General features: G+C 33.2%; 6 protein-coding genes and 1 pseudogene across 6 annotated transcripts; 4 read left to right on the top strand and 3 right to left on the bottom strand.

The window, feature by feature from the left end:
- The first annotated feature begins 55,629 nt into the window (after positions 1-55,629).
- Sirt6 (sirtuin 6) lies at positions 55,630-58,685 on the top strand. Its single transcript, XM_014354117.2, has 7 exons — positions 55,630-55,903; positions 56,756-56,883; positions 56,974-57,092; positions 57,177-57,300; positions 57,390-57,563; positions 57,647-57,770; positions 57,848-58,685. The coding sequence occupies exons 1-7, from the start codon at positions 55,838-55,840 to the stop codon at positions 58,328-58,330; spliced, it is 1,218 nt and encodes a 405-aa protein (XP_014209603.2). The 5' UTR covers positions 55,630-55,837; the 3' UTR covers positions 58,331-58,685.
- LOC106640176 (uncharacterized) lies at positions 58,681-60,124 on the top strand. Its single transcript, XM_023390097.2, has 3 exons — positions 58,681-58,837; positions 58,907-59,082; positions 59,148-60,124. The coding sequence occupies exons 1-3, from the start codon at positions 58,681-58,683 to the stop codon at positions 59,325-59,327; spliced, it is 513 nt and encodes a 170-aa protein (XP_023245865.2). The 3' UTR covers positions 59,328-60,124.
- Positions 59,310-63,185, bottom strand: Cbp80 (nuclear cap-binding protein subunit 1). Its single transcript, XM_014354116.2, has 10 exons — positions 62,949-63,185; positions 61,825-62,788; positions 61,560-61,731; positions 61,275-61,480; positions 61,100-61,203; positions 60,786-61,021; positions 60,526-60,704; positions 60,207-60,447; positions 60,019-60,129; positions 59,310-59,897 (listed from the first exon to the last, which is right to left on the bottom strand). The coding sequence occupies exons 1-10, from the start codon at positions 62,986-62,988 to the stop codon at positions 59,784-59,786; spliced, it is 2,367 nt and encodes a 788-aa protein (XP_014209602.2). The 5' UTR covers positions 62,989-63,185; the 3' UTR covers positions 59,310-59,783.
- Positions 63,186-67,190: 4,005 nt separating this feature from the next.
- LOC149373131 (uncharacterized) lies at positions 67,191-68,589 on the bottom strand. Its single transcript, XM_089597902.1, has 3 exons — positions 68,428-68,589; positions 67,911-68,339; positions 67,191-67,825 (listed from the first exon to the last, which is right to left on the bottom strand). Exons 1-3 carry the CDS (start codon positions 68,490-68,492, stop codon positions 67,561-67,563), a joined length of 759 nt encoding a protein of 252 aa, XP_089454028.1. The 5' UTR covers positions 68,493-68,589; the 3' UTR covers positions 67,191-67,560.
- A 3,605-nt stretch (positions 68,590-72,194) lies between these two features.
- LOC149373130 (uncharacterized) lies at positions 72,195-94,991 on the top strand. The gene is made up of 8 exons (XM_089597935.1): positions 72,195-72,331; positions 80,950-81,327; positions 81,417-81,759; positions 81,831-82,802; positions 82,885-83,518; positions 88,817-89,082; positions 89,957-90,186; positions 94,956-94,991. Exons 1-8 carry the CDS (start codon positions 72,302-72,304, stop codon positions 94,989-94,991), a joined length of 2,889 nt encoding a protein of 962 aa, XP_089454061.1. The 5' UTR covers positions 72,195-72,301.
- A 24,172-nt stretch (positions 94,992-119,163) lies between these two features.
- LOC149373129 (uncharacterized) lies at positions 119,164-119,832 on the top strand. Its single transcript, XM_089597934.1, has 3 exons — positions 119,164-119,257; positions 119,411-119,583; positions 119,683-119,832. The coding sequence occupies exons 1-3, from the start codon at positions 119,164-119,166 to the stop codon at positions 119,830-119,832; spliced, it is 417 nt and encodes a 138-aa protein (XP_089454060.1).
- Positions 119,833-124,544: 4,712 nt separating this feature from the next.
- Positions 124,545-129,061, bottom strand: LOC149373128 (uncharacterized; annotated as a pseudogene).
- Between the last annotated feature and the right edge of the window lie 748 nt (positions 129,062-129,809).

Genomic DNA, 129,809 nt, shown 5'->3' with positions numbered 1-129,809 from the left:
TCACTCCTCTGGTAATACTATACAACCATGCTCAGTTGAATGCGATTGATGTCGAGAGTAAATAATGTGGCGTGCGATCACTACACTTTTATTCACAAAATGTAAAAGTATATTTAATACCACACACATTTATGTACGAGAACGAGGCTCTGATTTTACTAGTTAAATACTCACATTGTTAGACAAAGAACGCAACGAACGGAAAAAATGGACAGAGGTGCCGGTTGCATGTGTACTCACACTGCTTGCTCGTCTACAAGTGAAGAACGAGTCTCTCGTTTCTCTGTAGGAACCTGTGCTCACTTGATCAACTCTCTGCTCTATAGTGCACTTCTCGAATGCTCTTCGAAAAAGAGGGGAGAACGTAGAATTGGTACGTGTAGTCGTGTAGTATACCTATGTACATGCCATTCTAGGACCACATGTGGTTAATTTGGCAGCCTAGTGTGGACCCCATCAGCACCCCACTAAGGTTTCTGATCGGGACTCAGCACATCGGCTATATAGGAGATATATGAGAGAGAGGTAGACAGTACATATGTATGTGTTCTATATGTAGGTATACAAGAAGGAGCGGAGGAGAAATATGCGTCTGTACATATAGATATACACATAGAGGAGAGGTAGGTATACAACTGAACCGACATGGTGACGCAGCGGTAGAGTTGCAATTCCGCCGAGATCAACGAAATTAATCAGCGTCGGGCACGGCTAGTATTTGGATAGGTGACCGTCTGGGTACCCCACGTTTTCTTCGCTATTCGACTTCGGGGACTCAATTAACTGACTCTCATACCTCCAGGAAAAGTACTACTTTGCTCCCTGATTTCAAGGAGTAAAGTAGTAAAACTAAACTAAAGTAGTAAACTAAATATGCGGATCTTCTCAATATCGATACTCATACGATCGAACTAAATAACTTCTTTGTTTGTATTCCTCAAAACAATTTTTTTTGGATTCATACAAATAAACATTTTATCAGTTTAAATACACACTTAGTTGAAGTAAAAAAATGTTTATTAAGCACCAAAAAAATATGCGATGCTGTGTATAAATAGATATTTATTTCATTCGAATAAACTAATGCTTTATTCTTCATAAATATTTTCTGGTGTCAAACTCGAATACCTTAAAGCTATTGTATAAGTTTTTTTTTTTCTAGAGGTACAACAGGTTTTAGGTCAGCGGTCTACGTGTCAGCGTTCCACGCGGAATATCCGGGTTCGATTCCAGTCACCTTAGGATTTTTTCACAAATATTTCAGCTCTTTAATAATATAATTTCCTCTCCCACTTATAAATAATTATAATCATAATAATAAGAATGATAATGATAATAATAATGATGATAATAATACATTAACTTACAATATATATAAAATATAATACATATATCTATCTATATTAAATATGAATACGCTAATCGAATATATAAGTAAATCCCTAATAAATGAATGTCTATATATATATATAAGATGATTAAATAATATCAAATAAATAACGTATGTTTCCAGGTATAATTTTCTATTTTTTCTAATAAACTTTTTTTCTATAATAATGTGTTGGGTTTGGATCAAATAAATATTTTGTTAACATTAAGAAATATCTATTACACACTGATTAATATTTAGTACAAAGAAAAAAATATTTAGTATGCTGTAAGCTTTTGTAAATAAAAGTTTTAAATTTAATTACTTATTTATTTAATACAAATAAAATATCGTTATAACCAAATAAACATTTTTTAGATTTGAGTATTTATTCATTTGTCACAAGCAATTTTTTTTTCGATTCAAATAAATGCACTTGTCAATGTAATAAGTACTCACGCGAAGTTGATAAATAGTTATTAATGCTTAATAACTATTTCTTCACACTTTATAAATGTGTATTTACTTATATGGTATGTTTATTTGAAACAAATAAATATTCACTGTAGTTGAAGAAATATTTATTCTGTGATAACAAATATTTGTTAATTTTAAGTACAAGCGTTTTCGACTTAAATATGTGTTTATTGATTAAAATAAATCTTTTTTTAATTCCAAGTAAATTGACATATTAATTCTAAAAAATATTAATGCAGAATTGATAAATATGTATTAGTATTGAATAACTCTTTTTTTTATAATAAATAAATATTTATGTAACAATATTTGATGTGTTTTCAAAAATAATAAATATTTTTTAAATTTTAATACATTCTTACTCAAATCATTATTAGATATAGTTAAAGCAAATAATACATTATGGTATCAATTAAATATTTAGTACTTTCAAAAATGAGAGATAGTCTCTGCAATTAAATATTTATTAGGGCAAAATATAAATTTATATGATTCAGATAAATCTGTTTATTAATTCCAAAAAAAATATTTTTTTGTTTGTATTCTTCAAAATAATTTATTCGATTCAAAAAAAGTTTTTTTGTTAGAACGAAATTTTTTTTTCAGTGTAGATGCGTAGTACTATTTTTTTCTCACTGAAACTGTATTTTTAGCTTTAAATACGTGACAAATAACACGAACTTGACACAACGTAAAAAATCAATGTTTGTAACAAATTGACCTACTTTGGATATCAAGGACATCAATTTTTTAGGAATTATATTTTCAAACACAGTTATGATGCAAGCTCTTCGCACAATCTACGTTGACAGTACTTTAATAATGACTTATAAATATTTCCATTATTTATTATTAAATAAGCATATTCAAACGATAAAAAATTATACTTTTTGTGCTTCTCCTCCTGCACCGTCTCTTCCCTACTCCTTTCTCGCTATTGCTACTAATCTATGCAACCATATAACTTTATCTTCTTTTCTTCTTTCTGTAAAATTTAGCTAGTAGTAATTTTGAGTTTCGTTTCGTAGCAATAATTTTATGAACTTCTTCTTGACGTGTCTAGTTTTATTTTATCTTTTATTCCGTAAAATTCGGATCCGAAAAATTCTATGCTTTTTAAATAGTAATGCAGGAAAGAATATACGACATAATAGAGATTCTCTATTATGTAGAGATTCAGAAAAGAAAGAGCTACTGATGCTATATTCACATTAAGCTACGCTATGAATGTAAGATTAAACAAGATAAATGGTAAGCTTAATGTCTGCTTTTCATATCTAAAGTAGACCTTTGATTCTATAAACAAAAAAAAAACAAAAAAAAAAAAAAAAAAAAAAAAAAACCAGTGGACAGTGGATGCTTGGGTATCAAAGTATAAAGTTATACTCATACAAAATTATAAAATTACAGAACAGACAATATAATTACAACTATAAATATACCTTGTATCAAACGACATTGTGTACGAAGGTGGTGCAATTATCGTTGGAATGAGAATACATACATTATTTGGGTGTGGTTTTAATTAATAATTTAGTTCTTAATACCTGAACAATTGTAAACAGTATATTATGGCACAATATAATAAAAATAATATATAGGCATAGTACAAGACTGTACGCTTTTATCGAATTTTCCGATGATTTCAAAACAACTTCCTACCGCATAAGCTGATTACATCTCAAACGTCACGCTCACATCTGTCACATATAAGCTCACCCGCTAATTCCTAGTCCATATTTAATACCCAAAATATAATTGTATTTAAAAGGTAAAGAAAAACCATCCTGTAGTATCGCTTCCTCCAATATGGTAATATTATATGCTAGTGAATGTCCCTTCACGACATTCATCACACATAGATTTTTTTAACAGATATTCAAACATTAATTGTATAATTGAAATTGCAAAAAAAATACCCAATAAAATTGCAAACCGTTTATCTGTATTTTTTTATATGTTTAATTTTAAAAAATGGCGATTTCACATGTAACCTTATAGGAAAATAATTGAAAATTGCATTTGTATAATCTGCATAAATCTCCCAATTTTCGTTTGTATCAAAGATTACTTTAAGATAATGCTGTTAAATTTTTAAATAGATCCGCAAGTTGTTTTATTTAACTATGCGTAAAAAACTGAATATAAGTACATCCATATGAGAAAAATAAATTGCCAGCAATCCTGCATATATTAGCACTCCTCTGACCTCTTTGAACTTTTCCTCCGCTAACTATGTGATGAACGTCATAAAGTCAAAAAATCATCTCAATCACAAAGGAAACATTGTGAGAGAATAAAATGTAACAAAAATCCATTATTTTGCTAATAAATAAAGCAAAGTCACAAAAACTGTTCTAATCAGTAACCGTAAAAACTGCTGAACTGATTTTGCTTAAATTTTTCATACTGGTTCTTGACACTTCCTAGATGGTTTTCGTATAGCTATTATCTTGAAAAAATTGATAACAATAGCAATAAATAAGCTTAAAGTTTTGCAAAAATACGCTAGCTTTTCACTGTAGTTCAATAGGATCCGCTAGGTGGCGTCGTCATAAAATCGAAGCTACCTGCAATAGAATTAAATAAAACGTGGTTATAATACGCCAGAGCGTCTCGAAAATTTCTACAGTCATCTACCATCAGTTCATTGAGCTGCAACGAGAATGCATATTATTTATTTTAGAGTCATATTAATTATACACATGTAACAACAAAGTAACAATAATACGCGGAAAAGTCATCGGGGAAATCGATATTAAAAAATGTATTAGATTTCCCGAGGTACCGTGTGTAAAGTTGACTATAAAACTGACAACACCACACCTGGTTTATTCTGCTGTTATATACCTATACTTGTGCTGGACTGCGGAATCTGTCGTCGTCGTGTATTATGCACCGTTGCAACTTTTACGGCACATGCGCACTCACGGTACCTGAACAAAACAATTCTCACGTTCGACGTTTTCCTCGCTATTTTCTTAAAATCTAACATGTTGATCCTATCCTTTTTTTGAAATAACGGATTCTTTATAATCTAAAGTACATGTACCAATTTGATGTGTGGGCCCACAGCTTTTTATTGTGGTATCATAGTCAACTGAATTTCGGGTTCCGTAAGGTTATGTGTTAAAATTACGAATTTTTGCAAGCGATGTTCTCGAAAATAAATGTGTTGACCTACCTTTTTTTCATAAAGAAATCTAGAATATTTTATTTACATAATCTCTGAATTTCAGATCTAACCAGCATTTTATTCAAATTCGCTCAAGCCTCCTTAACGACGACACTCATCTTCTACAATTGGCAAGTGACCTAGGTCTACTTCCACCTTGATCCTGGATTGACGAGTGCCACCAATCAAAAATTATTCAAACCGATATCGTCTCTAGCGGAATACTAGGAGATGTGTCTAGCCAGAGCACAACCTGCTCCAATACTTAAAAGTTATGTAGCCATTCCACCATCCAGCCTGGTGCCGTCAGAGAATTTTTTACTACAAATTTAGGACAGGGAAGACAGCCCTGAGGAGCACAGGCAGCCACAACGGCTTCCTTCTTGATTGTCGTCCCAACGGCATACCCACAGAAAAGGTAATCTCCAGGCCCACTTTCATGACTAACGATGAACGGTTGGTTATCCGGGGAACGACCTGGAGACAAGATATTCATAGGTCAGCGTCGTATCTCCCTCTTGTATGTTCTCCGTATACAGAGACTCAAAGGATGAGAGTCAAGCTATCTGTAGCTGGCTCTCCATCATCAAGAATAATAATAAGGAGTAGCTGCAAGTTTCACCACTGGCCCTTTTCAGGGCCATTATAAGTATTAACGTTTCCTACTTAACAATCAATCTCACCGGTTCTTTAAAGGGCCACCTAAGGTTAACTTACCTTGCTGACATCATATTAAACCAACGATTATTTTATGGCATAAGAAATGCACGGTACTTTTCGGCATGGTTATATTTTTTTCACTTTTTACTTCACTAAATAAACTGTATGGATTCTGAACAAATATGTTTTTAATAAGAAAATTTTTGTTCTGAGAAGTGTCAGAAATAGATGTAAAATTTTTAACTAAAAATGTTTCACATTACATGTCAACACACTACGGTGTTACATTTAGTGAATCTCGAGCGAAGCCGAGATGGAGAGGCCGCTAGTCTTACTAATATATAAACCAAAGTCGCTAAAACCGTTGTAATCGCTAACCGCGAAAACTACTGAACCGATTATGCTAAAATTTTGCATACCGATTCTTGACACTTCCTAGATGGTTTTAGTATAGTTTTTATCTTGAAAAATTTAATAACAATAGCAATAAATAAGCTCAAAGTTTTGCAAAAATACGCCAGCTTTTCACTTTAGTTCAGTAGGATTCGCTAGGCGGCGTCAACATAAAATCGAGGCTACATGCAACAGAATTAAATAAGTGTGATTATAATAATCTGGAGCGTCTCAACAACTTTTATAGTCGTCTGTCGGCAGTTAATCAAGCTGCATCGAGAATGTAGATGATAGTCGTGTGGCTGGATATCCCGGTTACCGACGACACTCTTCTCTAGTGGACATTTGACCTAGGTCTACATCCACCCTGAATCTCCAGGATTGACGAGTGCCACCAAAAAAAAATTATTCTAACAGATAACGTCTCCGCCGGAATATTATATTAGGAGACGTATCTAGCTAGAACACAACTTGCTACAACACTTCACAATTAAGTGGCAGTTCTACCATTCCGCCTGGTGCCATCAAAGAATTTTTGGCTACAAATGTAAGACGGCCCTGAGGAGCACAGGCAGCCACAATGTTTTCCTTCTCAGTGGTCGTGTCCTCAACGATATACCCACATTTTCCCGACTAAAAATGTAACAATGAGCGGTTGGTTATTTGGGGAACGACCCGAACACGATATATTCTTTGGTCAGCGGCATACCTCCCTCCACCACAGTCTCCGTACATAGAGACTTCGAGGGTAAGAGTCAAGCTACCCGCAGCCAGCTCTCCATCATCAAGAATAATAATAAGGAATAGCTGCAATTCACCACTGGCACTTTTCAGGGCCATTATAAGTATTTACGTTCCCTACTTAACCATCAATCCCATCGGTTCTTTTAAGGGACACCTAAGTTTAGACTACCTTGACAACAAATACATTTTTACTACAATTTTCGAAAGTTTTTCGTCGACTAAAAGATTATGACTAAAGACGGCTACTATTAAACCAAGTCAGTCATTCATTGGCAATCGTCACGAGCGGAGTTGTCCTTCGCAAGGCTGGAAACCCCAGCGACCGACGACCCTATAAAACCCTCTCGACTCTAAGCACTCAACCAGAAATCACCGATCCTCTCTAAGGTCTGCGATAGGTGAGCCTAACAGCTATGAAGGGAAAAAAACTTGATCCAACGGGACAGTCTCCAACGGGCAAGCATTACAAACCAATCTCCCTATCTAAGATCACCAAAACAACTGAATCTGCAAATAAAAAAGGTGCTTTAGACAACAACGTCTTCGACGTTATACCGGGAGACGTTGGGAAAGAGCACTACAACTAGCCCCAAATCTTCTGACTTTGTAATTTTTCTCCTGAACTGTCTGGGGTTTCAACAGCAGGCTAGAGAAGATTACCCTGAGGTATCTAGGCAGTCACAAATGTCACAATTGCTGTAATCTTCAGTCAAGAAAGAGTTTACTTAAGAAGCTCACCAGCCTTTTTTAGGGCCATCGGACGTCGAACTACCTTGCCAACAAATATATTAGAGCTTGAAAAAATTGACAGAAAATAGCCTATAGGGGCCGCAAAAGTCCTAACTATGCCGAATGTCAAGAGAGGAAAGATTCGAAGGAAAACTTTAAATGTCTCTAATAAATACAATTTAAGGTGTCAAGAAACTGACGCAGAATATGGAACAGCAGCGTCAAAATCGACAGATATAGAATCCTTTACTTGAAAGTTCAGCTTTTTATTGTACTCTTACAGTAATCTCTTGAATCTTTCAGATTTTTAAATAAGTAGAAAACGTATTTGTATTTTTGTGGCAATAATAAAATGTAGAAAATAAGCTCAGAAGTTTGTTGCTCTGGTAATAAAGTTGTGAGATAAGAGAAAGAAATTCTTTTTTTAATACATATTTTTTGGGAATTTTCTATTTCAACAACTTTAAAAAATAACCCTTTTTGTAAATTATACATGAGAAACTGCAAATCAACGGCTCATTATAGCCAACGATTATTTTAACGTTTAAAAAACGCACGGTACTTTTAGCACAAATATATTTTTTTCAATTTTTACAAATTATAATTTGACCAAGCGAACTGTCTGAAATCCAAACAAATATGTTTTTAAGACTTTTGTTCTATGAAGTGTCAGGAATGGATGTGGAATTTCTAACTAAAAACATTTCACATTAACTGTCAACACACTATGGCGTCCCATTTAGTAAATCTCGGGCGAAGCCGAAACGGGGGGCCGCTAGTTATTTATTACATAAGCCCCTATCAACCAATGACCCGGAGCGCTTACTAGCCACTCTGTTACATAAATAATTATTAAGAATACAAGCGCCTTCAACCCAATTACTCAGGACGCATACTGGCCACTCTGTTACATAAATAATTATTAATAACACAACCGCCTATTATATAATGACCCAGGGTGCTTACTATCCACTCTGTTACATAAATAATTAATAATATCACAAGTTCCTCTCACCCATCGACCCACGGCGCTTACTGGCCACTCTGTTAACTAAGTAATTATTAAGAATACAAGCGCCTTCAACCCAATTACCCAGGACGCATACTGGCCACTCTGTTACATGAATATTTATTAATAACACAACTGCCTATCGCCTAATGATCCAGAGAGCTTACTGGACCCTTTATGAAATAAATAATTATTAATGATTAACACAAGTACCTATAATCCGATGACCTGAGGTGCTTACTGGCTTCTGTTACAAAAATAATTATTGAATATACAAGCACCTGTCACCCAACGACAAAGGCACTTACTGGCCGCTTTGTTGAATAAATAATTATTAATAGATATCACAAGTTCCTATCATCCAATGACCTGTGGTGCTTACTGGCCACTATGTTACATAAATAATTTATAAGAATACAAGCGCCTGTTATCCAATGACGCAGGGTGCTTACTGTCCACTTTGTTAAATCAATAATTATTAATAATATAAGCGGCTATCACCTAATGACAAGAGGCGCTTACTGGCCACTCTGTTTCATAAATATTTAAAAATAAATAACACTAGCGGCCCCCTGTCTTGGCTTCGCCCGAGGCTTACTAAATGGAACATCATAGTGTGTTGGCATGTAAAGTGAAACGTTCCGGTTAGAAATTTTACATATATTCCTGACACTTCTCAGAATAAAGATCTTCTTATAAAAAACATATTTGTTCGGAATTCGTACAGTTTATTTGGTCAAATAATAAGCTGTGAAAATTAGAAAAATTATAATTGTGCTGAAAAGTACCGTTCTTTCCTTATGCCATTAATTGATCGTTGGCCATAAGGGGCCGTTGATTTGCAGTTTCTCCCGTATAATTTATGAAAAGGGCTATTTTTTAAAGCTGTTAAGATTTAAAACTCCCAAAAAATATATTAAAAAAAATTTTTTTTTCTCTTATCTCACAACTTCATTACCAGAGCAACAAAGTTCTGGAGCTTAATCTTTACATTTTTTTATTGCCACAAAAATATAAATACATTCCCTACTTATTTAAAAAACTGAAAGATTTTAGAGATTACTGTGAAGGTATAATGATAAGCTGATCTCTCACGTAATTGATTCTTTAATTGTTGATTTTGACGCTGCTGTTCCAATCTCGATAAATTTTCTGCGTCAGTTTCTTGTATTGAAGTGAAATTGTATATTTATTAGATACATTTGAAGTTTTCCTTCCAACTCACCCTCTTTTGACATTTGGCATGCTTAAGACTTTTGTGACCCCTAAGGGCTGTTTTCTGTCAACTTTTTTAAGTTCTAACATAATTGTTGGCAAGTTAGTTCTACGTTCGATTGTCCTAAAAAAAAGGTGAGCTTCTTAAGTAAACTCTTTCTTGACTGAAGTTAACAGCAGTTGTGACTGCCTGGATATCTCAGAGTGATCTTCTCTGACCTGCTATTGAAGCCTTAGACTGATCGGGAGAAAAATTACAAAGTCCGAAGCTTTGGAGCTAGTTGTGAAGATCTTTTCCAACGTCTCCTGGTATAACATCGAAGACGTTGGTGTCTAAAGCACCTTTTTTTGCAGACTCAGTTGTTTTGGTGATCTAAGATGGGGAGATTGGTTTGTGATGCTTGCCCTTCTAGCTATTCCTTCATATCGTATCATCATCAGGCATATGAATATCAACTACATTATTGATGCAGCTTGATGAACTGCCGGTAGACAACTACAGGATTTTCTGAGACGCTCCGGCATAGTATAAACACACTTATTCAATTCTGTTGCAGGTAGCTTCGATTTTATGTCGACGCCACCTAGCAGATCCTACTGAACTAAAGTGAAAAGCTAGCGTATTTTCACAAAACTTTGAGCTTATTTATTGCTATTGTTACTAAATTTTTCAAGATAAAAATCATACTAAAACCATCTAGAAAGTGTCAAGAATCGGTATGCAAAATTTCAGCAAAATCGGTTCAGTAGTTTTCGCGGTTAGTGATTACAACGGTTTTAGCGACTTTACTTTATATATTAGTAAGATAAGATAAGATACAAAAAAAGGTAGCTTACACCAATAATTCTTTGGTCATTGGAACGTAAAAACAAATAAAATTACCTTATCGGCTCTGCGTACTGCCGCTAAAGTTAGAACTTTCAAAACGTGTCAGGTGAAAGCATTAATGATTCCTTATACTTAGCCTCTTGTATTTCCTACGTATTAATTGTTTCGTCTTTATCCTCAAACATATATTTAGGTGTAGTACATTATATATGTTAGGGTGTCCCTTATTTACTAACATCTTTTTTTTGCCGTGCCGCCCCCTAACAACCTTCTATTTGGTGAAAAAATGACCCCTGATTTTTTCAGATTTTTAAAAAAATATTTAACCGTGCCTATTTTGAAATAACGGATTTTAGTTCATGTATGCGTATTATGCTTGATATAATATACTTTCTCAAATGAGTTTGCTTAAAATTGACCTTTAACAATTTGGAAGACAAACATTTTTTACGTAAAATTTGTCGTAGAATCCGAATTTTCACTTATTTTCAACCTTAGAGTGCACCAGATAGCGTAAAAAGGTCTATAATGTTGTTAAACGGCCTTTTTTAACGATTTTTCATATAAAAGAGCCCTGTGAGCTTGTTTTCACTCTCGTAGATAAACGAAAATAGTATTCTTTAAGTGAAATTTATCATAGTTCTCAAATTTTCACTTATTTTCAACCTTCATTCACATCAAATAGCGTGAAAAGGTCTTTGATTTTGATAAACGGCCGTTTTTTGCATTAATGCTCGATAAAACTTCCGTAACTAAATAAAAGCAGCGAATTTACAGTGGAATTCAACGTAGTCTCTAAATTTCTACTTATTTCCAACCTACAGTTTGATTACATAGTATTAAAAGGTCGTCAGCGGCCATTACAGGCCAGTTTACAATGATTTTGCAGAGAAAAGTGATTTGTAAGAGCTGGCAAGCTCAACAATAAATAAAAATTAATGTATTGACGAAAAATTTTAATTTTCTCATATTTTAATCTAAATTTAAAGTGAAATTTTTCCTATCCTCTGTTTATATCCCGGCAAAGATGCGAGACGGTGACGCCATAAGTAATCGAAGTGGGTTGTTAAAGATTGTATCTGGTATTAATTTACTTTTTTTTTTAGTTTGAGAATAAATCTGATGCACTTGCAAGTACTCCGTTCGGTTCAGCTTAATTAATGTAATAGCAATGGCTTTGCTTGTGTCTTAAATCACGTGTCAAAGGCAGGGATGTTAATGTAAGTGGAGTTTTAGTTTTAGAAGTTATACAATTTGTATAAGCTATATAATTCAGCCTAGTAAACCTTGTCAGAAAACAAATACACGGAAGTTACTACCACTAATCTGTCACTTTTCTATTTGTACGAGGCTGACTTGTATAAGGTAAAAGTACGTAATATGAAACGTGCCCATATTATGAAAACTCAAGATTAAATAATCATGAAAATTCTAATAATAAAAATAAAATATACTGAAGAATCTCTATAATACTACCGTATCAAATTAACAAAAATAGTAAACAATTTCAAACATTATTATATTGAAAAATATATTATTACGAATCCGGTTTTCATAATACGGACAGTTTGAAATATAACCTGCAATAAGTGATGTTCCTATTTATGAAACGTACGAGCCCATTTAATTAACATGTAAATTTCATAATTGGGACTTGTGTCTCATAAATATGGACACAGCTTTTTAGCTATTCCATAGTTATGGACATTTTGATCGTGTCAATATTTGCTTATAAAATTATTTTTTTACATCTAAATTTCATTTCAAAAATGTCAATTTGTTCAGAAGAGCATAGCGCTTCTATTAAAACCAAAAATTATGGACATATGACTATTTTTTTATTTAATATTGGTCGATGAAACGTAACAATCGAAATTTGTATCCATAATACGTACTTTTACCTTAACTTACATAAGTTATACGACTAAAACTAAACTTCCAAAACTAAACTTACATTGAGGCCACGATCACATGGGCCAGAAAGAGATTAAATCATAGAACGTCATTTGTTGTTTGAACGAGAAGAACCAATCGCATTCTATGCTCTATTCTATTCCTGGTATCCTGGCTCATGTGATCATAGCCTAAGGGTGCCTGTACATGGGCGTCTTACAGTCTTAAGCCTGTAAGCCACACCTATGGCGGTTGATTTGATTCAAACTGATGTTAACTGAATACCGATATAAAATAATTTAAACAAGGAAATAGACACTTTATTCATAATAAAACTATGTAACGTGATTACATTATAAGGTTAGAACGTCTTTAAGGCATCCAATGAACAATTTCTACAATTTATGTTAATACAATAATTTTATCAACATACCCTCTCTTTTCAACGACTCAGCGTTAGCAAAATTTTTTTTAGTTTTGGTGGCTAAATATCTTTCCAATATTATAATGCAATCACGTAACATAGTTTTGTTACGAACAGGACGCCTATTATCTTGTTTGAAACAATTTATATCAATATTCAGTTAACGTCAGTTCGAATTGAATCACCCACCATAGGTTTGGCTTACAGTCTTAAGACATTCAGACATCCATGTACAGGCTCCCTAACATCCCTGGTCAAAGGATCACTCGCTGTCTGTTTTTTTTCGTGATCGGATCCTTAGGCTCAACTGTCATACTCATAGGGTGCCTGTACATGGGAAACCTACAGTCTGGAGAATGCCAGTCAAAGCTTCGGCGGGCGATTCAATTCAAATTGATAGAGATCAATATTATTTTTTTTCTTACATTCCGTACAACAGACACCTTATTTTTAATGAAACTAGACTCTGAAGTCGTATTTTGATTTTAGAAACTGATTTTAGTAAAAAGTTTTAAAAAATTTCGAGTCAGTATATAGAGATCGAGAGGTCGTCTATAAGTGAGAGAAAGGTGTTTCGTCCCGAGAGCACGCCAGGACTCAACAGTAAGGCTGATGACATGCTCCCTGCCGGAGACACAGAAGAGGTGTGGGTTTAGAGTGACTCGATCGCGCTTATATATGAATCGTGCAGTGTTGTGTAGTTCATTCTTTTAAAAAATACGAATCCCGGTGTTCGATAAAAGTCGTAAGATTCGTGCGCGCAAATTGACAAAAGAATGTAAAGAAAAGACGATCGGAATATATGAAAAAATCTCCGGCTTTTTGCGCATACAACTTCACTTCTTACGAAACTCTCTCTGATCGCACGTCAGTCTTGCTCGAGCGCTCGTACCGAACGCACGCTTTCTGCGCACGCCCGTTACGCATCGCTCTTACTCAGACTTAAGTTCTCTCTAAACGGCCCTTTTCAGGGCTACCTAATCCACCTATTTCTCTTTAAGTAAACGCGACTTAGTCGCGCCGCGCGACTGTGTTTCCGCTAAATTATACACCCGCGTACACGCCGCCCTCAGGGGTGGCCCAATTGGCTAGCCCTTCACTAGGGCATAGCCAAAAAATGAGCACTGTGGATAATCCACAATTTCAAGTCAGTGTGACTAACTCTTTTGACGCGCTGTTGGAAGAAACAGACTCATCATCTTCCGAGATGTTCGCGCTAAACGGTGCAAGTGACAGTGCTAGTGCAAGTGACAATAGTGCACAGTTCCCCGCAGTGTCTGACATGACAGTCAGCTGGCCAAAGGACCAACGATCCCTCGAGCTGAAAAGCCGAGACCTCCGCGTCAACCAACACGACTCCCAACGAGAACGCAGCCCGCTCTCCCGTGGCGATACACTGGCCAAAATTGCAGCCGAACTCGCCGAACTCGCCGAACTCCGGCAGCGGAACGAGAACCTGGAGAAGATTACGAGTGAGTACTCTATCCAGCTGGAAAAATCCAACCGGCAAATTGCTAAACTTGTCCAATTCAACGAGGAGAAGGACAACATTATCGCGGCTATTTATGCTAAGTCCCCCCGCGCAGCGAAAAACACCCCGGTAAAAGTTCCGGATTTTATCTCTCCATCACCCGCAAACCGCGACCTAGTAACCTGCTAAATCCCTTCACTTCGGGAACAAAGCAGCCCCCTCCCATGCCTAGCCCTAGGCCAGTGGAAAATGCCTCCACAAATTCGACCGTCAAGAAACCCGCCACAAAGAGAAGGCGTACAAAACCAGTGATCAATGTGTCACTTTCAAATTCCGAACTTTCCGATATGGAGTTTGAAGAGTCTCGCGACTCCCAACCCCCACCAAGCTCCTCCCAAGCAAAAAAAACGCGTTCAACGGTTACCTCGAGGACCAAGCGCACCATGACTCGGAGGAAACCAACAACGCCCCAAAAAGAAGGCACCTCCACCAATCACAATCCTGGATCAAGAATTATGACCCAGGATTAACAAAGCCCTCATAGCAGAGAACATCTCTGTACGCCGCGCCATTACGACCTCTGAAGGCACTCGCGTGTACCCCGAGAACGTCGACAGCTTTCGATGAATCGTCCACGATCTTGAAGAGAAAAAGGTCGAGTTTACCACCCATCAACTTCACGAGGATCGTGAAATGATAGTTGTCATCCATGGAGTCAACATCGGCTATACGAAAGCAGAAATCCTGGAGATGATCCAGGAAAAAGTACCATCCGCCCGTCGGGTCTATCACATGACCAAGGGTGAACGGACCTGGTCCCTAGTTACCGTGTACCTGGATGTGTTGGATGCCAAATCCAACAACATCTATAACCTCAGGTCACTCGGAGCACTTCTGTCAGAGTGGAACAGGAGCGCAAATCGAGTGATGTATCTCAATAACGTCGCTGCCAAAAGTTCAACCACACGGCAACCTACTGCCGCGTCGCCTTCGTCTGTGGTTTCTGCAGTTTAAACCACGCTACCGCAACCTGTCCAAAAAAAGGACAAGGACCAAGTCACCCCTCGCTGTGCTAACTGCCATGGTGAGCACCGCGCTTTCTACCGGGGTTGTCCGAAAATCCCCTAAAAAGGAGTTAACGCTCCTAAGAAAAGCACTACCCCGCCTCTCCCCTTTTGGGAAAGCCACCCCCTGGACAACAGCCCAAAGCTCGAACATCATTCGCCCGGAGATGTCATACGCGAATGTGACTTCCTCTCAACAACACCGAACAGGAGCTCCTCCCCCGACTCCTCTGCTCAACACACCCCCAACCACCGAGACAATCCTCCACTCAATCATGACCCTGCTGACTCGCCTCGACCAAAGAGTGTCCGGTCTCGAGGGCAACAGAAAAGCAGCACGCTAGACAGAGAATTTACGCTACTCAACTGGAACGCGAACAGCATCACACACAAAACGACTGAACTCACACACATACTCCAGACAAAAGACATCGACATTGCATGCATCACTGAAACACACCTAGACAACACAAAAACACTCTACATACCAAACTACACGGTACACAGACGTGACAGACGCCAAAAATCCCATGGCGGAGTGGCTATCCTTGTACGCAAGGGCATCCGCCATCGAGTCATAAGTACGGAGGCTGCCAACTGCGAAGCAGTCGGCATTGAAGTACACACCACCTCATCTGCCTCCATCAGGATCATCTCCCTCTATTCTCCTCTAACGGATGATCCAAACCTCCAATGCATAATCCCGCTGTTTGACTCCAACATTCCTACGATCGTGGCTGGCGACTTGAACGCCAAGCACAAATCGTGGGGGTGCAAACACGGGAATCCCAAAGGACGCTCCCTCCTCAAACACTTGCGTAACCTCAACATCAATATTGAGGTTCCGAGCGACCCAACTCACTATCCAAGCTCCCCAGACCAGGACCCCGATATTCTAGACATATTCCTAACAAAAAACTTGACCATCCCTATGGAACCACGAACATCCCCAGACCTTCCTTGCAACCATAACCCAGTCTACCTAGAGATCCCAAGATCCCTTCTCACCATACCTGTCACCACCAGCCACATAGACTGGGTCCACCTTGCGTATAACCTCGAATCCTTCCCATTTAAATGTCGTCCCATCAGGTCCCAAACGGAACTCAACATAACAGTAGACGAATTCACTGACGAACTCAACAGATGCACACACGAAGCCACCACAACAACCACAGCTCCCCAGCACACACTTAAACTCCCTAGCGATCTCCTGCGTCTCATCAAGGGGAAGAAAAGAGTACAGAAACTCTGGCAAAAAAGGAGAATCCCCGAACTTAAAGTTCATCTTAACTCCCTTAAAAGAGAAGTCAAATCCAAAGTTTTCGAATTCCGAAACAAAGAATTTAACAAATTCATAGCCGAGGCAGAGTCCCACCCAAGAAATACTTGGATGGTCGTTAAAAAACTCCGTAACAAACGGCCTTCCCTCCCCCCCCCCCTTCAACAAGGGAATAAACTCTACTCGCTAGATTCAGACAAAGCAGAGATCTTTGCAGATTCGCTGCAAAATCAATGCTCCCCCAACCTTAACGCTGAAGAACTAGCGCAGAAACACGCGAGGGTCACCCACACGGTGCAGCAATAGGTCCTTGACAATCCAGATTTCGAACACTACACACCCTTCGAAATCAGAGGCATCATCTGCTCCCTAAAAACTCGAAAAGACCCTAGCAGTGACGGTATCTCCAATAGCGTCCTGAAAATCCTCCCTCAAAAATTGATTACGGCGATTTGCAACATCACCAACGCCGTGATGCGCCTTCGTTATTTCCCAATTGCGTGGAAGGTGACTACGGTCATCTGCTACCCCTCAGGGAAAACCCCTCAGCAACCCCGCGAGCCACAGACCCATTAGCCTACTCTCATCGCCCAGTAAAATCACTGAAAGTGTCATTCTCACCCGCCTAAACAAGCACGCCACGAAAATTAACATCCTTCCAAACGTGCAGTACGGTTTTAGAGCCAGACATTCGGCAGTTCACCAGCTTCTGAGAGTCACCGAAGACCTCTCCGATAGCCTCATCCACAAAAACTTTACCCCGATAGCTTTTCTAGATGTACAGCAGGCCTTCGACAGAGTTTGGCACGAGGGCCTCCTGTACAAGCTTATACAATTAGGTTTTCCACACTACCTCATAAGCACCGTTAAATCTTACCTCTCGATCAGATTTATCCGCGTTAAAGTAGGCGACTCGCTCTCCGACCCCCGTCCAATAACCTCCGGAGTCCCCCAAGGCTCCAAACTTTCACCCACCCTTTTCAACATTTTTTGTAACGACCTGCCCCAGCGCGAAAACATCAACATGTACGTCGATGCAGACGACGTCGCGGTCAGCTGCACGTCAAAACAACAGTCTCGGTGCACCACCTGTCTAAACGAGCACATCGTCACTCTCCATAACTGGTATAGTCTTTGGAAACTGGTCGTAAACGAAGCAAAGACTATAGCCATGCTCGTCTCCTGGAAAAATCCCAAGAAGAAACTGCAGAAGATAAAGGTCAACGGAGTAGAAATCGACTGGAGCTACTCCGCCAAGTACCTTGGCGTAACGCTAGACCGTCGACTCACGTACGTTCGGCACATTAACAGCACCCGCGGTAAGGCATATGGAGCCTTCGTGCAACTAAAGCCCATCTTCAACAACAAAGCAGACTTCCAAAAGACCAAGCTGCGCACCTTCAACGCCATCATCAAGAGCATTAGCACCTACGCGATACCAACGTTGGGCGCTGCAAAGAGAAACCGTACCAAATAACTTTTTTTAGCTTCGCGGGCCTATGTTATAACATAGGCCGATGTACAGAAAAATAGTTATATGGTACGGCCCCAGGGCATCCAGGACCCTTTCATGAAGATACTGAGGTCGGTCCTGGGCATTTCATGGTACATCACTCTATTGAAAATAAGCACGTGGTTTTACCACGTGGTTTACCACGTAGTTTTTGTCTCAAAATGCCACATGGTTTTTAAAACCAGGTGGTTTTATAATACCACGTGGTTTTTTCACCAAGAAGCTTAATAGTTTTCACAAATATTATTTTTTTCATCTTAGTTCTTTTGATAAACTTTTTTCTTGTCTTGTTATATGCTATCGTAATAAATACTTTCACAAACAATTTTCTAAGCGATTTCTGTTCCTCTATTGAAAAAAATCACGTGGTTTCACCACGTGGAAAAACTATGTAGTAAGCCACGTGGTCTTAACTCATAAATCACGTGGTTTTGTTTCAAATTAACACAGGGTTCTGAAAATCACGTGGTTTTACTTAATCTATGGGGTGTTTTAAAAACGATGTGGTATTTTTAGACAAAACCACGTGGTTTATGATATAAAACTACGTGGTTTACCACATGGTTTTTCTACGTGGTATAACCACGCGTTTTTTTTCTATAGAATCCTTAACTTAAGATTCCACTGAAGAGGCATTAAGGAATGCTATTAGTCTAGATAATGACCTTTATATTTTTTCTGTACAATAATTGACTGAATAACGTACTAACGTAGTAGAAAGCTACGTATACTTTATTATTATAGACTTGGATTATTGCGCAAGGATACGTTTTTTTAATCTACGTAATAGAAATTTCAAGCTATTGTTTACGAAATGTTTGAGTACCAACTATTCACATTTTTTAATATCCGTCATTGTATGATCCACTGGAGGGTCTCTTTAGTTATACAACTTGATTTTATGGATCCTGTTCTCGCAAGTCTATAATAGATGCTAAGGCATAAGAGTCTACACGACTATTGAGACATACTATTAACGTATGATTTACACTTTAATACGTATGTATAATAAATGATAGAAAGAATAGTATACAGTAAATAATTCTGGATAGCAAAAAACATCAAAAGTATTATTTATTACATAAAACATAATTATGTCTTATCAATTACATTTTATAACAACTATACCTTGGAGATGATGATAATTATTATTTTAACAGTAATAATAAACACTAATAAATAATAATATTGTCTTAAGTAAGAGAGTAAACTTTTCAACTAACGTTTGCCCAGAAAAAAATAATTTATAAGAACTTATATAAGATCTTAAGTAAGATCTTATGTCGATTCTTAGATACAAACTTATATTAGCTTTTCTTTGTTATTAATAAAATGAAAAACAAATAAACACTTGGAAGAAACTAATGCCTTTTTACCAAAATCTTCAAAAGCAGAAGAAAAATCTAGTTTATTAAAAGAATAACTGACTAAGACTGCCAAAAAGAACAATATAATTTAGTACATTTAATTAGTTAAAGCACCCTCCACTGTCATATGATATAGGAGTAGAGATAAGTGATCCGTTGAGGGTGAGGCGGGAAAATGACATATACGAAAGTATTTAACATTTTCCACGATAAAACTCTATATGTAGAGCTCCTTTTGATGCATACGTCCAATAGGGGTAAGTGTACCTATCTCCGTAGCACGTACTGAAAATTCCAACTTAAATGCACCATAAAAAATGGTATACTAAAATTTTTTGGAATATTTTTTTTTTAAATCTTACATGAATTCTTACGGAATATTTAAAAAAATTTTATAAAGCTAAAACTGCAGTAGAATATTTTTAAAACGAATAAAAACGGTATGCTGGTATTACCGTGGTTGTGTACCTATTACCGTGTACGTATTACCGCGGATGTCTCAATCACCGTGTCCGTATTACCGTGGGTAAAGAAAGTTGTATTTGCGGAATATAAAAAAAAATTCGAATTTCACTTACATTTTCTACATGACTTATTTATTGTTTTAAAAAAATTTTACTTTTTTTTGTACTTGCTTATTCGTTTAGTAGGAATCTTATACATTTTTGAGCACTCAGCAATAGATTTTCCAGAATAGATATTTTTCAAAGCTAATTTTAATGTCTCTGGAGAGTAATACTTTTTGTTTTTCTTCATTCCGATCGACTTCTCGCCTTTCTTCCCTTTTTTATTTTTCTTCATCTTGGTAACGTTAGATCGACGTGCTTACCTACTAATTGATTACGCGTTAACTGTCGTGCGTTCTGTAAGTATAGGGTTATGTTTACGTACGCTCACCGCGGAAATACGTACACAATCAGTTAATGAGCGCGTTGTACCGGATACCGTGAAATATAATTATTTACTCAAAATATACACAAATATTTCTGTTTGAATTGCATCTACGTTAACGCCATTTTAGATTATTAAAATTGAAAAATTATTTTATATGAAACATTTCTTATTTTAAGCAAGTAAACATCAGTTTTTTAAAATCCACGGTAATAGGGCAGAGCACGGAGATAGGTACACTTACCCCTAGTTGCATTAGCCCAGTACACTGAGAAAGAACTCGCGCGTCTGCTGCTCCACAAGTACAGCCGTTGCGCGGATTAACCAAGCAGCCCTTGACTATATCAGTCGCGTCAGTTGAGTAAAAGAACGTCGTATCTCGAAAATGTTTTTGAAAAATGTCCTATCTCGAATATATTTTTAAAATCGTCCTATCTCAAAATTACTTTAAAGATCGTCTTATCTTGAAATTATATTTAAGAACGTCCTATCTCGAAATTATATTGAGAAACGTCCTATCTCCAAAATTATATTGAAAAACGTCCTATCTCAAAATTACATTAAAAAACGTCCTATCTCAAAATTAAATTGAAAAACGTCCTATCTTAAAATTATATTAATATAACGCCTCATCTGAAAATAATAAACTATCAAACGACTAGTTTCTCAAAACAGATTATAAGACAAAACTTATCTCAATGAATTTCTATTTTTTTTTTTCAAACTGACTTTGTCTAGTTTAAAATAACATTTTCTCACTCCTCTACATTGAGATAGTAAAGTGTAAATAATATGCTTTAACATCATTAAATAATTAATTTACGTAATTAGAACTGTTTAAAATAATGTAAGTAATAGTGGACTCTTAAAACATTATTAAAAGGCGCCTGATATAATTTATACTTTTAATTATTTAAAGTATTAATCTTAAATTATGTATAATTACATTTTATTCATTTTCAAAAAAAATGGTAGTTTTCGTACCTGGTGGTGCATGTCGCCAGGGCGAGCACCAGGCCCGAGGGACTCCTTGTGCTTGCCCTGGTTGGATGAGCATCAGGTGCCAACCCTTTTTTATCTACTGAGAGCGCAATAAACGTCCAAATGTTAAAAAAAACGCCCAAAGTAGGAAAAAGACAACAAGTCCAGTTCATCGAGCTCGGAAGAAAAAAAGTTCAGTTTGCCGAGATCGAACAAAAATAAGTACAGTTCACCGAGTTCAAAAGAAAGTTTTTCACAGAGCTTTGGGCTTTTATGTTGTTAAATAAAATAGTTTAAAAGTAATTTTTAGGATTCTTGATAAATTAAAAATGCTCTTAGGCAAGTAAGCATCAGTGATTAGAAACCCAACAGATTTTAGTATTAGTAATAAATAAAATGAAAACTTAGGCCCGTAAGTATCGGCGATTAGAAACCTAACAGATTTCAGTGTTATCAGTGAATAAAATATGCTCTTAGGTGAGTCAGCATTGGTAATTGGTAACCGAACAGATTTGAGTATTAATGATTAAAAAAATATGCTTTCAGGCAAGTAAGCATCAGTAATTGGAGACTTAATAGTTTTTCCTTTCGCCTAAGAGCTTATATTGTTTAACAGAAAATTTTAAAAAACTGTAGGGTTTCTAATCACCGATGCATGCTCGTCTAACAGTATCAAAATTATATTTATTATTAATGCTAAAAAACTGTTGGGTGTCTAATCGCCGATTCAAGCTCGCCTAGAAGCTTATATTGTTTAATAATAATATCAAAAAACTGTAGGGTTTCTTATCTCCTATGCTTGCTCGCCTAAAAGCGTATTAATAATAAAATCGACATTAATAGTAAAAGCGTATTTTATTTATCATGAATACTTAAAAACTGTGGGGTTTCTAATCACCGATTCATGCTCGCCCTAAGACATATTTTATTTATTTATAATACCAGAAATCTAAATTGCCGATGCTAATTCGCCTAAGAGCATGTTATATTCAATATTAATATTTAAAAAAATGTTGGGTTTCTAACCATCGATTTATGTTCGCCTGAAAGTATATTTTTCTGCATACCCCCGCCGACAGTGCTTCATATTTAACCTGCTCTTAAACAGATAATCAGCTCTTTAGGCGAGGGTATGCAGAAAAATAGAATACGCACCACGTTCGGAGGTTAAAAAATGTCCTAGATTTCACGTTATCCGTTTATTCACGTGAAATCTGCGACATTCTTAACCTCGCTCACTAGGTGCGTAATATACGTACTATTATTTTTTAATAATATCAAAAATCTGATCGTTTCTAATCGCTGATGCCTACTTGCCTAAGAGCATTTTTAATTTATTAAGAATACTAAAAAACTTTTACTTGCCTGTAAGCACATTTTATGAATAAATAATTGTAAAACAAAGTCGAGTTTATAATCGTCGATGAGAACTAACCTGTAAGTACATTTTTATTATTAAGTAATCTTAAAATCGGTTTATTTAAAGTTGCAGAAGCTAACTTACTTTCTGGCATATTAAATTATTGAATAATCTACAAAACAGTTTGGTTTTTATCACCGATGCTTACTGGCCTGTGCGCCCATTTTATTATTTAAGAATCTAATAAACGGTTTATTTTGGAAAGCCAAATCGAAGTTTACTTGCCTTCGAGAACATTATTATGATAAATAATCTAAAAAACAGTTGGGTTTTTAATCACTGATGCTTACTTGCCTATAAGCACATTTTGTTGATAAATTATCTAAAAATCAGTTTAGTTTAAATCGCCGAAGCTAACTCGCTTTCAGACATGTCATCATAATAAACAATCTAACACTAGTTGGATTTTTAATCGCCGATGCTGACTTACCTATGAGCACATATTATTATTAGGTAATTAAAAAAACAATTGTGTATCTAATCACTACTGCTTATTGGCCTACGGGACCCTTCTTTTAATAAATAATATATAAAACAGATGATTTTTTTATCGCCGATGTTTACTTATCAAAGTGCATATTTTATAATTAAATAATCAAAACAACAGTTGGGTTTCATAATCTTTGAGGCTTACTTGCATATGAACACATAGTTTAATAAATGAATCGATAAACAGAAGAACTTGGTAAACCAAAAAATAGTGAAAAATAAGCTAAGTATTATTATTTATAGATAAAATATCTCTTTCTGCCAGTAAGTATCGGTGACTAAAAACAAATCTGTTTTTTAGTAGATTTATCAATAAAATAATTGTACAAGCAAGTAAGCTTTGGCATAAAAAAATCAAATAGCTTTTCAGTAGTTTTATTAATAATATATGCCTTTAGGCAGATAAGCATCGACGATAAGAAACCCAACAGATTTTGTATGATTTTTTAAATAGAATAATCTCTTTGACAAGTAACCATCGGCGATTAGAATCCTAACAGTTCTTTAGTACATTTATCAATAAAATAATGTCTTAGGCAAGTAAGCATCGGCGAATAAAAACTCAACAATTTATTAGTGAATTTATTATTTAAATAATTTTTTAAGTGAGTAAGCATTGGTGAATAGAATACCAACTATTTTTTACTGGATTTATTAAAAAAATAATCTCTTGGGCGAGTAAGCACGTGCGACTATTTAAACCCAACAGATTTTCAGTAGATTTGTCAGTAATATCTGCCTTCAGGCGAGTAAGCATGAGTGATAAGAAACGCAACAGATTTTGGGTGATTTTATTAATAAAATAATCTCTTTGGCGAGTGAACATCAGCGATCAAAATCCTAGTAGTTTTTAGTGAATTTATCAATAAAATAATCTTTCAAGCAATTGAGCATCAGGGATAAGAAACTAAATGGGTTTTCAGCGGATTTATTAAAAATATCTGCCTTTGGGGGAGTAAGCGGTGGTGATACGGAGCCCAACTTATTTTTTGTGAATTTATTAGTAAAATAAGCTTTTACGCTAGTAAGCATCGGCGACAAGAAATCATACAGTTGTTTAGTATATTTATTCATAAATCTCCAAAGAAATTAATTTTAAAAATAAATTCCCTAGAAAACAGTTAGGTTTCTAATCCCCAAAGCCTTCTCGCCTTAAAAATTATTTTTTAATTTAATTCCCAGATAAACAGTTGACGCTCTAATCGCCGATGCCTACTCGCATGAAAGATTAAAAAAAAAAAAATTCCCAAATAAACAGTTGGGTTTCTAATCGCCGATGCTTACTCGTTCAAAAGATTATTTTATTTATAAATCCAATGAAAAATACTTGGGTTTCTAATCGCCGATGCTTACTGGTTTAAAAGATTATTTTATTAATTAATCCAGTAAACAATAGTTGGGTTTCTAATCGCTGATGCCAACTAGCCTCAAAAATCATTTTTTTATTTAATTCTCAAATAAACAGTTGGTTTTCTAATCGTCGATGCTTACTCGTTCAAAAGATTATTTTATTTATACATCTAATGAAAATCGCTTGGGTTTCTAATCGCCGATGCTTACTCGTTTAAAAGATTATTTTATTAATAAATCTAGTGAAAAACAGTTGGGTTTCTAATCGCCGATGCTTACTCGCCTCAAAGATTATTTTAATACCTAATTTCCAAAAAAACAGTTGGGTTTTTAATCACCGTTGCTTACTCACCAAGGCAGATATTGCTAATTAATATACTGATAAACTATTGGGTTTCTTATCGCCGATGCTTGATTGCTTAAAAGGCTATTTAATTAAATTAAATTTTTTTTTGTGATTCAAGATTTACATCCTAATTGAATCGTAATTATTTCTTGAATCTTTAAATCCCGTGGACAGCCCCTCGAAAAATAGGGTTCGCATCTGGTGCGCATCCAACCAGGGTAAGCACAAGGAGTCCCTCGGGCCTGGTGCTCGCCCTGGCGACATGCACCACCAGGTACGAAAACTATCATTTTTGTTGAAAATGAATGAAATGTAATTACATATAATTGAAGATTAATACTTTTAATAATTAAAAGTATAAATTATATCAGGCGCCTTTTAATAATGTTTTAAGAGTCCACTATTACTTACATTATTTTAAACAGTTTTAATTACGTAAATTAATTATTTAATGATGCCAAAGCATATAATTTAAACTTTACTATCTAAATGTAGAGTAGTAAGAAAATATTATTTTAAACTAGACAAAGTCAGTTTAAAAAAAAAAAAAATAGAAATTTATTGAGATAAGTTTTGTATTATAATCTGTTTTGAGAAACTACTCGTTTAATAGTTTATTATTTTTAGATGAGGCGTTATATCAATATAATTTTGAGATAGGACGTTTTTCAATGTAATTTTGAGATAGGACGTTTCTCAATATAATTTTGAGATAGGACGTTTTTCAATATAATTTTGAGATAGGACGTTTTTCAATATAATTTCGAGATAGGACGTTCTTAAATATAATTTCGAGATAGGATGATCTTTAAAGTAATTTTGAGATAGGGAGTTTTTTAAAAATGTATTCGAGATACTGTACCACTTGGGCCGACTGAGCGTCCAGTGTGGATCGTCATTACGTACTGTACATAGTGCAGCTACCAAATGTGTCTATAGTCCGTCAGCCAGTCAAACATACGGTACAGCACTTGGTATATGGTACAGCAACCAGTATATAAATACTTACTCTTTTTATAACTATTTCATGTAACGTATAGTGCTTTAGTATTTATTGCGGATGTACGTTAAATGAAAGATGGACCACTTCTTTTAAATATATACAGCATATTCCGATGACTTCATGAAGTGGTGTCATAATAAATGTCCTTTTTTTTAAACTCACATAACCTTATTTTTATTAGACAGTACATTTATATTAATATAATATAAGTGATATTCTTTTCTTGCCTTTATTTAAATGAAATAACGGAATTAAGTTTAATTTAAAAAAATTAACAACTTTTACCTATATTAACTATATTCATAAATCGTTTAGTATGTATTGCTGGGTTGACAGGGGAATTAAGATATAGTGAAATTTGTTTAAACAGTATACTGGCTAGAATAATAAGGAAAACATTTTATTTTTTTTATCAGTCACCGTATGCTGGAATATTTGTTTTTTCATGATAAAAGTGGTAGTATTTGTGAAAAATATTCTAATTAAAATTTTTGATTAAAACGAACAAGTTTTTCAAAATGGAAAATGAAACAAAGTGGCTTTCTGAGTCACAATGCGTTTAAACTTTTAATCGACGTTTAAATTTTGATTGACGAATAAATACAGATACGATTTTATTATCATGCTTGACGTATGGTACACTGTATGATGCAGTACTTGCGCTAGCCTAACAGCTCAACGCTCAAGCCAGTCTAGTGGTGCAGCTGACGCGCTAGTCTGGTGTCCCGTGCGTTCCAAACAAGCGGCAGCTCAACCGCGCCACCTTAAGGACGGATCACGCGCTAGGTTTCCCTCAGTGTATACACAGCAAGGTTGGGTATAAGAGGAAAAAAGAAAAGGATTTGAACACGTTTCGTCCCATGCATCAAAAGGAGCTCTGCATATAGAGTTTTATTATGGAAAATGTTAAATACTTTCGTATACGTCATTTTCCCGCCTCACCCCCAACAGATCACTTATCTCTACTCCTATATCATATGACAGTGGAGGGTGCTTTAACTAATTGAATATAGTAATATTTGAGTCTTGGATCAGAGTTAGACTCGCGACATATAATAATGTTGCACATCATCCTGCACTGTTCGTCCAGCCCTTCTGCTCCATTATACATACGCCCGTGGTATGTAAATGCATATCATACGCAAAAACTCCATCCTTCGACACCAGCATCTATGGTTAAGATCGTTGGCACAGCCACACTGATGAGTCCCGCCAACGATCTAGGACAAAACGTGTTCAAATCCTTTCCTTTTTTCCTCTTATACCCAACCTTGCTGTGTATACTGGGCCAATGCAACTATTGGACGTATGCATCAAAAAGAGCTCTGCATATGAGGCTCTTTTACCGTCAAGCTTGAATCAGATGGCGCCAGGGCACGTCGCGGCTGTCATGGCCGTCTCACTCACACAACATTACTTTTCAGTATTGTATGTATACAGGAAATTAAAGTGTAGTGGTAAAGCGCAATATTTGAAATTTTGAAATGAATAAGGAAGACAAGAAAGAATATTATGGGAGCTTAAAAGTTTCAGAATTGAAAAAGCTTTTAAAAGAGAAAGGAGCAAGAGTCAGTGAAAGAAAAGTAAAACTCGTGGACAGGTAAGCCATGACTTGGGAGCGGCAAAAATGTTGGTCTCCCAATTGCTTCGAGCCACTTTTTTTTATCACACTATCAGAAGGAAATTTAAATTTCACTTTCTTATCGCAGGATATTACACTGCACTTCATTTTTCCTACTATCTTTAAACGTAAATGCAAACAAAAATTGTCTGCAAACAACAGCAATCATTTACAAAGGAATTATGTCTTCTGCTTTGCTCATTACACAGATAGGCTCACGAACACAATACACAACTGTAAATTTGACGGTGTGTACGTATGACAGCCGCGACGTGCCCTGGCGCCATCTGATTCAAGCTTGACGGTAAAAGAGCCTCATAGAGTTTTATCATGGAAAAAGATAAATACTTTCTCATAGTCATTTTCCCGCCTCACTCCCAACAGATCACTCATCTCTACTCTTATATAATATATAATTTAGTGATTGTAATAGTAATTGATTGCTACAATTTGTTCAATCATTCTTAATCTGTTTAAATCTGTATATTTATCTTTTACAGCTTGAAGAACAAGAAGTGTTTTGTATAAATGATCATAATATTAGAGATTATTATATTCAATACTAATCATTTATTAAAGATTAGAATAATACTGTCTTATATAATATATTGTAAACAAAATATAGCTATTTGGCACGATTTCCGTACATTTCTTTGCTGTTTATGCTCGAAATTTATAGTATTATGATTATTTTTTTAAAAGTATTCATATATTATTCTTGATGTGTACACCGTTAAAAATTTTTCGGCAAAACTTTATAAAATTTCATTAATTTGTATTATTATACCATTAAACTTTTTATTAATTCTGTAGATTAAGTATACCTATATATCTTAAGAGTTCATCAAATTTAATAAAATTCTTAGTAAATTTAATAACTTTTTCAACAGCGTACCTTTAATTCGTATTGCAGTATAAGTATTTATATCAATAATATACGTTTCATTTGGTGCACCTTAATATTTTTGTTCTCCTGTAAGCACCACGTTTGCAATACCTTTTCTAGATTATTTATTTATTTAATTATATACTTAAGGGACCGTAGGTGGACCTAATTACAGATCAAATAACAAAAGCTTGTTGCCAAGCGCAGCACGTACAACAGTGTCTACAATGAAGATGCATGCTTCAGTTAATTATAGGTAAACTATGTATATATAATATGTATAGTATAAATAAAGATGTATATATAATAGTCTGTAACAATCATAACGTAAGTAAATGTTTAGAAGTGTATAAATAATTTATAGTTAAAAGCTCTGTGAAAATAATAAAATCAGTTGACTATCAATTATATAATGTAGCTTTAGTCCTATTTTTTGGTTTATTTTGCTTTCCCTTCAAGATATGACGTGATTATTTTTAAACTAAGTTTTGAAAAGTGTAAAAATTTTAAGCAATTCGTACATAAATGTTTCAAACATCTTTGACTAAAATTTTTCATTGTTTTACTATTGCATCTTATGACTTCAGCGTCTTAGTACACACATCTCCAATAGTTAATAATTAAGCATTAGCGTTGTTCGCATATGAGGCAAACTTTTTTTCAAAGTGTAATATCCTACTTACAAAAATCACGTGAATTGTCACGTAAGAAATCACGTGATTTATACTGTGATTAATCACACAATGCATCACATGATATTTTCAAGCAAAATGTCACGCTACAGATCATGAAAAAGTCCCGTGATAAAACACGTTATTTTCGTTAAATTTACGTAATAAAAAATTTTATATTGTAATAAGTATCACAATTATCAAAATTATGATAATGATGAAGATAGAGATGATTACACTAGTGGTTACAGTTTTTATAAGGATTGTTATGATAATAATAAAAATTGGGTGATGTTTATGGTCGTGACAATTACAGTAACGAGTATGATAATTGAGATGACTATAATAACAATTAAGATGGTAGTGATTACGATCATGATGAATTATTTAAGCTATTGATATGATTATGATAATAATTAAGAAAACAAATTCAATGACTGTCATATTAATAACGATAATAATTGTTGTGATAAAGATGATGTTGACTATGACGATAATTACGCCCAATAAAAAAAACCATATGGATTGATATGAATTTTTAGTATCGGGCGATGATTATCATGGCGATTAGAACAATAATACTATTGATAATTTCTATAATTATAATTACAATCATCGCAATCATAAACATTATCATAGTCATTGTACGCCCGCGCGTGTATGTGTATGCATTTCAGTCTTAATAAATATTGTAATAGACATAACATTTATTTCAATCATAAACACAATCATCATTATCATTGTGATTCGTTCAATTGCATTCTTCTCATTCATTAGAATAACTATTATTACTATAAAAAAATCATAGTACTCAGTATCTTCATAATTTTATAATTATCATAATCGTTATTATCATTATCATACTCATTTCAATCATAAAAAGAATGAGCATGTTCATCATCATCATAACTTTTGTTACCACTGTCGTAACTGTAGAAATTATTACAATTATTATTATTATGACTATTATTATTTTGTTATTATTATAAATATTATTATCATCCCAATAATTAAAAAATCAGAATAATCATAATTATCACATAATTATTTTAATGATGATTATAGTCTTAATTACGTACATGTATCTTAATAATCCTGGTTTTGAACGGTAATAATTGTAATTACAAGTAAAACCGTACTTATCTTAGTCCTGATAATCATTATCATAATTTTGATAATTGTAATACTTATTACAACATGATTTTTTCTTACGTTAATTTAAATAAAATCACGTGACTTTTTGCTCGAAAATATCATGCTATGCATCGTGTGATTGATCACAGTTTAAATCACGAGATTTTTTACGTGACAGTTCACGTGATTTTCGTACCATATTAATTAATTATATAATTATCCTTAAAATAATGTAAGACGCTGTAATATATTATTTTTAAATATTATATATGAAATTTAATTAACTTAAACTAATTATAACTTAAACTGAAGTGTATGATTTTTTTGTACTTTTACATTTGTTATGACACAAAAAACCCAAAAAAGACACTCTGGAGTATAGAAACATCATTCTTTAACATGTATTAACTAGATTTTTAAACTACACACAACATGTAATTCATAGTACATTATATTACAAGGGACAACTTCTCCGCTCCGGCGGTGAAGTTGCCCCCCGAGGCGAAGCCGAGAGGTAAACCGCCGGGACGCATTATTAAGTGACGTTCCGTGTAATGTATACTGTTTTTCCTGCAGCTTCGGCCGAAAATTTGTGGTTCATTAAAAATCAGTAAATAATTAGCTTCAGTAGTGGTAGATTATGTTTAGGGCAAAAGTAAAGAGCCTGTATCATCCAATAACATTTACGACCAAAGTGAAGCGAGGGTTGTTGGTTAGTGGATGATAACAGGCCCGAAATGCGAAAAAGTCGGTCAAAACAATTTCATTTTATTAAAAATCCTTCAAATTTTATGAGGTACTAAATGATGTCGTATAAATATTATTTTTGCTTATCAGCAGTATTCAATCATTTATACGCTAATATGATTATTTCTTCGACTCTCGGCATTGGTTGCTGCAAAAGTCAAGAGTTAGATTTTAATGAGATTTTTTAACAATTATCTTATGATTGTTTCTATATTCAGATTTAGGTTAGAAATTTACTACGTTACACATTACCGAAAGAGATAACATGTATTGCACGTCAAATTTATGATCACACTCGAGTTCAACACGTGCTCCAAATTTTCTCACAGCTTGAAAAAAAATTAATAAACGCTGCGTAGGTAAATACTTAATACTAATGAACGTTTGCACTGCTGCTCACTCTCTCTACCTCTCTCTCACGCAAAGGAAAGTAAGGAGCAGGGAGCTTTTCTCCCGACCCCTCTATGTGATATAAATGTCGCATAGATAGGGAAGGAATATCAGCTTTCGTCCCTATTTACAGCCACCGAAACTCGAACTTTCGGGGGAGGTAGTAGGAAAAATATTTTTTGTGATTGATGAACTGATTGCAGCTTCTAAATATAAAATAGAGATTACCTTATTTGCTATGTTTGTTTGTCTTATCCGATATTCTCAAAAAAAGAAAAAAACCACGTGGTTTTACCACGTAGAAAAACCTTGTGGTAAACCACGTAGTTTCATATTATAAACCACGTGGTTTTGTCTAAAAATACCATATGGTTTTTAAAAAACCACATAGTCGTAATAAAACCACGTGATTTTTAGAACCCAGTGTTAATTTGAAACAAAACCACGTGATTTATGATATAAAACTACGTGACCTACCACATGATTTTTCCACGTGGTGAAACCACGTGATTTCTTTCAATAGAGGAACAGAAATCGCGCAGAAAACTGTTTGTAAAAGTATTCATTACGATAGTATCTAACAAGACAAGAAAAAAATTTATCAATAAAACTAGGAAGAAAAAGGTAATATTTGTGAAAACTATTGAGCTTCTTGGTGAAAAAACCACTTGGTATTATAAAACTACCTGGTTTTAAAAATCATGTGGCATTTTGAGACAAAAACTACCTGGTAAACCACGTGGTAAAACCACGTGGTTATTTTCAATAGAGCAGGAATACCCAGATTATCAAGGAGTTCAACATCGTCCGTCCAATACAAGCAGCCCCCGTCCTTGCCTCTAAAATCTGCGCCTCCATTACGGACCACCCAAACCCCACTATCGCCGCACTCGCGAACCTTCAACCCGGTCGCTTTGACCTTATAAGACGTCCCTGCGCTCTAGCACAGAACCCCGAGGACCCTCAATATACTCTAGGTCTTCAATCTCCCCTTCTTCCATCGGTTGCATCATCTCTATCTCCATGATCTCGACAAAACAAACGCGACTTCAATTCGTGCGCTCCCTTCAGGAGCACCCTTCTATCCGCCGTATCCTCTACGGCCTCAACCCTATACAACACTTACACTAATCAAAAGTACGCTTCCAAATACACAATACCCAGCGGACTCACACATCTACACACACACACATACAATATCACAAAATTTAAGCTTCTCTAACTCTATTCCGGCGCAAGCCAAGATTCGAGCTTCACCCAGATGCGTAAGTGCCCCCTTCTCTCACCTCTTCGAGAGCGAGTCGGCCTCCGAAATTCTCCGTTATTTTCCTTCTTCTTTCTTCTCTTATGCTCTTTTGTATTCTAGGGGAGTGGTCCTCACGGACCTATCTCATGCGGGGAGGTTAGTTTTTAGTCGGTAGGCACATCGGGTGAATCCGACACTACCACCGGATTAGCTGGGGTGTCTATGAAGATTTTCCCCTCCCCGCTCCATCAAACAAAAAAAAAAAAAAAAAAAAAAAAAAAAATCTGATTGCACGTCGCTTTAACCTCCGTGTTTAACCCTAAAAAAATTGAGATCGACTACAAGCTTGCGTCAATCGTGACCAAACATCGTCTCCCAGCGAGGCATTAACGATATTTCGCGGCAACGAAAAAAGCGGTCCTGCCTGGCCAGCAGACCCGAAAAAGCCGAGCTCCTTGCTCGCAATCTTGTTCACGTTAAATGAATCCAAGCGACAGATTCATCGCAACCGTAGTTTCTGAGAAGGTACAATTATTATTTTAAACACCACAAACTTACACAAATATTAATTTACTTGAGTATATTTTGTTATTCTCGGCCATGATTTACTAATGTACAACCCTTTGACATAATAAATCAGGTTTTTTGCCGAAAGGCTTTTTCCTGCAATAAGCTTCTTTGATTTTATACTACCTTGTTTTAAATACTCAAAAATCATCCCTTAATTAAATTTAGAGAGCGACTCTCAACCCCTGGGGTCTTACTCTCTACATGGCATTTCATTTTTAATTTGAAAATAGCTGTGCATTCTTCGTTACATGCGGGAATTTCGCCGCTTGACGGGAGCGAATTATTATGGGCTTGGCCACCTGGCGAGTAGAGCCTGAAGCGCGAGAGATGTGAGACGCCACAAGTATAACAAACGACTAGTCGGTAAACAGAGAAATTTCAGTAACAGGATGCCAGCAAAAACTAGTCATCTGTTATACTTACTCAAAAATTTTTTACCAAAATCAATTTCTGACATTAAAATGCGACTTCAGAGTCTAGTTCCATTGAAAACAAAGTGTCTATTGTACGGAATGCAAGAAAAAAAAAAGTTTTGATCTCTATCAATTTGAATTGAACCGCCCGCCGAAGCTTTGACTGGCATTCTCCAGCTCCAGACAGCAGTTTTCACATGTACAGGCACCCATAGAGTATCTCTATGATAGTTCTATTATAATGTCATGAAAGCTTATTTGAAATTTTGAAATAATGACAAAAATACTGAAAACTTTATGTACCAAGTATCAATTTTAAAATTGAAAGCCCTATTATTTGAATGATAATATGATAATAACTTCTAATTTTTCACTATAAAGGTATATTATATACTTTTTACAATATTTTTATTCATTTTATCAATGAATATACCATTGACTATATTTTTGAAAAATGAGAATTTTATATAAATTCAATATCTTGTTTATTCATAACGAACTTATAAAAAAAATTTTTAGGTCATTTTTTATAAAAATATTAAAAATGTCTTCCACTAGCAGATTGAATAATATTTTTTTGATTGGTGATGCTATGCCACAAATTATTGGTAATAAGTTACCAACAAAGAGGCAATTATTAAAAGTTTTTTTCTTCAAAGCAGCGAATTTACAGTGAAATTCAACGTAGACTCTAATTTTCTACTTATTTCCAACCTACAGTTTGATTACATAGTGTTAAAAGGTCTTCAACGTCTATTACCGGCCAGTTTACAATGATTTTGCAGAGAAAAGGGATTTTTAAGAGCTGGCAAGCTCAAAAACGGATAAAAAGTAGTGTACGTTGCTTGTAATTTACAGGTAAAATATTTGTTTATGTTAGAAAAAAAATTGATACTTGAAAAATAAAAAATTAATTGTAACTATGATCTTTGCATTAGTACCAACGATTTTCACTGATATCATATTTTTTACCTTTTAATGGGGAAAAAAAAAAAAATACTGTTCAGTAATAGATAGGAAAGGAAAAAAGCAAATAAAAGGCACTGAGTAAATCTATAATTATAATCATTACGGAGGAACAATTTTTTTATCAAAAATACAATTTTATAATTTAACATTTGTCAAGTTTCATTTTTTCTAATTTTTTTCAGGTTTTTTTACTATTGTTTCCTTTTTTGAATTATCAAATTCCCTACGAAATTTGCTTACATTTTGAACCAAAAATAATTTTTGATCTTCATTCTTTGTGATATTCATATAACCTTAAGCCAGTTTGACTGCTCTTTCAGCTGCATCATTAACGACTCGTCAATTTTTTACGATTTATAAATCTTTCAAATAATCAACGTTATTAGACCAAGTTTTACAGTCGGTTTTCGAAAAGTTGCTATTTATGTCAAGTCCATCAAAAAAACGTAATGATTGCCAATTATTGAAGTAATCTAATTCCACATTTTTCAAATTTTCTAAATCTATATCAGAATATATTATATATTTTTTCGAAATAAAATCATCATTCCCTACATCTTTTTCTAATGCTAAAATCATTCGAACTTTTATTTCAAAAGATATATCCTCATCAAAAAATGAAATGGCTCTTGCTTCCGTGGATAAATACCATAAGTACCTCTTGATTTTTTGTAAAGCAGTATTTGATACCAAAGGATCAACTGCAGCATAATTATGGAGCTTTTTAATAAAATCCAAATCATTTTTCGGAGCTTGCACCGCATTTGGAGCTAAAAACCAGGCTTTTACATACATGAAAACAATAAATATTCAGACATCATATAATTTTTTCAATTCTGAAGCATTGACTTTGAAGGTTTTACGAAATAAAAATATTTTTATCGAGTATATCGCTTTTGACATCCACCTATCACGATGGTGTATGCTTCCTGTTTACGAATTTTGAATGATTGAGGTTCTCCTAAGAAGATCAAACATAGTTCAAGCAGCTCCTTATAATCATCTCTAGGTTGATGCTGTTTCAAACAGCTTTGAAAAAAAATGATTATTTCGTTTTTTTGTGAAAGTCAATGTTTCAAAATTATCTGGCTTATTATCTGAGATGAGCATTGGCTAATCACTGAGTATAAGATCACTAGGTATAGTATTACATGCAAGTGAAGATCCCTTCAGGACGTTCATTACATATAGGTTTTTTTGACGGGTATTATTCACAAGAAACATATTTTTATCATACCCTGACGGGAAGTTTGCATTTCCATCCTGATTTCAGGCTGGGAAGTTAGGCATTCCTGACCAAGACGGAAATTTTTTTGTTGCGCACTAACGTACTGCGCAGCTCTCTACTAGTTACTTTCTCATGTCAGTCGTCAACTACTCATGTGTATATAGCTATAGTCGACAATGTACTATACTCAGCTGACAAAAACCAAAACACTCGGATCATAACCTCAATACTAATGCCGTGCGAATATGTAGATTGCAGAGTGTAAAATTAATGATTTTAGCCAATGAGTAGTGTTATACTCAACAATTGAAAATAATTAAGCACTCAGTCTCTGTACGTCTAAATACTGAAAGCGATTCTGTGACTATATGAATGAAGCTCAGAAGCTTATGTACTTGGTGGCATACCTATTATATAGGCCTGTTTTGTTTCCAAAGACATTTATGTACTAATATAATTTCCATAGTGGAGATATAAAAGATTTTAGTATAAATTTTGTGTGCAATTGAATTTTATACGTAATTGAACGACTTCTACGAGCGTGGCTACTGCATACAGTACCGCAGTCGCTATACATTTTTTTTCTATCTCGCTTGCTCTTTATTTCCCTAGAGTCCCTAGATCAACAAACGCATGAGCGTTCACAATGAACGACGGAACGATTACGTGTTGCTTTTGTATAAAATTAAGCAACAAATAACTTTTTTTGGATCGCGAACTTCCAGCCGGGTATGAAGAAAAATCGTGTTAGCATCAAGGATGGGAGCCACAGGGTTACAATCAAACACGCCGCCGTATGAATATATAACCTTTTATTTATTAGTCTTTGTCTAAGTACAATCTCGTGATGGCAAAACTCTCGCGTCCAGAACCTTTCTGCCTCACACACTCCGCCTCGCCTTGCCTTCCCCCTCCGACGTTCCTCCCTCCCCGCGCGCCCGTCAAGCTATACGCATTACGCTTACACAATTCGCACGAGTAAGTATACCCATACATACATATGCACACGCATACACATTCTCACGTTGCCGCACATCAGTAAGTAAACGTTATATGGGGATATAGAATGTACTATAGGCTAGGGTTATGAGTTATAACAATCGTATACGTCACGAGGCAGGGAAGTAGTACATTCCCGTCCACGTGTATGTTGCCACTGGAGGCGAAGCCTACTCCTTCCCTGCCTCATGACGTAATATACTATTTCAAAATAGTTTTAAAAATACCCACAAAAAATTTTGGATCGTTTTAATATATCCTTTTTTATATGTTTAATTCAAAAAAATCGCAATTTAACATTTAATATTGTGAAAAAATCAAGTAAAACTACATTTATATGATCAGTATGGAAATCTTTCAATTTTCTTGTATGATAGATTACTTTTAGATAAACCTATTAAATTTTTAAATAGATCCACAAATTGTTTTATTCAATAACACAAGAAAAACGGGGTCTAGTATGCGTAAAAGCGTATATGTAAGTACATATGTACATGAACTTCGATGGCCTAGTGGTTAGCATGCTAACCTCCTAGCCGGAGATACTCGAGGGATCGTAGGTTCGAATCCTGTCGAAAATTTTCGAGATATTTTTTCTAGAATTTTTTCAGTGCAATGAGTAGATACCGAGGATGCCGAAAAATCAGCCATCCGATTTTTATAACTAATAAGTAGTCAATTTTTTTGGTAATGTCTGGACCTCCAAAGGCTTCCTTTGCGAAGGAAAGCCAACACCTGGCCAGCTCATCGAGTAAAGTCACTGTTGGTTATAAAAAGGTTGGTATAGCGAATTAAATGGTTTATTGGAAAACATCTTTCTATGAAACTTGATAATAGCTGGAGTATGCTTAAGACAGTCGTTGCATCCTGTGAATAGTACTCAGTAGGATGGATGACCGAATTATTTGAAGGGGATTTTGCAAGGGGCCCACACGAAAGACTCGCACACCGTGCTGTCAGGGTAAAAAGAGTTAAAAATAAAAAGTCTCTGATATGACAAAAACTGAAAAGAGTCCTAGATATCAAAATACTAATACCAATACCAAATACATCTATATGAGAAAAATAATTGCCAGCGTTGCTACATATATTTACGCTTCTCACACCTCTCTGAACTTTTTCTTAAAATTGATTAATTGTACAAAACAATAAATATTTATTAATACGTAGAAAAGCTGCTCTGCTACAATATACTAATTTGTAAGTTTTCGAAAAAATCATTTAACTATTAAAATTAGTTTATTAATAAATCAAACGAAATTAATTACTAAACGGTACATGAATATTTACATTAAAAATAAGTGACGAACCGTACTATAACAAGAAGTAATCGAGATTTTTTATATCGGGACTGCTCATAGGAGAGTGGGTAAGGGCCTCGGTTTGTCGTTGCGAGTTCAATTCTCATGGAAAGTGTTGTGGTTTTTTTTTTTCTAAGAGAGAATTGTTTAAAGAATAAGAAATAAAGTTCAATAAAGTTTAATAAAATTCAAAATGTGTGCTGTGATAGTGTGGGGTGGTGGTGACCGGTATGGGGCGGTATAGCGAGGAAGGCCGGGCTAAGGAGAAATAACATACAAAATCGACTTCCGTCACATATTTTCTCAAGGTCACCAGTCTGAAGTCGTTGATTAACTCTCGTGCATAACGTGAATGACAAAAATAATAATAATACATATGATAATAATATAAGGATAATGATAATGATTATGATTATGATAATAAAAATAATAATAATGATGATCCTGAGTGGAAACTGTAATACTGTCAAACTTTGCTGAACTTAGCCTAACTTTGCCAAACTCTGCCTAACTCTGCAAAACTCTGCCAAACTCCAGCGATTCGGACCTTTACAAAAGTTTTACAGCGTTTGGCAGAGTTAGACAGAGTTATGCAGGGTAAGGCAGAGTTAGGCCAGGAATGGCAGGGTTACTCAAGATTTGGCAAATTTTTACGTTCCAATTACCAAAGAATTATTAGTTTAAGCTACCTTTTTTTGTATCTTATCTTATCTTATCTTATCTTACTAATATATAAAGCAAAGTCGCTGAAACCGTTGTAATCGCTAACCGCGAAAACTACTGAACCGATTTTGCTGAAATTTTGCACACTGATTCATGATACTTCCTAGATGGTTTTAGTATAGTTTTTATCTTAAAAAATTTATTAACAATAGCAATAAATGAGCTTAAAGTTTTGCAAAAATACGCCAGCTTTTCACTTTAGTTCAGTAAAATCCGCTAGGTGGCGTCGACATAAAATCGAGGCTACCTACAAAAAAATTAAATAAGTGTGGTTATAAAACGCCGGAGCATTTAGATATCCGATGCAGTCGTACTTCGACAGTTCAACGAACTGCATAGAGAATGTAGATAACAGTCTTGCAGCTGGATATTCCGGTTACGGACGACACTCTTCTCTAAGGAGCAAGGGACCTAGGTCTGATCCAATTACTCTGAATCTCGACGAGTGCAATAAAAAAAAAAAAAAATTAATTCCAACCGATGCCGTCTCTGCCACAATACCACGAGACATATCTAGCCAGAGCACAATCTGTTCCAACTCTTCAGAGTTGTGTGGCCGCCCCACCATCCCGCCTGGTGCAGTCAGAGGATTTCTGGCTACAAATATAAGCCAGGGAAAACAGCTCTGAGGGGCACGGGCAGCCACAACGGCTACCTTCTTAGTCGTCGCGTCACCAACACGCTTACCCACATGTTCCCGTCTAACGCTGAGCGGTTGGTTATCCGGGAAACGACTCGAAGACGAGATATTCTTTGGTCAGCCGCGTACCTCCCTTCATCACAGTCTCCGTACATAGAGACCCCCAGGGTAAGAATCAAGCTACCCGTAGCCAGCTCTTGATCATCAGGAATAACGAATAGCTGGAAGTTTCACCACTGGCGCTTTTTAGGGCCATTATAAGTATTTACGTTCCATACTTAACCATAAATATCATCAGTTCTTTTTAGGGGCCACCTAAGTGTAAACTACCTTGCCAACAAATACATTTTTACTACCATTTCCGGAAGCGATTCGTCGACTAAAAGACTACATTAACTAAAGACGGGCACTATTAAACCAAGTCAGCCATTCACTGTCAGACGTCACCTGCAGAGTTGTTCTTCGCAAGGCTGGAAAACCCGGTGACCGACGACCCTATATTACCCTCTCGACTCTAAGCATTAAACTAGGAATCACTGATCCTCTCGAAGGTCTGCGCTGGGCAAACCTATAACAGCTATGAAGGAAAAAAAACTTGAGCCAACGGAATAGCCTCCACTGGACAAGTATCACTAACCAATCTCCCCATCTAAGATCACCAAAACAACTGAATCTGCAAATAAAAAAGGTGCTTTAGTCACCAACGTCTTCGACGTTATACCGGGAGACGTTGAGAAAGAGCACTACAACTAGCCCCAAATCTTCAGAGTTTGTAATTTATCTCCCGATCAGTCCGGATTTTCAACAGCAGGCCAGAGAAGATCACCCTGAGGTATCCAGGCAGTCAGAATTGCTGTTAACTGAAGTCAAGAAAGAGTTTACTTAAGAAGCTCACCCGTATTTTTTAGGGCCATCGGACGTCAAACTACCTTGCCAACAAATATATTAGAACTTAACAAAGTTGACAGAAAACAGCTTTTAGGGGTCACAAAAATTTTAAGCATGCCAAAAGTCGCAAGAGGGTGAATTGGAAGAAAAACTTCAAAAGTATCTAATAAACACAATTTTACTTAGGCGTCAAGAAACTGACGCAGAAAATTTATCGAGATTGGAACAGCAGCGTCAAAATCGACAAATAAAGAATCCATTACGTAAGAGATCAGCTTTTCATTGTACCCTCACAGCAATCTCTGAAATCTTTAAAGATCTTACTTCAGATTTTTAAATGAGTAGAAAATGTATTTGTGTTTTTGTGGCAATAAAAATGTAGGGTTTAAGATCCAGGACTTTGTTGCTCTGGTAATAAAGTTGTGAGATATGAGAAAAAAATTTTTTTTTTAATATAAATTTTTTGGGGGTTTAAAATCTTAACAGCTTTAAAAAATAGCCCTTTTCGTGAATTACACGGGAGAAACTGTAAATCAACAGCTTCTTATGGCCACCAATTATTTTATGGCATAAAGAACGCACGGTACTTTTCAGCATAATTATTTTTTTGAATTTTCACACCTTATTATTTGACCAAATAAACTACATGGATTCTGAAAAAATTTGTTTTTAATAAGAAGATTTTTGTTCTGAGATGTGTCAGGTATATGTGTAAAATTTCTAACTGAAAATGTTTCACATTACATGTCAACGCACTACGGTGTTGTATTTGGTAAGTCTCGGGTGAAGCCGAGACGGGGGGCTGCTAGTAAAAATATAATCACTAGATTTGTTTGATTAAGAGGTTTCGAGCGCTCGGAGCTCTCAGAGTGCTCTGAACTCTAGTCCGAACACGCGTTTTTGCTCCAACCGCTCCAACTACTCCACACGTGCTCATAATCAGGCAATCTAAAAAAGCCGTAAAAGAGCCAGATATGAATTATCTTAATCTCTTGTCTGTAGATAATTTACTTACATTAGATGAAAAGTAAACCGGGCACTACTACGAATTTTTTGGGTCACCTGGGCCGAAAATACGTGTGGAGCAGTTGGAGCGCTCAGGAGCCTTCTTTTCTTCGCTTTGTGGATCTATGTTAAAACATAGGCCCGCGAAGCGGAAAGAGTTATATGGTACGGACCCTGAGCAAGAACGCGTTTCCGGGCTAGAGTTCGGAGAACTCCGATCGCTCCAAGCGCTTTGGAACCTGTTAATCGAACAAATCTACTATATTTTTTCAATTTTTATATATTTATTTATTACCTCATGTTAGTTCCCTGCATGGAGTTGGAGGGGAGGGCTGGCGCTGGCTGTCATTTTAACACGAAATTTTATGGAAACCAGAGTACAGAGTCGCTGGTGCCTGCCACGGGCACTATTTGCTTCCATAAGATTTAACATGGGTTAGGGGTATGAAATAAGGACAGCACGATGTTTGCACGAAGCCAATAAATGTTTCAGATGGCGTTTCTGTAAGTGTACATATAAAACAATCCAAAATAATAATACATGTTAGACTGTCAGCTGGTGACAGAAAAAATTAACCAACTTTTTACAGTCTGACAATTATAGGGGATATATTTACAGCCCCAAGCTACAGAAAAATGTATTAAATAAGACTCTATACGCGTTAATGCATTGTTAAACATTAATGTTAGTTTGCAAAAAAAACAGCTTTTCAAAACAACTTTTTACAGTCTGCCACTTATTTAAATGAAAGACCAGACTGTTCAACATACTACAAATTTATTGGCAGACGACTACTCCAAATACTAACTTTTACATAATACTATTAGTTTTCAAAAAAATAAATAGTACTAGACACAATGTTTTACAGTCTGCCAAGGATAGTGTAGAGTTGCGCAAGCATAAGGTTGAAGAAATTTCACATGGCAGACGAATTTACGATGTATATATATTTTAGACGTACTGGTGAATTAGCATTTTTTTCCCAATAACTCGGAACAATTTTTTACAGTCTCAAACTTGTTTTGTTACAAACTTAACAATGCAAAATGTTAAATAACATGAATGGCAGACAAAAAGAACTCATAAAGGACACTGCAAAACTGTTTTCAACTTGCAAAAAAAAACCAATAATTTTTTACAACGTTTTCCAGTCTGCCAATTTTTTCTCGCAATATTTAGTTGTTAAATAGACAAACTACAAAATGGCAGACGATTTATTATGATATTAGTGTCCATGTAAAAAAAAGAAAAAAAAATTTATTCCCCATACTGGCCTCTTAAAGTATTACAACAAATAAATCAATTTTTTCCAGTCTGCCGCTATTTTGCAGCATTAATCAGTTGATTAATTAACAACATATTGATAGGCAGACGTTGTTACTCATGGTAAAAGTGTTAATTAAACAGATTAAACAATTAATTGAACAAGTTAACAATTTTTTAGTTATTTTGTAAATCCAAAACTTTGAAAAATCATATTATGAAAAATTTTTTTCGACAGCTGTTCAGAAGATGAAAATGTTATAAGTACATATGTTATAAAAAACACGAAAATATGTAATTTTAAAAGCATAGAAAAAAAAAAGGAAAATTAATGTTGCTGGTAAAGTACAAGAAGTAAGATTGCAGCGGGATTTATTTAGCAGATTAGTCGGCATCTCACTAGAAGCGAATATTGATCTGGAAAAGGTATTAGATACAACTTACGTAATATTAATAATCGTAAATTTAATGTTCATAAAACAAATCGCATTTTTATTTATATACACCAACATATTTCAATCCAGTTGTTTAATTCTTCTGTATAACCGAACAGAATACTGTATTTGTATTTCCCATAATATCAAAAGTAAGAAAAATAAATTTATTGCTATTTATTTTTCAGATACTTTTTTTCTTACGACTATTAGTTATATGAACAATGTGTGAATTTTAGAATCCGTAATTAACATTTCTAGGTCACAGCTTTGTTAATAAATATACTTCATACTACTTTCACTAATTTTGATAGTAACTTAAATATTTTTAGTATTTACAATATTCCGTAAAATAAATTATTTATTTTACATTTATTTTATCGAAACAAAAATTACCTCGTATTTTTTAAGGAACTGTTCTTTCAGACTTTATGGAGGCGTTTTAGTTGTAAGTTTGGCTAATATGGTCCAATTTGATGATGGTCTTTCTGTTTGGTTGCAGTTTGGAGTAGGAAATAATACCAGGTTTATTAATGTAAACGAAATCAGAAATAGTCTGGGCAGCCTACTCTGCTCTGCACTACCTGCTTTTCACGCGTTCACTGGTAGTGATTTTACGCCAGCATTTCATAAAAAAGGGAAAAGCAAACCATTTCAAATATTACGTAGTAACAAAAAATACCAAGAAGCTTTTAGAGATCTGGCAGATCCGGCATTATAGTTACTAACGCAGTAGAGACCATCGAACAGTTTGTGTGCGAAATGTATGCAACAAAAAAATAAATTACGAAACATAAATACAGTAAATGAAGAGCGATCTGTATTGTTTACACAAACGTATGACGTGATGAATGACATGGAGTCATTTAAGAAATCTGTTGTCTCTGCTGATGCATCTAATCTGCCAGTATGTTCAAGGGAGTTGCTGCAACAAATCTTAAGGAGCGCTTACGTGGCACATGTATGGATAAATGCGATAGAAAATATTCCTTCATCATTAGATGCAACCAATTATGGTTGGATTTTAAGCGATGATGGCCATTACGAATTTAAATGGTTTGATGGCCCTGAAACACCAGAAACCATCAAAGAAATTCGATTGCCAACAGAATATTCTCAAGGAAAGTTATTATTAAAATAAATTGTCATAAGACAATGCAGTTTGTTTTGAAATTTTTCGCCGATAATGAGTGTTATGTAATGTAAAGCCTTTTTTTTATTTAACAGAAGAAGAAGACGAGAATGTGTTGCAGGAAAACGAATCGTTGCATGATGATAGTGATGATTTTGATCATAATAGTGACACGGAAAGCGATATCAGCATTGACATAAACATGTTTCATGAAGGCGAATCTGATGAAAGCTCTTAATTAAATTTATTTACTTATTGTATTTTCTAATTTAAATTTTTTTTTTTTACTGTTTTATACGATGTAATTTGTAAGTGCTAACTGTTGTGAAAATAAAAAAAAAATTTATGTACGTATAACAAAAACTTGTACCATGAATAAGAACGTCTGCCAATTAATATTTAGATAATTAATTAACTAATTAATGCTGCAAAACAGCGGCAGACTGGAAAAAATTGATTTATTCGTTACAATACTGTAAGAGGCCAGTATGGGGAATAAATTTTTTTTTCTTTTTTTTACATGGACACTAATATCATAATAAATCGTCTGCCATTTTGTAGTTTGTCTATTTAACAACTAAATATTGCGAAAAAAAATTGGCAGACTAAAATACATTGTTAAAAATTGTTGTGTTTTTTTAACAAGTTTAACCTCGTCTGCCTACACATCTAACTTTGCGAATAAGTATGCCCATAATTTTAAATGTCATATTTAATTACAAATTTGCATTGATTAAAAAGACAGACTGTAAAAAATTGTTCCAAGTTATTGGGAAAAAAATGCTAATTCACCAGTACGTCTAAAATATATATACATCGTAAATTCGTCTGCCATGTGAAATTTCTTCAACCTTATGCTTGCGCAACTCTACACTATCCTTGGCAGACTGTAAAACATTGTGTCTAGTACTATTTATTTTTTTGAAAACTAATAGTATTATGTAAAAGTTAGTATTTGGAGTAGTCGTCTGCCAATAAATTTGTAGTATGTTGAACAGTCTGGTCTTTCATTTAAATAAGTGGCAGACTGTAAAAAGTTGTTTTGAAAAGCTGTTTTTTTTGCAAACTAACATTAATGTTTAACAATGCATTAACGCGTATAGAGTCTTATTTAATACATTTTTCTGTAGCTTGGGGCTGTAAATATATCCCCTATAATTGTCAGACTGTAAAAAGTTGGTTAATTTTTTCTGTCACCAGCTGACAGTACATGTACTCCATACATAAATAAATAACTACGTTCACACACTTTCACACAGAACAGTATCGCACCAAATGGGACTAGCACATATTTTTTATAAGTAAATAAAAAATTAATCTTCTTTAGTTATATTTGAGGTGGTTACTTACCAACTTTTTTTAGCACTAGAAATGGTGTTTTTATGATAGTTATTAGATATTTCTTATACTCTTTCTGAGATAGAAAAAAATTGCTTAAAAAAATAATAAACGTTGATAGTATTCATAAATGTACAAAATATTCTAGAATTATTTATTATAACTAAAGATATACAACCAATAAATATTTAAGATAACAGAAAGGAAATTATTTTATTGTGGAAACTACAACTAACACGATTGCGGTATCATAACGAACGTACGCAAAATTAATTATGAAAGTTTTTAAAAAGTTTTTGTTTTTATTAAAAAGCTTACAAAATCTAATAATTTTTTTTTAATTCAGGACACACGCATGTTTCTCATTAAAATTATGTCGGTAAACATCAGAAAACGCATTTAAATGTCATAGAACCATCTATGTTATTGAAATCTTGTATACTATCGCAATTTGATAAGATAGTGGAAGATATGTATTACTAACATTAAATTAAGGTGCGCTAAGCATATACTGTAACCGGTATATTAAAGTTGATAAAGATGATATGATTGTATTGTATTCATTATATATTTACTAATAGCCCAATATACCAAGAACCCTATAAAAATCAAATATTTATTTTTATATATGCGACCGTACATGCTATATAAAAATGTTTAATAGTTGGGTGAATGTTTTACTATAGGCTTAATACATTGATAGAAGATAGTGTGTGTTCACTCCTGCACGTGTGCATGAATTATAAATTTAACTATTAAACTTAAGTCTAGAACTGTCATAACTTTGTTTAATTTTGCTTAACTTTACAAAACTATGCCGAAAATTGCCAAATCTTGCCTAAATTTTCCGAATCTTGCATAACTTTGCCAAACCTTGTCTAACATATGTTTGTTAAACTTTGCCTAACTTTGCCAAACTTTGCCAAAATCTGCCAAACTCTGCCTAACTCTGCTAAAATTCCGAATTGCCGGATATAATTTATAGGTAAAATAATAGCTAATAATTTTTGACTGAGCCAGCGTACAATTATTCATAAGAACAGTTGAAAGTTCCATGCCACTTCTGACTATAGTAGTCGATTAAATTTAATACCTCTTTGAACTATTAAAGTCAACTTGTTTGTGAACCACACTGACGCAGATTGAAAAAAGTTATTCCATTTAAAATATACATAAAAATAAAGTTACATGCACTTGTCATTAATAAAAGTAAACTCGAGTTCCATTAAACCGATTGAATTTGACTTTTACTATATAATTATTAAAATTACACCACCTATCTAAGTATGTTTTAACTCAATCGATTAAGTATCAGCTAACCACTCCAAAGGACCCAAGTTCAATTTCCCATCACTGCAAGTATTTTTAATGATTTTTAGTAAAGGGCTATTAATATTAACAGGATTCTTAAACAATGTATATAAATAGACAGTGGTATAATAAACAAACTGGACCTAAAAAATTTAGTTTTTAGTACTATTACAATGAGTGAAAAAGTTTTTTTCTCACGTCTTTATGGAAAAAATTAGATTTAATGCGTTTCTTATAGAATTTTCAAAGTAATCTTACCACTACAAAAAAAATTTTCTACGCCCGATACAGTTTTTTTCATTAAACAAAAAGAATTCTTTAAGAATTTTAATATTGTGGACATTCGCGATTACTTAAAGAAGTTAAAAAGTATTCTTTTTGATTACTTTTGGAAAAAAAAGAATTCTTTTTGAATTCTTTTTGAATTCTTATAGAATTGTTAAAATAATCTGTCTGCGTATTGGGGCGCCTACAGCGCAGTATAACTTAAAAATTTCAGCAGCAACAGGTGAATGTTTGAAGTAGCTATAAGAAATAATGAAGTTGACCGTATATTTGCGAAACGATCCATACATTTGTAAAAATAGTTGCATTTTATAAAAAAAGGTTAGTATGGATATGTACGTTTACATATAACTTAAGTAGAGCTCGTGAATAGCAGTAAATGGAGCACCCAGAACTTGTAAACATATAATATACTTACTTATAGTCTTCGAAAGCGCACAGCTATATTTGGCCCTTCCACGCTCCGTTCCTCCACAAGAGCTATACGTACTTACAGGCTGAAGTTCTTGGCACTCTTGGCAGACCCGTGAGCTTACACTTGCAAGCTTCTATAAATGTATATATCTACCATGAACGCAAAGTATATCCGTGCAGTTTTTCCCAAAAGCTCATGTATTTGAATTTTGTATACAGATCCGTTGCCATTATATATATAATGATATCTATGCACGTATTTACATACAAACTATCATCATGATACATCAGAGAGCTTGTAAGCGCAAGAGCCATTGATTTCTTCGAAAGAAGATCTTGTGCCGTTGTGTATAACATGTATAGCAGGGAAAGAGCGAAAGAGAGCAGTATAGTACGACTGTACGAGTACCCCACAAGAGTGAGATCTTTTATATATATCATAGCTATTATGGTTAGACGTACTGTACGTCAGTGTCGCGTACGCGCAGGAGAGTATGGGTGAAATTCGCTGACGACCAATCGTTGCCTGCGGCAATTTCTACAGGCCACCCCTATCACGCGTGTGTGAGCGCGAAAAGTCCTTTTTTGCCATATAATATATACCCTAGCTCTCTCGCTCTCTTTATTCCTTAGCTTTAATATTTATCTCATGACACGTTGTTATACTTTTGTTAAGTTTTTATTTTTGATTTTTCATTAATTTTTTTATTTTTCTCTTACATTTCTTACATTTCATTGATAAATTCAACTCAACTTCCTACTATATTTACTGCTCTCTCAGCCACTGAGTCATTCCTCCCCTCGACCCTCGAATTGCATCCCCCTTCTCTGTACCGAGGTACGTGTACATTCGCGCTGTATATCCCCATGCCGACTCTACAGCACCTACCGCCTACTTCAACGTGGCTTAGGGAAGCTCTCACCGAGTAGTTTCTCTGTTCTCTCTTTTGCTCTGCGAAAATCGATAAGCCACTAGGTAGGTGTACTAGGATACCACCGACCACGCGTGTATAGGTATGTGATGTGTACGTGATATCTAAGCGCACTGGCACATATATATATATACACATGTGTACAGATTTTATACACGATGCGTGCAAAATTACCCGTGTACCTATGCTACATGTACAAAGAGACACGTTGCCACAGTACATTAGAGCATGATGAGGATAAGAGAAAGAGAAAAAAAGAGCGGCCTGTGTACCGCAAATTAATACAAGATACAGCATAGAAAGATAGCGTTCGCGAATATGGATGTTGGTGGTGTCTGTCATGCACCCACTGCTTTTGGCCCTATGGCGTATGGTTCCTTTGGTCAGGAGGGAGGGCGGCCACCCATGAGAGCAAATGAGATATATATATATATATCGACTCCCACGCACAAAGGAGTAGCTCAGCAGTACTTCTGGCACCGCGACAAAGCGTGGACCGCATCAGCCGCAACGCAACACGTATTACATTACAATGTACTTATATATTTTACATCAATTTCGTATTTGTAATATTTATTGTAATCAAAGGTTTTTTTTTTTTCTTTTAAGTAGGTACAAAATCATATACAGTCTGGTATACTTAATTTGAAAATGAATTTCGCGCGCTTAAATTTAGAGCAGTGGAGTTCTGGGTGCGTTTGATATACGGAGTGCAACTAATCGTTAGAGGGGGTAAATTAAACTGTATACGTAGGGGGCTGTAAAAAGTGGTGGTTATCCCAACATTAATATGTCCAACGTACACACTCACACACACGTGCGCGCACACACACGCATATATATACTTTTTTTTTAACAGCTGCAACGTCGGTGGTAAGCACGCAGTTGACGAATAAATTATCTACATTCAGAAGATCTGTGCACTAATTATATTACTCGAAGCACCGTGCTGCAGAGCAAATGAGCAACACTACTAAGTAGCAGAGAAAGAGAGATAGCTTTAGTGAAAGTGTACCGTAGAGAGCGTGCATCTATACGCTCTAAGATATTTTGCATATATTTACACACACACGCGCACACATTTTTTAACCGTGTTGGTAATAATTATCCCCCCCCCCTAAAAAATAAGGAATAATTCGTTTAATTTTTTCGTTATTTTAACCCAATAGAATTTGGGCAAAGCCCCCCAATAGCCCTCACTATTTATCCCCATAGCCCCCCACAGATAATTTGCTTTTTTTGCTATTAAATAAAGCTAATTGATGATTGTGATGATTATATAATATTATCATACATTAAAGTAAAATTTGTTATCGAATTAATGCAATCATATGACATAATACAGCTGTACATAAATTTTAATAGTTAGGGTGTATGTTAAAAAATAATGAAAACCGTGATAGTCGTCGACAGTAGCCCTACACAACCACGTCATGACAGAACTCCCCTCGAATGACTAAAAAGAAAATAAATAAACACAATTTTACATACTACTTTATTCATTGATATTTACGTGGAATATAATTTTTTTTTTTTTTTTTTTTTCTTAGTTTTCGTATGTTTCAAGCCTTTAAAATCGCTGTGTACGTATTATAAAATAATTATCTGGCATACAAATATAATAATTGAAAAACTATTCCTATTATTTAAGAATAATTATTTTATACGCATCAGTGATCATACACAAAAAAAATTTTGTTTAAAAAAATAGCATTATTCCAAACAATTTATACTTAAAATTATTTTTGTCTTATTAGTACTTTGAAATTTTTTATAAAATTGTTTTGATTATAAAATATTAAATAATAATACACTGTGACGTGTAATGTCACGAATTTTGGCACATTTTTACTATATCACACTAAGAATAAAACAATAAAACAAACTGATTTTTTGGCTCTAACTTTTAACACTTACATTTTACACGTTGGTGTTTAAAGACAAAGTTATTATAAATCACAATAAAATACAACTTTTATTACACATTTTATTATGCCTTACAATGCAAATGCTTTGCAATGCAAAATATTTGTCTAATAATAAAAAAACCGTTTTTTGTCCACAAATAAAAGAATTTTGAATTTTACAAACAAGTGTTTCATATAAAAGTTGTAAAACTTATTAAAATGAAACATTTTTGTGTAGTAAGTTTTTCTCTATAGTGCCGTCTTAATGCTGTAATGGTAAAAATCGTTTTTAGGCGGCAAAAACTCGTTTTACAGCATCTAAAATTTCTACATTACATTTGTAGGTAAAATTTTAAATATAAAAGTTGTAGTATCTTATCAAAATATACTTTTTTTTATTGATCATTTTTGTTTGTATTGTCGTCCTAATAAATAAATCGTTTTAAAATATGCAAAAAATCGTACCATAGCACATAAATTTCTTACGTGTCATTTACTGACCAAATTTTTAATATAAAAACTTATAGATCTTATTAGAATGGACTTATTTATGTTTATCGTTTATGTCTTCAGTGTCATACTAACATAAGATACAACAAAAAGCATTTCAAAATGGCTGAAAAATTTATTTGTGATGTGTGACATTATTTTACTATTTGACATTTTGGAACTATTACTTAATGACAAAAATATGGTTTAAATTTCATTTAAATTTAAATAAGGGTTGAAGGCAAAAATTCATAAAATTACCATTATATCCCTGTGCAAAACTAAAAATTAATCTAGTTTCGTATATATACCTATGTTTTTGAGGTCGTTAACTAAAAATCAAGAGTTAAAATGTCAACAAACCAAATGGCGGATCCAATATTTTTTAATTTCAAAAATGGCCACCACAATGGTCCACCATTTTTTTTTTTAATTGAACTTTTGATTCATGATTAGTATTTTAAGTTCAACTACGCTTTGTTGGGAACAACCACCTTTTTTCCAGAGTTTTAAGCTTTTTAATTCAAACCATTAGTCAGGGCACCAAAAAACGATTTGGATCCATGGATTTTTTTTTTTTTTCGATAATTACATTTCGACCTATCTGGCAAAAAGCGATCTAATCTTTAAGAAATTTCATTCCAAAATGAAGGGGTATCATAGATCAACCCTAATTACTTTTTTAATAAGAACAGAAAAATTCCATGGATTAAGATCAGCCACGGCCACATGTCAAGAGCAAAGCCTCAGAAGTTACTAACTCATTGCGGATGCTGTTTTTGCGCGTAGCGAACACCGATTTCTCCCGATAGTAGATAGTGGGGAGTATACAGAATTGCAAAGGTGCCGCACAGTGGGCAAAAACAAGTTTTTTTGTTTCAAAATCATAAATCTCCAGAACGATTAAAGATAAAGCCATAATTTTTTCGGAAATTATAGCTTATTGAATTGTCTATACAGGAAAAATATCTCGAACCGCGCCAAATGGTCCCCTAACCTCGAAAAAAATGGGGAATGACGGAAAAAATACCCATTTTTTCATTGGAAATCGTAAATCTCTCAAACGAACATAGTTAGAATCATGAAACTTTTCGGAACATTTAGCTGTTGACACGGGGATAACACAAAAATTTTGTTAAGCAAAGTGCAGTTATCCCCTAACCTGCAAAAAAAGGTTAATTACTTAAAAATAGAGATTTTGTCATTAAGAATCCTAAAAAATGAAAACAAACAAAAATACAATTTTTAAACAATATAGTTAAAAACCAGAAATACATGTAAGTTTTTTTACTGAATCAAAATCTTTCCTAACCTAAAAAAATGATTAAATAGTCGAAAAGACACGTTATTCTCTTGAAAATCCTAGATAACATGACCAAATAATAATAGAAAAAAATAACTCCCTGAAAAATTCTACTAAATAACAAAAAACTATTGAAAATTTTTTTTCTTATAGTATAAAATAGTATCTAACCTACAAAAAATAGTTGAATCATGCGGAAAGACGTGTTTCACTACTTACAATCAAAAATCTTATGAACTAATAAAGATAGGATCATGAAACTGTTTTGAGTATTTAAGTTTCAGGTCAAAAAAAACAGAAATTTTTTTTTCTTTATGTCCTATCCTAATCTATGAAAGTACTAATAAAGATAGGATCATGAAACTGTTTTGAGTATTTAAGTTTCAGGTCAAAAAAACAGAAATTTTTTTTTCTTTATGTCCTATCCTAACCTATGAAAGTAAAAAGATTATGGAAAAAAATTATTTCAAGTAGAACTGTGAGTTTTCTAAAGAAACTAATATTTATGATAGTGGCTCATAAACTTGTCAACAATTGAAAGAGAGAAACTAGGAGCACACTAACATTTAGTCCAATACTTGAAATATTTATCCTAACCTACAAAAATGTTTATATCACAATAAAAACGTAGTTCTTTATTAATAACTGTCAATCCTAACTGGAAACAAAATCATAAAACTTCTTTCAGCTTTCAACTTTTACAACAACTTGTACAGGTGCGTTCTCACCCACTAATACAGTAAAATATTAAAAATAATACACTTTTCCCATTTGGAATCTCAAATCTCCAGAGCAAATAGAGATAAGATTGTATAACTCAATAGGTAATGAAATTTTTTAAATAACTGACCAAGCTTTCGTTTACTCGTGTAAATTTTCAATTTCTAATGAAAAAACAAATGTTTTCGTTGTGCAGAAATGTCATAATATTTTTGAATATTATATATTTCTACAACAAATTATCATTTGAATATAAAACTCCGTAATTGGTTGAACGATTGATAAAGTACACTACTTTTAAGCACATGTAGTTCTATTGTCTGTAATAAAAAATTTGCTGTTTTTTACATCTTTAATTATTTAATGAATAATTTCCTAGGGTTATGGGATAACTGCACTTTGCTTAACAAAATTTTTGTGTTATCCCCGTATCAACAGCTAGATGTTCCGAAAAGTTTCATGATTCTAACTATGTTCGTTTGAGAGATTTACGACTTCCAATGAAAAAATGGGTATTTTTTCCGTCATTCCCCATTTTTTTCGAGGTTAGGGAACCATTTGGCGCGGTTCGTGATATTTTTCCTGTATAGACAATTCAATAAGCTATAATTTCCGAAAAAAATTATGGCTTTATCTTTAACCGTTCTGGAGACTTATGATTTTGAAACAAAAAAACCTGTTTTTGCCCACTGTGTGCCGTATGTTATATGTAAGGTGTGTATCACATACGCTCAACACACATCGAAAATTTATTGTGCGAAGGGGGGCTACGAAGCTTAGCGAAAAGAAAGAAAGAAAGAGCTCGAATAGCTGATCGAGTATAGGCGGAAGAGTGAGATATTACAAAGGATGCAATTTCTGTCTTTCGGTATACGTATAAGTACTCCCATCTCTTTTAGGTTCTGCTGGAGATAGAAGAGCAGTAATATAGAGGAGAAGCGCGTCAACTCGACCCTCGAGTCCCTCGACGCAGTTTTTAGCACGAGAGTACAGTGGTGAGCACATTCCAGGGACGGTAGGGTGTAAATTCAACAACCAATTTTTTGGTTCGTCCGATTGTTTTTTCGCATCGTTAAACTTTTTTTTCTGATCATATTAATATGCAGTATGCAAAAGGTGTAAAAACTCTAAAAAAAAATAAAATAAAAAAAAATCATGACGTGTGAAACCACAAATTTTTCAGCAGAGTAGCTATTTAGATATTATAAATAATCTCGTCTGAATGTATGTTCAATATCATTCTACGCCTATAAATTAATTACATGTGGTGCACAAAAAATTAATTCCTAACAAGTTTATTTAAACCTTGTAAAAAAGTAAGAGCAAAACTTGCCTTTAGATATTTTTTGTGCCAAAATGTAACTTAATGTATAATATGCATTTGTTGAAATACGAAACACACATCATGTCTATCTGTCTGTCATGTCATCATGTCTGTCTATGAATAATCTTCACCGCTTTATTACCTGTGTAATATCCCTCTATCTCTTGTTCCGAGGAGTTGGTAAAAAAAAGACTCTATGAAAAGTTTATGCATTCAGTGTGTCTCTAAAAACAATTTTTTGCATATTTAATACTTATGTATTTTTTGCCTATTCATCTTTTTTTCATACATAAATATAGTGTCATACGTCTGGGTACACAAAGGTCGACTCTACTTCCTATACTTACAGGGCACTCGACACTTGGGAAAGGGAAGGCCCAGACATTGCTGGGAGGGGGGGGTGTAAAATTCACACAGAGGGATAAATACTTGTTCGATAAGGCCACGGCCACATAGATGCGTCCGCTCGCGTCCGTACGCGTTTGACGTCCGTGAAAATCTGTGCCTAGTTCTTCACTGCCAAAGTGCGAACCTTAAAAAAAACTACAAAAAAGTGCGAGAAAAAGTGTGAACATACGGGGTCCGTACCATATAACTTTTCTTCGCTTTGAGGGCCTGTGTTAAAACATAGGCCCGCGAAGCGGAAAGAGTTATATGGTACGGCTCCGGGATCTGTTCGGGAGTTAGTTCATTTGAAGTTGGCAGCAAATAACAAGGCGCTGGTTTTCACGGACGTCAAACGCGTGCGGATGCGTCTATGTGGCCGCGGCCTAAAGTCGCACTGATCGGGAATCGAACGGCGGTCTCCCGTGTCCGCGTGTTGACTTACGACCTATAGACGACTGAGCCACCGCACGCTCTCCAATATATATATATATATATATATATATATATATATATATATATATATACATATAAACATATGTACCTGTCATGTTTTTTTGTCATTTTTTTTTATTTTTTTATTAATACCTACTTTAGCAGTGTAGTTATTTGAAAGCTTTATTAAGTCCTTAAAGGCTTTTATAGCTACATAATATAACATTATTAAATTACATTGGGTTGAGAACTGTGGGTTGGATCTTAAAACTAAGTTGGTGTCGTGAATTAGATTCCGGATAAGTCTGAGTGCCCCAACTGGGAATCGAACTCACGACCCCTTTAGCTGTGTTGTATCAATGCTAGCACGCTAACCAACTGAGCCAACGACGAGCTTTTCTCATATTTTTTTGCAGCAGCACAGCCGACGAGCCGACAGCGAAGTAAAGCGCGACTGGTTTGTTAGTGTGTATAACCTATATATACATATATACACATACTGGTGTGGACGTGGACTTTGGATAGGAGATAGGATTCGCAAAGTGCGAGCGACGAGGAGGCGAGGAGGAGCGCAGTAAGAAGGGAGTAACAGCGGCGCAGTCTTCGCGCGGCTCTTCCACTTTCCACTGTTGGCGACAAAATGTCGTGCACATACGCCGATGGGCTCTCTCCGTACGAGGACAAAGGCGTCCTGGGACTCGAGGAGGTAAGCACAGTGAAAAATTACTTACATTATCAACTTTATCGCAATTCGCCTCCAAGTATATCTACCTACTTAGTTACCGACTGTAAGAACAGGTGACATTTAGCAATGATAGGCACTTGTGGCGTGCATCATACACAACATATATATGTATATACACCATGGATGGGACACAAATATTATTGCTTTCGTGCGCTTTCACATTCGTCTCTGTCTTTTTACTTAATTGTACATAATTATATACTTATTATATGTATATTTCACGTTGTATTGCGCTCGCGGCACTTGACGTCGATGCTGCAAAAATATAAAATAGTTTGAATTTAAAAAGAAGCTTTATTAATTATTAAGACCTTAAAGGCTTTTGTAGCTAATAAAAATAAAAATATTAAGTAATAAAAAAAAAGCCGGCGCCACCGCGTTGAATCTCCTTATTCTAAACAAAAGTAAATCTAACGTGAGATCAGCTAGCTTGAAAATAGATACTGAATTGGCTGCCTATATAATTTATAATTGCAACCACCCTATGTATGTATTAATATATTCTTATGCTGTGCGGGTGATGAAACTGCAAAGATTAGCAGTTTGTTGTTCCCGCTTGCTCCGTTTTTATACCTATAACAAGTTTATAATATACCCTTATAAATACGCTGATTAAAAAAAACTTGGGCAGCCGTTTGTATCAAGTATCTATGGTTCTGTTTTCATTTTCAATTTCTTTGTTTTTCTCACTTGATGAGTAGTTTTACCCTTCTTTTTCATGTGGTTTTATTGTTTTTTTTTTTTTTTTTTTTTTTTTTCGATAATTCGCATGAAAATGTATTGAACTTAAAAAAAAAAAAAATGAATTTGCAGAAGTTTGATACCGATGAGACGTTGAGGCTAAAATGCGAATTACTCGCGGACTGGATAAAAGGAGCAAGGCATGTTGTTGTCCACACAGGTGCGGGAATCAGCACTTCAGCTGGAATTCCTGATTTTCGGTATTTTTCACAATTACCTACATAGTTTTTCTTTTGTTTTTTTTTTTCAAAAATCGCTTATTTCTCTTTTAACTAATTTTATGTGTATAGGGGCCCAAATGGAGTATGGACCCTGGAACAGAAGGGCTTGAAACCCAACTCAAGCACTGACTTTGATGAAGCAATACCGACAAAAGCACACATGGCTCTCAAAAAGCTTGTCGATACGAGTAAGTTACGTCACTCCTTATTTTATAACTAGTCAGTTACAATTAATTGAGTAAAAATAATTTTTCTACTTGCGCTTTTTTCAGAGAAAGTAAAATTTATCATCAGTCAAAATATCGATGGGTTGCATCTTCGTTCTGGTATTCCAAGACAAAATTTGGCAGAAATGCATGGAAACATGTTCACAGAACAGTGTGACAAGTGTGGAAAGTAAGAACACCAACATCATATTTAATTCATACCACTTACTTCAATCTACCAATTAAATTTTATACATTTATGCGTGAATATTTTTCTAGGCAATTTATTCGTAACTTTGCTACCAAAAGTGTTGGAAAAAAGTGTTTGGAAACAGTATGTAGATCAGAGCAGATTGGTGGTAGACCATGCAGAGGAAAAATGCACGACACAATTTTGGACTGGGAGCACAATTTACCTGATAATGATCTTGCATTAGCTGATCTTCATTCAAGGTTTGTTGCAACTTGTAATAGATACCTTAAACTATGAATCGTAACTGTACAATACAACAAATTTTAATCCTGTCTGATTACAGTGTTGCAGATTTGAGTGTATGTTTGGGAACGACTTTACAAATTATTCCCAGTGGAAACCTACCTCTTTATACAAAAAAATATGGTGGAAGATTAGTTATATGCAATTTGCAACCTACTAAGCACGTATGTATAATTCTTTAAATACAAATCATACTACATCCAGCTAAGTTTGAAATATTAAACGAAAACTCACATTTCAGGATAAAAAAGCAGACTTGATTATAAACGGCAAGCTTGACAATGTTATTGCAAGCGTGATGAAAAATTTGGGTATAGAAATTCCAGTGTATCAAACCTCTTTGGATCCAACTAGAAGTTCCGATGTTAACTCACGCGAAATGGATTGGACGATACCAACGAGTAGAATAAAAGAAATGAAAATATTGTACAAAAAAGTTTGTACACCGGTAAAACGAAAGCGCAGAGCAACGTTTATGTACGAACGGGAACATATAACACCTAAATACACACCCAAACGTGAAAAGAAGAAAAAAGAAGTGGTCGTGGTGAAAAAAGAAGAAATTGGAAATGGCTCATCGTTCGACTCATCATTTAGTAATTTTAACAATGAAGAAAGCAAGATGATCAAAAAGCCAAAAATTAAACAAGAAATATCCAATGACGATTCCAATGAGGCTACATTGTGCATAGATACTCCTACTGAAGAAAGTAACGTTACGTAGTAAAATACAACGATAAAAAACATTTATATACGATTATCCTTTTATTATTATATTTCTTCAACGCAACAAATTAGTTTATATTTATGTAATATGTCGTTGTAATCGTACGCAAGCATTCAAGAGATGTAAATGTTTGAAGAAAACAATGCAATTGATCATCAAGCTTTTTATTAAAATTCTATACTAAGATTCTAATTTTTGTGATCTTTCATTGTGAATTGCATGAAAAAAATTAAATTTTTATTTTACCATTGTGCTACAGGCTATCAAACTGTTTCTATGGAAACCAAGCTGTTGTTCTTTATTCAAGTATAGACGCTGTTAAAACTTTAACCTAATAAACGTAAGAAATGTCTGTGAAAACATTAAATGATTGCGAATTAACATATCCAATTTCGAAACATAAAACAACCATTGAGTTAACAGATAACATACCCAACTTGCCTATATGGAAAACCGAGACACAAGAGATTTTTGTGCTGCCTAAAGTTGAAAATCCAAAAATTGGTAACTGAGAAAATCTTATTACATATGTAGTATATTCTACAATACCGAATATAATGTGAATTAAAACAGGAAAGAGGAGAGAAATGTTAATGAAGTATTTTAGGATGCGTGCTTCTAAAGATGCTCTAGAAAAAATTATCGGTGATCCACTTCCGCCAGAGTCGGCTTGTTTTACAGAGTACATTGATAACTTTTGCGACAATGACTTTATCCCACAAATTGAAAATTCAGATAAAAACATTCAGGTAATGATTGATGTACAGAAATAAATATATTAAGTAATATCTGCTGATCCTATATTATTGGATAGCAGCTCGCGAAAAATCTTCTGTACGACGGAACTGTGAAGACGTATTACAAAGAACAGTTTGATAAGAAAAACATGAAGGTCAACGTAGAGTTCCGAAATGAAAAACGACCCTTTGTTAGGAGGACGTTGTTTACGACCCCACCCGAAATAGCTCTGGAGGAACCTGAAGGTGGATTTTGAGGCAGTTGTCTTTATATTTAAATCAGAGTATTTATTGTACGTCACTGACAGAAATTATGATGATGCAAAAGGTATATACATATAATATACATATGCACATGAAAACTTAAATATATATCGCACAAATTTAAACCTAAATAAGAAATCTTTTTTCTTTTTATTCCTCTACGTTTTAGTCAAGAATAGATAATATTCGGGAATCAAAAATTTACACTGACACAGTTGTAAATTTGAATCTGTCAGATTTTGAACTTTGCCTTTATACATCAAAATCTGCAACGTATAATTTTATTAAAATTTCCGTAAACAGCAAATGAATAAATTTTACTTATTTTGCAGTGTAATATCGTAATTAAAGTTTTTTGTCAAAAGCCGTCTAATCTTAAAGTAAATAAATCACAATTAAAATGAGAAAAAAAAATAAATGAAGATTACAACGGAATTAAGAGCACATAATTATGTGCGAAGAGAAACGAATTGATGAAATACATCTAAAATATGTTGATCCAAGTCAGGTGTAAAGAGTAGTGTTTCTAATGTTGAGGAGTACTTTTGAACTTGTTCATGATGCTGAAAAAAAAATGAAAAATTTATGTAAGAACGTTTTTTGAAAAAAAAAAAAAAAAAAAAAAAAAAAAAAGAAAAAAAAAAGAAAAAAAAAAAAGAAATCCAGATGTTTATAAACGCTTACTGTGAGAAAAACTTGTTGAAGCCTTCCGATCGTCCATTTATACCAATGTGTGTTGTAGTCAATTCCATCATCACATTTCACCAAATGTTCAGAAAGAATCATTATAAAACGCTAAACAGAAAAAACAATAAATTGTCATGATATACTTCTAGTTATTTTTGTTAATATAAATTTATTATTCATATTACTTGGAAAATGATTAAAAATAGATTTTTTTGGTCTGCTTGAGCTGCTTCTAGTTTTTCTTCCATTCTCTCTACCATTTCTTCTGATGGCCGATCACTTTTTTCTTCGTCATCTGAAGATGAACCAGATTTATTTTCTAGCCGTCTTAATTTTTCTTTTGCCTCTGTTAATTCTTTAGTCAATTTGATGACGTGTTTATTTTTTTTTCGGATTGTGAGATGCAGAATTTCCCAAATATAAAGTCTACAATTTGTATAAAAAAAATGAAAAATTTTCATCTCTTTTAGTTTTTTTTTTTTTTATATGAAATTATTTACAAACTTTGTGAATTCAGAAGTCATTTCTTTGGAGAAAATCCAGTTAGCAATAGCACTGCATTCAATGATTCCCGTTTTTAAAAGTTTATCAGTTAATACAACCATCATTTGATAATGGTTTTTCCAAAGAGCATACATATTTCGCAAGATGCAGATTTGAGCTTCTTCAGTTTCAGCAAGAACCTGCCAAGAAGAGTAAATGCAAGCATAATATGTACGTTAAAAAAGCAAATAGAAACAGGTGATGAAAAAATAAACACCTACTTTAAAAACATAATGAAACTTTCCGATTGCTGCAAAGCTGTGGCTGAAACTTTTTGAGCCCAGATTTAATAAAGTTTGCACAAACACGTCAATTTTCAATGGATTGAAGGAACAGTTTTCTTCATTTTCACCCGGCCCAGGTAAGGCATTCAAGACAGTCAGAGCTTCTTCTGGAGTACATTTGCGCCTGATTGATACAACCAGCTCATGGGCTACAGATGTTCCAGGAAGAGAACCTAGAATAAAATTCAAAAGTTAACTCAAACAATACCGACAATACTCAGAAATAATAAGGTAATATGCGTGCGACGTACTGGCACCCTCTGCAGCGTATTTATAAATAGGTTCTGTTGATGCAGGTAATAATTCTGCATATGATTCAGGCATCATATCTACTATTCTTTGGTGGTACGATAGTCTGCAAATCAAAACTGTGTTAAAATACAAGTTGAAGATGTTTATTTTGCTGTCTTTATCACTTGTATTTACCTTAATGATTTCAAAAGTACTTCACGAATGAACTTCGGCCGTGGATGTTCAGCATCACGGAGTAAACAAGAGTCCCAATCTTCCCAAGACCATCTAAATTGAAAGTTACTCAAGTGATATGCGAACCACCATACAAAACGATCAAAGGCAGCAGTTGACATACTATCTATCCGTCGGAATAATATCTCTGTGGCTTGAGCAAGAACCTGAAAAAAAAAAAAATTCAAGGGTATAATTAAAATCCAATAATTTTAGCACCAAAATTTCATTACACTCGACAATTACTTGAGGCATTGATGATGGTTGTAGCTTGCAAAGTTCAATCAAAATTGATCCATAACATATTTCCAAGTGTTTTGGCGTGGGCAGTCTAAACAGCTCACCAAACATCACTTCTACAATACAATAATCTAGCGGAATTTTGCTCTTGTAAGGAAAATTTAAAAGTTGAGTGGCACTAAAAAAAAAGAAAAATTTAGAAAAATTATCAACACTGAATGCCTCTCAGTAGATGTTGAAATTTTTATAAATAACTTTGATATATACTCACCAGTCTTTTCTTTCAAAACAATAGTTATCGATAATTTGGCGTAAATGTTCTTCAATGAGGTATCTCTCGATCGCGTGACTACCTGGCAAAAGTGGTCCCTCAGCAGGACAATCTGTATAATCAAACATGCGAAAAACAACGGTAGGCAGTGGATACACAGTAGCCTCAGAGTGAGGCGCCGGTATAAGCACGGGCAAGTTGTGCTGCAATGCTTCACACAGAATGGAATCAAAGGCCAAGTAAGGTCTGGGAATATGTTTTTCAGCCCAATTATCCTGCCTTAGTTTGCGCACTTGGGCCCAGAGACAGTCCAAATACTCTTCCTGCGGATGCGGCGTGTCGCTAGACCAAACCCTGAGCGCGGACTGATGTTTCTTGTGCCTCTTGTTCAAAAAGACCTCTATGGTAACCATGAGATGATCGAGTTCCTGCTCCTTTTTTTCATAAAGCTCTCTTCCGACCCACGGCATCGTCGACAACACGGCAAAAACAAACCAGTCCCGTCTGACCTGTGGCACGCTGTCCTCGTTGGCTGCTTCCAGCATGTTGTCAAACAACTGCATGAGCGAGCCGCACGAGAGTACGTGACAGTTGACCAGATCCGACAGAAATCTCAACGAGTACCTAGCAACCTCCCATTTTCCAGCCTTGAGGGCATCCTTGAAGTTCTTGACCATGTAATCGACAAACTCCCCACCAAAATTGAAGTTCTTGGCGTTGAGGAGACCAACGAGAGTTGTATAGATCGTACACTTTTCTGGCATCTTGATGGCGCAGTCGGTCAGTATCCGAAGGATTTTGCTCCTGAAGAGGCCCAAGTCGGCCTCGAGAACTGAGGCCAAACCCTCGAGGTTACTTTCGAGGGACGAGGTCGATTTTTCTCCCACACGCAGGATGAGGGACTCGAGCCGGTCCTCGATCTCCTGATTCTCGGAGACCCGCCTGCGCTTTCTGTACACCCGATCTGCAAACAAACATCGTCCATGTTCAGATGAGGTGTGAAAGTACCTACTACCTGTTAACTACTTCTATCAATGTCATTTGTCTTTTTTTGCAAGTAGCAATGATTTAGCCTTTCACGGTACTAATTAAATAAAGAAAAAACAAAGAAAAATACAACTAACCATATCCATCGTCGTCATCGTGAGCTCTTCTTCGGCTCATTCTGTTGTGGGTGTCGCGATTCTGTATTTTGTAGCTCCACGCAATATTAGCATGGAAAACTAATCAAACAACTCACCGTCTCTCAAATCTCAAACTATATCAGAAGTTTGCTTGTTTGGAAAAGCTATTCACTTTACTTACAACACTCCGGAGTATACTCCACACGTCCGCAACCCAAATACTCCAATATAAGGGTTGTTCGGCTTTTCGATCCGGGCCAAAGTTGGTTGAATACATTGATTTTCGGATTCATACGGTATAAAGCATTTCCAACGTTTCCGACAACCGATTCAGAGTGAGCTATATATATGTACAAATTAAGGTCCAATGAGTCCTATCACCCGATGACCCGGGGTGCTAACAGGCCACTATATTAAATAAATAATTATGAATCACACAAGCGCCTATCACCCAATGACCCAGGGTGCTTACTGGCCTCTCTATTAAATAAGAAATGTTAATTATTAACACAAGCACCTATCACCCGATAACCCTGGGTGCTTACTGGCCTCTCTATTAAATAGTAAAGTATTAATTATTAACATAAGGGCCTATCATCCAATGACCCAGGGCGCTAACTGGCCTCTCTATTTAATAATAAAGTATTAATTATTAACACAAACGCCTATCACCCGATAACCCTGGGTGCTTACTGGCCTCTCTATTAAATAGTAAAGTATTAATTATTAACATAAGGGCCTATCATCCAATGACCCAGGGCGCTAACTGGCCTCTCTATTTAATAATAAAGTATTAATTATTAACACAAGCGCCTATCACCAAGTGACCCGAAGCGCTTACTGGTCGCTTTATTAAACGATAAATATTATTAATTAACAGCACAAACACCTATCACCTGATGACCGTTGTGCTATGAATTAATAATATACATCGTTTAATAAAGCGACCAGTAAACGCCCCGGGTCATCGGGTGATAGGCGCTTGTGTTAATAATTAATACTTTATTATTAAATAGAGAGGCCAGTTAGCGCCCTGGGTCTTTGGATGATAGGCGCTTATGTTAATAATTAATACTTTACTATTTAATAGAGAGGCCAGTAAGCACCCAGGGTTATCGGGTGATAGGCGTTTGTGTTAATAATTAATATTTTATTATTTAATAGAGTGGCCAGTAAGCACCCCGGGTCGTCGGGTGATAGGCGCTTGTGGTGATAATTAATACTTTATTATTTAATAGAGAAGCTAGTACACCCTGGGTCATTGTGTGATAGGCGCTTGTGCTATTGAATAATACTTTATTATTTGATAAAGCGACCAGTAAGCGCCTCGGGAAATCGGGTGATAGGCACTTATGTTATTAATATTACAATTTTTGATTTTCCGCGCGTCTTTAGCAATGCCCCTTTACTGCTGTGCTGTGTGCTGTCTGCTCAGCGGAACATTCTCCCTAGATCGTATAGCTATATATACGACCTAGGGAAAAACCGATATTGAATCCGCGGAATCCGCCTAACCCAATGCTGGTTGGTCAGTACACATAAGTTACTAGGGCAACTCAGTAACTCACTCACCACCTATGTGTGGGGCTGTAAATGCCTGAAGCACGAGTTACTCGTGACGAGTAGAAAGAGGCACAATTATAGAGCTATAAGAATAGAGGAGAAAAGGGGGCGTGATGCGTGATATGCGACAGCAGAATTCGCTACGTAACGGGGCATCTGTCTTTGTCTGGCAGTAATGCTATTGGTCGAGTCCTACATATGAGATTGAATCAACTGTAGCCTATATGGAATAGAGTCGCAAATAGTCCGGGAGCCAGGGTACTTTTCGTAGCCGATGGAGGTCTATGGTTGCACCAAAGTTTTTTTTATGTATTTTGATGCGCTGAATCCGATTTTCGAAGGTGCTTGGCTGTAAAGTTGGCCGATTAATTGTTATAAACATTTTTTATAAACAAATAAGAAATTTTCATTTTTTTGACATAAAAAAATTTTTTTTAGATTCTTTGGCCAATTTTAAGACAAAAAGTATTCTTGTCATTTTTCCGTAAAACCCTTCGTTTACGAGTAAAAAATTCACGAAGTTTCGAAAAACAGGGTTTTTCACGAAATTCGACCATACGTTGCACATTCATTAATGCATATTTCTTAATCCAACACGGCTTAAAACTTTCGTATAATATAGTACTACAATAATATGGAATGAGCAATGTATGATTTGAATTGGATTTTTATCTAGCAATGCCTCATCGTTAGGTCTATTGCGCGCTTACGCGGTAAGTATGTACTGGAGACCACGCATGAGAGTTCATTATGTTTATTTATAAAGAGCTGCATTTAAACTTTCTTCCGATATTCTACTGTAAAAAGGAAAAAGGGTAAGTAGTAAAACAAGTTTATGCAATGCAAATGATAAACTGAGACTAAGAATTCAGTTAATTTAAGTTAATATGTCACCTAAATGCTTCATGTTGTAAAATGTACAAATTGTAGATAACGCAGATATTTGGATTATTGGGAATTATTTATGCATTTATTAGATTCTTGTTGCTAAAAACATGATAGATAAATAAAAAAAAATTTTTTTCAAAAATAAAAAAAAATTTTTGTTTAAAAATAAAAAAAAAATTTTGTTTAAACAAATTGTTTAACAATATGCTACCTAACAATTTTTATGATGTGCATCCTTAGACATTTAAATAAGGAGTGAAAATATCAGAAGAAAGTTTAAATGCAGCTCTTTATAAATAAACATAATGAACTCTCATGCGTGGTCTCCAGTACATACTTACCGCGTAAGGTAAAAGCACCAGTACGTGAACACTTCCTAAAATTGCACCAGTAGATTGAACAGCTTGAATAAACTATTTTCAATTTAAGTGGATAAAAAAAAAAAATGTTTCTGATATCCTTTGATCGTTCTTTAGATAAAACAAAATTTATATTTCAGTAAGTCTTTATACTCAACGAGAAAAAAATTATTTATTTGTGCAACTTGTATGAGGTGGCTTGTGAGACTGTTCAGGTACTGGTACCATTATGTTTTACCTATACCCAGTACTCGAACACATAAAAATGATTGAAATCACTGTTAATCAATAATAATAGTATGTCAAGCCAGTCGTTATAGTTTTCATAATATGTCACCAACGAAATTAGAAAGAAATTTTTCGATTTGGTTATTTGCAATACATAATAAAAATAGAAATCAGTAGAAGGCAGCTAACATAACCTCTCTCCCATTTAATTAACATGGGATGTTCAAGTACTCGGTCAAAAATACGTATCGGTACCAATACCTGAACACGCTGTTCATCTACTGGGTCATTGGTAAAAAAACTTTAAAATTAATTTATTAATTGTACACATGACCTAGAAAAACTTTTTTGTTTTTTTTTTAAAGGAAAAAATATAAACTTACTGGCGCAATGACTGTTTTGTTGTTATGCAAATTAGAAATTCAATAAAAATGAGAAAACAAAGACTTTCTGGAAAAAGTGTTCACGTACTGGTGCTTTTACCTTAAGCGCGCAATAGACCTAACGATGAGGCATTGCTAGATAAAAATCCAATTCAAATCATACATTGCTCATTCCATATTATTGTAGTACTATATTATACGAAAGTTTTAAGCCGTGTTGGATTAAAAAATATGCATTAATGAATGTGCAACGTATGGTCGAATTTCGTGAAAAACCCTGTTTTTCGAAACTTCGTGAATTTTTTACTCGTAAACGAAGGGTTTTACGGAAAAATGACAAGAATACTTTTTGTCTTAAAATTGGCCAAAGAATCTAAAAAAAATTTTTTTATGTCAAAAAAATGAAAATTTCTTATTTGTTTATAAAAAATGTTTATAACAATTAATCGACCAACTTTACAGCCAAGCACCTTCGAAAATCGGATTCAGCGCATCAAAATACATAAAAAAAACTTTGGTGCAACCATAGACCTTCATCGGCTACGAAAAGTACCCTGGCTCCCGGACTAAAACTGGAGTCGTATAACCTATAACCTTACCTCTCAACTGAAACCTTGACTCTTACTAAAAAAATTGTGTGAACTATTTGTGACATTTTATTGTCTTTTATATTTATTTGTTTATCAGAGATAAAAATAATAACTGTTATAAAAAAATTTTATTTTTTGTAAATAAAAAACAAGTAACTTGAATAATTAAAACATTATATATTTTATTAGGAAGGACAACATATTTTTTATAAAAAATTTTTTATTGTCATATAGGACGGAGCAGATGCTAAATTGAATGATTAATACAAATCTTAAGCTAAGTGGATAACATGTACTTATAACAATCACAAACTTATTAATCAATGCACACATGCAATCGATCACTGACCAGAGAAGATAGTTACTTTATTGTTTTTCATTCTTATATGCTGACTGTTGTCATTTAATAAACGACTTTCATGGTTCATTCTAATATTTGTGTAACGCTGTATTATTAAAGATTCACATCTTGACTGGAACTCGTTAAGATATTTCGCTTAAACACGTTCCTTACATTTGTTACACTACCAAATCATTAAAAAAAAATGACAGTGAGCAAAAATAACATTCTACAAGAAAGATGCTTGGCTAAAAAAAAAAATTAAACATGAACCTTCAAATAACTTGCAGCGCTAAACTCTTCTTTCATCTGTAAATTTGTTATAACATTAGAAAGGGACTGCATTTTTTTGACTTTTCTACGATTGCGGCTGTACATAGTACTCAGTTTTGATCCGCAATAAGCCTTATATTGTAAAAACTTGGTCCAACTGTTATCTGATGCAAAATCCTCTCGGCTTAGAAATTTCACAATTTTACCATGTCGGAACATTACTCTATTAGGACTATGTTTTTTTATGCTTCTCCTGGAATTGATGTTTGTTTTTTCAGTTCAAGTAATTGCACACACTACTGTTTTTGTCGCATAATAACAAAGAATATTGTACATACCTTTGTACATTAGGTTTTTCAGGAACATGTATACGTGTGCTAACAATAGACTCTACAGAACCGTTGACTGCATTATCAATACTGCAATTTCTCTGGATGACATTATCATTATTAGTCAAGCAGTCTGTAGAGGAGACGAATGAAGACATAGCAACATCTGGACTTTTTTTTTGCTTCTCAAGAGTTGGTGTCGTTACATTTACCGAGTTCATATCACTACATTTGATGACATTCTTGCATTGAATATTAAACGGCACTGGAACTGACCCACCAAGTAATTTTCGACGCTTACGGTTTTTGAACCCATTAGTAAAACATTTTGTTTCAAAATGTTTACTACAGACAACTGCAGTTTTTAAACTGTATTGATGAGACTCCAAATTTAAAGATGCCATCCATTCTTTCCTTGTTGAATCATCTTTTGGAAAACTACAATAAATAACGCAAACAATATTAGCAACATCGTACTTACAGTGGTTCAGCAATGTAATTTAGGTTATTCATAATCATTACTCACGTATGGAAGCTGAGATCACACCCAGGAGTTGCTTCACATTTGCACACAATGCATGTTTTAGTCATATTTAACAGGTTTCTTTTCACACGTCGGCATTATATGAATAAACAATACTACAACAAAACAAATTTCAACAAGGAGCTGTCAGACTCAGAGCATCATTATTAGGTGTTTACGACACCGCTGGTAGTATAGTCCGGTTTCCGGTAGCTGAAGCAATCAATAAGGAACAAATCGGAGATAGCGTCCAAACTTTGCAGATCGCTTTGTATTATGGTCTGTAAACATGGAAAAATAGTTTTGTCCAACCAAACCACGGGCTTCAATTGTTATTAAACAATTCGTAAAAATTTACCATTTTTTTTCTTAGTTTTTCTCATATAACTTTTTTTGTGGCTGTCGGATTGCAAAAATAGCTAAAGATATTTTGTTCGTTATTTAATTATCTACCAATCTGTGTAAATTAGATCATTAGAAGACTTTTTTTCGCGAAGTTATATTGCAAAAAAGTGCAAAAATCGTCGTTATAAATTGTCATTTTGAAACATCCATAACTTTTATAATGTTTGATGAAAATGCTTCAAAATTTGGTATTCGATAGCTCTTATAGAGATCTTAAGCCATGCTCAAGGCTTTTCTTGTATTATGAAAAATAACGTAAATAAACTATAATTAATTAAAAAATTCATTTGATTGTCCTGATCGTTAAAATTGAGCTAGACTGAAACTTTAAAATGGATTTTATTCAGAATACAAAGGACTTCAATATTGTAAAAAAAAAACTTTTTTTTTCAATTTTTACCCCGATTTTTTACAAAATTTAATTTTGCAATATTAACAAATTAACATTACTCGATTATTTTCTATTGTGGAGAAGTAGAACTAGTTCTATCTAATAGTGTATATTTTTACACAAATTTACAAAAAAAAATATTTACGATATGATGTTTTTAACTATAGTTATTAACAGTTTAGTGTTTTTTGCAATTGTTTAATTTCTATCGGTTTTTTCAATTAAAAAAAAATATTTTAGTATCTACATAGCATCCGTTGTTGTTATATATGACTTACAGATTTTTTAACAAATAATTGACAGTTAGAAAAAATTACTTATTTATACAGTTTTACGTGCGATAACGGCCTGTGTACGGCGGATTGCATATTTCAGGCGTTTCCATACCAGTTCGAAAAATCATATTATTTGATCTTTTACTTTTATTATTGTTTTGTAATAACTAAAAATACATAAACATACATTTTTATACAAAGTTTATTATGTGAATGCAATAAAATACGATGTACATGATATTTGTTGCATAAATTTTTTATAAAATACTATTTCTTATATTTTACGTTTTTTTGTTACTGGTGTGTGATCACTATCACTCTCGGTGTCATCTTCTATTTCGGCGAACAAGATGTCATCAGAATCGTCTTCTAATACTAATTCACTCATCTGAATTTGAATTTGCTCATGCTCTACGTTCTGAGTACTGTATATGTCGTTATCATCTTCATCTTCACTAAGAGACACTATTCTGTCTTCCATGTTAGCACAATTTTTACCTTCACAGTAAAATGCTTTTCCTAATTATATAGTATTAGAAGACGATTCTGATGACATCTTGTTCGCCGATATAGAAGATGACACCGAGAGTGATAGTGATCACACACCAGTAACAAAAAAACGTAAAATATAAGAAATAGTATTTTATAAAAAATTTATGCAACAAATATCATGTACATCGTATTTTCTTGCATTCACATAATAAATTTTGTATAAAAATGTATGTTTATGTATTTTTAGTTATTACAAAACAATAATAAAAGTAAAAGATCAAATAATATGATTTTTCGAACTGGTATGGAAACGCCTGAAATATGCAATCCGCCGTACACAGGCCGTTATCGCACGTAAAACTGTATAAATAAGTAATTTTTTCTAACTGTCAATTATTTGTTAAAAAATCTGTAAGTCATATATAACAACAACGGATGCTATGTAGATACTAAAATATTTTTTTTTAATTGAAAAAACCGATAGAAATTAAACAATTGCAAAAAACACTAAACTGTTAATAACTATAGTTAAAAACATCATATCGTAAATATTTTTTTTTGTAAATTTGTGTAAAAATATACACTATTAGATGGAACTAGTTCTACTTCTCCACAATAGAAAATGATCGAGTAATGTTAATTTGTTAATATTGCAAAATTGAATTTTGTAAAAAATCGGGGTAAAAATTGAAAAAAAAAGTTTTTTTTTCACAATATTGAAGTCCTTTGTATTCTGAATAAAATCCATTTTAAAGTTTCAGTCTAGCTCAATTTTAACGATCAGGACAATCAAATGAATTTTTTAATTAATTATAGTTTATTTACGTTATTTTTCATAATACAAGAAAAGCCTTGAGCATGGCTTAAGATCTCTATAAGAGCTATCGAATACCAAATTTTGAAGCATTTTCATCAAACATTATAAAAGTTATGGATGTTTCAAAATGACAATTTATAACGACGATTTTTGCACTTTTTTGCAATATAACTTCGCGAAAAAAAGTCTTCTAATGATCTAATTTACACAGATTGGTAGATAATTAAATAACGAACAAAATATCTTTGGCTATTTTTGCAATCCGACAGCCACAAAAAAAGTTATATGAGAAAAACTAAGAAAAAAAATGGTAAATTTTTACGAATTGTTTAATAACAATTGAAGCCCGTGGTTTGGTTGGACAAAACTATTTTTCCATGTTTACAGACCATAATACAAAGCGATCTGCAAAGTTTGGACGCTATCTCCGATTTGTTCCTTATTGATTGCTTCAGCTACCGGACTACTCGTAGAACAGAGCTACAGAGCGCCAGTAAATTAAAGGTATGTATAGTTGACTTTCCGATCTGACGGTAATGTAGAGCGCAACTTACCGAAAATTACTTGCTCTGGTAACGATTGCGGAAAACACCTCATCACACGCATGATGCACGTAGTATATTATACCACGTGTGATTGTCTTCCCCTGTGTGATAATGATTTGACAACAAATAGATAGACGGACAGCTCAACATACCGCTATCTCTTTTGCACTTGGTATAACGCTCGCCGCTCTCGCCGCCCTCGCTGGTGAAGTATTTAAAAACAATAAAACATATTTAATAAAGTAATGCATTAGAAATACCTAACTGGTAAAATGTTGAAGAAAAGCTATGACTGAATGCATTTTATTTTTTTTTACTAAAAAAATATTATTCAGTAGTGTGCGCAAATATCACGTTGTATACTAAAATAATAAAGGTATTGGATACATATACTTTTCGTCTTTACCGCCACTAATATGGTAGTCGAGCGTTGTGTAACAAATCCAGCTATTTGTTGTCACATCATTATCAACACATTATCAGGATAAGCTTTAATGATGTGACGACAAATAGATGAACGACAACTCATACACTTGTCGTCCATCTATTTGTTGTCAAGTCATTATCACACATTGTCAGAGTAAGCACAAGCACACATAATATAATAGTATATCGCGTGAAGTTGTGAAGAAAGTTATAGCATTCAGTTTTCATCAGCTTAAGTATAACGTTCGTTAGCAGTGTGATTCTACGTGGCAGTAAATCGTAATTGTTGAGTCGTGATCAAAGTTTAGAACTGTTTTTTTATCAACTAGTAAATTTGCCTTTTTTTTTTATTAACACTCGTAAAATTTTTCAACAACATTTGCAAAACACGTTTGTGTAACTGTATTTCCGTCGCTTATTTCAAATTAGCCCTATTTCATTTTCGCGGGAAGCAACGTTTGTACCCTCGAAACTTGTTTAAAAATATTGACATTGACAAGTTATAAGGTTTTTTTGTGGTATAGAAATGAATCAACTTATAGAAACCAGCTGCGAGGTAAGTCGACTTCCATTCAAATGTTCGAGCATATTCCGGAAAAAACCGGCCGCATGATTTTTAATTTGAGAAGTAAAAGAAAGAAGCATTTTCTATCAGTTTTGAGGTAAAGAAATATTTACATATTGCAAAATAGATTAATTTTCGAACGCAACTTTATGTAGCTGTAGCTACTAGCTAATACCATGATGTAAAAATACGCGGTGCGGCGTACCGACGTCTCATTTTCGTGCCGTTTTGCGCCTTCCATTGCGACGCCATATTTGAGGGAGACGTGGCTATATACTACAGCGGCGAAGAGCCTGTACAATGAAACGAAGCCGCTTAAGTTGAAACTAAAACTTATCCCATGCACGCATCTCACCTCGAATTGAGATATATATATTTATATATTTGTACATATATACGTAAACTGATCATCGTTTACCTGTTTGTTCAGTTTTTTATGTGCAAATATTGCCGAATTGGGTGTTTGGTCACTAAAACAACTGGAATGAAAGTATTGAAGCAAAAAATATACATTGTTTCACGAGTTTCTTGATGCTAATATATGTTTTATATTTTAAAAACTTTTAAAATCCGCAGACAGACATGGCGGCGCGGTGGAAGCCATGATGTAAGAAATATAATGTGTGGCGTTGCACATCCATTTTGATTCGCACCGCCATGTCTGTCTGCGAATTTCAATAGCTTTTAAAATATAAAGCGTATTAACATCAAGAAACTCCTGAAACAATATATATTTTTTATTTCAATATTTTCAATCCAGTTGTTTCAGTGACCAAACACCCAATTTGGCAATATTTGCACAGAAAAAACTAATTAAACAGGTAAACGATGATCAGTTTACGTATATATACACAAATATATAAATATGTATATCTCAATTCGAGGTGAGATGCGTGCATGGGATAAGTTTTAGTTTCAACTTTAGCGGCTTCGTTTCATTGTACAGGCTCTTCGCCGCTGTAGTAGTCACATCTCCCTCCAATATGGCGTCGTGTTGAAAGGCGCAGAACGGCACGAAAATGAGACTTTGGAACGCCACACCTTATATTCTTACATCATGGTGGAAGCATTGATCAATCAAAATGGATGCGCAACGCCGCGCGGGCCGCACCTTGTATTTTTACATCGTGGCTAATACCATGTGTTTTTATATATATATACATGTGCTTACACTGACATCGAATAGAAAGATGTTAAAGGAAATGGATGATTGTGTTCGCAATTTTGGATCCATAATGGGTCCATTTGGTATAAAGTACTGGATGATGACATCACATGAATACGTGAAACGCATATACCCGTCACATCTATATATGTGTTTATAGTAACATCGAATAGAAAGATGTTAAAGGAAATGGATGATTGTGTTCTCAGTTTTGGATACATATTGGATCCATTTGGTATAAAGCACTGCTGCACTGGACAGTGGTGGGTTTCCGACGCAACTCGGAGGTTAATTCTGACTCAGACTTGTTCAGATTGATTTAAAGTTAGATGAGAAAGGTTTATAATCAGATGTTAAACGAACGACGAATAGTTGTCTTTTATTTCGAAGTCATGATTAATCTCACTTAAGTCCGGCCTCATATTTATTTAAAAAAAAAAAATGCATGATACTTCTTCTTTCGTCAATTAATTGCATTGATAAAAGTTGATTATACAAATATCACCACATATCGCTTTAATATTTCCGATTAGTTCACAATAGTTTTACTCGTTTAACCATACCGTTCTATGGATAACTTATTGCACTTACAATAAATAATTTATCCTACTAATTTTTTTAGGAACGAAAGGATTGACAGACAGTCGACAAGGAAAGAACTTAAATTTTTTCCGGACTGTCCTTAAACACTTGTATACACTAAATTATGTTCCAGTTAAAATTTACTTGTTTGTTTGTTTTATTTATATCTGAACGATAATTATATCAATAGAACTATCTTGTAGACACATACTCACCTATGAATATATCTGTACTTGGTTTGGTTCTCAACTTCGAATTCAAAATCTTGTGATAGGATTCAAGTTTATTATTGGTTCTATCTACCATATTAAATATGCTAAATACTTCCGGAGTAACTTTAACCATCCATTCATTTCGAAAGTAAACATCCCAAAATCTTTTCCGTTTGGCTAATTTCTTCTGATCATTTTTAAAACTTTTTTTTATAAGTTTTCTTATTATTTTAAATGCTTTTTCAGCTTTATCAGCTGGAAAAAGTGGTATTAACAAAATTTTCTTCATAATTTCATAGCCAATATTATTGTTCTCCTTATTATTTTGTCTCAAATATATCCTATATTTTTTTGACTTAGCTTTTCGTATTACAGCCTAAAATAAAAATATGCTAAATTTCAATAGTTTAACTTGCATATATGTAAAATTCATGAAAAATAGTGATCAGGAATTAAAAAATTTTAAAATTATATAAGACGTAATCGATTTTTTTTTACAATATTTATTACACTGGACATGATTGGTAGGTTAAAACTTATTTATAATAATATATTACTTGGCAGTTTAAACATTAAAGAGTTAAAAACTTTTTAATAATTAAAAATTAATTACGAATATTAAAAAGATTTAGGAATTTAATATATCTATGCAATTTAACACTTAAAACTGTAAAAATGATAAGTTATGAGTTTTGTCAATTTTTTATTTGCTTACAACTTCTACTACCGATCTAGTTATGAATGGTTAAAAACAGCATCAACAAGTTTCGAATGGCTTAGAGCTTTTTTCCAACCAATTATAACATTTGTTAATGCGTGAGTGCAAGAGAAATGGTATACATTCAAAACATAAATAATGTATATAAATTATTTAATTATGATTGATGATTAGAATTTTTTTTTTTTTTTTTTTTTTTTTTATGTGTGAGGATATCGTTGTTACACGGATGCTATTAGGCATTGTGTGATTATTTTTTAATTTCTTTTTTAACTTGGCATTTTTCAATGTTTTTTGATATTATAAATCTAATTATTTTTCACAAGGCTCATGATGTCGTTAGTCAGAATGCGTGATTTTTCCAAAAATCGAACGATATATATACTACATTTTTGCGCTTTATAAATGTATGGTCATATTTTTTAACCTACTAAGTTTCTTTCTCTATGTTAGCAAGCCTGCAATGGGGCACTTTCCAAAGATATTTGCCGAGAAAGACGTAAAAATTGGCTTCATGGTTATGAATGACAGACGGTATCAGAATACCAACGCTGATGTACGTAAATGGGTCATTCTTTTAAAAACCGAGCACTTTTTGACCAACACATCTCAGAATTGGCTGAATTTTTTTTTTTCCAGACTCTACTTTTAGCAAAAAACATAAAAGTTCGAGGTTTTTTTTTTTTACGTATTTTAGATAATATAAGCGGTCGAAAATTCGATGAAAGCGAGTTTTTAACTTGAAGACTAATTTTCAAAAATTCATAATTTCGGTTCTATTGGAGCTGAAGATTTAATTTTTTTTTATTATAAATTACTATGTTAACTTAATATTCAACATTATGAAAAAAAGAGTATTAATAATATTTATTTATAATGTGAAACTAGACAACTTTAAACCCATTCGGTAATTTTTTCAACAGATTCTTATGTTGAATAATTGAACAATAATGCATTTTCGGTAGTAAAGAGAGAAGAGCCATTTTTGGGTGAGGTAACAGAAATTTTAAAATAAAATATGATTGGAAGATTGCTCTGCCCTGTGAGAGCAATAAATCTTTTCTAACAGAATTTTTTTTTCAACGTAAATCTTTCAATACAAATATATACATACGATTTGCGAACGCGTCCATAGATAATTATATAGATTTAAGGTGGCTCATCATGCTTGTCCTATCCATTTGTGTGACATTATAGACTATCACACTTGAAAATATTGAGTAGCAGGCTCAATATATATACCTACATAGATACGAATCCGCTTGTTTACGTACTGAGGTTAGCCCCGAGTTTCGGACTTTCTTAGAAAAAAGATTAATCAAACAACCTGCTCCTCGTTTTTTTGTAACATATGGCTCGACTTTTAGCCAAAAAAAGCTAAAAATTTGGGTGAAATAATCAAAATGCCTTATAAGACTAACTCTAGAATTTAAAATTTGAATGCATTTTTTCGACTTTGGTCGGCAACATGCTTTGAAATTCAAATAGTAGATCCGTTGAGTAATACTTTACCATGAATTTTAATTTAGGTGCAATAGCTGCTCAACTTTCATAAAGGTAATAATTCACCTCAAGAATTAACATAATAAAATATGGTGATAAAAAATAGCTTCTTTACCGAATTATATTTCTTGCTCATAATGGTTAAAATTTGGTGCACTCCATTAATATTTGGACTCGTCTTAAATGTAGCGTCTACAAATATACTATTTTCTTCATTAAACTTATTCAAAAAATCCTTGTCATAGAGAATAACGTGGTATCCATGAGATGAAGAGTTTAACAACTCTGCAGAGAGGGAAGTTTTATTGCCTTTTTTATCAATAAACTTTAAGAGCGATGGATTTTCCTGCATCTGCTTGCCGAATTCTTTAATTGAATCGTAGCGCTTGCAAATAGATATGATGTTTCACTTTATGTTGGGCTCGCTGCATAGTTATATGAACATTTTCATAAGCAAAGTATTTGTCTAATCCATCGAGCCTATGAAGTATTAGATTTATAAATAATTAAACAAATAAATCAATATGTGTCTGTGTGTCTGTCTATGCAAATGTATATGGGTCATTAAACAAAAATTGATAAATACGAATTGATAGATGCGATACTTTCACGCCCTAGTTGAGATTTTTTAACTTAAACATTAAGAATTTTAAATTATTTTTTTAAGTTGTTTGTCATAACAACGGATAAACATGTGTGTACACTAATGTACATGGGACTTTTTGCGTAAAATATCATATGCTATATAGTTTTAATGTTCAATAAACTAAATATTATTTAAATTAAATACTTTAGATAATGACAGTTTTTTTCAAACATCATATGATATAATACAGTATTGCAAATACCATGATATCTCATTTGCTGCTCTTATTTTAATACCATGATTTACAAAATAAATGCATACCTCCATTTTCTTTATAATTCTTATACCAAACGATCTAGCTAAGGAACTAAAAAGAAAAAATTAAAAAAGCTTTCATTTTGTTTTGTAAACATCTAAAAAGTTCAGCATTAAAATTTATGACTTCTCGAGTATAGTTAGCTTGATACATTTATCGACTGATAACGGTATTTTGTACTTGGAAATATTGGCGGAAATTCTGTCTGTGAAAATTTTGTCCATGACCCAATACTTATTCTATAAAGTATATATACTCACCCCGATAGCATTGTGATAGCACGACCGCGACTGTGGAGCACGGCCTGGAGCACACGTGAAAGCACCGTGATGTCCACCTGTCGTAATTTCTGAGCGCACACTGCAAGCATGGTGTGGAAAGTGCATGTCATGCTATCAGACTGCATGGATTGTGTGTATACCAGGGCTGTTGCATACGCTCATGCAAGGTGGTATGCATGCAGTGCCCATTACCCCTAACCTCTTCTATATACTTTTATCATTATTTTAATTTATAATAATAAGAATGTTATTACAAACAATTTATTTATTTTTATTTTAATTATTTTAAATTTATTTTAAGTGCCCCTCGATAATGGATACTTGGATAAGGTTTGTGTTTGGAGATAAAAAGTCGACGTTATTCTCTATGGGTAGTAAGACGTCATTGGCAGTGATACCGCAGAAGTTTGCCATTTGTAGAGGAGTTTTTGTGAGCTAAAGTCGAGCTGTGATGCTGTGTATTAGGAGTGAGGTTTTAGGTGGGAAATGTTGTGGACGTGAATTTTGATTGTCCATTTGGGCAAATAAGGGCGTCTTTATGTTGTTGTTTTAATTGGGTTAGCTTTCGAGAAGTTGTAAAAGGAGGCCTGGTGGGTGAGCTGCTTTTCTTTTGGCGTGTTAATATCTTTTTAGGAGTATTCGAAGCGTTGGAGCACTTTTGCTGTGAAGTTCATCAGTTGCTTTGATAAGATCTTGCATATTGTCTCCCCCTCCTCTAGTCCAGGGAAATCGGAGAATCTTGATCTCTTGTTTCTGCTATTTAGGTCATTGTAATCATGTCAGGCTTCTTCGACTGTAACAGATTTTTTAACTACGTATGTTAATAGTATGCCTTGCTTGTAATTCTGTTAGTGTTTTTTCTTCTCTTAGTTTTTTCGGTAGGATCGTGATAGTTTTACCTTCGAAAAGTAACACTGGTGCAAAACCGGTAACTGTATGTTCTGTTTAATTGCATTTCTTTACGCATTCATGTGCTATGGTTGTCCATGGCTGCTTTCCTTGTTTTTCATTTATCTTACACCTTATTTTATTTTTTTTTTACCCAGTTTACCTTGATAGTTCTTAGGCCAAGTCGCCGGGGCTACCCGCTCACCACCTATGTGTAGGGATGTATTGCCGTACCCATTTTCCAACCCTTTTACTGATGTTACACCTAATCCATGGGCACAGTGTGAGTATCTTCGGTGAGACACCTTGCCAGTTAATCTGACACTCTTTGCACCAACGTTGCATCGGGTCTACTCGCCACTGTGTAGCCTTTCCCCGGGGAGGACTCCATATTTCAGGACGTTCACTCCTCACTGGTGAAGCCGGCGACCTCTGCCGAAGCATCGGATCCAGGTTATTTAGCATCCCCGGAGAAGTCTCATGTTTCAGGGACCACTCCTCGTCGGTTAGGCCGGCGATCCCTGCCTGGTGCATCGGATCCGCTAATCCCTACCTCCTATCACTGTTTTGCATTCACTTAGGCCCGAAAACCTGTGGGGCAAGGAAAAAACTCTGGAATTGCTCTGAAGGAAAATTCCATAGAAAATCCCGCCCCAAAAAACAGCCGGGGTTACATAGGAACTTTTCCGAGCTGGGGGTCGTGCAGCTAGGTATCTCGGCTATCCGAAAACGCTGTTCTCTAATGGACAAGTGAATTACGTTGAACTCTATCCCGATCTAATAAATGCTAACGTCTCTGGTGACATACCAGGAGACGTGTTTAGCTAGAGCACAATCTGCTTCTAGCATTTGGGGTTTCATGGCCACTCTTCCAACCGCCCTGGGGTTACCAGAGAAGATTTTGCTACAACAGCAAGCCAGGGAAAACTCTAGAGGGAATCTAACATGGAGAAACATTTGCAGTCTCTTGTTTTTATTATTAGATCTTGAATCAATGGGAATGCTTGCGATTGAGGTATAACTATTTTATTTAGTTCTCGAAAGTCCATACATAATCTAGATTTTTTTCCATCGTCTGTTTAAATGCTAAAGTTACTGAGGCAGCAAAAGGATTAAGATTCTCCTATTAACTAGTATTTTAATAACATTGAGATTTGTTTTTTTATTTCCTTTTTATCTTCAATCGTGCACCTATATAAGGACTTTTACTGCAATATTTATCTACAGTAATAACTCTATGCGAGCTTCGTGTTCTTTAACTGAGCCAACATCATATTTATCTTTTGCAAAAATTGATTTATATTTATCTTGTGAATTCATAAATTTTAGTTTTTTGATGGAAGTTTAGAGCATGTAGTAAGATTTCAAACTTATTTGTGTCTATGTTTTTATTAAAATTTATTTTTTTAGTATAAATACATTCAGAATTTTTTTCTTTTTCCTTCTTTCATAATATTTGTAAATTTTCATTTTGGATTAATTTAAATTCTTTCATCATATTTAATCCGATTAAGAAATCAAACTTGATTTCCTCACTTTCTACTACGAACATATCAAATTGACTTTTCTATATAATAAATTTTTACTCTTATATTTATCATTCCATTCGCTTTCGTTGCACCATTAATCGCCATCAAATTAGCTTTTTCTGTTTTAAGTTTATCATTTTCGTTTTTTAATTTTATCAATTTATAATTTATTAAGGATACATTTGATTCTTAATCATAAATCCCGATTACTTCTACTGAATTGTTTATAAGTAATTTGATGTTAATCAATGGTGGAACTACAAGTTTTTTTGAACTGCGCATCATTTAATTCGACTTCTAACTGAGAGTTGTTTATTAAATTAATTTTATTCTTTTCCTCTTTTTCATCGTCAGCTGAAATTTCTTTTGATTTAAACCAACAATTTGATTCGAGAGTGAAATCGAGTGCCTTTATTTAATTTTTCGCATATTTTATATGTACTGTAAAATTTCTTTTTTTCTGAAGTTTTCTTTCTAACTAAATATTAATTTTTATGGATTTCTCTGTAAAGGTCCTCGACTTCTTTTAAACTTTCTCTATTGTTTTGTTGTTACCATACGCATCAAACCAAAACCCCATAAGCAATTCCAAGTGGAATTCCAAATGTATTATAAGTGTGTTTATAGGTGGAGTTACAAATACACAACGTTGCATCCGAAAATTGATTAACTAATTTATTTATTTTGCAATTATGTAAATATATAGGGAATGCTGATACAACACAACTTCTCTCTTTTACTTGAAACCTTTATAAAGTTAAAAATCGTACGGCCAGATAGTAAACCTGAGCCCGAGTAGGTCCTTAATATCATTCAACCTTTCTCGTAGATTCGCAAAACTATAAGCCTTAAGCTACCTTTATGGGAGTCGTCGGATTTTCAAGTTCCGGATGAGACTGTACAAAACAACTCCTGGAATGAGCCACGCTCCGAACAAAGATCAGGTGGCTTTTTAAACAGCGACTGCAGCTATGCCTGGATAAGCTGCGACAAAAGTTTATTTGTAGTGAATGTCACGTCTGGTGAGTACGTAACATCATGGACCTTCACATATAAGATAACCACTGTGTCAGCCTTTCCTGCTCGTCCAGGAAGTTTGCCCTTACTTCTGGTGGGGCTTGATAGCAATGCTATTAGAATTCAAGATTCCGTTGGGCAATTGTGTGTTTTTGATTGTTGCATTTCCAAAATTTTATGTACTATTCTAGTGAGTATAATTTGTTTTTAGTGCCATGTACTAGTTTTATCTCATAGTAGATGGTTTTAGCTTTAATGAGATACTAATTATTTTTAAAGGTACCAGCTGGTGTTGAACAGGCGTGTGTGATGTACGGTGGGGCCGACTGGGAAAATTTTAATGAAGAAAATCGAGACTTAGTTTTACCAGAAAATAGTGTATTAATCTTTGTATCACTCAGAAACTTCCAGCACTTGATAGTTGATCTTAATAGAGATTCATGGTCTAAGTCATCTTACGGTGATAAGCCTATTGTAGCCTGTTTAGAATTTGTTAATTCTTCACCTGCAGTACAACCTCCAAAAAGTAATGAAGTAGAACCTTCAGAAAGTAATGAGCTAGAACCTTCAACAAGTAATGAAGTAGAATTATTCTTTTCAGCATACAATTTGACAAATAAAGGTAAATTTGTAACTATTTTTCTCGCACATAACTGTATTGGTGATTGACAAAATAAAATGTTGTGATTTTAGAAACTGAATATTATATGAAGTTCAATAGAAAAGAATTTGAGGCTACTGCACTGTCCAACGAAAAACTATGCACTGTCTTGCAGTGCTCTTCCAAAATACGTGGATCTGAAATCAAGTTGATGGCCGATCGTTTGTGCAAGCCGTTGTTTGATCAGTCGGGTGTCAATATGGACGAGTCTGAGTTGAAAACGTTACATAACTGTGTTCAGCAACTCGAATGTTTAAAGACCGTTATATCAAAATTACCCAATACTGAAATCGATTTAACTAAACATAAAAGGGCCCTTAAAAAAATAGCAGCCTATTTTCAAGTTGTGTTGTGGTTTTATGATGTCGGTCTGTTGCCGGAAATGCAAAACATCGACGAAAGCGATGACGTGCAAATTTCAGCGCTTACGAAAATTCAGTATCCAAGAAATAAGCTTGTAGAGTCTTACAAGAAAAAAAGACGAGACGCTTGTACGAAGGACAATAAGGAAAATGATGTTTTATTCATTGATCAATTGATTGCCAGAAATTGTTCACCACTCAAAGTGCAATGGAAAGAAGAGTCAGACAGTGAGTGTCCTAGTCAAGATGGTCTTTATCCTCCTCCATCGCTGCAATCTTTGCTTAGGAGTTTTTTAACTGACTGCTATTGCGAAGAAAAAAGTGACGAAGAGGAGGATAAAGATGGTCAATTACCTGAAACGTACACTAAACACTGCATCATCTTCTACTTGCTCATGGACCTGTGCATGATTCTCAAAGACTCAAATTCAGCAGTCGATCAACTTATGAAGTATCCCGCAGCTTTTAAGTTGAGTCCTAGTATTATTAAACTCATCCGAGCTTTTTGGCTTCTCGATCACGAGGATTACGATGGCTTTTTCAACATCATGACAAGCCAAATTGTTTCCAGCAATGACATCGAAGACTGGCAGCATGAACTCGCTATAAATTCACTTTTAAAAAACAATCAACACAAATTAGGTACGTTTTCAAATTTTAAAAATATGTAACATACATTCGCAAGCTGTCAATTAATTTTTTTTCATCATTTCTTTTTTAACAGCTCTAAATTATCTGCTCATTATTAAACCACCAGTGATATCGTCCGATCATCGGCGCATAATGATCGATCTGGCGGTGGAACAGGGTCATCTACTGTTAGCATTCCATGCACGACCGCCATCGGATTGCGGACCGTTACTCACGAGTTTCTTCCGCTCATGTGAAAAACATGGAAAGCTCAGAAAAATTTTGCAACTTTCCTTAAACCCGGAAGAAGAGAAAGCCTTTGACAATTATCTCAAAGAAAATTATAATGACAAAACTAGATTGATCCATTACTTGCTGACGAACCGCCACGTAGAAGCCAGCCACATTTTTTCTGTAAAAAAAAACTTTAACCCACATCAATCAATTGATGAGGAAATAAACTTTAACTCAACCGCTTGGAATTTACTAAATTTGGTTCACAAAAACGTACCCGAAATCTCAAAACGTTTTGCAAACAGCTGGAGAAAAAATACCTCGAAATCGGCCAAGGGACGACGATTTTCACCATATCCCATTATAAGTAACAACAATGAGTCACGTAGATTTCACCATAAACCAATGTCTCAATCTTGGGACATTGATGGTGATGTTTACAACTTGGCAGTAGAAAAGACACTTGAGACGTGTCGCAAGCCCGATCGAGATGGGCTTGGACCATTAAATTATACGCCTTTTCTAACTGCGCCATGCGCAACAATAAATGCTCAACCAAAATTTTTTACTCAAATAAATAACAAGAGTGATACACATTATGTTGTATACCCAAAACGGAAGATCTTCACGAGAAAGACGGCTTTAAAAATGGTAATTGAGCCTGATGATGAAATAGTCAAAAAGCGGCGAAAACTTAACAACCAATCCAGGGACTCAACATTGAATGGTTGTATACTTTATCTACATATATATATATATATATATATATATATATGTTAATTGGTCAGTTTGGGAAATTTTTTGAATATCATATATAGCCTTTTTGCTATCATAGATAGATTAGGGCACCGTTAATATATTTATGTATTATAAATTTATAGTATATATATTTTTACAATAGCAATATATAGTATCATTGGCACTTTGGGGAACTTAAAAATTTGTGTGCAAAAATTGTGTTTCTATTCTGCTCTTACTACAGGTTTTTATTTCTGCTATATGTAAGAGAATTTTTATTATAAGGACATTTAAATGTCACATAAATTTTACTGTGATTACTTGCTTCAAAAAACTTTTTGCTTTTTCCACATAAAAAGAAACAATAATTACAAAAGCATAAAACAAACCAAGAAAGAAATTTAGTCGATCGAGAGCCCTAAGAGGTTACTTGCTTTACTTTAAATCCTTACGTGGACATTAAAAAAATGTGTTAAAAAGCCATATCAGGTAGTAATTGACATGGTTTTTTACACATTAAAATCAATCAATAAAAGTTACTGCAATTTTATTGTTGTTTTTTATGTAAGCTTCTATGTAGGAGTCCCATTTGGTTTTTTACTTTTTAATTGAGTACAATCATATAAACGGAAAGTTATGGCGCACATAAAAGATATCGTTTTCTTTGTACTCTTTAACGACTACTAGGTAGTAAAAGAACGCACCTGCAGCGTTTTTTGTTGTATAGGACCGGAACAAAATATGATATTCAGGATTTTAAATTCTTATGCAAGAAGAATTGAATGTTATAGGCAGAATTAATTTTTTACATAAATAAGAACCAAAACCAAAAATCTTCTTGGGTTTTAGCACCACACCCATAATCATTGTTTTATTTTGCAAATGTCTTGTGAATTATTGATCCACAAATGAAAATTTGTATTGATGTAAATTTTGCAAAAAAGGAGAAATAATCTAAGCCCTGAATGGCTGCAAATTAATGTTACGTAATTGTAACGGATGCCAGCGCTACATTGCTCGTATACTCTGAAATATGAATCAGGCCACTGTTTTTAATTGTCAAGCTAAATTGATAACTACTCGAGTTTCATGTAAATTCATCTTTCAACTGTTCGTTTTATAAATGGGCAGGTTTTATATGCATATAATTGGCCTGCTTTACATAGTTTGTTTCGAGTACTTTGTGTCAATTTGATTTATGGACCTACATGTCACCGTTTTAATGAACCAACGAACATTATGGTTCAGTATTATATATGATAGCTAAGGGTGGGTGTCCAAAAACCAAAAAAACGAACCAGAAGTCAGAAAATGTCAGCAACAGCAGGTATTGCTGATTGCCTACCTTTTCTTAACCTTTGCTGACTTTTTCCGTCGGCTGCTGCGCTAATATAAATGGGGCCTTAAGAAACAATAAACATCAAATCAAGTCAGAAAACAGATAAATACCAAAGGAATAAAATTAAAAAAAAAAAGAAATGTTAATAATTGAATCATTAAATAATCGAAAATCCACAGATTGATATTATACGACTGTTAAAGATTACAAAAAATGATGCACATCGCTCTTCAAAAGATGTTGCGGCGTGAAGCTTTGGGCTACGTTTTTTTTGACGTTCGGTCGTTCGGTCGTTCAATCGTTCGGTCCTATTCATGAAGAAAGTAAATCTATATTCACTATGTATATAGATATACATGCTGGAGGAATCGGACCGACTGACCGAACGACCGAACGTCAAAAAAAAACGTACCCTCGATTACTCAATCTTCAGCAGTAGACGCGAAATATTGACAGTGTATTTTCATAAATGCATTTGAAACGGCCAAAGGTACGATAATTTCTTAAGTACAATATATTTCAATAATTATAATCACAACTTTAACTACCTTTAACGGCAAAGTAAAAACAATAAGCGCACAAATATACTAATAATGTTTCGTCTCCAACTCAACAGATGGTGATAGTTTGAGTTAGGTTAATATTTTATGTTGTGGTCACAGTATCACAGGACTCTCTCTCTCTCTTTATACATATATATATATGTACTCGTATATATTATTGGGGCTAACACCCCTTGCGTGCTCCGCACGCCAACTCCCCACTAACGGATTGTGTCATAACTATAATCTTTTCGGAATATGTTTTGCTTTTTTACTTTACGAAGCCTTAAAAAGTGATATAATTAACTGTTTAGTCATCATAACAAATAAGTAAATATTAATGAATTTTTTTACAAGTCTCACTTCTAATTTCGATTTTTGTATTTTAAAATGAAGCAACTATTTTTCTTTTTAGTGTCGTTCAAACAGTTATTTTACCATAGTAAAATTTCGTGACCAATTATTTGACATAATTAAAATTAAATATTATATGAAAATAAATTTGATGCAACAATTTTCGTACAATCGATCCAAATTCAAATAATCTTATATAATCTTGGACCTTCTTCAATAGAAATCTGGGCCTGTATTACGCATGTTTGCTTAACTGTACGTTTATGACTGGATAGATCAATAGTTCACCTTTTCTGCTCTCTTTTCCTCTCTCTTTTTCAATCTCTTATGGCAGAAATCTGGTTTCCACGTAGAGTTAACGCCATCTCTGGTCACCCAAGGAAGAGCAACGTGCTATGTTGCCATTTAGGGCATGTGCCGGCTGGAAAGAATCACTTATACTTGTGTGTAAACCCTGTTTTATGCCCCCGTATGTTTATGGTCGAGCTGATTTACTATACTTGTCCTCTCTATTCTATATATTCTACGCATCGGAAGGTTTCAAGATTCTGTTCCACAAACTTGCACGTGAGCTCGCCTGTGCATTGATATATATCTCTCATTCTGAGTATATGACCCTTTATAACAGAATGTAATAAGAGCAAGTAATAAAAAACTACAAGAGCTAGAGGAATGAGGAACGTCAGTGGGAATAATCGGAATAAGAATAATGTATTAATGTCTATACTTTCTCAATAATACAATAGTCGTACTGTTGGCCCAATGTTTTTAAGAAACTATAGTATAATAATATATTATTTTACTTATCCACTTATTCCCTTGGATAATTCTAATATTTTTGTTATTTTTTTTTTTTTGTTGCTTTTATTGCATTTGCATGTAAAGGGCCTATATCTCTGGTCACAACCACACATGGCAATACACTGCAGAAGTCAACTACACTTACACTTCCGTAGAGAAATGTTCTGGCATGGACATCTACACGTATGACTCAAGTATACTAGATTCATGTGTACATATATTTATATACATACTGTATAAGAATGAGCTTGGCCTGGTCAAATCTATTAACATTTGTGTGCACAGTGTGTATGTAGACATATGTACACATGAACCAAGTATACACCAGAATCATAGGTGTAGATACTAATACCAGCACACCTCTCCGTAGAGGTGTAGGTGTAGGACATCTCTTCGGAGTGTATTGACATGTGTGATCACAACCCGATACTTTTGAGACAAAAAGAGGGGCTAATATTTTGTCATAGCCTCGATCCAAGTTTATGAGGATTGATTGAAGCCGAGATCGACCAAATCCACTGTGTAAGATATTCGCTTCGTGCAGCGATTTGAAACGACGCCACCTACAGGAAAAAAGATGTCGATAATAACTAATGAGAATACACAGCATTTTATAGTCCTTATGGGAAATGATCTGTTACAAGCATTTGATTTAACAATAATGTATCTTCAACAACTAAAATAAGTTTTTTCAGTTTTCAAAATCATTTTAATAGCAAAAAATGCTATTAAAAAATTATTTTTAAGTGAATTGGTAAATAGGTATTTTTTAGCTCAGAATCATACTCAACATTCAAAAAAATTACGTTAGTTTTTTAATATACATTATTGTTGAATTAAATGCTTGTAACAGATCATTGTCTATAAGACGCTGCGTATTCTTGTTAGTTAGTATCGACAGCTTTTCCCCTGTAAGTGGCGTTGTTTCAAATTGCTGGCAGCAATTTGCTGCACGAAGTGAATACAGGTGGCCCCATGTCGGTAAAATTTTTGTGAGATACTTGTACTATTTTATTCAAGATCCAGCAGATGGCGAAATGAGAAACGAGGACCGTATATACAATTATACTACTTATGTTGACTAACACTATGTACAGTGATACTACTAGTGTTGGTTAATACTCGTATAATACTAGCAAAAGTAATAATGTGTCATTTGCTTAAGAAAATGTATTTCCTTTACAAGATAATTGAATAACCTCGCTCCATGATGTCTACAGACTTTTGTCATTTTTGGCGCATTAAATAATGTTAATCCACTTTTACAGTCTTGAACACGAAATTTTTTTGCCATGTTTATTCAATTATTATTTGAATATTAATATAATTTTACATTTATTATTTAAATTTTTTCTTTTCGGTGTCTATTGGCTTCAGGTGCTCGTCTGCTCAGTCTAAGTTTTTTATTGCGACACCTGGTGCGAGAAAGCAGAAATGACACAATAAGTTTCAATAATTTATGGTAGTCAATATCAACCACCTATATTCTGTATTCGCTGCTTGTAAATTGGTGGTGAGGAGGGCTGGCGCCACTTGTCACTTTAACATGTACTTTTACGAAATTGTCCGACAAGTTCATTAGTGATGGCCGTGTCAACTAATTTTTTTCCATTCAACTTGACGTGAAAAGTCCGGCGAAATGGGGGCAGAAGTGAACTTGTACACAGCAAATATCTTACACTGTGTACCACAGACTTAGGTAATGCATTATTTTATGGCGATGGTCATAGACTACAAGCACACTTGTAGGTCTTTTACAAAAACTAGTTAACTAGGACGGCGCTGCAATCGATTTAATTCGATATCGTATGTATCGAGTGCAATGATAATCAACGTGTTATCTGATCTCTGTACAGTTATTGATTGTAAACCGAATATTTTCACAATCCTTTATCCATAAATACTTTGACAGTGTACAATCCCTCGAGGTTAGTACACTTTAATACAAAAAAACATTTTATAAATAGAGTTGATATCTATTTATCTCGTTTTTATTTGCGTTGTTACATCTTTAACAGTTCAACAGTTGTTTTTCTAGTGAACATGACTCGGCATTTGTCAGGACTAGCATGGAGCGATCCTGAGTATCAAAATTTGATAAAAACTTTATCTGAAAGAGGAGTTGAGACAAAAAATGATTTGCTAAAACTATGTAATAATGCTGAGCTTTTACAAGAATTAGCAAAAGCTGTGTACCCACGCTGGGGTGGTAAATTTGTTCAGTATAGTAGAAGGATCGAATCTTTTCTCTACCAGTACGCAGATAGAGTAATTTGTGATACAGGTAAGTTGCGTGTTTACCTTTTTAAGTTGATCCTTAAATATGAAATAATTGTTTTCCTTACGTGTCTCAGCTGAAGTACTTTAAATCTTTTAGTGCTACACAGGATACATAGATTTTTATATTAATTATTGGAATGATAATATGAAATTCGTTATTAGAGTTTGAATGCCTTGCTAACAGTTAATTTTGAAGCATATAAATCTATGTATAACACTTCTTTAAACAATCGTTTGTTTTAATTTCAGTTAAGGACGCATCACTTGTTTGTGCTCCAGCATTGGAAGCTCATCGAGAACTTATCAATAAAATTATTGATGCAATGTATAGCATATTCAGTATTCAATTAGAAGTAAATAAATTTTTAGTATTCAAAAATGAGTTATCTAATGAAGCAAGAAAAAAAATAGCTGCTTTTGTATTCAAGATGGAAGAAACAAAACTAGATTTAAAAATGAAAAAAAAAATTAATAATGCTATGCATTTCAATGTTAACGAAATTCATTCTAACTTGATTTTAAAGAAGAAAGAGAAATTCAGAGGCTTTTCGAGACTTGAGATTGAAAATTCATACATCTATGAATCCACTTATAAGCAAATGCATACTCTGAAGATAAGTAACGAAAGTAAGTTGAGGTCTTAGAGTATTATTTTAGTAACACATAAAGCTATATCGTTTTTTTTATAATTTCAAGCAGTACTGAAAGTTTTATTTATTATAGTCAGCCCAGTTAATATTATACAGTAAGATCTCTATTCCCTAAGGGGTCTTTGTTTTTAATTTTTTTGTTTTTACTAAAATAGTTGATAATTGTTAAATATACTTTTTTGAAAGCATAAACTATTTTTGACAAATAATTTATTGAATTAACATTAGTCATAGATGGAACAGCGTTGGATGTAGAAATAAGTCGGTCATCTGCAAGTACTAGTGAACTAGTACTTAGTCCAGTATTCTGCGATTCTGACATTGTACTTGATTCAATTCAAGAAGCTCAGAACTGTACACAAGATGGTAGTGACGAATATAATATTAATAGTCCTGAGTGTGATCCTCTTGAATTTAATATGAATGATGTAGCTCAATCTAAACCTCAGTGGACAACTGTAATTGAAGACAGTCCAAAATTTAAAGGTGACTATCTTTTAAATACTTACATAAGTGTAAAAAGCATTTTAATTATAACAATGCATTCATCAGTTCTTTATTTATAGAAACTTATTCTATCCAGCTAAGGTCTGAGATGATCAGTCTCCATCCAGATACAGGTACTTACAACCAAAAATTTAAATGATGGATAACGTAATAATTCGCTTAAGCCCCTAGATCTACACTGTTATTGTCTTATACGTAAGAATATAACAATATTTTTTTCAATATACTAAGAATTGTAGCAGTTTCGCTCTGGTTAAATATTTTGATTTTTTCAAGTTACACCACATATTACACTTAAAGGTGTTAATATTGATAATATTGAGATTCCATACCCCCAAAAAATTAAACATCCGTGTTTCGTTTCCACGTATCGTCAAAACTTAGTTTCTAGATGATAGACTAATCCATAACGCTGAATCATTTACTTTTTTCTAACTGGAACTGAAGCAACACTTGAATCATCTGATTTCTTTTGTACCTTCAGCAGAAAAACTTCTTAATTAATTAAAAAAATATAAAAATTACGATTTTGTAAGACGTTGTAGCCAGGTGGTATAGGAAATCGACTAATAGAATTTCCCACGAAAATTCTTTTCATTTACTTATGCGCTTATTTTAGCTCCATCGGACAATCAGATCAAGTTGCTTAGAAAGTTGATCATCCTTAATGTTACTAGCAACAACGATGCTTGCCTACAAAAATTTATGGAAGTAGGAAAACTTATGCCAAGAAATCTAAAAAAGAATCTTTTATCAAATATTCTTGGAGCCAGTGTTACTGATTACTTCTATTCATTACTAGACAGTTTGGTTGCTTACAGGAATGTAATAACTAAAAGAAGCCTAGAATTACGTAAATTATTTGAAAAAGGTCGTATAAATCTCCGGGTTTCTTTTGACGGCTGTGCTTCATGGGAAGATTACGAAAATACGTTTTTTGAAGGTAAATAAATTTTTAAACAGTTATTACATGTATACATTCTGTTGTGCTAAGATATTTTTTTTCAAAAAAGGTAAAAAATTAATTTTACCACTCATAGTAATATAAAAAATATGAGATTTGATGATTTACTTCCTTCAAATTGGCAAAATCTTTCATTCACTAAAAGGTGAATTGAATTTTTTAAAATTCAACATTTCCCTACTTTAAAAAAAGAAATTTAAAGGAACTACTCTTTCTAAGCTTATTTTTTAATATTCAGAGCTTACAATGTCGGTAATATTATTTTTAATTTTTTTTTTTTGACAGAATTACTATTTTTTTTTAAGAGTCTTTTTTTTTAATACAAAATTTTACCGTTTTGTAGTATACGTTTCTTAGTTTTCTCATAGATCTATGTTTTGGTATAAGCTGAAAGATTTCTTTACAAAAAATAGTAATAAGTCTTTAGTTAATAAAGTTATTATTTTCAGAACTAAGCAAGCTGGGAGTAATGAAAACAGTACTTCATCAACATACACGAGAACTCATCTATGAAACAGTGCCTATTAATCTTAATGATCTAAGGTAAACATTGTCATCTTGTTAAATGAAAGTTTCTGTGTCATAGTAAACCAATTAAAAGCTAGCGTTTTTAAAAGGCTTACACCGGAAAGAAATACTGTACAAACGTATATATATTTAACACATTTAAATAAGACTAGTATATTCACTGAGTACATCGGTTATAGATGTTTGTGTTTTGATATTGTAACAGTTCTTAATAAAGACAAAAATTTTATGTTATACTAGAAAGATTCTAAATAGTTGTCAATATATTATTATTTACATCAATTAGTATTTAAGTAACTTGCCAATTATGCAACCATAGGTTTCGATCAACTCTACTTGGTACAAAACAAATTACTGTAGTCTTGATTTTTGCGCCATTTATTTCTACGACTCGCTTGCTTCTTTTAAAATGACATATGTAAGTCCTACGGTCATCATCGTACACTGACTTGACCTACTATTATTATCAAATAACAAAGATTTTCTTATATGTGTATTTGAGTACTAGGCCTAGACAATTGTAAATAAATTTAACCAGTCTCAGATGCCACTTCACACATTTATTACGAATGTATAACTTTTTATTACTGACAACAAATAATTATCAATGAATTTATAACTGCTTATATTGAGAGATAATCATATCAAAAAGAATCAAGAAGTTAGTTTAACACTTTTTAAACATACCGTAAGGTTAAGATTACTAATAATTACTGCTCTAATTCATACTAGTAAACTAAAAAAAAAATTAGTTCATACTACTAAAGTTTTCTGAAGGGTCTAACTATTGGATGTGTTCGTACTCAAAAAACAATTGTTATTTCAAATTATGTTAACTGACTAAGCCATTATCTTGTTATTCTTGTTATTGCATCTTCAGTTAAAAAATATCTTTTAAGATTGTTATTTACGGCTAATAAATAAAAGTAAATAAATAAGTGACGAACTGTTCATAAGAAAAATGATTTACTTTTCATTTGACATAGCAAAGAATGCCGAAGAAAGTATTTTAATCAGCTTAACATAAGAATGCTTTATTTATTTATTAAAAAGTAAACTTTGATGCACTAAGGAGTTAAATAAAATATTAATAATGAAACAAATTTACTTTTAGCTTAATAATCCAGCTCAACAAAAGTGCTAACATTTTAAGCATTGTTGATGACTTAGCAACATTCCTCGTTGTAGATCAACTCATTCTGAAGTTCTGTAGTCATAAAATAAATAAAGGACTTGTAACTTATTTAGGAAATGCTGCAGTTATAAAAAAAAATGTAGAAAGATTTCTATTAAGTTTTACAAGTAATCAAAAAAACACTAACGAAACAGCTCAAACAATAACTCAGTTACTAAAAAAAAGTTTTCATAATTTTGATGATTATTTGCCTAAATTACATAGGCAATTAGTATGTTATTTGGAGTTCATCCATTTCAATAGTGGATTAAAATTATCAGCCTGTAACAGGTATATTATTCCTAACTATGTATTATTAATTACTTTTCAGACATCTATTCTACCAAGACACGTATTTGTGTTCAAACAAAATTTTTTAGGTACTCAAAGGAAAATTATGTTGGCGCTAAAGTAGTAGCAACCAAAAAGTTTCCTGCAGGAGCGAAAATTAACCTATTAAGGGGCTACACCGCTGTGTTAAATAAAAATGAAATAAGCTACTTGACAGAAAATGGACTTGATTTTTCCATCGTAAACAGTAATCATAAGAAACAAATGTTATGGTTAGGTCCAGCTGCATATGTAAACCATGACTGTTTTCCAAATACAGTTCTACGATGGGCAAAAATGAATAAAGAAATTTTTCTTGAGGTACTGAGAGATGTGCATGTTAATGATGAAATTACAACTAGTTATGGAGAGTATTATTTTGAAGCTGAAGAATGTGAGTGTTTAACATGCAAAAAAACAAATCCATTGTACGAAAAAAAATTTTAAAAATTTAGTGTAATAAAAACTTAAATCCAAATTTGATCAATGCATTTTATTATTTATTTCTAGTAGAATTCCAAGTGCCGACAGAATTTATGTATATAAAGAAATACGTACTAAATTGATAAGTATAAGTACGTGGTTGCCTTATTGTGCGCCTAAGGCCTCATTACATAATTCAAAATTTAACCCTCAGCGTACGTTGCTCGATGATCTAACTAACAATTATTGCACTTAACCTTAAAAAGTTTAGTGTTATTACTTAAAACTAGAGCACTACACCAAATAAAAATTAAAAAATTTAAGCAACTAACAATAAGCGTAATGTGAGGCTTCAAAAGGTTCAATACATATTTATTTTATTTTCTCCACCTGAAACATGTCAATAATCAAATTGCAAGACTACATTAGTTGCCAGAAAGCAAAAAAGCCTGTCTTGCAGTTTTGAGCGAATTAGTTTACGATTATCTAAAATGCTGTTAATCAGCGAGTCAATCAATTAAATGTTTAGTCCGAGGCAATCTCCCAACTATAAAATTTATGAAAATACTACAGAAGGGTATAGTCAATGATAAAAGTCAGTATTTCTTGATTTTTAATAATGCGCAACGTTTTGGTAGCTGTTTGTCACCTTCATCAGGTGCCTGAAATAATTTACTAAAATATATCATATACACAGCAAAGTTTACAAAAAGGTCCCTATAATGAAACGATTGATACGAACTATTACCTTAACAACTATAAAAATGGTAAATATTGCACATAGTGTTCATCAACAGATTCAATACGCTATGCATAAACGAATAATGCAAAACTTTGTCAATATATAAAAATACTCTTAGTTTAACAAAAACAAGTGCAGTTAAGCAATCGTACTTTTTCTAAAATTTTTTCATAGATTTTCAAACATTGTTTTTTGCATTACTACAGTTTAACTTGCTAAAAAACAAACTGAATGACCTGTTAGGACATAAAAATAATACGCATTTATCAACTAAATTGCTTAAAATATAAAAAATTAAATTTCTTATTATTTTCTATCAGATAAGTTACAAATTTATGTTTTTTCAGCAAATTTAATTTAAAGTTTTGATTGCGTTCTATGACTAAGAAAAATAACAACTTAACTTGCAGATCACCATATTTGACGTAGTTTAACTGCTAACAAACAACTTTAAAATCATACGTTATAGCAACTAAATTTTTAAAATCAAAAGTTTTTTATGTAATCTAGTTTTACTAAGTTTAGCTTATTATAAACATTCGAGTTTTTGTCTTTACAGGGCGTTCAAATAGCTGATCAGCCAGTTAAAGCTTAGGAGTTCCAGAAACTTATTTAATAGTAGATAGTAATAGATTCATGTAATTTAATTGCAAGCGATTCAGTATATAAAAGAAATTAACTTGGTGTCCTTAAAGGTTGTTATATTTGTTCTTTAGTAAGTAAAATGATAAAAACTTATAAAAAAAAGGTTAAAATTTAAGAAAAAAATTTACAGAAAAAACAATTGTTAAACCATAAATATGTATACATAGATAACTTGTCAAAGAACGAATTAAATGCCCTGTAGACATACACACAATAAAAATTTAACTAAATCGCTTAAAACAAAACAACTTAAATTTTTAATCATTTTCTATCAAAGTAGTCACAAAAATATATTTGAAAAAAAAATTTATTACATTCTTTAACAACTTTATATTTGTTCAAAATTTTATAACATAACTTGTAAATCATCGCAAAGTGACGTAACTAAAACCGCTAACAAAAAATTTAAAGTAACATGTATAAGCAACTAAATTGTTAGTATCTAAAGAGTCTATAATAAATCTAGTTTTAATCAGTTTAGTTTGTTATAATCTATTTAGTTTATGCCTTTACAGAGTTAAAAATGCTGTTCAGCAAGTTGAAGCTTACGAGTCCAAAAAACATTTTTGATACGAAAAAAAGCTAAATGTTTAAATAACAACCATAATTAATTCTATTTAAACAACTTATGTGATAGTAAACAGTTTTAGATTAATGTTATTTAAGTCCATCAATTTGGTTTATAAACTCTTATTATCTTTGTGTCCTTACACGTTGTTATATTTATTTATAAGCAGGTAGAAAGTATAAAACGTAAAAACTAAACTTTAAATTCTAAAAAAAATATCAGAAAAATACAATTTTTGAATGATATATAAAGAAAACTTGCTAAGGAACAAATTTAACGCCCTGTAAGGACATAAACGTGATAAAAATGTAACATCTAGATCGCTTAATCAAAAACAACTTAAGCTTTTAAGTATTTTCTATCAGAGTAGTTACAAAATTATTTCTTCTTAAATATTTTATTACATGCTTTAACTGCTTGTTATTTGTTGAAAATTAAAAATTATCAATTGTAAATCGACAAAAAGAGGCGTTAATATAACCGCTAGCAAAAACTTAAAAATTATTTGTATGAGCAACTAATATGTTAGTATCTAAGAAGTTCCATTTAAAATCTAGTTTAAATCGGTTTAGTTTGTTATAATCTAATAAGTTTATTCCCTCACAGAGTTAAAATTGCTGTTCAGCAGGTTGAAGCTTACGAGTGCACAAAACATCTTTGATACGAAAAACAGCTAAATGTTTAAGTAACAACCATGATTAAGTCTATTTGAACAACTTTCTTAATAGTCAACAATTAAAGATTAATGTTATTCAATTTCATCATTTTAGTTCATGGAATTTTATTATTGTTATGTTCCTACAGACTGTTATATTCGTTCATTAGCGAGTTAAAAGCATAAAATGTAAGAACTTAACTTTAAATTCTAAAAAAAATGTATAAAAAATACAATTTTTGACCGATCTGTGAAAATTACTTGCTGAGAAAACAATTTGATGCTCTGTAAGGGCATAAACGTGATAAAAATTTAACAACTAAATCGCTTAAAACAAAAGAACTCATACATATTATCATTTTTTACCAAAGTAGTTACAAACCTATATTTCTTAAAATATTTTATTACATGCTTTAACTGCTTTTTCTATGTTGAAAATTTCGAAACATGACTTGTACATCACTAAAAAGTGACGTAACTAAGACCGCTAATTAAAACTTAAAAATCATATGTATTACCAACTAAATTGTTAGTATCTGAAGAGTTTTTTATCTTATCTCGTTTCAATTAGTTTAGTTTAGCATAATCTATTAAGTTTATGCCCTTACAGAGTTGAAATTGCTGTTCAGCAAGTTGAAGCTTACGAGTGCTAAAAACATTTTTTATACGAGAACCAGTTAAATTTTTGAATAACAACCATAATTGAGTCTATTTAAACTACTTATTTAATACTCAACAATATAAGATTAATGTTCTTCAATTCCATCAGTTTAGTTTATTAAATCTAATTATTATTATAATGTTACAGGTTGTTACATTTGTTTATTAGCAGGTAGAAAGTGTAAAATGTAAAAATTTGACGTCAAATTTAAAAAAAATATATATTTCAAATACAATTTTTGAAAGATCTGTGAAGACAACTTGCTAAGGAACAAATTTAACTTCCTATAAGGACATAAACGTGCTTAAATATAAACAACTAAATCGCTTAATCCAAAACAACTTTTACTTTAAATTATTTTCTATCAAAGTAGTTACAACACTATATTTTTTTAAAAGTTATTACATGCTTTAACTGCTTTTTATTGGTTCAAAATTAAGGTACAAATCTTGTAAAGTATCAAAAAGTGACGTAACTAAAACCACTAACAAAAACTTAAAAATAATTTGTATTAGCAACTAAATTGTTAGTATTTACAAAGATCTATTTTAAATCTAGTTTTAATCCGTTTAGTTTGTTATAATCAATTTAGTTTATGCTTTTACAAAGTATAAATTGCTGTTCAGCAAGTTGAAGCGTATGAGTGCAACAGACATTTTTGATACGAAAAAAAGCTAAATGTTAAAATAACAACTATAATTAAGTAGATTTAAACAACTTATATAATAGTAAACAGGATTGGATTAAAGATATCTAAGTCCATCAATTTAGTTTATAAAATCTTATTGTCTTTGTGACCTTACACGTTGTTATATTTATTTATAAGCAAGAAGAAAGTATGAAACGTAAAAACTAAACTTTAAATTTTAAAAAAAAAAAAAAAAAAATACAATTGTTGAACAATAAATAAAAAAAACTTGCTAAGGAACAAATTTACCGCCCTTTAAGGACATAAAAGTGATAAAAATGTAACATCTAGACCGCTTAATCCAAAACAACTTAAGCTTTTAAGTACTTCATATCAGAGTAGTTACAAAATTATTCCTTCTTAAATATTTTATTACATGCTTTAACTGCTTGTTATTTGTTGAGAATTAAAAATTATTACTTGCAAATCGACAAAAAGTGACGTCAATATAACCGTTAACAAAAACTTAAAAATAATTTGTACGAGCAACTAATATGTTAGTATCTAAGAAGTTCCATTTAAAATTTAGTTTAAATCGGTTTAGTTTGTTAAAATCTAATAAGTTTATGCCCTCACAGAGTTAAAATTGCTGTTCAGCAGGTTGAAGCTTACGAGTGCTAAAAACATTTTTTATATGAGAACCAGTTGAATTTTTAAATAACAACCATAATTGAGTCTATTTGAACAACTTATTTAAAAGTCAACAATATAAGATTAATGTTATTCAATTTAATCAGTTTAGTTTATTAAATCTAATTATCATTATGATCTTACTGGTTGTTACATTTGTTTATTAGCAGGTAGAAAGTGTAATATGTAAAAACTTGACGTCAAATTTAAAAAAAAAATATATTTCAAATACAATTTTTAAAAGATCTGTAAAGACAACTTGCTAAGGAACAAATTTAACTCCCTATAAGGACATAAACGTGCTTAAATATAAACAACTAAATCGCTTAATCCAAAACAACTTTTACTTTAAATTATTTTCTATCAAAGTAGTTACAACACTATATTTTTTTTATAGTAATTACATGCTTTAACTGCTTTTTATTTGTTTAAAATTTAGGTACAAATCTTGTAAAGTATCGAAAAGTGACGTAACTAAAACCACTAACAAAAACTTAAAAATAATTTGTATTAGCAACTAAATTGTTAGTATTTACAAAGATCTATTTTGAATCTAGTTTCAATCCGTTTAGCTTGTTATAATCAATTTAGTTTATGCTTCTACAAAGTTTAAATTGCTGTTCAGCAAGTTGAAGCGTATGAGTGCAACAAACTTTTTTGATACGAAAAAAAGCTTAATGTTTAAATATCACCCATAATTGAGTAGATTCAAACAACTTATATAATAGTTAACAGTATTGGATTGATGTTATCTAAGTCTATTAATTTAGTTTATAAAATCTTATTATCTTTGTGTCCTCGCACGTTGGTATATTTATTTATAAGCAGGTAGAAAGTATGAAACGTAAAAACTAAACTTTAAATTCCGAAAAAAAATATCAAAAAAATACAATTGTTAAACAATAAATGAAGAAAACTTGCTAAGGAACAAATTTAACGCCCTTTAAGGACATATACGTGATAAAAATTTAACATCTAGATCGCTTAATCCAAAACAACTTAAGGTTTTAAGTATTTTCTATCAGAGTAGTTACAAAATTATTTCTTCTCAAATATTTTATTACATGCTTTATCTGCTAGTTATTTGTTAAAAATTAAAAATTATGACTTGTAAATCAACAAAAAGTGACGTCAATATAACCGCTAACAAAAACTTAAAAATAATTTGTACGAGCAACTAATATGTTAGTATCTAAGAAGTTCCATTTAAAATCTAGTTTAAATCGGATTAGTTTTTCAAAATCTAATAAGTTTATGCCCTTACAGAGTTAAAATTGCTGTTCAGCAGGTTGAAGCTTACGAGTGCACAAAACATCTTTGATACAAAAAACAGATAAATGTTTCAGTAACAACCATGATTAAGCCTATTTAAACAACTTTCTTAATAGTCAACAATTAAAGATTAATGTTATTCAATTCCATCATTTTAGTTTATGAAATTTTATTATTTTTATGTTCCTTTAGGTTGTTATATTCGTTCATTAGCAAGTTAAAAGCATAAAATGTAAGATTTTAACTATAAATTCTAAAGAAAATATATGAAAAATACAATTTTCTAAACGATCTGTAAAGATTACTTGCTAAGAAAATAATTTAACGCCCTGTGAGGACATAAACGTGATAAAAATTTAACAACTAAATCGCTTAAAACAAAACAACTCATACATATCATCATTTTTCACCAAAGTAGTTACAAAACTATATTTCTTAAAATATTTTATTACATGCTTTAACTGCATTTTCTATGTTAAAAATTTCAAAACATGACTTGTAAATTACTAAAAAGTGACGTTACTAAGACCGCTAATTAAAACTTAAAAATCATATGTATAAGCAACTAAATTGTTAGTATCTGAAGAGTTTTTCATCTTATCTCGTTTCAATTAGTTAAGTTTAGCATAATCTATTAAGTTCATGCCCTTACAGAGTTGAAATTGCTGTTTAGCAAGTTGAAGCTTACGAGTGCTAAAAACATTTTTTATATGAGAACCAGTTAAATTTTCAAATAACAACCATAATTGAGTCTATTTGAACAACTTATTCAATAGTCAACAATATAAGATTAATGTCATTCAATTTCATCAGTTTAGTTTATTAAATCTAATTATCATTATGATCTTACTGGTTGTTACATTTGTTTATAAGCAGGTAAAAAGTGTAATATGTAAAAACTTGACGTCAAATTTAAAAGAAAAATATAAGGTAAAAGTACGTATTATGGATACAAATTTCGATTGTTACGTTTCATCGACCAATATTGAATAAAAAAATAGTCATATGTTCATAATTTTTGGTTTTAATAGAAGCGCTATGCTCTTCTGAACAAATTGGAATTTTTGAAATGAAATTTAGATGTAAAAAAATAATTTTATAAGCAAATATTGACACGATCAAAATCAACTTAAGCTTTTAAGTATTTTCTATCAGAGTAGTTACAAAATTATTTCTTCTCAAATATTTTATTCCATGCCTTATCTGCTAGTTATTTGTTGAAAATTAAAAATTATTACTTGTAAATCGACAAAAAGTGACGTCAATATAACCGCTAACAAAAACTTAAAAATAATTTGTACGAGCAACTAATATGTTAGTACCTAAAAAGTTCCATTTAAAATTTAGTTTAAATCGGTTTAGTTTGTTAAAATCTAATAAGTTTATGCCCTCACAGAGTTAAAATTGCTGTTCAGCAGGTTGAAGCTTACGAGTGCTAGAAAGATTTTTTATATGAGAACCAGTTAAATTTTTAAATAACAACTATAATTGAGTCTATTTAAACAACTTATTCAAAAGTCAACAATATAAGATTAATGTTATTCAATTTAATCAGTTTAGTTTATCAAATCTAATTATCATTATGATCTTACTGGTTGTTACATTTGTTTATTAGCAGGTAGAAAGTGTAATATGTAAAAACTTGACATCAAATTTAAAAGAAATATATATTTTAATTACAATTTTTGAAAGATCTGTGAAGACAATTTGCTAAGGAACAAATTTAACTCCCTATTAGGACATAAACGTGCTTAAATATAAACAACTAAATCGCTTAATCCAAAACAACTTTTACTTTAAATTATTTTCTATCAAAGTAGTTACAACACTATATTTTTTTAAAAGTTATTACATGCTTTAACTGCTTTTTATTTGTTCAAAATTAAGGTACAAATCTTGTAAAGTATCGAAAAGTGACGTAACTAAAACCACTAACAAAAACTTAAAAATAATTTGTATTAGCAACTAAATTGTTAGTATTTACAAAGATCTATTTTGAATCTAGTTTCAATCCGTTTAGCTTGTTATAATCAATTTAGTTTATGCTTCTACAAAGTTTAAATTGCTGTTCAGCAAGTTGAAGCGTATGAGTGCAACAAACTTTTTTGATACGAAAAAAAGCTTAATGTTTAAATATCACCCATAATTGAGTAGATTCAAACAACTTATATAATAGTTAACAGTATTGGATTGATGTTATCTAAGTCTATCAATTTAGTTTATAAAATCTTATTATCTTTGTGTCCTCACACGTTGGTATATTTATTTATAAGCAGGTAGAAAGTATGAAACGTAAAAACTAAACTTTAAATTCCGAAAAAAAATATCAAAAAAATACAATTGTTAAACAATAAATGAAGAAAACTTGCTAAGGAACAAATTTAACGCCCTTTAAGGACATATACGTGATAAAAATTTAACATCTAGATCGCTTAATCCAAAACAACTTAAGGTTTTAAGTATTTTCTATCAGAGTAGTTACAAAATTATTTCTTCTCAAATATTTTATTACATGCTTTATCTGCTAGTTATTTGTTGAAAATTAAAAATTATGACTTGTAAATCAACAAAAAGTGACGTCAATATAACCGCTAACAAAAACTTAAAAATAATTTGTACGAGCAACTAATATGTTAGTATCTAAGAAGTTCCATTTAAAATCTAGTTTAAATCGGTTTAGTTTTTTAAAATCTAATAAGTTTATGCCCTTACAGAGTTAAAATTGCTGTTCAGCAGGTTGAAGCTTACGAGTGCAAAAAACATCTTTGATACGAAAAACAGCTAAATGTTTCAGTAACAACCATGATTAAGCCTATTTAAACAACTTTCTTAATAGTCAACAATTAAAGATTAATGTTATTCAATTCCATCATTTTAGTTCATGAAATTTTATTATTCTTATGTTCCTTTAGGTTGTTATATTCGTTTATTAGCAAGTTAAAAGCATAAAATGTAAGAACTTAACTTCAAATTCTAAAGAAAATATATGAAAAATACAATTTTTAAACGATCTGTAAAGATTACTTGCTAAGAAAATAATTTAACGCCCTGTGAGGACATAAACGTGATAAAAATTTAACAACTAAATCGCTTAAAACAAAACAACTCATACATATCATCATTTTTCACCAAAGTAGTTACAAAACTATATTTCTTAAAATATTTTATTACATGCTTTAACTGCATTTTGTATGTTAAAAATTTCGAAACATGACTTGTAAATCACTAAAAAGTGACGTTACTAAGACCGCTAATTAAAACTTAAAAATCATATGTATAAGCAACTAAATTGTTAGTATCTGAAGAGTTTTTCATCTTATCTCGTTTCAATTAGTTAAGTTTAGCATAATCTATTAAGTTCATGCCCTTACAGAGTTGAAATTGCTGTTCAGCAAGTTGAAGCTTACGAGTGCTAAAAACATTTTTTATATGAGAACCAGTTAAATTTTCAAATAACAACCATAATTGAGTCTATTTGAACAACTTATTCAATAGTCAACAATATAAGATTAATGTTATTCAATTTCATCAGTTTAGTTTATTAAATCTAATTATCATTATGATCTTACTGGTTGTTACATTTGTTTATAAGCAGGTAAAAAGTGTAATATGTAAAAACTTGACGTCAAATTTAAAAGAAAAATATAAGGTAAAAGTACGTATTATGGATACAAATTTCGATTGTTACGTTTCAGCGACCAATATTGAATAAAAAAATAGTCATATGTTCATAATTTTTGGTTTTAATAGAAGCGCTATGCTCTTCTGAACAAATTGGAATTTTTGAAATGAAATTTAGATGTAAAAAAATAATTTTATAAGCAAATATTGACACGATCAAAATCAACTTAAGCTTTTAAGTATTTTCTATCAGAGTAGTTACAAAATTATTTCTTCTCAAATATTTTATTACATGCCTTATCTGCTAGTTATTTGTTGAAAATTAAAAATTATTACTTGTAAATCGACAAAAAGTGACGTCAATATAACCGCTAACAAAAACTTAAAAATAATTTGTACGAGCAACTAATATGTTAGTATCTAAAAAGTTCCATTTAAAATTTAGTTTAAATCGGTTTAGTTTGTTAAAATCTAATAAGTTTATGCCCTCACAGAGTTAAAATTGCTGTTCAGCAGGTTGAAGCTTACGAGTGCTAGAAAGATTTTTTATATGAGAACCAGTTAAATTTTTAAATAACAACTATAATTGAGTCTATTTGAACAACTTATTCAAAAGTCAACAATATAAGATTAATGTTATTCAATTTAATCAGTTTAGTTTATCAAATCTAATTATCATTATGATCTTACTGGTTGTTACATTTGTTTATTAGCAGGTAGAAAGTGTAATATGTAAAAACTTGACATCAAATTTAAAAAAAATATATATTTTAATTACAATTTTTGAAAGATCTGTTAAGACAATTTGCTAAGGAACAAATTTAACTCCCTATTAGGACATAAACGTGCTTAAATATAAACAACTAAATCGCTTAATCCAAAACAACTTTTACTTTAAATTATTTTCTATCAAAGTAGTTACAACACTTTATTTTTTTAAAAGTTATTACATGCTTTAACTGCTTTTTATTTGTTCAAAATTAAGGTACAAATCTTGTAAAGTATCGAAAAGTGACGTAACTAAAACCACTAACAAAAACTTAAAAATAATTTGTATTAGCAACTAAATTGTTAGTATTTACAAAGATCTATTTTAAATCTAGTTTTAATCTGTTTAGTTTGTTATAATCAATTTAGTTTATGCTTCTACAAAGTTTAAATTGCTGTTCAGCAAGTTGAAGCGTATGAGTGCAACAAACATTTTTGATACGAAAAAAAGCTTAATGTTTAAATATCACCCATAATTGAGTAGATTCAAACAACTTATATAATAGTTAACAGTATTAGATTAATGTTATCTAAGTCTATCAATTTAGTTTATAAAATCTTATTATCTTTGTGTCCTTACACGTTGGTATATTTATTTATAAGCAGGTAGAAAGTATGAAACGTAAAAACTAAACTTTAAATTCCGAAAAAAAATATCAAAAAAATACAATTGTTAAACAATAAATGAAGAAAACTTGCTAAGGAACAAATTTAACGCCCTTTAAGGACATAAACGTGATAAAAATTTAACATCTAGATCGCTTAATCCAAAACAACTTAAGCTTTTAAGTATTTTCTATCAGAGTAGTTACAAAATTATTTCTTCTCAAATATTTTATTACATGCTTTATCTGCTAGTAATTTGTTAATAATTAAAAATTATGACTTGTAAATCGACAAAAAGTGACGTCAATATAACCGCTAACAAAAACTTAAAAATAATTTGTACGAGCAACTAATATGTTAGTATCTAAGAAGTTCCATTTAAAATCTAGTTTAAATCGGTTTAGTTTTTTAAAATCTAATAAGTTTATGCCCTTACAGAGTTAAAATTGCTGTTCAGCAGGTTGAAGCTTACGAGTGCACAAAACATCTTTGATACGAAAAACAGCTAAATGTTTCAGTAACAACCATGATTAAGCCTATTTAAACAACTTTCTTAATAGTCAACAATTAAAGATTAATGTTATTCAATTCCATCATTTTAGTTCATGAAATTTTATTATTCTTATGTTCCTTTAGGTTGTTATATTCGTTCATTAGCAAGTTGAAAGCATAAAATATAAGAACTTAACTTCTAATTCTAAAAAAAATATATGAAAAATACAATTTTTAAACGATCTGTGAAGATTACTTGCTAAGAAAATAATTTAACGCCCTGTAAGGACATAAACGTGATAAAAATTTAACAACTAAAACGCTTAAAACAAAACAACTTATACATATCATCATTTTTTACCAAAGTTGTTACAAAACTATATTTTTTAAAATTTCTTATTACATTCTTTAACTGCTTATTCTATATTGAAAATTTTGAAACATGACTTGTGAATCACTAAAAAGTGACGTTACTTAAACCGCTAAAAAAAAATTTGAAATAATATGTATTAGCAACTAAATTGTCAATATCTAAGGAGTTTTTACTTTATATAGTTTTAATTAGTTTAGTTTATTATAGTTCATTTAGTTTCTGCCCTTACAGAGTTCAAATTGCTGTTTAGCAAGGTGAAGCTTATGAGTGCAAAAAACATCTTTTATACGAAAAATTAACAGCTAAATGTCTCAGTAACGACCAGGATTAAGTTTATTGAATTAACTTATTTTATAGTCAACAATATTAGATCAATGCTATTTAGATCAATCAATTTAGTATATAAAATCTTATTATCTTTGTGTCCTTACACGTTGTTACATTTGTTTATAAGCAGGTAGAAAGTATAGTATGTAATATCGTTTGAACGATCTGTGAAGTTAACTTGCTAAGGAACAAATTTAACGCACTGTAAGGACATAAACGTGAATTAAGTTTAACAACTAAATTACTTAAATCAAAACAACTTTGACTTTTTATCATTTTCTATCCAAGTAGGTACGAAAAATACATTTCTTAGAAAATTTTATTACATGCTTTAACTGCCTCTTATGTGTTGGATATTTTACAAGTTTAGTTGCCAATCACTGAATATTGATGTAATTAAAACTGCTAACAAAAAACTTTCACATATTATGTATTAGCAACTTAATTGTTTATATCTTAAAATTTTTCTATTTAATCTTGTTTTAATTAGTTTAGTTCGTTATAGTCTATTTAGTTTATGTCTTTACAGAGTTAAAATTGCTGTTTAGCATGTTAAAGCTAAAGAATGCGTGAAACATCTTCGATATGAGAAAGAGCTAAATCTTTAAATACAAATTTTGAAAAAGTCTGTTTGTCTAACTTATTAATTAGTATATATTAATAGATTAATATAATTTTTTTGTAAGAGATTTATTTTTTAATAATTGCTTATTAACTTTATGTCCTTACAGGTTGTTATTTTTGTATATTAGCAAGTTAAATGTTAAAAATTTTATAACTAAAGTTGCGAGTTTTAAAAAAAATGCATCAAAAATACAATTGTGAAACCACACCTAAAGTTAATTTATAATTTCTTTTTGTATGTGACTTTATATTCTTAAAAAGATTTTTTCTCAAAAATCTATGAGGAGTTCCTTAACTTTTGTGTAGGAAATCGTTTTGTTGTAAAAATTTAAAGTGTCATTTCGCTGATTAACATTATTTTGGACTATAGTAATCTGACTTGTTTATAACTGCAAGATGTGCCTTATTACGTTTTATAAATTAATGTAGCTCCGTACTTTGAGTGTTGATATGTTTTAAGTAGATAACATAAAGTATCTAGTCCGTGGATTTTATGAAACCTTTTTATGCACTTAGTTCGAGTACTTGATTTTTTTTAATTTTCGTGTAGATAATTGTTTATGAATTGTATGTATATTATACTTGTAATTAAAAAATGCAATGAGCTATTAAGATCAGACGATCTCTCAACATACCTTCTACGTTTATGAATTCAAATTATTTTACTATCGCCCAGCGTAGACGTACAGTGTAGCTTAAACTATTAACAAGAACTCTTAGGTGTGTTGTTTATGTAACTAATTAGTTAATATTTACTAAGTGAGTTATTTTATGTAGTTCTTAGCAGCTTAGTTGACAAATACTTTTTAACGTTACGTCCTTGTGGGGCGTTTAGTTCGTTGTCCATCGAGTAAAGGCTTACGAATGCAACAAACATTAATTTAAACGCTATGAAAAAATATATTAAAATGACGATTGTGAACAACGTTGACTCAGTGGTAAGCAGACTCTTGTCACTGACACAGTGTCGTTTTAGAGGTTGTAGGTTTAATTCATGTTGAGTGCAAATTTTTTTCAAAAACCGTTTCTATCTGAAAAAGTTTCTTTGCACCCCCGCTGTTTCAAGGCGGGTTTCTCTGTGGAATTTTTCTTTAGAGTACGTTCGAGATCTTTTTTTTGGCCCACAGGTCTATGTGACTGGGTAAATGCGAAGCAGTGTTAGGGCTATAGGTAGGGATTAGTAGACCTAATGCCAGGCAGGGATCGCTAGCCTTACCAGTGACGAGTGGTCCCTGAAACATGGGGCTTTTTTGGTGATGCCAATTAGCCTGGATCCGATGCTTCGGCAGAGAGCGCCGACTTAACCGGCGAGGAGTGGCCACCCTGAAATACAGAGTCTTCTCCGGGGAAAGGCATTACAGTGGTATGTGACCCGATGTACCATTGATGTAGAGAGTGTCAAGTGAAACAGCTTATCAGCTTAACTGACAAGATGTTTTACCAGAGATACTTGCACTGTGCCCATGGTATGATTAGGTACGATATCAATAATAAGTTTGGAAGTGCGTGCGAAAATACACCCCCACGCATAGGTGGTTACTGGGTGATCCCAGTGACTAGGCCAAGACTCTGTCGCGGTAACCAAAAAAAAAAAAAAATATTGAAATGACGATTGTGTAACTACATATTAAGTGAAACTATAAGGGCTTCTAGTATTTTATCGGACACTTTTAAAATAGTTTCTCCCTTATAAGACTAAGAGACATTTTTGAACTGTTGTATTTTGTTAATTCCTTCTGAGTTTACATTAAAATTTTTTGTTTGCAGAATAATAGCATTTTATATAGTAGTAAACTCATTCGTTCGGAATTGCAAGATATGCTCTATTGCTTCTTGGCTATTTATAAAATTTTTTTTGGTCTAATTTTTGACGTGTTTTAAGAAAAGAAAAATAATAGTCTACTTTATGTTCGTGTACTAAATGAAGTCTTCAAATTCGCTAAGTTTGAGTTCATGATTATTTTTATTTTACTTTTGTAGTGCTTTGTGTGTAAGTTACACACACCCTTAAGTTCTTCAGGTAATTTTCCCGTATATTTATGAATTCGGAATTGTGTACCAATGGTCTCCCTTAAAAATTGGGTATAGCTATAATCGTTTATAATAACCACTAAAAAACATTTTATTTGTATCTTAGTTGACAGCAACAGATAATAAATTCATGTTATTTAGTTTTAAGTGGTTTAGTTAATGATTTCTGTCCAAGTTTATGTTCTTATAGGGCTTTAAACTTTTTTTAAGTGAAGGCAGAAGTATAAAAAAAAAGGATTTACATTCTAAAAACAAAAAATTGATAAGAACAAGGGCTAACATTCCAAGAAACAAAAGTATTTAAATCGCTTTTGCTTCAGTACACATCAAATTAAATTTTTAAGGGTTTTTGAAATGATATCTAATACTTATAGTATGGTTTGCTTTCATAAAATTAAAAAGTTTTTTTCAACTCTAGCATTTTGTGAGCGACTCTAGAGTAAATATTCAAACTTTATGTTCATAGAATGAAATCATTGAGCATAACAGTATACTCACCCACATGAAATTGCAGTATATGCTAGATTGTGTTATATTAACTGAAAATTTGTTACAAACATAAGGCTACAAATTATTTGAAATTATTTTCAAATACAAAACTAGGAATAGTGAAAAACATGAAACACGTTATAATTGAAAAAAAACTTTATTTTTTTTAAGTACAAATGAAATCACTTTTATATAAAAAGCTAAGCTTATACACACAACCTTTCTTAAACATTTAAATAGTTAAGTTTATAAAAATTTTATAATCTTGTAAGATAAGTTCTTGTTATTAAATGTAATTACTAATAGTATGAATAGTTTAATTTCATATCACAACTTTATGAGATACCTATCAAATTAAATATTTATTGCTTTGGTATGCTTTATAGGATACAAAAGTTAATTAGATAAAAATAATAAAAATTTTTTGTAGCTTACGATTTATATTAACACCACATTTCAAATCAGCATATAGCAAATATGGTTACCATGACTAATGCAATTAAGGAAAATCAGAATCATTTTCAACAAATAAAGTTGATTCAAGATTTTCTAATACGTTTTACATTCTAAAACATAGATTAATTCAACTTAAAAAAAATTTAGTTAGTGGTTTTTCTGTTTTTTTTTTTTTTTTTTTTTTTTTTCATATCTAACTATTACTGTTGTAGTAGAAAAAAAAGAACAGTTCTTATTATCTCCCTATAATCACGAAAGTCGCATTTTTTTTGTTTTTTCACAAACTTTCATATTAATACAAGAGTATTTAAATTATTACTTATTAAGTTAAAACAAGAAACTAATGGATCGCAAAAATAAACTATTACTTGTTTTTTAATGTTAATCTATTTTTCTTTTCTTTTAATTGCTAATCTTACCCAATTTTGAATGTTCGCCAGAGTTACATTAGCTAACGATGGAGAGCTTATCAGAAACTTTGAACATTTCTTAAGTGACGGTTCTTTTTCCGTCTCAATATATTTTCCAAAAGCTGAATATATGTAAGTTGGAATGGTATTTCTTTCAGGTACTGAATTTGCTTTTGTACTATTTTTTTTTCTTTGGATATGAATCCAAGAACGTATTTGAGGCTCTTTCCTAGCTTTGAGATGCAAATTTTTTGTTCTTTTTTGAAATTCTCGAATCTCTTGGCTACTTGGAACTTTTTCATTTGAATCCAAAACATTTGGAAATGCTTCTAGTAGATCTTTAACATCCTCTCGTAACCACTGCATTTTTTGATGATGTACTGCTGGGATACCTGATGATTAAAATTTTTTTTACTGAAAGTACTATTATGTTTGATTTTATCATGTAATCGTCCGAAGAAAGTAATTATTAAAATATTTTATTCGAATTAATAGTTATTATTATAGATTAGGGTACTTGATTCTATTTCAAAGCATTATTTATCACTATTTACTATTAGCAATGTAATTTTTTTTATTGTGTATTTTTTATACTTACTATTCGGTCTAGACTGTGTATTTTCCATTAGATGCTTTTTTTTTCCAAAATTATTTGCGTGCTCTTCGTCACTGTACGAATCATATTCCATAGGCACTACAATAAAAAAAAAAAAAGAAAAAAAAACAACATTATGGAGAGATAACTACAGTAAATGTATAAAAAAAAAAATTCTATTTAGTTAAAGTCCAGTAAATATTAATTTGGTATATAGTTATTAAGAATACAGTTTAGTTGTAAGTGTGCATGTTAATAGGTTTAGTCTAGATTAATTATACATAAAAAAAAGCTAAATAAAAACAAGAAACTAAAGCGTAAGAAGTAGGCTTTTAGAATTTTAAAGTGATAAAATTGAGCTGAAGATGATGAACAAAGAGGTGAGAACAAACTTTTGTTTATAATGACTTATAAGGAATGATAATCATCGTAAAAAATCGGGAAGTGAGACGTTCATATTTAATAAAGTATTTGAAAAAAATAATTACTAGGCCTTGAAGAATCATCATATTCAACAGAGCTTGTTGTCTTTTCCTTGTGGTGTCGTTGAAATTGTTCATCGTTTTTGTTATTATTGTGGTTGTTGTCTTTTTGTGACTCTAAGTTATTGACTCCTTGAGCTTTTTCAATTTGATGTACTGTCTCAAGGTCTCTATTAAAATTGAGTGTGCGATAGTTTTTTCGGTGAACTTTTTCTGTATGGCCTAAAAATTCGGACAAATTACCAACTATGCGCTCATTTAAGCCTTCAGTTGCACTGTGTGTCGCGACTTGTTTCCTAAATCGGGTGCCACGAAGTGATTCTGGTACTTTGGCATTGCAATTTAGGGCAAATTCAGGAACTATCCGGCTTATACGAATGTATGTAAAATCACTATTTATGTCGTTAATATTAGCGAAAACAAAGCTATTTTCTGGATCAATGTTTGCTTCTTGTCTTTTAGATAGCAGAAGGTCTAGATAAGTTCGAATGTATTTGTCAAATACTATAGGGACAGGACGTGTTCTTTTTCCTCTTACCTCTAGACGACATTTTCCATGACTTTCTTGAATTGTACCAAATGCTTCGATTTCTAGTCGTTCGACTTCACCTACTCTTCGACAGTTGGTAAGATGAAGATAAACTGCTACGTAATTTCTTAGATTGATGTAAGAATCATCGCTATATTTTGATGATAGAGCTTCAAAAGTAGTAGCCATTTGAAATTCTAACCAATCTCGCAGCTTTTTCGTATCATCTTGGTCTGGTAACACTTCTTTCTTCTGTCTCTTTTGTCTAGCTTGCGATTCAGCGATTGTATTTCCAATATCTCTATTCCACATAACCTTATATTTAAATAAAAAGTTATTTATTCTGGTTCTTTTTTCGGCATTTTCACTACTTGTTCCCAGATCCACGAAATAAACCTGTGCTACATCTTTTACCAATGACCCTACGTCACTAGCAGTCGCAGGAGCTGCCATAAACTTAGATCGCTCGTCAGTTTTACCCAATACCTTAACTGCTTGTATGAAAGTGTCAAAGTAATCTTCATTAAATATATCACTTAATTCCTTTATATCTGGTATAATTTTTATCATTTCCAGCTTGAGCCTGCCAAGCCTGCACAAACTTGCACGAATTTTTTCAAATTGATGTTTTGTTGTTTCTCTCCGACGAGCCTCAGCATTTAACCATAGAATTATGCTGTAGTCATGACGGATCGCATCGTGAACATTGTTGTCTCGAATTCTTGATGCAATGGTTATTGCATCCTCAGTCGCTTTTTCATGATAATTTCCTTCAACACTTTTTGACAAACGAGAAATATCATGTCTATGTAAAAATGATTTTTTTGTACATCTGGCTACGTGCTTCCTCATAGAAGAACGTGAAAAAAAAACTTTGCATTTAGGACATGGGGCCTTTGAGCTTATAGTTTGTCCAACATTTGTAGGTCGTCTTGCAACAACAAAATCCTTTGCCTCATTTGTTCGGATATTATTTAGATAGTTCCCGTTGTCTCGTAATTCCTTAATTAGGGCATTACGTTTTAAACTGGCTGCTTCTTTTTCTTCTTTTTTTTTATATTTTTTAAGATCAATTGATGTAAATTCAATAACTTTTTTTTCTTTTGAATGCTTTGATTGCAAGTGCTTCGATATCTTGGTGTACATTACTTTAGTTTCTGGAAATTCTTTTTTTTTTTTCAAGCAGAACATGCAAGCATTTTTTTTTGAGCCACCTTGACTGTGCAACAGTACGCTAGTTTTCCTATTTTTCAAAGCCTCACCAACTGATTCCAAATTAACCGAAATATTTAAACCTGAATCTACTGAGGAATCAGCAGCAGTATGTGACGAACTTAGAGGATTCGGAGATTCAACAGCAGTTTTTGAAGATGATGAATAAGCCTTAACATCAGATGATTTGACAGGGACTGGAGTTCTTTTTTTAATTGAATTTACCAAAGAGTCAGAATCAGAATTAGAGTCATCATCATCGTCTGAACTTTCTGAATTAGTATCTGGTTCTGTTACGTACTCTGAGCCAGAGGTGCCTTCTTCTTCCCAATTATCAGATTCTAATAAAAGAAAAACAATAACTACAATTACAAACATATAAAAAATTTGATTTTAAAATGTATCTTATTTTTGACACGCTTTTTTAAAACTATTATTGTTTTAACTATTAAAATTATTTTTAAATTTTACTATTTTTTAAAAATTTAGGTATATGATATCATACCAAGTGACTTAACATTTAAATAAATAATGACTATAATGCGTTAAAGATTATGATCTTAATATAGAGATCATAATCTTAAACGCATTATAGTCATTATTTATTTAAATGCTGAGCAAGTTATGATTTTTTGTAAAAAAGGCATAAAAATAAAAATAAAAAAATATAACAAATTTTTACCCTTCCTTAAAGGTTCTGCTGAGTGTGTACTTAAATGCTTTTCAGTGATAAAAATTGATTTATCCGAATTACTCTCTCCATAGTTGATGTTTTCAAATCCATTTGGAGAAAAAGAATGTAATCCTTCTTCAGTGCTTTCAGTAACTAAAAAAAATAAATAAAATATTTGTATGTGCAAAATCATAAATAGAGTGATTAAAAAATGTGGCACATTTTTAGGGTAAAAATTGCACAAAAGTAATTTAAAAATACTTACTATTATCAGAAAAGTTAGAAAAACTTGGTAGGTGGCTAATTATAGAACCATCCAAAGAATCAACAGATAATTTTACTGAAATATAATAGTTTGAAATTAGTTTTGTCCTAATAAAATTTAATATTTAAATCATAGAGCGTGAAATTAAAAAAAAATAACACTATGTAATGAATTACTTTAAGTGCACTCAATGCTAATTTTTGGGTTGGTAAATATGAAAATACAAATAAAAAAAATTAAATATTTCATAATTCTAGTATAAATATGTATCTAAAATATGAATTATAGTTTTGATCGAAGTTAATTAAGATTACTCTAGCTTTGTCAAAATCATCTAAACTTTTATCTGTGTCTTAGAAAATAATGTAGAAAACGTATTGTGTATACAATACCTATTTTTCTAGGGTGATTTGGATAATCATCTTTTCCATCTTTTCCATTGATTAATCTCTTCTTCTCTATTACCGTTTTATCGTCAGATTTCTTTTCTTCTGCATGGTATCTTTCTAAAACAACTTTAAGTTCTCGTTCTAGAAGTGTAGATTGACACGTTATAATTTTATGAACTTTTTTTTTTTTACGTTGGAGTCGACCACCTTTAAAACAAGAATACCATAAAGTTTTTATCCTATGTACGTAAAAAATACCTTTAAAAGTGCACATAACTGCATAATGACGTCAGCGTTTATTGGTTACGTGAGATTGCACAAAAAAACTACGCTTAAGTAGTTATAATTAGGATAAAGAGAAACTAATAAGATGGTTATAACGTGTAGTCAGATAAAGACCGAAGACTAAATAGTACTTTCTTTTTTTTTCATTTATTCTAAATAACGATGATAACCTAGGAACTTCAATACTCTATAGGTTTTATTTGCAAGCCAAGAAAAGGAAAGAATCAATAATAATAACAATCAAGAAGTTTTATATGATTAGAGTCAAAAAAATTTATTTCATACTCGCAAAAGATGTTCAATTTAAAAACAATGTAATAAGTATATGTAAAGCAAAATTTAGAAAGTTGAAGTTAACTTTTTTTAACAAAAAAATTAAATCATCAATTTAAAGTTTCTAAAAGATAATACAAATAAATGCACCCTATAATCAAATTAACTAATGCACATATTTTTTAATCTCTGAAGACGTCATCTCTAACAGAAAAATCAAGCTTTTTTGTTGCAGAATAAAATAAGTTAGATTAGAAATAATTTTTAAACAAATGTGGTAGTGCTATAACTAACAACCAAGGACAACTCTATGATATCGTATAAGTTGCATGCCAATATGTGGCGATCTCCATCTTATACAGGCAGTATCTCAAACTTCTGATTAATATAAAATAGTGCAATTTTTTGAAATTATTTAGGTGTTTTGGACAACTTTATGCAGTCTAAATGTGCATTTTTATTTCTTGTTGTTAATTTTTCATGCGATTCGTTTAACTGATTCACAATACTCTTACCAGTACATTTTCCTTTACTTTTGAATGGATTCATCCTTTGGCATATGATTTTCTCAACACGTACACTTAAAAGTAGTTGGTGTTTATTTTAAGAACTTCACAGCTTTTAGATACTTAAGAAATTTACGTATCTGTGCGTTACGTACTAGACAGTGAATCTGCAATTACTTATGATTTAACACAAAATTTTGCACAAAATTCGTAGAGTTAGCAAAAAATATCCTCACCTGCTTCTGGAGCTCACTCGTGGTATGAAAACTTAACAAATTAAGTAGTGCTTGCAGCTCACCTAATGCATGAGGTAATAAAGATGCATATTACCATGTAGATTTAAAAAATAGGCAAAAAATATTTATGGGTCAAAGGCATAAATAACTGTTATCAAAGCGTGAAAATAATTTGGTTAAGGTACAACGAGGGATGCCAGAGACCATCCCAGATCAAAAGACAATAACGAAAGAGTAATAATCACGATAGCGTGAAAATATTATAGATCAGCAGGGTGAGTAATATTTATGTAAGTGCTTGTTCACGTTACAGAAAGTACAAAACACAAGATTACAGGCATAGACATATAAAGAAAAAGACTGCTCGTTCTTATGTACGGCGCTGAAGCATAAGTAGAAAGAGAAACACCATCAAACGTGTATATCTGTCTCTCTCGCACGTTACCAATGATATGGGTCAGTAAACTAAGGCCAGCTGATGCTACCTCCTCACTGTAGGCAACGTGCAAGAGTGACAGATATACACGTTCAATGTTGTGCCTTTTTCTACTTGTGCTTCAGCGCCGTACTTAAGAACGAGATGTCTATTTTTTATATGTCTATGATTACAGGCACGTATTAGGTTTGTTTGAACCCTCTTTTGGCTCGGTTCCAGTTCTGCACTAGTCGCTCCGTCCATAAACGGCGAAAAGTGGAACTTTCACACCATAGACATATGAGAAAAATAGACTGCTCGTTCTTATGTACGGCGCTGAAGCACAAGCAGAAGACACAACATGAGATGTTGGTATCTATCTCTCTCACACCTCGCCTTTGGCAATGTGCGAGAGAGACATACACCCACGTTCGATGTTGTGTCTTCTTCTACTTTTGCTTTAGTGCCATACATAAGAACGAGCAGTCTATTTTACTTATATGTCTAAGTTTGATACCCGAATCCCATTTAAAATACATGTAATTTGAGTATCGCAGTTCTAATATTTGCTGTTTGTGCAAGGGGTGAATATAGATGTACTTATTCTCACAAAACTTATCCTATATGTAGCTGAATCAACCATTCGAAAAGTAATAACCACTAGAGGGCCGTAGCTTGACACCAGGCCCTGGCCAGTATTGTAATTAATGCATGAAGGGGCATGGCCAGACCCTGATGTCGAAATATATGTACAGATGTTTAACCTTCGAAAAGTAATACATATATACGCACAAACACATGGATATTTATACACATCCATGCTTCTATTATTATTCTTTTTGTTTATTCTTGCTCATTCAAAGTTGAACGACTGAAAGGAAAAATTCTGATACAACGCAAATTTTCGAAGAAAAAAAAGCTTTATATGGTATACTACGATGAATACAAGTGAAACTATAGGGAAATAAATAAACTATAGTTACACTGATTTTTCAGAGGATTTTGATCGATTGATCAAGAAAGTATTTATGAGTTTGTAGCAAGTGATAATGACGCACCAATGAAAAAACTTAGTTTTGCAATAATTTATGCTGTCATTATTTTCTTCTATGGTCCTAAAAATTAAGCATTATTTGTCAGTTGAAAGTGTTTAATAGAGTAGCGATAAACAAAGTATACAATTTTTTGTTATCATTCAGTACAATCGTTTATTTACATATATATCTATACTTCCTATAACACCTACTGTAGTAATGTACCGTATAGGTGTAAGGATAGAGTGCGCGATGGCTATGCTCTGGCCTTCAAGTTGCAGTGTCAGAAGGTTAAAAAGAGAACGCATTATAAGCCACCGTGATGTCCTTTTCTTATCACATTACGTGATTGGCTGGTCGGGTTGAAGTCAATATGCCAAGATAGTTAAGAGAAGGTCAGCCAATCACGTAAGTTGACGAGATAAGGGCAGAACGGTGGATTAAAATGCGTTCTTTTTCTAATCCTCTGACGCTAGCGCTACCTCTTTTTAGTCACGCACCCTATCCTCATATCTCTATGAAGCACTATACAGTGGATGCTTGTTAATATACGTATATACATATACTCTTGCCGGGCCTGATCATAGCCTGGAGTAAAACTCCATACGATAAATAGTTCTACTAGACATGGTTACGTTTTTTTTACGTTCGGCCGTTCAGTCGTTCGGTCCTATTCCTCAAGAAAGTTTATCTATATTCACTATGTATATATATTTTTTTACGTGTGGCCATAAAGCGCTCAATGTACATACAAAAACTTTATTAACCATTTTACGGCCACAGATGTACAAAAAATAATATACGCACCACGTTTGGAGGTTAAGACATGTCCTAGATTTTACGTTAACCGCCCTCGGCTCAGCTTTGGGAGTTAATTCACGTAAAATCTGCGACATTTGTCACCTCGCTCATGAGGTGCGTAATCTACTACTTTGTCAGCCCCAACAGTAAAGTTTGTTGTTTCCGTCCTCTTAGTAAGACCTAAAGCGACAAATGTACGGCCGCTGGATTTTGTTACGTCCGCTGAGCGAAGCTTTTCTACGAGGTCCGTGCTCTTAAATGCTCACATATGCATAGTAATACAGCATTGCAGTGCCTATAGGGCATAGTTCTCAAAAAATGGCTGTAAAACGTAAAAAAAAGCTATAGCGTTGGCCGGTTTTACCTTCTCTTACTTAATCTGTTTTTCGTCTCTTGTGCACGTGTACTCAAAATTACCACTACGTGCTTTTACAAATTTTGTTTCAAATTCAAAATTACTTATAGGTAACCTCAAAAGTCTCGCGCTCTATATAAAAAAGCACATATTCAATAAATGGACTTGAAAATCAAGAATGAAGTATGGTTTGATGAAAATTCTTTTTTAGTGTACTTGTAAATTATCTCACGAAAATGTAAAATTTCTCACAAAAGTATATCTATATTCACTATATGAATTCTGCCCCAGCTGCCACGCACCCTAACCTGATATTGAACACACGTTCAACATACCAACCAGCTTCCTCAGTTTATACTAAAATGACTGGGTCCTGACTAATTGCGAACGGATTGATCTGAAAATTTGTACAAAACTTCTTTTAACCTAAACAAATAACTTGGTCGCTGGAAGTTTTGCCAAGCTGAAACTTCCCCACACACTTTTTTTCGTTGAAGTTTGCAAGTTAGGTATGTATATTGCACTGCCTATTTTTTATCAAATATTTATTAATGATGATTAGTTTCCCAAAGTCTCATCATTTAATCCGAAGCGCTAAAGTATTCTACGTATCCATGCCGAATTTCGAATGGTTTCGATCGTTAATAACTGAGATACGGCGATTTATGTTTAAAAAAAATATTAAATCTAGGTGTTCAAAAAAACAGGTTTTTATTTTTTTATCTCAAAAAGTATGACTTATTTCTAAAAGTTGTAAGTACAAAAAAGATGTAGATTATCATTTTTTAATAGCTAGTATGTTTTTTCACCGATTCATAGACTTTGGAAAATCGTCCCCTACGTCGTAAACTTATATTCCGTTTCGAGCGCTAAGCATGTTATTGCATTCAGCCCTTCAATAGTCCAACTGGACGCAGTCCCAACAAAATTCTAACATCACATCTGTCGTATTAAAGCTAACATCAACTACATATTGCAAGCGTTCTTTTAGTTCAGCCTTGCAATTAGTTGAAACAAATTACATATTATCTAAAAACTAACAATGATGATTTATATTAAAATTCCCAGTTTGTATGGATTTCGCCTTTATTTTTATTTCTTATAAGTACTAAAATAAAACTTCAGATATTTTTTCCGCTCTGGCTAAATGAAAAATGCAACTGACTGTCAATTATCAGACGATCAATCAACATTTCAGATTAAATTTTTATGGTTTAAGTCTTGTTCCCTTTTTATAATACAATTTTAGGGCACAGAGGTAGTGTTATTGTGAAGTGTATTTCCCTTAATAATTGGTTTTGCTGTTATTTATAATTAACAGTCTTTGTAGTAGAATATTATAAAAATAATACTGTACGTAGCAAGCACTTTATTTAAATAACGTTATAATTTCTAAAAGACATGCGACATTTAGTTCCCCAAAATGCCACTTGGCAGTTTGGGGAAGTCTCCAAACTGACCAGTTCCCTGATGGACGATTGGGGAACTCCCCAAAGTGCCACTTTTTTCCTCAAAGTGACCAAATTATCGAAAAAACTTCCTCAAAATGACCATTAAATATATATATATATATATATATATATATATATATATTTGTGAACCTCGTTTTATTATAATTTTAATGTATTCGTTCAATTGCTTGTTTTAGATTTGGATCAATCGGGATCATCTGACTGTAGGCTTAGCATGACTAAAATATGTAGCACACCACTTGTGCAACGGAAAGAGAATGAAAAAATAAACAACTTGGATACTCAAACGCCGCAATCAATCCTCAGAATTCAGTGCAAGTCTCGTGCGCCTAGTTACGATTTTACTGAGGTGAGCTAAATGTATAAGGTCAAAAATATGTAAAAGGATTTATAAGGCCGCATATGTATATAAAATGATTTAATAAATTAACTTATAAATTAATTAAAGGATAATGTGAACGATGAAGCAGATACCCCAAAAAAACATTTGGTAGCTAAGAAAGTACATGATCAACTCGAGCATACTGAAAGTGAAGACTATAAGTTTTCGTTACCCGAAACAGTTGAAGATGTTCCGGTTATCTCTGAAGGTTTGTGATCAAAAAAGACATATTTACCGTAACATTTGAGGTAGTTGTTTCCCAATGTATAGGTTAATCGTATGTATAAATATACAATAATAAGGTTATGTTCAACTATCATCCCGTATTTGTTTGCGTTATGTTAACCCACAAATGACGCATCTAGCGCATTTTTGGTAGATCTAAAACATGACAGGTATCAGTTTAAATGTAGCTCGGTAAAATAATACACATGACTTATTTAATTGGTTTTATTGATATGGGAGGCTTGTTCGTTACCCCCTATGAACTTGATATCGCCATAACTCAGAGGAAAAATGATAAACGATTGGATTGTACATGTAGTTGTAAGGCTGAGCAAGTGTAAGTATATGTAATAGGTGAACTTGTATATTCAACAAAGTACATTTAGAGGTTATTAAAATGAAAGCAAACAATAAGAAAAATTTCTTATGACATCTTTACCAACATAGGCACGAGAAGTTATCGATTGATAATGCAATTTCCACTGACATAGCACCAAAATGGGGGGAAAAAGCTAAACATAATGTGAAACATGTATACGAGCAATTCCGTATTCGGTACACTGCAATAAAAATATTGCTTCTTCGGTGTAAATTTACTGATTGTTTATTTTCTGCATGTCGTCTGCTTGGCACGATTGTGATTACGATTTCCCTGGCACCACTTAATTCTAAACTTCAAAATAGTGTCAGGTTTTAGTTTTACTAAGATATGCTAAATGCGGCACTTATGGGTTAACATGACGAATTTAAAATATCAGAGAGAAATGTGAATACCTCTCCGTACGTAGGTACATAAACATATGCATCTACCTATTTGTAACTTGTGCTCATGTGACAATGTGGTGTTGCTCCTTACGTGATACTCTTGGTTTTACTGTAAAAACTATCAATATTATAAATACTGCGACGGACATTGAAAATAAAAAGACCTACTCTGGACTTGATATATTTACAATAAGAATAGTAAATTTACTACAGTAATTATAATGCCTGCCATGATGGAGTATTTTACTTTTGCAAGATACTTAATACTCAAACAACAAATAGTGTGAACACGACTGTTATTTCTATTAATGAAGTTTAAGACGAATATAAAGAAACAATTTATGCATGTTTATTTTCTGTATTGAAGTTGTAAATAATCGTTTCGTAAATATAAAATCCTACATAAACTTTACAGTCAACATGGTAATGTTACTACGAGATTTATAAAACTGAACAATACAAGTAGTAAATTTATTATGATGAACTTAGTAAAGTTACTATGACGGGCGTTGGGAATAAAAAGACCTACGTACAACGTAGTACAATTGCAATGGTTGGTATCTACTACTCTTTAGTTGGTATTTTGACTATTACGACTGTAATTTTATGAACAATGTGGTACATATACACAAGACTTTTTTTACAGTGTATCTTCCAAAATCAAACGAAGAGCACTATTTTGATTACTATTACTTTAAAACTATGTTGTAAAAAAATCTCAAAAAAATGTATGTGTTTCTTTACTGCCTAAGATAGTTTTCAGTAGTTTTTCAATTATTTATAAATAGGCGGTAAGTTACAATTTTTTAAATAATGAGACTATGTAGTGTTTGTACCATTGCTCTAATATTAAAAGAGTGATTTTTTGACGAGAATATTATAATAACGACGTGGTTAATCGGTCTCAAATTTTTTAAACATATTTCTCGACGCTTAGATTAGTTTTGCTGAAAATTTCGTACCTTTTTAAATACTTTTGATTTAGGAAACAACTAGCTTAAGTAACTAAAAATCGAATTTTGAGAGAATGAACGCAAATTTTATTTCCAGATGTTTGTCAAACGACCACTTTCAAATTTGCACATCCAATTGGATTACAAAAGTAAGTTCCTTCAAGTAAAAAAAAAAATTTCAATGTATTAAATTTGTATGAATTTTTCAGATTTCTAACGCCAATTCGCTTCGATGGGGATGAGATAATGAGTGTCTTGGAACTAGATCATACTGGTAATGTAGAAAACCCCGTGGGAACAACTTCACGGCAACCTCAAACCTATTTTATAATGCCTTCAATATTTACAGACCGAATAAACCAAAGTACGCCATTGCCAGAGGAAATGGAAAAAATATCGGAACATGTAAAAAAAACATCCGATGTTCCAAACATATTCATCGAAAAAGTCTCATCATCGTCTGATGTTGAAGAACCTGAGGAAGATAGCAACATGTTGACTTTACCAAACAACCCACTTATGGAGCCGACGGATGATTGTAAGGAAGAGTATTTTAGCAAATCCACTCTTACAAAACGAACTCGAGGACGACCCAAAAAAGTAATTGAATTATCAGAGTCATCAAAATCAACTACAACAATACGCACGAGGAGAGCTGGATCTTCTACCAAGGATGTAGCCCCTACAGTGAAACCCACTAGGAAAACTAGAGCTGCATCTGTTGCTAAGGAAAATGTTGATTTGAAAACTGACGAAATGGCTGAAGAACAACAAGTATTTACAGTGCGGTCGTCGAGAGCATCTAAATTTAAAAAAAATACTTCGATAGTTGCTGACAAACGCTCAAAGGCCGGATGGATATCCAAGGATGACGAACAAATCACATCTACTGAATCGGTACCTGCCAACGATGATCTGCCAATGTCTCACACTCAAAGTAGAATAGCTGAGTCCGTAGACAATGATAAAAAAGGATTGTCAAAAATAAGACCAACCAGAGCCAGGACCGTATCGAAAAATGAACAACAATCAACCACCACTAGAAAAAAAAGAGCAGGTGCGGTAGTCCAGGAAAATGATCAGGCTACACCCACAGCGAAAGAAGATAATAAACGATGTTTGAGGAAGACGCGAGCCTCGTCACTGGCAAAGGAAACCAGTAACAATATCATCAACTTGAGTAACCCACCAGCCAGGGCAGAAATTATACGAGCAATCCAGACTACGAGACCTTCCAGTTCAGAGCCCACGATTCGCAGGCGTAAGTGCTCTGTCCAGTCAGAACCGGGAGACATCGAAAAAATTTTAATTGACACAAGAACTGTAAAGTCAAAGAGTAAAGCGGAAAAAAGGAATACGACAGGTCGAGGTCGCAGAGCGACTAGCGTCGATTCAATCGTGAGTGTGCCTGAAGGTAAGCGTGTAATACGCAGTTTACTCACTAAAACGATCATCAAGGAAGTCATCCCCGAAGAGCCAATATCCATGAAACAAACAAGAAAGAGAAAATATGCTTTTTCTGTTACTGGTAATGAAGCTAAGAAAGTACGTGATCAACTCGAGCATACTGAAAGTAAAGACTATAGATTTTCGTTACCCGAAACAGTTGAAGATGTTCCGGTTATCTCTGAAGGTTTGTGATCAAAAAAGATATATTTACCGCAACATTCAAAGTGAATAAGAATCGAATTTTGAGAAAATGAAACTTTTATTTTCAGATGTTTGTCAAACGACCACTTTCAAATTTGCACATCCGATTGGATTACAGAAGTAAGTTCCTTCAAGTAAAAAAAAAGAATGTTCGATGTGTAAAATTCATATGAATTTTACAGATTTCTAACGCCCATTCGCATCGATGGGGTTGAAACAACGAGTATCTTGGAGGTAGTTGATACTGGCAATGTAAAAAAACTTTGGGCCAAAATTCAACCGCGAAGCTGTTTTATAATGCCTAAAAAAGCGAAAAACAAAGAACAATGATGTGTCAATTAAATGTTTTTCATTTAATCTGTTGATATTTTGCCGTTTTTCGTTTTTTTTTTTATTTTTTTCCAAACGAGAAAGCAGATTGTAATATACTTTTGTAAATAATTGATTAATACATCATCATAGTTTTATAAAGGTTTGAGTCTAGTAATTTTTAAGCAAGTCCTAAATTCCCTTTCATACATACCTCATAGATCATATCAAGCAAACAAAACATGTTAAGATCATGGAATTTAATACATATCAATCAATTGTCGTCACATGTTAAATAAATTTTTTTGACACTCAACATTCAAAGCCACTGATAATACCAGTACTTTACTTTTTTCAGGCCACAAAATACGATATTTAGTATTATTGGAATTAAGCATCCCTTGAACGCTACTTTTCAAATTCGGTATAAGAAAATAAAAATAACGTCAGCATTTCAGATCTTATCAATTAGTTCATGTAGAAATTTACCATACAATTTTATCAAAAAAGGCATATACTACAGATTCTTTTGTCTCTTTCGTTGTTTTTTTGAACATGAAGTCTATGAAATCCGAAATAGTCATCCCATGTAATATAAATAGACAGTCACAAGAAAATAAAACAATAGCTATTGTATTAAAATTTCTCGTACTTATCGTTTCATTTTTCATCTACAATTTATGTGATAAATTAGGCAAATTCGTTATACATATCAGTTGGCGTACAAAATAAATAACGTTTAATCGTCGATTCGACATTTCGACTAGAATGGCACAAATGTAAAACGCTCAATACATACGTGTGTATATGTATATATCAAACAATGAGAATAGTTATAAAAGCGGTTGTATACAAAAACAAGGTCAATTACCTCCATAAGCTGAGAGAAATAACTTAAAAATACTGCAACAGGTGGAAAACAGGGAGGGATCGAACACGTTATTTATGTACAACATAAGTAGATAGTGGGAACTACCCTAATATCCAAATTAAAAAAAAAAAAAAAAAAAAAAAAAAACAGTTGCTCGGAATAAAAATAAGAATCAGTAGCGCGCGTAGCGACCGTAGTAGTTGGCTGCACGGCCACCCTCGATGGGATTGCAGGAGAAGAGTGCGTCCCCTCGGTAACCCTCGGCGCACCTGAAAAGTAAGTGATAATTTTTTGTTTTATCAATTCATCGATACCCACGTATTGAATAATTTACATAAATTTTATCACTCTTAATGTATTTTTTTTATACCTCCTTGATACTTGGCGTGTATTTCTTTTAGTATGATTAATAATACTTACTGGCACACTGCAATGTGTCTTCTAGGTGTACAATTGGCATTTAAACCGCACTCATGGCCCGTGCACGGGTTCTGACAGGCAAAGTTGATGCACGCCTGATTGTCCGGGCACTCGTTGTTGGACAAGCACTCGCCCCTCTTACAACTGATAACATAATATGTCATACTTCACTTAAATCAGATCAAATTGCATACAATGCAATATATATACACACGTGTACCTGATTAGCGCGTTTCCAACATAGCCGTGGGGACACCTGCACACCGGGCGCTTCTTACCCGTGTTGTCATGGCCCGGTCGGCACTCGGCGTTGGCACCGCACGGATTCCCGCTGCACAGGTCCTCTGCAAGTCAATGAACATTGTAGCCCCAAAGAGTTATTGTTGTTATCGGGGGCATTTTGCATAATGTACGCGCTAATATTAATTTAATACACGTATGTATGTATATATTATACAATCGGTGAAGGGCCGACAGAAAACGAAGGGGTCGCCAGTTTTGTCCTTGGGACAACTGCAGACGGGCGTTACGTCGCGGAGCTCGCAATTGGCGTTGGTGCCGCAGGTGCCCTCGCAAGGATCGACGCATTTCTGATAGAGGCAGGCAGGCTTGCCGGCAGGACAGTCGGAGTGCTGGGTGCACTCGGGCTGGCAGGATATGAGCGGGTTACCCAGCCAATTCTGCAAGAATGAGAAAAAAAATTTCAATGGTTATGTATTTTACGTATGTAATGTATATGTGGTTTAAAAGATGTGTATGATGATGATGACCTTGGGACAGGCGCAGTTGGCTCGGTGGTTGATGACGTTGCACTCGGCGCTCTCGGCGCATACGGAGGCGCACGGGCTCTCGCAGCGAAAGTCCTTCGAGCAGTGCTGGTGCTGGGGACAGTCAAAGTCGGACTCGCACTCGTGACGGCAGCCTTCGAGAGGACGCCCTCGGTATCCCGACAAACAAGAGCACACCGCCACGCCGTTCTTGACTTCGCACTTGGTGTTGGCCCCACAAGGATTTGGGCTCTTGCACGGCGCCTCTGTTTGGGATATTATCATGAAATTTACTTTTACGCCAGGGAGTAAATGTATGTAGTTGTTCATAACATTGAGAAAAAAAGAAAAAAAAAAGAAAAAATGTACTTGCCAGGGTCGTAGACGCAATTGTGCAGAGGATTGCCCGTGTGACCTGGAGGACAGTTGCACACCGGTATGTGGTTGACCGTCTGGCAGAGCGCGTTTGTGCCGCAGGCGTAGGTACACGGATCGATGCATCGGTTCCCACTGCAGGTGCGGCTTCCAATGCAATCCTCGTTTACTGCAATTCCGGGGACAAAACAGATATATTATTTCTTTTATTTGCAGGATTTTTAATCCCCATTGATTCCCGTTAAAAATTTTTAAATTATATTTTAGTATTGGTAATTTAAAAAACATATACGCGCTCGGTTAATGATTGTTGATCAAAGTGACCATGCACACCCTTTATTGAATTGCACTATTTTTCTTTTTAACTCGCATTTATTTTATTTTCAGAAAAGAAACGAGTTAATCGGTATAGTAGTTGTTCGAATCGTAATAGAAGAAGATAAAAAAAATAAAATAAATTGTGAGAACTAGTCAATAACGCGATCCAGAAATGTGTGATGAAAAGATTACGAAATAAGGCTCGATGAGGAACCAAAAAAAGGGGCTACGTGACCTTGCGCGTTCGCCGTGCGTAATAATATAATCGTTTGCCATTCAATTATGGTATATACAAGTGAGCTTGATACTCCACTTGTATGTACTATATTTCCGTAAATATATATACACGCGCACACCTTTTTATGGTGACGTAAGTGCTCGATGATAGATTAGGCATTGCCAATTAAGTATGTTGCAGGTATACGAAACGTAAAAACTGACATTGTGGCTGATGATGATGATGATGATTATAATAATAATAAATACTTACTGATGCATTCGACACGCTCGCACCTCGTAAGAGGATCGCCATCGTACAGATTCAAACACGAACAAACCGGCCGGCCCTCGCTCATCGTACACCTGGCGTGCTGGCCGCATGTGTGGCTATCACAACTGGTTGCTGTGTGTTTGTTGAAAACCATGTATGTTCATTTTTTTTTCTTTGCAATTTTTGTTCCCAACCCACGACATATTTCGCTTCAATTACAGAAAAAAATTTCACTTTCGTAAAAATGGTAAAAAATGGTAAAAAACGTCTTTCCCCACCTTATAATTATTAGAAAATGGCTCGAAACCATAAAAAAATTTAAAGATTCAAATTGGGGTGGAGCACCACTTCTGCGTAATTACCGCATTTTCTAATTTTAAAATAGCAACAATTTTTTAAATTTATTTTAAGAGAAAAATATTTTTTCCTTATAACCGGCCAAGAGATTTCAAACCATTTCTATGATCCTCGAAAAAAAATTCCCCTTTTTCCGGGATTAGCGCAACGAAATACTTAGTGTGTCCCAAGTCTTGGAAAATTGTTTCTCATTGATTCAAGGTTGATAAATAAATCGGAGGTATAACAAAGGTGCACTTCATAAATAAATTTAAGTCATCGAGTAAAAACCTGTATCAAATGTATACCTCCACGTGCAAAAAATGAACCTTGTATGGGTGTACACAAGTATAGTTTGAAACCAGTTGACCTTCGCCATAGAATGATAATACGTCAGAGGCTCATATATTTATACAAATAATATTACTTCGTCGTTGAAATATCTCAAAAACGAATCGGCTTGCGGGTTTTTTTATTTTATTTTCGATCTTTAAATATTATCTTCGCTCTTCTACGCGTATAGGGATACACTTTACTCGTAAGATTGTTTTTATTTCATCAGTTAATGCTATAGTATACATCAAAGAAAATTTTTTAACGACTGTTCCAATGAACAGATGTAAAAAATAAAATAAAATAAAATTCAGAGTTGCCGGAAAAACACAAGGTATAATGATAAAATCGATTTAAAGCTTCTCCCACTAGTATTTCTGAATTGCTACGTGTAAGAAAAACCTCCAGTCTTTGTTCGCATACGCGGCGAATAATCGTTTCCTGTAACTTTGAGACTTACTCTGCCAAGTACGCTGTAACAGACGAAAATAGGCATTTAAAGGTTGCGAGTTTGAAGGGGCAACGTTACTGTGTACCTCAGAGATAAAACACATGTAATTTGGCTAACGTATGATGCAATGATTGAATGCGGTCGGGTGGGGAGGAGCAAACAGTGAATATACGACGGGGGTGTCGATTTGCCTTCTTTGTGGAGTCATCGAGGCGACTTGTTTAGGCGCGAGAAGCTCGCGGCCGTCAAGCCACCGTTTGTTATCACAGACCTCGATAGGAGCGAGAAGTTCCGGTTGTACTGAAGGTCGAAACTAGCGTGCACAGATGCAGGTCTGGGGCCGTTCAGGCTGAAAAGTAGTCTCGATGACACGAAGAATTAAGCCGTGATGTTTCCTTTGATATCAATTGGTACAGTTTTTGAATTTGGCGGTTTGCTCCTTCACTATCGACGTACAGTGCCCTAACGTCGAAGCTCGCGTGAAACAGGCGAAATGCGGGGTATGGAACTGCGGTAGAACGGAGGGGAGGAACGAGCGCGGCGGCGCAAGGGGCGCGACGCTCGCTCGCTGTGGCGAGCGGCAGATGTTCTCGGGCTGCGAGCGAATAAGGTGCGTATGGCGCCTGCAAGGCTTTGTACTAAACAAATGAATATGTTTCCTTTGTAAATCAATTTGTGTGTTTTTAATTTTTTCTCCTGGTGATTCCTGCTTCCGGCTCGTTCCATCGTCAACATACGCGATTGAATAAGGGGTATCATAAAAATTCTTCGCTCCACTTGCTTATATATACAGTGCACACCTATTATTGCGTAATAATTAAAATGATGGACAATTACCTCGAGCACCCGATTGGTTGGGTCTTTTGCGCATCAACAGAACATCAAAAATAATAACCGCGAAAAATAAGTAATTATTTAACCGATCTATATCAATTATCGTTTGAGCGAAGATTTCAATCGCACGAGTTTCAATAGCTGAATTTTCGTGAAAAAAAATTAATTTCCTTATTTACTCAATAGTTGAATGTATAGTGTTGGGGAAAATAAAAACAACAACAAGGGCACTTACCTCCACTGAGTACCTTCGAGCCGTAAAATACGTTGCTTGCCTATGGGCAGCATCGCCACCGCCGAAGTGGCACACAGCGCGACCAGCAGAACTGTAGTCTGCATTAGCTTCATTTTGCTAGCTGTAGACCTTTTCAAAAAGCGGAGAAAAGAAAGTTGTATCGTTTATCGGTTTAAAATATCGGTTTAAAATATCGGTTTTGAAAATTGAGAGATCAATAATTTATATTTTGAAGGCTCGCAATGGAAAAAGCGAATTATCGTTTTCCGCGAGGCAAACAAGATTGATCAAGTATGTACCCAGGAAAAAAAAGGTTCGGAAGCTCACTTGAAGCCGACGACTGATTTGAATGAAAAATCGGCAAGGTAAGTGTATACACAGATGTAACGATCGAAGAGCGGAGAGTACGTATAAAAGAGTACTTATACGCGACGGTTAAACGATCCGCGCTTGGCTGGACCGCGAGGCGAACTGACTCTGAAATCGTCAAAAGCAAGTCACTATATAATCCCATGGCTACAACGTTTAAGTTAAAAGCGATGTGTGTATATATATATATATATATGCACATGTGAGTACACCGATGGAATCCATGGCCAGTAAGCGCCCCGGGTTTTGCGGGGATCGGCGCTTGTGTTATTTTATTTATTTGATTAATAAACAAAGCGGCCAGTAAGCGCCCCGGGTTGTGTGGGGATTGGCGCTTGTGTTATTTTATTTATTCAATTAATAAACAAAGCGGCCAGTAAGCGCCCCGGGTTGTGTTGTGATTAGCGCTTGTGTTATTTTATTTATTCAATTAATAAACAAAGCGGCCAGTAAGCGCCCCGGGTTGTGTGGGGATTGGCGCTTGTGTTATTT

The sequence above is a fragment of the Copidosoma floridanum genome, unplaced genomic scaffold, assembly GCF_036245765.1.
Source record: "Copidosoma floridanum isolate Cflo_tuat_1 unplaced genomic scaffold, Cflo_Japanese_pri ptg000040l, whole genome shotgun sequence".
NCBI lineage: Eukaryota > Metazoa > Arthropoda > Insecta > Hymenoptera > Encyrtidae > Copidosoma > Copidosoma floridanum.
The sequence above is the reverse complement of the archived record's forward strand: the minus strand, read 5'-3'. Positions and strand labels throughout refer to the sequence as shown.

Bases quoted from the DNA above. Each gene is read 5' to 3' on its own strand.
- LOC149373131 (XM_089597902.1), bottom strand. From the start codon at position 68,492: ATGACTAAAACATGCATTGTGTGCAAATGTGAAGCAACTCCTGGGTGT. The intron at 68,340-68,427 runs GTGAGTAATGAT...TATTTATTGTAG, and splicing joins TGTGATCTCAGCTTCCATAC to TTTTCCAAAAGATGATTCAA. The intron at 67,826-67,910 runs GTATGTACAATA...CATCAATTCCAG, and splicing joins GAAAAACCTAATGTACAAAG to GAGAAGCATAAAAAAACATA.
- Cbp80 (XM_014354116.2), bottom strand. From the start codon at position 62,988: ATGAGCCGAAGAAGAGCTCACGATGACGACGATGGATATG. The intron at 61,481-61,559 runs GTAATTGTCGAG...TTTTTTTTTCAG, and splicing joins AACCATCATCAATGCCTCAA to GTTCTTGCTCAAGCCACAGA. The intron at 60,705-60,785 runs GTAGGTGTTTAT...TCTTCTTGGCAG, and splicing joins AGTTTCATTATGTTTTTAAA to GTTCTTGCTGAAACTGAAGA.
- LOC106640176 (XM_023390097.2), top strand. From the start codon at position 58,681: ATGTCTGTGAAAACATTAAATGATTGCGAATTAACATATCCAATTTCG. The intron at 58,838-58,906 runs GTAACTGAGAAA...GAATTAAAACAG, and splicing joins AGTTGAAAATCCAAAAATTG to GAAAGAGGAGAGAAATGTTA. The intron at 59,083-59,147 runs GTAATGATTGAT...ATTATTGGATAG, and splicing joins ATTCAGATAAAAACATTCAG to CAGCTCGCGAAAAATCTTCT.
- LOC149373129 (XM_089597934.1), top strand. From the start codon at position 119,164: ATGCGACATTTAGTTCCCCAAAATGCCACTTGGCAGTTTGGGGAAGTC. The intron at 119,258-119,410 runs GTGCCACTTTTT...TGCTTGTTTTAG, and splicing joins CGATTGGGGAACTCCCCAAA to ATTTGGATCAATCGGGATCA. The intron at 119,584-119,682 runs GTGAGCTAAATG...AATTAATTAAAG, and splicing joins CTAGTTACGATTTTACTGAG to GATAATGTGAACGATGAAGC.
- Sirt6 (XM_014354117.2), top strand. From the start codon at position 55,838: ATGTCGTGCACATACGCCGATGGGCTCTCTCCGTACGAGGACAAAGGC. The intron at 55,904-56,755 runs GTAAGCACAGTG...ATGAATTTGCAG, and splicing joins GCGTCCTGGGACTCGAGGAG to AAGTTTGATACCGATGAGAC. The intron at 57,301-57,389 runs GTAAGAACACCA...ATATTTTTCTAG, and splicing joins CAGTGTGACAAGTGTGGAAA to GCAATTTATTCGTAACTTTG.
- LOC149373130 (XM_089597935.1), top strand. From the start codon at position 72,302: ATGAATCAACTTATAGAAACCAGCTGCGAG. The intron at 81,760-81,830 runs GTAAATTTGTAA...TTGTGATTTTAG, and splicing joins ATACAATTTGACAAATAAAG to AAACTGAATATTATATGAAG. The intron at 90,187-94,955 runs GTAATTGAAGAC...TTGTCTTTACAG, and splicing joins CTAAACCTCAGTGGACAACT to GGCGTTCAAATAGCTGATCA.